Source organism: Amblyomma mixtum, unplaced genomic scaffold, assembly GCF_055824585.1.
Source record: "Amblyomma mixtum isolate Tamu unplaced genomic scaffold, ASM5582458v1 scaffold_13, whole genome shotgun sequence".
NCBI classification, from domain to species: domain Eukaryota; kingdom Metazoa; phylum Arthropoda; class Arachnida; order Ixodida; family Ixodidae; genus Amblyomma; species Amblyomma mixtum.
In genome coordinates this window covers 1,239,342-1,382,703 of record NW_028317662.1, presented here as the reverse complement: position 1 = coordinate 1,382,703, position 143,362 = coordinate 1,239,342, and the positions used below count along the sequence as shown (strand labels likewise).

General features: G+C 46.6%; 6 protein-coding genes, 2 long non-coding RNA genes and 5 pseudogenes across 8 annotated transcripts; 6 read left to right on the top strand and 7 right to left on the bottom strand.

The window, feature by feature from the left end:
- Positions 1-646, bottom strand: part of LOC149324865 (uncharacterized) — a 2,087-nt pseudogene extending 1,441 nt beyond the window's left edge.
- A 3,490-nt stretch (positions 647-4,136) lies between these two features.
- LOC149324864 (kunitz-like toxin PcKuz1) lies at positions 4,137-8,192 on the top strand. Its single transcript, XM_089565217.1, has 3 exons — positions 4,137-4,206; positions 6,906-6,935; positions 8,032-8,192. Exons 1-3 carry the CDS (start codon positions 4,137-4,139, stop codon positions 8,190-8,192), a joined length of 261 nt encoding a protein of 86 aa, XP_089421343.1.
- Positions 8,193-16,438: 8,246 nt separating this feature from the next.
- LOC149324863 (uncharacterized) lies at positions 16,439-16,921 on the top strand. Its single transcript, XM_089565237.1, has one exon. It carries the CDS (start codon positions 16,439-16,441, stop codon positions 16,919-16,921), a length of 483 nt encoding a protein of 160 aa, XP_089421363.1.
- Positions 16,922-17,616: 695 nt separating this feature from the next.
- LOC149324862 (uncharacterized) lies at positions 17,617-19,877 on the bottom strand (annotated as a pseudogene).
- Positions 19,878-22,507: 2,630 nt separating this feature from the next.
- LOC149324861 (kunitz-like toxin PcKuz1) lies at positions 22,508-26,578 on the top strand. The gene is made up of 3 exons (XM_089565218.1): positions 22,508-22,577; positions 25,258-25,287; positions 26,418-26,578. Exons 1-3 carry the CDS (start codon positions 22,508-22,510, stop codon positions 26,576-26,578), a joined length of 261 nt encoding a protein of 86 aa, XP_089421344.1.
- A 16,839-nt stretch (positions 26,579-43,417) lies between these two features.
- LOC149324860 (uncharacterized) lies at positions 43,418-45,712 on the bottom strand (annotated as a pseudogene).
- Positions 45,713-48,363: 2,651 nt separating this feature from the next.
- Positions 48,364-52,450, top strand: LOC149324859 (kunitz-like toxin PcKuz1). Its single transcript, XM_089565219.1, has 3 exons — positions 48,364-48,433; positions 51,131-51,160; positions 52,290-52,450. The coding sequence occupies exons 1-3, from the start codon at positions 48,364-48,366 to the stop codon at positions 52,448-52,450; spliced, it is 261 nt and encodes an 86-aa protein (XP_089421345.1).
- A 20,805-nt stretch (positions 52,451-73,255) lies between these two features.
- On the bottom strand, positions 73,256-86,940 carry LOC149324857 (uncharacterized; annotated as a pseudogene).
- LOC149324858 (uncharacterized) lies at positions 76,352-82,702 on the bottom strand. Its single transcript, XR_016286660.1, has 3 exons — positions 82,344-82,702; positions 81,373-81,560; positions 76,352-77,349 (listed from the first exon to the last, which is right to left on the bottom strand). It is a non-coding gene; the product is annotated as an uncharacterized LOC149324858 (long non-coding RNA).
- A 2,632-nt stretch (positions 86,941-89,572) lies between the features above and the next one.
- On the top strand, positions 89,573-94,098 carry LOC149324856 (kunitz-like toxin PcKuz1). Its single transcript, XM_089565220.1, has 3 exons — positions 89,573-89,642; positions 92,789-92,818; positions 93,938-94,098. Exons 1-3 carry the CDS (start codon positions 89,573-89,575, stop codon positions 94,096-94,098), a joined length of 261 nt encoding a protein of 86 aa, XP_089421346.1.
- Positions 94,099-107,513: 13,415 nt separating this feature from the next.
- Positions 107,514-111,457, bottom strand: LOC149324855 (uncharacterized; annotated as a pseudogene).
- Positions 111,458-119,352: 7,895 nt separating this feature from the next.
- On the top strand, positions 119,353-123,283 carry LOC149324854 (kunitz-like toxin PcKuz1). The gene is made up of 3 exons (XM_089565221.1): positions 119,353-119,422; positions 121,972-122,001; positions 123,123-123,283. The coding sequence occupies exons 1-3, from the start codon at positions 119,353-119,355 to the stop codon at positions 123,281-123,283; spliced, it is 261 nt and encodes an 86-aa protein (XP_089421347.1).
- Positions 123,284-125,903: 2,620 nt separating this feature from the next.
- Positions 125,904-128,079, bottom strand: LOC149324853 (uncharacterized). Its single transcript, XR_016286654.1, has 2 exons — positions 127,900-128,079; positions 125,904-126,141 (listed from the first exon to the last, which is right to left on the bottom strand). It is a non-coding gene; the product is annotated as an uncharacterized LOC149324853 (long non-coding RNA).
- Positions 128,080-143,362: the final 15,283 nt, after the last annotated feature.

Genomic DNA, 143,362 nt, shown 5'->3' with positions numbered 1-143,362 from the left:
TCTCCTCTTTTCATTATGAAGTAAGCTTCCATAACTTTTCTCGTGCGATTGAATCGCGACTCTTGCCTGGAACTCTAATCTCATCAAGCCGTGGCCGACAGTCACTCCAGGACAGGCAATGCTTTGCCAAATGAGATCCCTCCCGCGTTGTTAGCGATAACCTATGTTCCCTTGCACGATCCTTCAAGCAGCGTCCTGTCTGGCCTACGTACTTTTTTCTTTCTGATCGAACACACTTCTCGGCACAAATACGTTCTGTCAGGCTACGCAGGCCATGCCTAGATTACGGCAAACGGCTACATATTATAACCAATTGTACTACGCTAAGCTGTGATCGCTATTCCTGCATTGCTGCATGAACATTACAATGAGCCCGAAGCGTCGAGAAAGTCACGTTCGAGCTCATGTCAAGCAAAACTCGGCGTTCGCTCTGGCATTGAAACACACGTCCGGCCCTGCGGGGCGCCAGATTTCATTGGACATGCCTGACAAGGCGCTATGTCGGCTGAAAAATCACTAATAAATTCATAGTAACTTACTTGTGAGCCTGGGCCAAGTTCTCCATCTTGTGCTTTATTTGCTTGACAGTCACGCACACAGCGTGCCCACATTCTTCGCTTGCGAGCTGATTGAAGAGTGCCGTCATTCTTAGGTACACGGGCGCATTGTGTTTTTGCGCTCGCCGTTCGGCCAGGTGGTCCTGCTACAAGTTAATCAGTAAATGCCTCAGTGACGCGGTGCACGCAAAGCGTTTTTGCGCCGGCGCGCTTGCCTGCAGCGGGGACGCGTTGCTGCTGGGGGCTGCCATCTTGCCTACTTCTCGACGAAACGGACGGAAACGGCGGCGGAACGGAGACAGGCGAGCTCCGTTGATGTGAATCACCGTTGAATTTCCAACGGCGCTGGCGCTGCCGTGTAACTCCGCCTAACGGCCGTTACGGCCAACTGCCGTTTTCCTTAACGCCCTTTAAAGTGCCCGTGTAACAGGGGTATTATTCCTAGGCGCGCCAACGCTCCTTCTCTTACAGACTTGGTTAAAGATGGCGTGACGTACGCCCTGTCACGGAAACGCCGCGTTTAGGCTCTTCGGCGAGCCCAAAGTCAATTACGTGACCGAATTGTGGTTGATCTTGACGCGTCCTCGATTTGACCTCGACTTGACCTTGAAATGACCTTGACCATTGACCTTGTCCCCTTGACCTGTACTACTGATTGACCATTGGTATGACTATTGATCATCCACCGGTTCTCCGTGCTTATAAACTGAAGGTTTGACCTTGGCTGAGCCTTGAAGGTGACCGCCAACGCACGGCGGTCTTATCTCGAGACCTCTTGCAGTGAAGCTACTGCTTAAAAGGAAGTGCCGTAGTGCAGGCCTCCGGAATGATTTCGACCACGTGGAGATCGTCAACGTGCACTTGCATGTAACTTGCACACAGGTGCCTGGGGCGTTTTGTCTCCGTCGAATCGCGGCTGCGGAATCTAATATTGCATGTCTTGTTTTCCGACGTTCAGTGCAGGGCTGATAGAGACAATGGAGGGCAAGGCTTCTTAATGATTCAAAGAAAGAATAAACAAAGATAAAAAGCGCGAGGAGGGGCGATGCTTTTAGACGCGGCGTAGAGTGGAAATGGAAGGAAATAAGGGGCGACAGTGAAGAATATTGCTCTTCTCGAAGAAAGGCAAGAGGGCCGAGAATAAAGATTAGAAGCAATGCCTGCTGACTGCTGCTTCTTAGTTACAAGCTTAGAGGCTACGGTATGCTCTCTGATATGTGGTGGGTGGGAATGCCGCACTCTTGTTCCTGGATTAAAAGGTCTCTATTGCCTGTTGAATGTCTTATGCCTGCCACATTTATGCCATCTACATCTGAAGTTGGTCCACTCAGCACGCTGTTCAGCTAAGTACTGCTCATGTTCTGACGCATAAACATTCCCTACCAATGCTGACTGCGAAGTGCATAGAGGACGCATCTTTAAGTTTGTCTCCACTTCATAAGCAAGACCTGCTTTCGTGTGCTTAGCCCTCCGAACCCCACAGACTAGGGTAGTCGGCCAGAAGATCGCCTAATGGTTTAGATACTGTAACTTCTCCACCACTAAAAAAATTACCGACGATTACGTTACTTCCTAATGCGAAATTTGAGCGCAGCAAATAAGCTGTTTGCAATTTCGGCTCGGGAGGTGCACATATACAGATCCGCCGCCACCGATCTGGCTCTCTGATTGCCACCGCACAGGGGTTGCATTGGACAAGGAGCGAAGAAAGGAATTAAGTTCGAGCCGGCGCTTTGACAACCGGAGACTCGCAAGAAGACGGGGGGAGGGGGGCGGCGTGTACACCCAGCGGCAAACGATGGGGGCAGAAGCGCGCGCAGCAAGCGGACAACACGATAAAGGGAGGAGGGAAGAGATAGCAGCGACTGACTGATGCCGCTGACGCCGATAGTGAGTCAACCCCAGCTGCGGAGTTGGTTTCAGGGACAACGCCGCCGATGCCGACACAAACAATATGATACCCTCGCTTCCGCAGCGCTAAGAACCAGGTCTAGCCGTGGGAAGGTGGTCACGTATTCGTCGACGTGCCGGGGCCTACGTGAAATAACCGGCGCGTCGGCAACTGAAGAGCACCCTATCCGCCACCCAAGAACAGGGGGGGTGGGGGACCCTTTCCTCCTCTTTCTGCATGGCGGCGACGGTGTTCTATGCAGTCACGTTATCTTGACTCTCTAGGGGCGTCAGCGGCTTCCAGCGGTATCAGCCGGTCGCTGCTAGCGCTGGGGGGATGAAAGGGGGCAGTCACGTTATCTTGACTCTCTAGGGGCGTCAGCGGCATCCAGCGGTATCAGTCGGTCGCTGCTAGCACTGGGGGGATGAAAGGCGGGCGGAGCTGGTTACGAGGCCGACGACAACGCCGACGACGACGCGAAACACAGGAACGGACGCCAAAGAGCTGCGCTCTAAAACGGTACTAGTCCGATCAGCCAGCAGAGTGCCTATCCATCTCGAGGACAATGAAGTGGATTAGGAAAAGTTGTTCGTTTCTGTGCTCTTTTCGATTGTTGATACTACTTCTCTTATTGCTCCATGCTTCCCTTGACTCTTTTTGCATAGTGTTCCTGTTACTTTCTTGCTTGCCTACTGCCATGCCTAATGTTCCTGTTACTTGCTTGCTTGCCTGTTGCCCATGCCTAGTGCCAGCCTTGTGTTCCTTACTTCTGGAATGGGGAATCAACATCAACTTTGATCAGAAAAATGAACCTGGAAGTCAGGTGGCAGATCATCGCAGTCACCATTATTACTTGACGAGCTACTCGACACATGGCTGCAGGTGTTGATTGCAAACCCTGTGTCCCACCTTGAGTCTGGGCGCCATGCTGTGAACTTGACGTGTGCCTGTGTAAGCCGCAATATGTACCGGGCTGTAGTTGATTTATGTTTTGACAACAATAAACGCTATCATTGCTCTCGCGCGTCAACCTCAGACACGTCACCCAAGCATTATCTTCACGTCATCTCCGAATTTTGTAGTCACCGTATCTACGTCGGGCACCAGCAAAGCAGCGCTATTAGGCGCTGCGTGGTTCTCTTGAATGCCACAGAGGAAAGGCTGGAGCAGCGAAACATGGCCGAGGAGCGGCCACGTTATCAACGACAGTATCGTAACATTCCCTTGGCTCTTAGTTCAAAGCCCTTGGGCAACAGTCTACGTTCCTTCTATTTACAGTTCATGTGCCCCCACGTTGACCTCACCGAGGCTGAAATGGCTTAAACACAGTAATATCGGCTATGTTACTGAAATATTCCTTTACGTCTACCAGGTAAAGAGTTAGGGCTTTGACATTGAAGCAGTGCTCACTTTCCTCTAAAGTTATTACCCCACGTGCTATGTTGCTGTTGAATTTGACATTTTGCTCGGGGTTGAAAGAACTACTGGCTATATCTCTCTGTATGTTTGGTACTAGAAGTACCCGGCCGCACGTGGGAAAACAGAGCGGAGGTATACCACCCATAAAGAAACGTTCTGATTTTATTCGTTTATTCGTTTATTTTATTCTTGCTTTTTACGAGGACGCTCGTTCAGTGTATAAAAGATGAAGCTTTGCGCCAGGGTTTTCAATTCTTGCAGCAGAAGCCATGAACGCCGTATTCTCTTCAGTCATCGTGGCAGTTTTCCTCGCTGCCCTTGCAAGTTGCCAAGAGTGTGGTAAGACATTATTTCCATGGATTGTATTTGGTCCGCGTTTAAGAAGAGATGGACATTGCAGGCGAAAAATCTTGTAAATTATCAGCACTGAGAAACTTTTTCGAAAACTCATCATTCAAGTGCAATGTTTTTCTCTCATGGCCACGATTTTATTTTCTGGCTGAATAATCCACAAAAGATGGACCGCTTCAAAAGCGGAACGTCCTACATCGCTCCTCAGTTGCGTTTTTTTGGTATGAATAGCAGTCAGGAAAGGTGCAACAATATTTAAAGACCAATGAAAAGCAACATGACTGAGAATATCAGAAAGACGCACCATAAATGTTACAGAAAACGAATTTGAGCTATTAATGAGCCTAGAATTCATTCCGCTCTGAATATCTCATATAACTATAATCCGGTAGAAATGGTTTTATTCCGGTTTAATGTCCCGAAGCAACTCAGGCTATGAGGGACGCCGTAGTGAAGGGCTCCGGAAATTTCGACCGCCTGGGGTTCTTTAACGTGCACTGACATCGCACATTAGACGGGCCTCTATAATTTCGCCTTCATCGAAATTCAGCTGCCGCGGCCGGGATCGAACCCGCGTCTTTAGGGTCAGCAGCCGAGCACCGTAACCACTAAGCCATCGCGGCTGGGCAATCCGATAGAAATAGCAAATATGCCATAATCGGTAATAAGTAAGGATTTGATCCCGTGGTTGTGATGTAATGGTGCTTAGTTTTCAGCTTCCTGTATTGCTTGTTTTTGTGCGTTATATTGCTGAGTACCAAAACCATCCAAAATGAGAAATCTCCCACTTGCGAGTAGGTGAAGAAAATAAAGAACATAATGCGAAAACATAAAAATAAGACGAGCTTAAATCCCACTCACGCACGAAATCTGTATTTTTGAAGAGGAAATAATTTTCAAGACAAATGCACCATAAAGCGTTTTGATGGTCGGGTGTCCCCTCGGAACGTTGTACGTGTTCTACCACCTAGTTGAGGCTCCCGCTACCTGACCACATAGGCCATATTCGAGGGTTCACAAACAAAAAACTTGTTCAACCATTTCGACGCTTCGAGTCTCGGCTCCGCGGTCTTCATTATCCAGAGTCTTGAAGAAGGACAAGCTTTGCCGAAAGCGTCAAACCGAAATAAATCTCTGCCTACACCAAGCATTTCTCAACCTCACATATATATGTCTGTATACATAATGATAAAATATGCAGACACACATTCTAGAACATAACAGGAGTTTACTGATGATTCGACTGGATAGCACGCATCTTTATTGTTTCATACCACTATTTGTAGGGGTTGGGAAGAGGCTGCTAAAATGCACCCGATGTAGCACCTCAAATCAAACCATAAAGCGAAAAATGCTGTAAATATTGTACGCGGGCTTTTTCAGCGCGGAATGAGTCATAACCGACAAGGATGTACACTAGCCGCACTCTGGGCACACCAAAAAACACTGGAAAGGATACACGCACTGCAGAATGCACAAATGACACTTGCTATTCGAGTGCAGTTTATGGCAGGTTCACCGTCCAGGGCACTTCAAACAGAGGCTGGTTTAGTTACTGGCACCACAAATACGCTCTCCCCGTCACCCTCTAGTCGAGCAGCCTCTGAGATAGTAAGCATGGAGGCTGACACAGAACACGTAGCGGGGAGAAACCTTGGTACCTTAGACATGCGTCCCAGCCTTGGGACTGCCTCATACCTCTTCAGTTAAATGCGTATCAATATAATTACGAGGACCATCGTGTTTTCTTCCAAACGGTGTTCCGAGGTGTTCATCTGTGTACCAAAGCTGAAAACCAAGCGTTAAAATTCTTCTCTTACTTCGACACCGTTACCTTATTCACCGCCTCCACACTGCTCTAAGGGATCACATTTCGTATTTTTGTTAGCCCTTCAGCAAATCTTCTCATGGGAACACTTTATTACACCCGCCACCGTCACCACCGTATGCTTTTGCACGACGCCTTTGCACTGCGGCGATGAAGGAGCGCCTTTGGCTTTCGTTTGCCGCTTTTCCTGTCCAGTTTCTCCTTCATAGCGCTACCGCTAATCCTCCATCCCCGTTCGTGCTGATTCCTTTGTATTTTTTCTTCGTTGTCTGCGTACTCAGTCCCTCCCTTGTGCTTTTCTCCACGTTTTATGCTCATAGTAAGTTTCCGTTTTACAGTTCTGTGCACGTCTGGATCATTTAAAAAAGCTAATCTGCACCATTGTAGCGGCCTTACCCTGCTAGAAAACTACAATAATTGTCTCTTCATCTATATATATATATATATATATATATATATATATATATATAAATATATATATATATATATATATAAATATATATATATACGCGTATATGCACACTAAGGCATAGTGTACGATATGTAAAGCTCAAGTATGAACAGCTGACACCTACAAGGCATCCCCGGACCGCCGCAAGTCTCTTGGCGCAGCCATACCCGAGGAGTCCCAGAATACACAACGCTAGTTTTGTGAAGTATGTGAATGGTGCTCAGGTATTTAGGTAGATATGCGCTCCACCAACTCAGTAGTCTTTTTGTATTTGAAAATGTTTAAAAAATTTCCCGCTGTTCAAAGCTTGCTCTACATAGCTGATTGTGCGAGTTTTCATTTGTTTACAAAAGAGTACAGCGCAAAGCTTGATCTAATTCCAAAAAAATTATGAATTTCTTCTTTCAGAGGACCCTCCGAAATGCACCTATCCAGACGGTATTTGTTTGAGTTTTATATCTCTCTGCTATATGGTTTTTGTTTTAGCATTCTGTCAACTTTCTCGAGCTAATCAATGTTGCTCAGTTTATACAGAATATCTCTGCGCAAAACAAGAAGTACACTGGCGCTTTGGGAGCGTGTGTGTTGAGAGGATGGGGAAGAAATTCTACCATTACTTCAAACATAGGGGTTGAAGACGAAGCACAAACTCGCTTATCGAACCTAGAATGCTGAATAAGAAGCGCGGAAAGCATAAGGCGGCCACTCCTTGCACACAAGCATTACGTCCTGTGCAGAATTCATGATTAACAGTTTTCATGGAATGTTTTCAGCAAATATGTCGGCACAATCTCCTAATATTGCAACCTCGAATAATTGGTTGGTTGACAGGCTTGGGAGTTTAAAAGCCTGAAAAACAAGGATGTACAGATTATATTCTAAACAAATACTATACATACTACGTAGATTACTTTATACTGTACACTTTATGCGCCATTTAAAATTCTTGCCTGTTTCTAGTTACGTATTCAGGCAAGTTTGCAATAGGCGATTTCATAACCGTATCATAAAATTGTTCATACGCAATGCTCTCTCTGCGGAGACCTAGCTAACCACCGAAAAGCGCAAAAAACTTTTGCGCTCTTTAAGTTTTGCATCCAAATGTCGTTCATTGATACTTGTCGCCGATTAAAAACAATCAATCCAAAACAATGTTTAGGAAATGGGGGGTCTCCTTAGCTTTATAAAATGTACAAAATATTTGATTGCAGAGCTAAATTGATCATTTCGAGCTGCCTTTAATGATGCACAAGAGCCTAATTAATCCTGCTGAAGTATTGAAACTGTGTAGCATTAGTGGGAAGTAACAGAGTGAATTAAAAACGACAAATCAAAAGGCAATTATAAATTTTTGACCAATAACATGATACCGCTACACAGAAGCAGTGGCACGCCACTGCAATAAGCATGGACTCTGTTTCCTAAGGGCCTTACCATGGAAGATGTAGAGCGGGATTAGGAAAGAAATATGTGTGTGAGCGTTCATGACAAAGTTGTGGGGTTATGCCGAGATCTTGGTGGCTCTTCTATGCAGGTTGCCAGGAACCTCAAAGAGTTGGACCATGCAAGGCGCTTGAGCCGAAGTACTATTTCAACTCTACAACCAGGAAATGCGAGCCCTTCAAATGGGGAGGATGCTGCCCAAACTGCAACAATTTCCAAGAGCAAGAGGAATGCGAAAAAAACTGCCTGTGAAAATAATAACATGCAGCTCGTAGTCTGCTCTCTGGGATCCGCGTAGGCCAAAAACACAGACAGCATGAAGAAATAAAAGTTTCAAAAAAATGTTTACATTGAATGTTTAGTTGCTGCGCGACGTCAATGTCTCACGCTGGTGACATATTAGGCGCAGTACCAAATATCTGACTCTCATTCTACATTCGAGGTGGACTGGAAATCTGCCAGTGACGAATGCCCTTCAATAAGAATTTTAAGCAAGGGGCGTCCATAAGCTTACATGTCGACGATACAAAATATCCTTACCGAAAGGTGCATGCGGCCTATCATCTGTACTATTGTGAAAACCACATCTTCCATTGTGTCCAGTCCGCTTTAGTACTGAGCAGTGCACCAGATGAAACACACATGCTTTGACAGCGGTGCTGGTTAAGCACACATTCAACAGGAAACCTCCACCAATGGGCGTCCTCTCATTTTGATAGCCTTTCACTCCAGTGAAGACCAGGGGAATAACAGTGTTGTCGCTATGTGAAACACAGGTCTCTCGTTAACCCTTTGTCTAGCTACGATATCATCTCTATATGTTTAACACGGCGTATTACAGCTGCAGGCGAGGGTTAGAGTTGGGGTTCGGGCACTGCTTGACGAATTCGCGGACAAGTCGACACCCGTTCCACCAGGAGGGGAGTGCCGTCGGGTGTTATACTTCGGTGATAAGAGAAAGTGGAACGCTGGGTTCGGATACATTCTATACAACCTCAACACCAAATGGGAGAGTCTCTTCGCCGCACTCGTTGCAATTTTTAGATGGCTCTCATTCCATACAGCCATTAGAGGAAGGGTGGCCCTTGCCATCAACCCGGTGTCCTGATAACTATTGCACGAAGACACACCACCGAACTTATGGACACGGCGCCACGTGAAGATTGTGGGGACGCAATCGCCCCCTGTTGTTCGCTTTCCTGTTTTGCATCACAACTGTGGTTAGCTCCCCCGCAAGGCACCCGCCTCAGTTGTGTCACTTTAACTAACAGCGGAGGGCGCTGGCATCGCAGCGACACCAGCGCCACGGATGGCGTTTTGCTGCGCGCGCGCGGGGGAAAGACTGCTCTCTTCTGCTCGGCATCGGAGAATTACGCGGACGTGTCACGCGCCGCTCCACTCTTCGCCGCGGGCGCCTCGTGTCGGAACATGCTCCCGCCAGCTCTCCCGTCCAGCCTCGGAGTTTTCCCCTTTGCCCTAGCGTGAGCGAATGTTCACTCGTAACCGTCCTGGTGAGTCGGACATCCTCGATTGCTCAATGTATTTTGTTGTAGGAATAAATGCCTTGTTTGTGTCAGCCAGTGTGTCGTTCCTTGTAGTTCCTTTGTTCGCTCGGTAGAGCTCGCGACCACGGGGTGGGGTCCACGCGGTTTTGAACTGTGTCAGCCGCGGTTAAACGGGGAGAGCGTATTTATCTCCCCAATTTGAAGCCCCACAAGATCCACCGGAAATGGACACTTTTGTGCTCAAACGTCATGGCGACTTTATTTAGGGGCTGCCGACGGGAGCTTTTTGAGGCCACTTTCTCGCAGCCGGCGTTTCCCTCGATCAAGCGAATGCGTCGGGTCGGCAGCTGATTGAGGGCGGTGTTTTTGGACAGATTACTCGCCGAAATCGGGCGGCCGCATCTGTTGGCTCCTGCTCTACATCGCCGTCGGGCACCGGGCGGCGGAGCCCCGCCCCTAGTGAGAGCGCGAGGACACTTCACGTGACAAAATATTGCATACTGCAAGTGAGCGAGACATGACGCTGCGGAGCGGCGGCGAGGATGCGTGAATTCGTGGGCGCGAAGAATTCTTTGCGGAAGCAACACTACACGAGTCACCGAGTCATTTCGCGGAGCGGACGCAAGGCCATACTTCGCATGCGCGAGGACGGCGCACAGCTGGCGAACGCCGCCGTCGCTGCGCGGGTGAGGTGCCGCCGCCGCGCTCGCCAGTTGCGCACGCGCAGTAGCGGCGCATAGCTAGCGTGCCGAGGCCGCCACCGCGGCCGCGCGCTCTCCACTGACTCTCTCTCTCTCTCTCCTCGTTGCTTTTGCAATCCTCCAGGTTTAACAAGAGCTAAACCACTGCCACTGCCAAGCCAGCGCCAGCTATGAAGGTACAGAGAGCGGATCGCTGTTTTATTTTGTGAAGTCATATACCGGCTGTCTCAGCTAAACTTGGACTTTTAGAGCTTCGCTTTTTCACTTTGCGCGGGATAAAAGTTAAGCGAATTTCTATCATGGGCGCTCAAGTAGCACCTCTATGAAGGAGTATATTTTCAATTCCCCGCGGTTTCTTGTAGAGCTTTTAAATAAAGCTACACAGACGGTGCTTTGTTGACAGCACGTCAGCCAACTCTTTTGCAAGGTAATGTACATTATTCTAAATAAATGTTTTTCCCGTGGCCAACATTTAAATAGCCGGCAAGGTAGGTTAGGCTAATTAACCATCTATGCACAATGTAAAAAAAGTTGGACGGCACATTTACGCTCCGCCTTAAGGTCATTCCCTATTATACGTCAACAGATACCTGTGAACCCACATACACATCCTGGCACAGTGGTACAGCGGTTAAGCACTGTAGTTAAGCGCTGCACTGGGATGGCAGGTGCTTCAAGCGGCGGGGCTGGTGTGGCCTAGGTTGCTTTGCCCTCGTGACCAATCATTAACATAGCTGCCACCTGCTTGGCGGGCAGGTTGTTATAATGTCGCAAGGTCACGTGACCTAAGTGGTCTACCTGCTTTCAAGGTTGATATTTGGGGACCACCTGCCCGACCCGGGCTTTTGATTTTTCACTCGCTACGCCAAAAAGCCCTTACAATAGGCGACCCCTTCATGCACCTTCTGATTGGCGCGTCTAGCGGTATTTTTGGGGTTCTTGGCACGAGTGACTGCTAAGATTGTGTAGCCAAACGACTTAGAACACCACTCAAGAATACATGATGAAATATCTTAATGCCGAAAAATCCTGCCCATTTGGGTAGTAGCAGCTTTAGCAGCTGTCACATAGCTGTCTGTGGGGCCGCGGCACAAAGGTCGCAATGCGTGAAAGTCATGAATATCGCTGACATGGAACTCTAGGCTGTAAACGTGGGAGGGTTGCGAGAAGCAGCACAGTCGTGCAGCGGACTTTAGAGATAATGGTCGGAAAGTACTTCTCCTACTTAACGAACATCATGACAAGGTGCTTACTGCATAACGACAGATATTTCTTATGAAAAAGAACTGATTCTGGCCATGAGAAAACAGAAACAGAGTAGCCATACAATGATCAGGCAGTCTTTCCAAAAGGATACTCGACAATGAACCATACTGATACTATCAATCAGGTGATTTAGAAAGGCGAAGAATATGACCAACCCCTATATATATAGCGTTCATTGATTACGCGAAAGCTTTTGACTCAGCGGAAACCTCAGCAGTCATGCAGACACTGCGAAGTCTCGATGTAGAAGAGTCTTATGCCAAAAATAACGAATCAACAGCTCCCGTAATTATTAGTGAAGTTACTAATGAAATTCCAATGAAGAAGGGTGTCAGGCCATTCACCGCCTGTTTACGGAGTATGTTCCGAGGCATGGATTGGTAACTGTTGGGGATAACAGATAATGGAAGGTACCTCAGCAATCTACGATTCACTAGTGATATTGCCTGCTAAGTCCCTTAGGAGATGAGCTGCAAAACACGATAAATGAGATCGACAGGCTGAGCAGAACTGTAGGCCTTAAAATTAACATGCAGAAAACCAAAGTAATCTTCAACAGTTTCGCAAGGAACAGCACTTAACAAATGGTAGCGAGCTGCTGGAAGTGGTTAGGCAATACGTCTACTTAGCAGCTAGAGGCACTCAACCGGATCATGAGAGGGAACTAGAAGAATAACAATGGGGTGGAGCACACATAACAGGTTTTCTCAGATCATGAGTAGCAGTTTACCAATATCCCTCAAGAGAAAAGTATACAACAGATGTATCTTGCCGGCACTCACCTATGGGGCAAAAACGTGGAGCGTAACGAAACGAGTTCAGCTTAATTTAAGAACAGAGCAGCGCCACGGGAAGTAAAATTTTCAGTGTACATTAAGAGATTGGAAGCGGTCGGAAGGGATGAGGGAGCAAAAAGCGCTGATGATATCCTAGTCGAAATCCAAAGGAAGAAATGGACTTGGGCGGGGCATGTAATTCGAAGGCAGGATAACCGCAGGTCCTTAAGGATAACGGAATGTTTTCCAAGACAAGGCAAGCGTCGCAGGTTGTGGCAGAAAGTTAGGTGGAAAGATGAGTGTAAGAAGTTTGTGGGGATACGGTGATGCAGATGGCTAAGGGCAGGGTTAATCGGAGAGACTTGAAAGAGGCCTTTGCCCTGGAGTGAGCGTAGTCAGGCTGATGATGATGATGATATTGTAATTCAGGTAAAGCTCTCAGATAACAGCCTCGAAAAGAGTACGAAGATGACAGGATACGGCGAGCCGCGTTTATCGGTGGATTGGGAGGGTGATGGGGTTCTGCCGTAAGTGGAAAACGGTCAGTGTCAAGAGGAGCGATTTCACAGCAACCAAGACGGGAGTCCGCCACCACGAAAACGCCGGACGAGAGTCCATGGGTCGAGAAAGCCAGATTCAGAAATGACAGTGACACAATGTTCCCTTTGACGGTAGCCACGGTATGGGCCAGTGCAACTTTGGGGGTCAGCAGAAGATCGGCAGGTGGCGCAAGTACGCTGCCCCCATTGCGGATAGACGGCGGGAGAAGCAGGGAAAGAAAGATGTGGCTTAGGATTGGAGAGAAACTTGGTTGGGAGAACGGAATTGGGGCGAAGAGGACAAGAGTGCGGGCTCGGTGATTGGATGATCGGGGTGCTGCACCTCTTGCGAGCAATCAATAAGAAATGATTGTTCTGATAGTTTTGCGTGAATACCAATAAAAAGCATCACCGTAAGCTACCACCACTCAGTTGCTGATAATAGCTAAATAGTAGAGTGAAAGCAGGCATCCCCCTGCATGCATTTGTAGTGACGCCGCCTGTCCCACAGGAAAGACCTTCGCTTGAACCACTAAAATAAGCAATTACAGAATGAATGAATTGTTTGATTAAATGGACCACGGAGTACCGTTTTCAAATTACCTTGTTATAAGCTGTCTGCTATGCTGTTAAGTCTCTCACGAATTAAAAATAGGTTGTCACTCCAGGCTTCAATATGTAGCGTGATATTCAGTAACTGCGCGAAAAAACACACGACAGAGGAAGGGGCACACGCACCAGCGCATACACTTCCAACTTTTATTCGAAAGTTTATAAATCTTTTTATACCCTCTACCCCCACCACCTAGCAAAAGCACAAAAGAAAACCTAAAAAATTCTCAGCGTAGAATCTCACATTCACGGCACGATATCATCGAGGTGCCCGAACATGGGCAGAGGCAAAGAAACAGCGAAAACATTCCACATTCCATCAACTGGTAAAAAAAGAGGTGGTTAGATGAAAATCAATAACAGCCACGAAGCTAAAACCAAAGTTAAAACAATAAAAGCGAAGATAATGCCAACAAGAAACACTGTAAAATGGTGAGGGTGCAACCTTGAATACCTAAGATAAAACCAATGACGTGAAAGAAACAACGAGAACAAGTGTAAAGACGAAATGGTGGGCGCAGGGCTAAAAATGACAGTGCCAATCTGTACCTTCTAAAGATGAGAATTTATTGTCTGAAAGCGGATTGGACGGTGTGCTCGCACATTCTTTGCGAAAGAGTGCATGAGAAAGTGCGAGCACGCAGTGAATCCTACTTCAACACACTCTCGAGATGTGCATCGGACGTCTTCTGCATCATCAAATTCCATCCTCGGCATGAGCAGATGAGTTCACCATAATCTTGGTCGATACTAAACCGGAGTGTATGAACGATGCCAAAGTCCAGGAATATGACCATGAAAGGAACGACGAGACAAAACAGGCGATAAATTACAATATAAATTATAATGAAAAACAAAGTAAATTTACAATTTGAAATAATCGCTTCCACCAGTGCTTAGTTGAGGGATTCATACATGAAACCACAGAGCACATGGCAACGCAGGTCTTTATTTTCTGCAACATAACCGTCACCGTGCAGCGTGCAGAGCTGTCGCATGGTAATTTTTCTACCACTGAGGCCGTTAATGGCTGCATGGAGAGGCCATCTATTGTGCTTCATACTGTTTACAGAAATTTTCTCAAGTAACATTCGTGTTTCGATCAGTGTGAACTAATAGAATATTGAAACTGGAAATTGGTTTTGAAGAAAGGAATTGACGCAGAACCTGGCCGACATAACCGAACTTCGGCGTAAGGGAAGAGATAAAGAAGGGAGTGAAATAATAAAATTAATAGTGCTTTAGCTTTGTTTAAACCGAGATAGAAGGCGCAGCATCACGATGCTTTAGCCTGGCAAAGCCTTGTTATTCTGTTCGTTGACCGTTTCTTTCGCATTTTGGAGCTAAACCATCGTGAAGCTCCCGCTTCTCAGTGGGTTTAGCCAAAGCTTAATCGAGGTTAACTATTTTAAACTGTCTCGTTGTTTAACTAATGAACACACTTCTAACGTGAAGCAATGCCTTTTATTGTTGATGATTCTTGGTGACAGCTACGATTAAACTGTGGTTGTCGGTAAAGACCTTTGTCTTGGTGTAAATCTTCGAAACATTTTATTATCAATATCTCAAATGCCCCAGGAATGGGGTATTGCATTAAGCGAGGCTTGGATTGGTTCTATCTGTAAGACGAGATCTGTTATTATTTTTATTTCTGGATAGGTTGCCCCAACCTAATGTATGTATGACGAGATCAAAGTAAGTACTACATTGAGTTGTATGCTTTGGTTCAAAATGGGTTAGTTCTAGGCTAAAACGCTTATTTAGCTTAGATGGGGCCAGACAAGGGCAAGTGCCCGTTGTATCTAGAGCCTAGACACCCTTGTTCAGTACTGGACTCCATGGCTCTGACTGCAAGGATACTCCACAGCTGCTATTTATTCTCGCCTGAACGCATGGCATCACGGCCTAGCACGTGAACAGCCCTTCGTGGGCAAGCGCGCTGCCGCTCAGGCACCTAACACGTGAACACGTGAACACTACTTGTGGAATTCGTGCCAAATCGCGCCTCTGCTGTAGCCCCCACGGCTCGGCCTAGCACGTGAACACCATATGTGCACTTCGTGCCAGGCGCGCCGGTGCTACTTTAGTTATGTACTGGTTTAGGGGGGCTTGACGTCATGGCCTAGCACGTGAACACCGCATATTTGGTTTTGTTTGGTTTATTGGGGTTTTAGCGTCCCAAAGCGACTCAAGCTATGAGGGACGCCGTATAGAAGGGCTCTGGAAATTTCGACAACCTGGGGTTCTTTAACGTGCACTGACATCGAACAGTACACGGGCCTCTAGAATTTCGCCTCCCACGTTTTTCGGGTGAGCAGCCGAGCGCCGTAACCACTGAGCCACCGTGGCGGGGCTGAACACCGCATGTAGACTACACCCCTGTTACACGGGCACTTGCAACGGCCGTTAACGCAAACGGCAGTTGAACGCCGTAACGGCCGTGGGAACGGAACGGTGGTGGCTGCGCTCACACTGCACTTTACATGTTGGGTCGGTTCAGTTCCGTTTCGGCGATTTATCACGTGACACTTGAACTTTTTACCTCGCCAACTCAAAAACATTTTTTTTTTCTCTAATTATTTTCTGCGCTACATGCTGTAGAGTGTGTTTTTCTAATTATTTGCAAGGGTTGCTTGAAAAACAAGCGGAGAAGCTTATTTAGCCGATCCAATCCGATTTATAGCGTTGCAAAATGGCTGCGTTTGTTGTGGTACTACAGTACTGGTTATTGTGGTTTCAATGTGGTGGAGCGTCCCATTTCACGTTCCATCGCTTGTACTAACCGCAGCACCACTGTGCATTTCTTTTTTTCTTTCGCATCGCGAGTGACCGTCTGCGCGATTCAGCAGGTGCTGTGTTGAACGTGGTGCGACTTCGCGACATGAACCCGAGAAGATCCGTGGAATGGCGCTTAGCCGGTCGCTTCATGAATGGGACCGTGATCGTCCACCCAATTTACTTCTGGTTGCGCATTACGAGGCGTTGTTGTCAGCAAAAAGGTCAGAACTGAAAGCTGTGCGCGTTCACAAAGCGTATGTCAAGAAGAAGCGGAAGGCGGCAGAGAGGCGGTGTTGCAGCCTCGCTGCACTCGCTGTGGCGATGTCTGCCAGGCAAAGGAATGTGTGGACGCTTTCCAGACCACCGTCTTGGTACTACACCACCGTGCCGACGTTGTCGGATGAAGACTTCAAGGCCAACTTTCGCGTGACCCGTTCCACATTTGCATACATCGTGAGCTTGTGTCCCTCACTAGCACGGGAGGATACGAACATGCGAGCTTGCATGCCCCTACACCAGCGCTTCGCCCTCTCTCTGTACAGACTCGCCACATCGGCAGAGGAAAAGACTGTGGCGCATCTTTTCGGCGTGGGTCCGCCATCCGTGAACCTGATCATCCGCGAGTTTTGTGACGTTGTCGTAGATGTTCTCGAGCCCCAGGTTGTGCGGTTTCCGTCACTGAACAATGTTAGAGACCACGTGCGACAGTTCGAAGAATGCACAGGCTTTCCGCAGGGCTTTGGCGCGCTGGACGGTTGCCATATAAAAGTATCGTCACCCAAAGAAAACGCGCAGGACTATTAAAGCTATAGGGCTGGTATAGCATAATTTTGCTTACTGTTGTAGACCACAACTACAAGTTCATGTTTGTTAATGTATGGTCTCCAGGGCGCAATCATGACGCAGTAGTGTACAGAGGCTCGATACTACCGGACGTAGTAGGAAGTGATCTCTTCACTCTACCAACCCAAAATATTGACGGGATCCCAATAGGAGCGGTCCTCCTCTGTGACCAGGCCTTTCATTTGCAGCGTCACTTGATGAAGCCTTTTCCTCACATGAGTGCAAGCAACCTTGCAGTGCAAACGTTCAATTACACTCTCTCAAAAGCGAGGCGTGTTGTTGAGAATGCCTTTGGGTGATTGAGGGCTAGATTCAGGGTCTTGAAGATGATTGAGTGTCATATTGAAAATGTCAACAGCATTGTGCGAGCTTGCTGCATCGTCCACAATGTATGGGAACACATGCGTGATCAGTGCGACACACAGTGGAGTGCTGAAGCAGCAGCCGGGGAGCTTCCGCATCCTGTTTGTGTGAGCAACGCAGTGAGCTCGTCAGGTGAAAGTGTCCGACGTGCTTTGGCCAAGCACATTTGTTCATTGAAGCCATGACTACTTTGAAAAGCTTTGTTTTATGCATGCAATTGTGAACAATGAACAGAACGTGAAAGACTGGGCAAGTTTGTGGCAATTTTTGGAGTACGTGTGCACACTGGTCTTTTATTCACCGTTCTCTGGGCAGTCAGGCTGACGCTCCTGCCGGCCTTAAAGTACTGGCGAATAACGCTCACCATTTCGCGGTGAATGTCATTCGCCTCCTCCTGGAGACTGACCGTCTTTTTGGCCAACTTATATTCTTTTTTGGCCATCTTTCTGGCACGGTTTTCTTGAATTTCCAGCAGCAGCACAACCTTCTCCATTGATGATGGCGGCTGTCGCCTTTTCCGTGTGAAGCCTGGCTCGTCGATGCCTCGTTGGTCGAGGCCAGATTGGTCAACGCCTCGTTGGTCGAGAGACTGGTCGACGCCTCGTTGGTGGAGGCCTCGTCATTTGTGATGTCTAGGCTGCTCGGCGCTTCTGAGGGTGGTTGTGAGGCAATAATCTCAGCACCCTCTGGCAGCCGTTCCACCATGTCCAGCTTAAGAAAACAAGAATGGAAGGGTACCGAATGTTGCTTCTAAGTGATTATTACTGCGTTGCATGATGAGTGGAAGTGGTACACATAACGTGCAGAAAGATTTCAATATCCCAGAATTTTATGCAAAAGCTGCCGTTTTCTCTAAAAGAGTTTTGGTACACCCTAAAGCACACAGCCTACCCTGGTACCCTTTTGTAACATAAGCATCCTTACCTATCTCGCCCTCTTTTTTAACTAAATGAAAAGTAATAAGTATTGTGCCATCCAGTATGGCGGAAATGTTAGGCAATGATTTCTATGCTACATAGAGTGTGACGCTTATTGAAGTTTTCTGTGCATTTTGAGTACTTTTGAACACAACAATGCCTTATGTTCATGTCATGTGTTTCAGTAACATGAAATTCTCTGAACTTTGCTGCGATCCGTCTCCGGCGACAAACGTGGCAAGCAAAAAAACAATTTCGGTTTGTCAGTCGATTTCAAGTGTTTACATGCAAACAAAATAAACAAATGTTGCGCCTGAAAGCTCTCCTGTACCAGGCTTCTATCATTCAGAAGGAAGGTGTTTCCAAGGAAGGTGTGATGCCGCTTGTAAAATGGGCACTTAGTTGCCGCCGACCCAGTGCCAGCAGTGCTTTCCTTTCTGAAATAAAAACAAAGTACAGCTAAGAGTCACTTCTTTATGTCGTAAGAGATGAACATGAATTTTTTTCTGCACAAGTACAAACTGTCAAGAACAATGAACCTCTTTGTGCTGTAAGTTAAAACAGCAGGCAAAGAGGTAAACAACAAGGACAACGCTGTTGAATTACGATGCGAGCTCAATAGGCTTCGATGAAAATCAGCTGATAGTCAAGATACAAGTTATTAGCGTATAGACAATGTCAAGACATAAGTTTGGGAGAATGTAGAACGTGTTGTTGGGCTAGTTGGTTCAATACTTCAGACACGGCAGTTGCACGAAACACACACACACAACACAGGGTACGGGACGAGCGCAAACTTACCACTGATTTTATTCAAAGGACACAGCACGTATTTAAAGGAAAAAGGAGAAAAGAATACACTTTGAGCATGAGCAGCGCAAGGATACATCATGTGAAAATCAGTGACACCATGGCCTGAACTTAGATCATCTTATCGAGAAAGGCTACCTCATTATTGAATAGTACAATCGAAGAAACACCTATACATGCATCTCCTTCTTTCATTATGAAGTAAGCTTCCATAACTTTTCTCGTGCGATTGAATCGCGACTCTTGCCCGGAACTCTAATCTCATCAAGCCGTGGCCGACAGTCAGTCCGGGACAGGCAATGCTTTGCCAAATTAGATCCCTCCCCCGTTGTTAGCGATAACCTACGTTCCCGTGCACGATCGTTCAAGCAGCGTCTAATCTGGCCTACGTACGTTTTTCTTTCTGATCGAACAGACTTCTCGGCGCAAATACGTTCTGTCAGGCTACGCTGGCCATGCCTTGATTACGGCAAACGGCTACATATTATAACCAATTGTACTACGCTAAGCTGTGATCGCTATTCCTGCATTGCTGCATGAACATTACAATGAGCCCGAAGCGTCGAGAAAGTCACGTTCGAGCTCATGTCAAGCAAAACTCGGCGTTGGCTCTGGCATTGAAACACACGTCCGGCCCTGCGGCGCGCCAGATTTCATTGAACATGCCTGACAAGGCCCTATGTCGGCTGAAAAATCACTAATATATTCACAGTAACTTACTTGTGAGCCTGGGCCAAGTTCTCCATCTTGTGCTTTATTTGCTTGACAGTCACGCACACAGCGTGCCCACATTCTTCGCTTGCGAGCTGATTGAAGAGTGCCGTCATTCTTAAGTACACTGGCGCGTTGTGTTTTTGCGCTCGCAGTTCGGCCAGGTGGTCCTGCCACAAGTTAATCAGCAAATGCCTCAGTGACGCTGTGCACGCAAAGCGTTTTTGCGGCGGCGCGCTTGCCTGCAGCGGGGACGCGTTGCTGCTGGGGCTGCCATCTTGCCTACTTCCCCACGAAACGGACGGAAACGGCGGCGGAACGGAGACCGGCGAGCTCCGTTGATGTCAATCACCGTTGGATTTTACAACGGCGCTGGCGCTGCCGTATAACTCCACCTAACGGCCGTTACGGCCAACTGCCGTTTTCCTTACCGGCCATTAAAGTATCCGTGTAACAGGGGTATTATTCCTAGGCGCGCCAACGCTCCTTCTCTTATAGACTTGGTTAAAGATGGCGTGACGTACGCCCTGTCACGGAAACGCCGCGTTTAGGCCCTTCGGCGAGCCGAAAGTCAATTACGTGACCTAATCGTGGTAGACCTTGACGCGTCCTCGATTTGACCTCGACTTGACCTTGAAATGACCTCCACCATTGACCTTGTCTCCTTGACCTGTACAACTGATTGACCATTGGTATGACTATTGATCATCCACCGGTTCTCCGAACTTATAAACTGAAGGTTTGACCTTGGCTGAGCCTTGAAGGTGATAGGCAATGCACGGCGGTCTTATCTCGAGACCTCTAGTAGTGAAGCTACTGCTTAAAAGGAAGTGCGTAGTGGAGGCCTCCGGAATGATTTCGACCACGTGGAGATCGTCAACGTGCACTGACATGTAACTTGCACACAGTTGCCTGGGGCGTTTTGTCTCTGTCGAATCGCGGCTGCGGAATCTAATATTGCATTTCTTGTTTTCCGACGTTCAGTGCTGTGCTGATAGAGACAATGGAGGGCAAGGCTTCTTAATGATTCAAAGAAAGAATAAGCAAAGATAAAAAGCACGAGGAGGGGCGATGCTTTTAGACGCGGCGTAGAGTGGAAATGGAAGGAAATAAGGGGCGACAGTGAAGAATATTGCTCTTTTCGTGGAAAGGCAAGAGGGCCGAGAATAAAGATTAGAAGCAATGCCTGCTGACTGCTGCTTCTTAGTTACAAGCTTAGAGGCTACGGTATGCTCTCTGATATGTGGTGGGTGGGAATGCCGCACTCTTGTTCCTGGATTAAAAGGTCTCTATTCCCTGTTCGAATGTCTTATGCCTGCCACATTTATGCCATCTACATCTGAACTTGGTCCACTCAGCACGCTGTTCAGCTAAGTACTGCTCATGTTCTGACGCATAAACATTCCGTACCAACGCTGACTGCGAAGTGCATAGAGGACGCATCTTTAAGTTTGTCTCCACTTCATAAGCAAGACCTGCTTTCGTGTGCTTAGCCCTCCGAACCCCACAGACTAGGGTAGTCGGCCAGAAGATCGCCTAATGGTTTAGATACTGTAACTTCTCCACCTCTAAAAACAGTACAAGTCCGATCAGCCAGCAGAGTGCCTATCCATCTCTAGGACAATGAAGTGGATTAGGAAAAGTTGTTCGTTTCTGTGCTCTTTTCGATTGTTGATTCTACTTCTCTTATTGCTCCATGCTTCCCTTGACTCTTTTTGCATAGTGTTCCTGTTACTTTCTTGCTTGCCTGCTGCCATGCCTAATGTTCCTGTTACTTGCTTGCTTGCCTGTTGCCCATGCTTAGTGCCAGCCTTGAGTTCCTTACTTCTGGAATGGGGAATCAACATCAACTTTGATCAGAAAAATGAACCTGGAAGTCAGGTGGCAGCTCATCGCAGTCACCATTATTACTTGACGAGCTACTCGACAGATGGCAGCAGGTGTTCATTGCAAACCCTGTGTCCCACCTTGAGCCTGGGCGCCATGCTGTGAACTTGACGTGTGCCTGTGTAAGCCGCAATATGTACCGGGCTGTAGTTGATTTATGTTTTGACAACAATAAACGCTATCATTGCTCTCGCGCGTCAACCTCAGACACCTCACCCAAGCATTATCTTCACATCATCTCCGAATTTTGTAGTCACCGTATCTACGTCGGGCACCAGCAAAGCAGCGCTATTAGGCGCTGCGTGGTTCTCTTGAATCCCACAGAGGAAAGGCTGGAGCAGCGAAACATGGCCGAGGAGCGGCCACGTTATCAACGACAGTATCGTAACATTCCCTTGGCTCTTAGTTCAAAGCCCTTGGGCAACAGTCTATGTTCCTTCTATTTACAGTTCATGTGCCCCCACGTTGACCTCATCGAGGCTGAAATGGCTTAAACACCGTAATATCGGCTATGTTACTGAAATATTCCTTTACGTCTACCAGGTAAAGAGTTAGGGCTTTGACATTGAAGCAGTGCTAACTTTCCTCTAAAGTTATTACCCCACGTGCTATGTTGCTGTTGAATTTGACATTTTGCTCGGGGTTGAAAGAACTAATGGCTATATCTCTCTGTATGCTTGGTACTAGAAGTACCCGGCCGCACGTGGGAAAACAGAGCGGAGGTATACCACCCATAAAGAAACGTTTTGATTTTATTCGTTTATTCGTTTATTTTATTCTTGCTTTTTACGAGGACGCTCGTTCAGTGTATAAAAGATGAAGCTTTTCGCCAGGGTTTTCAATTCTTGCAGCAGAAGCCATGAACGCCGTATTCTCTTCAGTCATCGTGGCAGTTTTCCTCGCTGCCCTTGCAAGTTGCCAAGAGTGTGGTAAGACATTATTTCCATGGATTGTATTTGGTCCGCATTTAAGAAGAGATGGACATTGCAGGCGAAAAATCTTGTAAATTATGAGCACTGAGAAACTTTTTCGAAAACTCATCATTCAAGTGCAATGTTTTTCTCTCATGGCCACGATTTTATTTTCTGGCTGAATAATCCACAAAAGATGGACCGCTTCAAAAGCGGAACGTCCTACATCGCTCCTCAGTTGCGTTTTTTTGGTATGAATAGCAGTCAGGAAGGGTGCAACAATATTCAAAGACCAATGAAAAGCGACATGACTGAGAAGATCAGAAAGACGCACCATAAATGTTACAGAAAACGAATTTGAGCTATTAATGAGCCTAGAATTCATTCCGCTCTGAATATCTCATATAACTATAATCCGGCAGAAATTTTTTTATTCCGGTTTAATGTCCCGAAGCAACTCAGGCTATGAGGGACGCCGTAGTGAAGGGCTCCGGAAATTTCGACCCCCTGGGGTTCTTTAACGTGCACTGACATCGCACATTAGACGGGCCTCTATAATTTCGCCTTCATCGAAATTCAGCGGCCGCGGCCGGGATCGAACCCGCGTCTTTAGGGTCAGCAGCCAAGCACCGTAACCACTAAGCCATCGCGGCGGGGCAATCCGATAGAAATAGCAAATATGCCATAATCGGTAATAAGTAAGGATTTGATCCCGTTGTTGTGATGTAATGGTGCTTAGTTTTCAGCTTCCTGTATTGCTAGTTTTTGTGCGTTATATTGCTGAGTACCAAAACCATCCAAAATGAGAAATCTCCCACTTGCGAGTAGGTGAAGAAAATAAAGAACATAATGCGAAAACATAAAAATAAGACGAGCTTAAATCCCACTCACGCACGAAATCTGTATTTTTGAAGAGAAGAAATAATTTTCAAGACAAATGCACCATAAAGCGTTTTCATGGTCGGGTGTCCCCTCGGAACGTTGTACGTGTTCTACCAATTAGTTGAGGCTCCCGCTACCTGACGACATGGGCCATATTCGAGGGCTCACAAACAAAACACTTGTTCAACCATTTCGACGCTTCGAGTCTCGGCTCCGCGGCCTTCATTATCCAGAGTCTAGAAGAAGGACAAGCTTTGCTGAAAACGTCAAACCGAAATGAATCTCTGCCTAAACCAAGCATTTGTCAACCTCACATATATATGTCTGTATACATAATGATAAAATATGCAGACACACACTCTACAACATAACAGGAGTTTACTGATGTTTCGACTGGATAGCACGCATCTTTATTGTTTCATACCAGTATTTGTAGGGGTTGGAAAGAGGCTGCTAAAATGCACCCGACGTAGTACCTGAAATCAAACCTTAAAGCAAAAAATACTGTAAATATTGTACGCGGGCTTTTTCAGCGCGGAATGAGTCATAACCGACAAGGATGTACAGCAGCCGCACTCTGGGCACACCACAAAACACTGGAAAGGATATCACGCACTGCAGAATGCACAAATAACACTTGCTATTCGAGTGCAGTTTATGGCAGGTTCACCGTCCAGGGCACTTCGAACAGAGGCTGGTTTAGTTGCTGGCACCACAAATACGCTCTCCCCGTCACCCTCTATTCGAGCAGCCTCTGAGATAGTAAGCATGGAGGCTGACACAGAACACGTAGCGGGGAGAAAACTTGGTACCTTAGACATGCGTCCAAGCCTTGGGACTGCCTCATACCACTTGAGTTAAATGCGCATCAATATCATTACGAGGACCATCGTGTTTTCTTCCAAACTGTGTTCCGAGGTGTTCATCTGTGTACCAAAGCTGAAAACCAAGCGTTAAAATTCTTCTCTTCGACACCGTTACCTTATTCACCGCCTCCACACGCTCTAAGGGATCACATTTCGTATTTTTGTTAGCCCTTCAGCAAATCTTCTCATGGGAACACTTTATTACACCCGCCACCGTCACCACCGTATGCTTTTGCACGACGCCTTTGCACTGCGGCGATGAAGGAGCGCCTTTGGCTTTCGTTTGCCGCTTTTCCTGTCCAGTTTCTCCTTCATAGCGCTACCGCTAATCGTCCATCCCCGTTCGTGCTGATTCCTTTGTATTTTTCTTCGTCGTCTGCGTACTCAGTCCCTCCCTTGTGCTTTTCTCCACGTTTTATGCTCATAGTAAGTTTCCGTTTTACAGTTCTGTGCACGTCTGGATCATTTAAAAAAGCTAATCTGCACCATTGTAGCGGCCAAACCCTGCTAGAAAACTACAATAATTGTCTCTTCATATATATATATATATATATATATATATATATATATATATATATATATATATATATATATGTATACGCGTATATGCACACTAAAGCATAGTGTAGGATATGTGAAGCTCAATATGAACAGCTGACACCTACAAGGAATCCCCGGACCGCCGCAAATCTCTTGGCGCAGCCATACCCGAGGAGTCCCAGAATACAGAACGCCAGTTTTGGGCAGTATGTGAATGATGCTCAGGTATTTAGGTAGATATGCGCTCCACCAACTCAGTAGTCTTTTTGCATTTGAAAATGTTTAAAAAATTTCGTGCTCTACAAAGTTTGCTCTACTTAGCTGATTGTGCGAGTTTTCATTTGTTTACAGAAAAGTACAACGCAAAGCTTGATCTAATTCCAAAAAAAATTATGAATTTCTTCTTTCAGAGGACCCTCCAAAATGCACCTATCCAGACGGTATGTGTTCGAGTTTTATATCTCTCTGCTATATGGTTTCTGTGTTAGAATTCTCTCTACTTTCTCGAGCTAATCAATGTTGCTCAGGTCATACAGAATATCTGTGTGCAAAACAAGAAGTACACTGGCACTTTGGGAGCGTGTGTGTTGAGAGGATGGGGAAGAAATTCTACCATTACTTCATATAAAGGGGTTGAAGACGAAGCACAAACTCGCTTATCGAACCTAGAATGCTAAATAAGAAGTGTGGAAAGCAGAAGGCGGCCACTCCTTGCACACAAGCATGTGCAAACCTGTGCAGAATTCATGATTAACAGTTTTCATGGAATGTTTTCAGCAAACAAACATGTCGGCACAATCACCTAATATTACAACCTCGGATAATTGGTTGGTTGACAGGCTTGGGAGTTTAAAATCCCGAAAAAACAAGGATGTACATATTATATACTAAACAAATACTATACATACTACGTAGATTACTTTATACTGTACATTTTATGCGCCATTTAAAATTCTTGCCTGTTTCTAGTTACGTATTCAGGCAAGTTTGCAATAGGCGATTTCAAAACCGTATCATAGAATTCTTCATATGCAATGCTCGCTCTGCGGATACCTAGCTAACCACCGAAAAGCGCAAGAAACTTTTGCGCACTTTAAGTTTTGCATCCCAATGTCGTTTGTTGATACTTGTCGCCGAATAAAAAGCAGGTTCTACTGAAAACAATCAAGCCAACACAATGTTTAGGAAATAGGGGGTCTCCTTAGCTTCATAAAATGTGCAAAATATTTGATTGCAGCGCTAAATTGATCATTTCGAGCTGCCTTTAATTATGCAGAATATAATTAATCCTGCCTAATTAATCCTGCTGAAGTATTAAACTGTATAGCATTAGTGGGAAGTAACAGAGTGAATTACAAACGACAAATCAAAAGGCAATTATAAATTTTTAACCAATAACATGATACCACTATACAGAAGCAGTGGCACGCCACTGCAATAAGCATGGACTCTCTTTCTTAAGGGCCTTACCATGGAAGATGTAGAGCGGGATCAGGAAAGAAATATGTGTGTGAGCGTTCATGACAAAGTTGTGGAGTTATGCCGAGATCTTGGTGGCTCTTCCATGCAGGTTGCGAGGAACCTCAAAGAGTTGGACCATGCAAGGCACTTGAGCCGAAGTACTATTTCAACTCTACGACCAGGAAATGCGAGCCCTTCAAATGGGGAGGATGCTGCCCAAACTGCAACAATTTCCAAGAGCACGAGGAATGCGAAAGAAACTGCCTGTGAAATTAATAACATGCAGCTCGCAGTCTGCTCTCTGTGATCCGCGTAGGCCAAAAACACAGACAGCATGAAGAAATAAAAGTTTCAAAAAAAAGGTTTTCATTGAATGTTTAGGAGGGGGTACCCAAAAGAAACCGGACTAAATTTTTTGGTCAGCAAAGGTTCTGTGGTACCGCGTTTTGCCACTAGGAGCGCATAGAACGAACATTCCAGAGTCAGTAAGCCGAGTGCCGTCGTTGAAGGAGGTCAGACTAGTTTAGGCAGAGTTTTAGAGTGACGACTGTTTTGTATGAATGTCGTGTTTGCAATGGCTGATTTTCGTGAACAGCGTGCGCCGGTGAAATTCTGATTTTTGCTCGGAAAAAGTTGAATGGAAACTCTTGAAATATTAAGAAAGACGTACAAGGACGATGCTATGGGGACAACTCAAGTGTTCCTGAATCGAATCCTGAATCAAAGCAACAATCATGCCAATGGAAAACTTCAAATTCACCTGGCCTCAAGAAAGCTCGTCAGGTGAAACCAAACCTCAAAACAATGCTGATTTGTTTTTTCGACGTGAGAGGAGTCGTCCATTGAGAATTTGTTCCGCAGGGTCAGACATATAGCCAGGCTTTCTACTTGGATGTTTTGAAAAGATTGGGCAACAGTGTGCGGTGGAAGCAGCCAGATTTGTGGCGGTCGGGTGACTGGTTTTTCCATCATGGCAATGCCCCTGCTCACACAGCCCTATCTCTACGACAATTTTGTACCAAAAATGGCATGACCCCTATTCCTCAACCCTCATACTCTCCCGACCTTGCCCCGTGCTACTTTCCTTGTTTCCTAGAATGAAAAAAATAGGTGAATAGAAAGCATTTCGCTGGTGGTGCTGAGGTGTAGAAAAAAACGACGGAGGCACTGTCAAGCATCACAAAAGAAGAATTTAAACAATGTTTTGAAAAATGGAATGAAAGATTCGACAAGCGTATCATTGCAAGTGGGGATTACTTTGAAGGAGTTTGAAGGCCTGTGCTTATATTGTGAACAAATAACTTCAAACAAAAATAAGTCCGGTTTCTTTTGGGTACCCCCTCGTAGTTGCAGCGCGATGTCAATGTGCCACGCTGGTGATTTATTAGGCGCAGTACCAAACATCTGACTGTTATTCTACATTCGAGGTGGTGTGGAAAGCTGCCAGTGACGAATGCCCTTCATTAAGAATTTTAAGGAAGGGGCGTCCATAAGATTACATGTTGACGATACAAAATATCCTTACGAAAGGTGTATGCGGCCTATCATCTGTACTATTATGAAAACCACATCTTCCATTGTGCCCAGTCCGCTTTAGTACTGAACAGTGCACCAGATGAAGCACACATGCTTGGACAGCGGTGCTGGTTAAGCACACATTCAACAGGAAACCTCCACCAATGGGCGTCCTCTCATTTTGATAGCCTTTCATTCCAGTGAAGACCAGGGGAATAACAGCGTTGTCGCTATGTGAAACACAGCTCTCTCCTTGACCCTTTGTCTAGCTGCGATATCATCTCTATATGTTTACCACGGCGGACTACAGCTGCAGGCGAGGGTTAGAGTTGGGGTTCGGGCACTGCTTGACGAATTCGCGGACAAGTCGACACCCGTTCCACCAGGAGAGGAGTGCCGTCGGGTGTTAAATTTCGGTGATAAGAGAAAGTGGAAGGCTGGGTTCGGATACTTTCTATACAACCTCAACAGAAACTGGGAGAGTCTCTTCGCCGCACTCGTTGCAATTTCAAGATGGCTCTCATTCCATACAGCCATTAGAGGAAGGGTGGCCCTTGCCATGTACGCGGTGTCCTGATAACTTTTGCACGACGACACACCACCGAACTTATGGACATGGCGCCACGTGAAGATTGTGGGGACGCACTCGCTCCCTGTGGTTCGCTATCCTGCATTGCATCAGAACTGTGGTTAGCTGCCCCGCAAGGCACCCTCCTCAGTTGTGTTACTGTTGTGTCGCTGCGACGCGGGCGCCCTCCCCTGTTAGTTAAACAGGGGACGGCGCCCGCGTCGCAGCGACACCAGCGCCACGGATGGCGTTTTGCTGCGCGTGCGCGGGGGAGAGACTGCTCTCTTCTGCTCGGCATCGGGGAATTACGCGGACGTGTCGCGCGCCGCTCCACTCTTCGCCGCGGTCGCCTCGTGTAGGAACATACTCCCGCTAGCTCTCCCGTCCGGCCTCGGAGTTTTCCCCTTTGCAATAGCGTGGGCGAATGTTCACTCCAAATCGTGCTGGTGAGTCGGACATCCTCGATTCCTCAATGTATTTTGTTGTAGCAATAAATGCCTTGTTTGTGCCAGCCAGTGTGTCGTTCCTTTGTTCTGCCAGAGCAAGGCGCGCCGCAGTTGGCGTGCGCTCGGTAGAGCTCGGACCACGGGGTGCGGTCCGCGCGGTTTTGAACTGTGTAAGCCGCGGTTAAACGGGGAGAGCGTATTTATCTCCCCAATTTAAAGCCCCACAAGATCCACCGGAAATGGACCCTTTCGTGCTCAAACGTCAGGGCGACCTCATTTAGGGGCTGCCGACGGGAGATTTTTCAGGCCACTTTCTCGACCCCGGCGTTTCCCTCGATCAAGCGAATGCGTCGGGTCGGCAGCTGATTGAGGGCGGTGTTTTTGGACAGATTACTCGCCGAAATTGGGCGGCCGCATCTGCTGGCTCCTGCTCTACATCGCCGTCGATCACCGGACGGCGGAGCCCCGGCCTGCCCCTAGTGAGAGCGCGAGGACGCTTCACGTGACAAAATATTGCATGCTGCAAGTGAGCGAGACATGACGCTGAGGAGCGGCGGCAAGGATGCGCGGGTGCGTGGGCACGGAGAATTTTTTGCGAAAGCAAAACTACACGAGTCACCGAGCAATTTCGCGGAGCGGAAGCAAGGCCATACTGCGCATGCGCGAAGTCGGCGCACAGCTGGCGAACGTCGCCGTCGCTGCGCGGGTGAGGTGCCGCCGCCGCGCTCGCCAGTTTGCGCACGCGCAGTAGAGGCGCATAGCTAGCGTGCCGAGGCCACCGCCGCGGCGGCGCGCTCTCCGCTGCCTCTCTCTCTCTCTCTCCTCGTTGCTTTCGCAATACTCCAGGTTTAACCAGAGCTAAACCACTGCCACTGCCAAGCCAGCGCCAGCTATGAAGATACAGAGAGCGGATCGCTGTTTTATTTTGTGAAGTCATATACCGGCTGTCTCAGCTAAACTTGGTCTTTTAGAGCTTCGCTTTTGCACTTTGCGCGGGATAAAAGTTAAGCGAATTTCTATCATGGACGCTCAAGTAGCACCTCTATGAAGGAGTATGTTTTCAATTCCCCGCGGTTTCTTGTAGAGCTTTTAAATAAAGCTACACAGCCGGTGCTTTTTTGACAGCACGTCAGCCAACTCTTCTGCAAGGTAATGTACATTATTCTAAATAAATGTTTTTCCCGTGGCCAACATTTAAATAGCCAGCAAGGTAGGTTAGGCTAATTAACCATCTATGCACAATGTAAAAAAAAATTGGACGGCACATTTACGCTCCGCCTTAAGGTCATTCCCTATTATACGTCAACGGATACCTGTGAACCCAGATACGCTTCCTGGCACAGTGGTACAGCGGTTAAGCCGGTTAAGCACTGTAGATAAGCGCTGCACTGGGATGGCAGGTGCTTCAAGCGGCGGGGCTGGTGTGGCCTAGGTTGCTTTGCCCAAGTGACCAATCATTAACTTAGCTGCCACCTGCTTGGCGGGCAAGTTGTTATAACGTCGCAAGGTCACGTGACCTAAGTGGCCTACCTGCTTTCAAGGTTGCTATTTGGGGACCAACTGCCCGACCGGTACTTTTGATTTTTCAGTCGCCACGCCAAAAAGCCCTTACGATAGGCCACCCCTTCATGCACATTCTCATTGGCGCGTCTAGCGGTATTTTTGTGGCTCTTGGCAAGAGTGACTGCTAAGATTGTGCAGCCAAACGACTTGGAACACCACTCAAGAATACATGATGAAATATCTTAATGCCGAAAAATCCTGCCCATTTTGGTAGTAGCAGCTGCAGCAGCTGTGACATAGCTGTCTGTGGGGCCGCGGCACAAAGGTCGCAATGCGTGAAAGTCATGAATGTCGCTGACATGGAACTTTAGGCTGTAAACGTGGGAGGTGTGCGAGATGCAGCACAGTCGTGCAGCGGTCTTTAGAGATAATGGTCGGAAAGTTCTTCTCCCAACGAACATCATGACAAGGTGATTAATGCATAAAGACTGATATTTCTTATGAAGAAGAACTGATTCTGGCCATGAGAAAACTGAAACCTAGTAGCCATACAATGATCAGGCAGTCTTTCCTAAAGGATACTCGACGATGAACCATACTGATACTATCAATGAGGTGATTTAGAAAGGCGAAGAATATAACCAACCCCTATATATAGCGTTCATTGATTACGCGAAAGCTTTTGACTCAGCGGAAACCTCAGCAGTCATGCAGACACTGCGAAGTCCCGATGTAGAAGAGTCTTATGCCAAAAATAACGAGTCTACAGCTCCCGTAATTATTAGTGAAGCTACTAATGAAATTCCAATGAAGAAGGGTGCCAGGCCATTCGCCGCCTGTTTACAGAGTGTGTTCCGAGGCATGGATTGGAAACTGTTGGGGATAACAGATAATGGAAGGTACCTACGCAATTTACGATTCACTAGTGATATTGCCTGCTAAGTCCCTTAGGAGATGAGCTGCAAAACACGATCAATGAGATCGACAGGCAGAGCAGAACTGTAGGCCTTAAAATTAACATGCAGAAAACCGAAGTAATGTTCAACAGTTTCGCAAGGGACAGCAGTTAACAAATGGTAGCGAGGTGCTGGAAGTGGTTAGCCAATACGTCTACTTAGCAGGTAGAGGCCACTGAACCGGATCATGAGAGGGAAGTAACTAGAAGAATAACAATGGGGTGGAGCAAACATGGCAGGTTTTCTCAGATCATGAGTGGCAGTTTACCAATATCACTCAAGAGAAAAGTATACAACAGACGTATCTTGCCGGCACTCACCTAGAGCGTAACGAAACGAGTTCAGCTTAAGTTAAGAACAGAGCAACGCTATGGGAAGTAAAAGTGTCGGTGTAACGTTAAGAGATCGGAAGAGGTCTGAATGAATGATTGAGCAAAAAGTGCTGATGATATCCTAGTCGAAATCGAAAGGAAGAAATGGACTTGGGCGAGGCATGTAATGCGAAGGCAGGAAAACCGCTGGTCCTTAAGGGTAACGGACTGTATTCCAAGAGAAGGCAAGCGTAGCAGGTTGTAGCAGAAAGTTAGGTGGAAAGATGAGAGTAAGAAGTTTGTGGGGATACGGTGATGCAGTTGGCTAAGGGCAGGGTTAATTGGAGAGACATTAAAGAGGCCTTTGCCCTGGAGTGAGCGTAGTCAGGCTGATGATGATGATGATACTGTAATTCAGGTAAAGCTCCCAGATAACTGCCTCGAAAAGAGTACGAAGATGACAGGATACGGCGAGCCGCGTTTATCGGTGGATTGGGAGGGTGATGGGGTTCTGCAGTAACTGGAAACGGTCAGGGTCAAGAGGAGCGATTTCACAGCAACCAAGACGGGAGTCCGCCACCACGAAAACGCCGGACGAGAGTCCATAGGTCGAGAAGGCCAGATTCAGAAATTACAGTGACACAATGTTCCCTTTGACGGTAGCCACGGTATGGGCCAGCGCAACTTTGGGGGTCAGCAGAAGATCGGCAAGTGGTGCAAGTACGCTGCCCTCACTGGGATAGACGGCGGGAGAAGCAGGGAAAGAAAGATGTGGATTAGGATTGGAGAGAAACTTGGTTGGGAGAACGGAATTGGGGCGAAGAGGACAAGAGTGCGGGGTCGGTGATTGGATGATCGGGGTGCTGCACCTCTTGCGAGCAATCAATAAGAAATGATTGTTCTGATAGTTTTGCGTGAATACCAATAAAAAGGTGAATACAAGGGGGGTACTGCGCACAAAAAGACAAGGACAAGAAGATAACACAACAAGCGCAGACTCGCGACTAACTTTATTTGAAAACACGACACTCCTTTTATAGTTTCAAAACTGTCACATTACACACATGATGAAACCAAAAACCTGTCTTCATCATGTGTGTGATGTGACAGTTTTGAAACTATAAAAGGAGTGTCGTGTTTTCAAATAAAGTTAGTCGCGATTCTGCGCTTGTTGTGTTATCTTCTTGTCCTTGTCTTTTTGTGCCCAGTACCCCCCTTGTATTCACCATGATTGACCGACTAGCCCAACAACGTACGCTCTTAAACTATGTTTCTTCTACCGTGGGCCCTTTCTTTTGTGTTTCTCCTTCAAACTGTCATGTTTCAACTGTGATTAGCGCCATTGTAGCTGCGACCTGTCGCACAAGGTTTTTTGGTTTCTGTCTGAAGAGAGGCCTGGTGCCTTCGGAATTCATCGCTCTGTTCGGGTACATGGTGCCGTCTGCGGGACATGTTAGACGCGTGTGCAAAATTCTAAGATCTGAATTTTGGCGTCAGATCAGACTCCTATACGACTGGTTGCGTCTGCTCGCGTTCCGGACAAACCCCGAATGGGTAGGAGAAGTAAGGCTACGGGCCTTACGACGTCAGACAGCCCAGGCAGTGGATTTCTGGTGGAAATGTCTCCTACTAGGCCAAGATCCAAGGATAACGGTGGTTCCGTGTCAGTACTGGGCGATGCCGAGTCACCGAGTGGAATTGTTGAGGTGCTGAAGAAAGGACCGAAGTTTAGCACTGAGCCTAGTGTGCCTGCGCACGAGCTTCTTTCATTGAACCGGCAGCTGGCGCGGAAGGCATCTGATGAGGACCAGGAGCGGTGCCTACTAGATGGTGTTGACAGCCTTCTACGGACTGCTGCTAAGCCTCGGAGGTCTGCGAGTGGGAGCACTTCACGCCTCAAGACATCAGTAAAAGAAGTTGTCTCTTTCTTCAAAGACAACGTCTTGGCCCTTCTGCAAGCTGATAAAGAGGGAGGCTTCGCCGTCCTGCCTTCGGGGATGTTTGGTGAAAAAGCTACTCAAGCAGTCGAGAAGAACTTTGTTCGGAAGAAGGTGAAACCGTCAAAGGTAAAGACCCAAGCTTCTGTGCTGTGCAAGGACCTTGCTTTAGATAAATTGTCGAGAGCAGTTATTAACTCCAAGCGCGATAGCTTAGAACTGTTTTTCACTGTAAAAACACATAAGGTTGACAAGCCCTTTAGGTGCATAGTAAGTGAAAAAGGTACTTGGCAGCATGAAGTAAGTGTGTTTATTCAAAAGTGTCTGAAATTGGTGGTAGTGGAAGACCCATTCTTAACTAGGAACTCGGATGATATTGTCGCCTACCTACAGGATGCTCCGCCTGTAGGCTACGCCTTTTCAATTGACGTTGAAAACCTGTTCTTTTCAATACCCCACGATGCCCTGTTTTGCGCCGTCAGGTCTTGTATTGAAGATAGGGGTGTAATAGCTTTTCAGAATGCCTGCGGTATAACGCTGAACGATTTGATGTCTTTACTTGAGTTTTATCTTGGTTCTACCTTTGTATCTTTTAACGATCAGGTCCTTGTTCAGCGCAAAGGAATTTGCATTGGTTCCTGTGTGGCACCTGTACTAGCTGACATCTTCTTGTCCAGCATTGACCGTGATCTGGTGCGCTATTTTGACGATGAGACTACTCTGAAAATATTTAGGTACGTTGATGACTATTTAGTGTTTCTTAAAGATCGACCTGGCGCGACGCACACTGTGATTGTGGAAGAATTTTTATCGATTTTCAGACGACATGGGAAGGTTCTAACCTTTACTCACGAGTTACCGGAACATGACAAGCTACAGTTTTTAGATATTAACCTGACTTTAACACCAGATCACGTTTGCTGGATGTACTTACCACGTGCACGGAAAGACCTGTTGCCGTTCAGGTCAGCACATTCCAAGAATGTTAAACGGGCTATCGGAACCTATTGCCTGCAGGGCGCCTTGTCTAGGTCTTGCGCTCACCTGGTGCACGAGAGCCTCAATAATCAGGTAATTAGGATGACGAAGGCTGGTTTTCCTGCTTCAATCATTGTTGCAGTGGCAGAGAAGCTTCTGCGCAAACTGAAAAATAGGACGTGCCGGGATAGTGGCCGTTCTAAGGAAATGAGGCCAGCGGTTCTACCGTATATTCACAGAATTTCCCACAACTTGAAGAACGTGGCGAAACGGTACGGCGTGCCGGTAGTTTTTACCGCCCCATGCAAGTTGGCCTCATTGTGCCCTCAGGTCATGTCCGGAGGGAAGAGGAGAGCGGACTGCGAGAAGCGTCATGCCACTCGTTTTGTCAGGTGCCAGACGGGTGTCGTTTACCAGATTCCCCTCACCTGTGGCAGGGTATACATCGGTCAGACAGGCCGATGTCTGAATGAGCGCTTAAGAGAACACCAGCTTTCCATGAAATCAGGGACAGGGTCGAATTTACCCCTGCATTGTGGCGCATGCCCGGATGCTACGCGCAATAACCCTTGCCTGCCTTTGCTGACAGATACAAAAGTTTTGAGGAGGAGCCGTGACCAGGTGGCGCGTGAGTTGGCGGAGGCGTTTTGCATCAAACAGAAGGATAAAGATTGCGTAAGTGACCCTTCTATCAAACTGTATCACAATGAAGACAGGGTTTTGGTTTCATCATGTGTGTGATGTGACAGTTTTGAAACTATAAAACGAGTGTCGTGTTTTCAAATAAAGTTAGTCGCGAGTCTGCGCTTGTTGTGTTATCTTCTTGTCCTTGTCTTTTTGTGCGCAGTACCCCCCTTGTATTCACCATGATTGACCGACTAGCCCAACAACGTACGCTCTTAAACCAATAAAAAGCATCACCATAAGCTACCACCACTCAGTTGCTTATAACAGATAAATATTAGAGTGAAAGCAGGCACAGCCCTGCATGCAATTGTAGAGAAGCCACCAGTCCCACAGGAAAGACCTTTGCTTGAACCACTAAAATAAGCAATTACAGAATGAATGAATTGTTTGAATAAATGGACCACGGAGTATCGTTTTCAAATTACCTTGTTATAAGCTGTCTGTTATGCTGTTAAGTCTCTCACGATTAAAAAAATGGTTGTCACTCCAGGCTTCAATATGTAACATGATATTCAGTAACTGCGCGAAAAAACACACGACAGAGGAAGGGGCACACGCACCAGCACATACACTTCCAACTTTTATTCGAAAGGTTATAAATCTTTTTATACCCTCTACCCCCACGACCTAGCAAAAGCACAAGAGAAAACCGAAAAATTCTCAGCGTAGAATCTCACATTCACTGCACGATATCATCCAGGTGCCGGAACATGGGCAGAGGCAAAGAAACAGGAAAAACATTCCACATTCCATCAACTGGTAAAAAAGAGGTGGTTAGATGAAAATCAATAACAGCCACGAAGCTAAAACCAAATTTAAAACAATGAAAGCGAAGATAATGCCAACAAGAAACACGGTAAAATGGTGAGGGTGCAACCATAAATACCGAAGATAAAACCAATGACGTTAAAGAAACAACGAGAACAAGTGTAAAGACGAAATGGTGGGCGCAGGGCTAAAAATGACGGTCCGAATCCGTACCTTCTAAAAATGAGATTTTATTATCAGAAAGCGGAATGGACGGTGTGCTCGCACATTCTGTGCGTAAGAGTGCATGACAAAATGCGAGCACGCCGTTAATCCTACTTCAACACAATCTCGGGTTGTGCATCGGACGTCGCCTTCATCATCTGCGGCGCGAACATATGAGTTCACCATAATCCTGGTCGATACTAAACCAGAGTGGATGAACGTTGCCATGCTTTTCGATGACAATGGAAAGCATAACCATTAGCCAACCAGGCTAAGCGAACGCTTGCGCAGGTCTACTGTGATTATGTACTGAAAACCATACCAATTATTTTACGATTCTTTAGATTATTTCGCCCATTGTGCGTTTTCATTGGGCAGTTATTTATATAGTGTTCCTGTTAATATCCTTCCTTGCCTGCTGTCCATCTCCAGTGTATTGTTTGCTTTTCCGTACCGATCCTTATGTTTCGTATGTTAGCCAAAGCGAACACAGAGCACGCGCAGCGATGGCAATGCCGCCGCTGACCAGAATGTTCGACTTCGTCTTTACAATATATAAAAAGGAACTCAGCAGCCACCAAAACCGAGGAGCATAGGGATATGTTTCAATTTTTTCTTGGTGGTGTTAATCGATAGCAGACTAATAGTGTAATTATTTTATCACGTAATGATAAATTATTAGATAACAAAAGAAAAAAACGAGCACATGCCGTTGGTGGGATCCGAAGTCGTGACCTCCAAATTTTCCGTTTCGCGCTATAACAACTAAGCTAAGGCGACCGCTGTGCAATCTTCTGCTTTCGAGGATATTTCCGTTGCCTGCAACCTGGCCGTGACAGTGTTTATCAATGCAGCCTTTAAAAATAGCTGGGGCCATAGTAGGTGGTATGCAGTAACTTAGCGGGGGCTTCGGTTCTGGCAGTCGTGATGTCATAAGTAGCATAAGAGTGTTCTCGCTAAGCTGATGCCGTTACGTTTGATGATGTTCTAAGACACACTCCGGACAATATAGGATGTACTACACTCGCCGTATATGGAGGAGGGTGGAGCTTGGGAAGACCCTCAAGGTTAGTTACAGGCAACATAGATACCCTCGAAATCAGATGAAAAAGCCGTTACCGTAAGTCAGTTCGGAGAATACCGAATGTGGAATTGGAACGTTATGGGTTCGGATCCCACTACTGGAATGTTTGTTTTTTCTCCTGTCTTCTAGTCATTTATCTTGAATGTTTAGATAATTACAATCTCCCATTGATTCACATCACAAAAATGGAAACATTCCTGTGTGCTGCCAGGTGTGAGTTGCGGTTGGCTTCTTTCACAGAAGTAAGGCTTTGGTTTCTTGTATGTGACTGGCGTATTTAATACGAAACATTGCTTACCCTTCATAGGTTGGCACCGTAAGCTGAGTAGTTGAATAAAATTTATATTGTTTATGCGTACTGCAAGCTGCACAATTTCAATGATATTATTACGCAGGAATCGTGAATGTTACGAATTGTAAGCATGTATGTAACAATTTCCATTAAGCCACCCTTCTAAAATACCGCATCAGCGGTGTTTGCTGCAGCCCCAGGAACTGACTCTTAGTGGTTCTGCCGACCTCATCCGCGAGCACCGGCCACTCCTCGATTCGACCAGTGCATGCACCTTTTATATGGAGCCCTCGACCTCTCCGCCCACATGGACTCGTCATTGGCACGTCGTTTCCGCTTTCTATCGCGAGCGCGGCGAATAGTAGCAGTATTGTGTGTTGTAGCTTCATCAATGCTGGACGACCATAGGCATGCTTCGCGTAATCCTGTGGTAATCCTGAGGGACCCTGTGGGATCGACAATCCTGTGGCATCGACAAAGACTACCTGCTACTGTCCGCACGTCCGAGTACAATGGCGCAGCAGTCGTCACTTCCTGTCGCTGTCCCAGCTCCTCACTATGTTTGCAGCCGCTAAGTATTAGTCAAGAAAACCGTAGAAACAGCTATCGCTATTAAAGCCTAATTTAATGTCAAGAAGTCAAGGCTTTCTAGAGCCAATAAGAAATGGTTTGGTTTGGTTTATGGGGTTTAGCGTCCCAAAGCGACTCAGGCTATGAGAGACGCCGTAGTGAAGACCTCCGAATATTTTGACCATCTGGGATTCTTTAACGTGCACTGACACCGCACAGTACACGGGCCACTAGAAATTCGCTTCCAGCGAAATTCGACCGCCGCGGCCAGTAACGAACCCGCGTCTTTCGGGTCAGCAGCCGAGCGCCATAACCGCTGAGCCACCGTGGCGACTCAATAACAAATGAAGATAACAAAAACTTGCAATTGAAAATATTAAAAACAACAGCCCCGTAACAATTTCTTTTTAAAAATTTCGCTTTTATTTATCTTCTTCTTTGACAACACTTAACCACGCATCATGTTCTGCGCAAAAGAACACTGCATGCACACGCTGCGATGTTGTTACGCAGAGTTGAAAACAGTCCTGAGCCCAGTGCGAAAGAAACACATAACACTGATATTTTATTCACGAGGCTGCTTTCAATCAATCAATCAATCAATCAATCAATCAATCAATCAATCAATCAATCAATCAGTTTATTCTGCACTGTAAAGACATTTTACAGATTCAGGCCTGTCGAAGCCTCATTGGGCTTGTATGGCAGCGCCTGGCAGGTATTGTCAAGTCGTGTGCGACGTTTTACAAACTAAGATTAGCAGAAAGCAACAGAAAAATAGGAACAGCAAAAAAACGTTCAAACACATCACACTTCACAGTTAACCGGAAAAAACGCTGAACACACTAATCTACATCAACAACAAATGTATATCAGGCAATGTAGGAGATGAAAGTCCAGGAATATGACCAGGAAAGGAAGGACGAGACAAAACAGGCGATAAATTATAATATAAATTATAATGAAAAACAAAGTAAATTTACAATTTGAAATAATCGCTTCCACCAGTGCTTAGTTGAGGGATTCGTACATGAAACCACAGAGGACATGGCAACGCAGGTCTTTATTTTCTGCAACATAACCGTCACCGTGCAGCCCACATCTAACGTGCACAGCAGTCGCATGGTAATTTTTCTACCACTGAGGCCGTTAATGGCTGCATGTAGGGGCCATCTATTCTGCTTCATACTGTTTATAGAAATTTTCTCAAGTAACATTCGTGATTCGATCAGTGTGAACTAATAGAATATTGAAACTGGAAATTGGTTATGAAGAAAGGAATTGACGCAGAACCTGTCTGACATAACCGAACTGCGGAGTAAGGGAAGAGATAAAGAAGGGAGTGAAATAATAAAATTAAGAGTGCTTTAGCTTTGTTTAAACCGAGATAGGTGCAGCATCACGATGCTTTAGCCTTGCAAAGCCTTGTTATTCTGTTCGTTGACCGTTTCTTTCGCATTTTATAGCTAAACCATCGTGAAGCTATCGCTTCTCAGTGGGTTTATCCAAATCTAAAGCGAGGTTAACTATTTTAAACTGTCTCGTTGTTTCACTAATGAACACACTTCTAACGTGAAGCAATTCCGTATATTGTTGATGATTCTTGGTGAGAGCTACGATTAAACTGTGATTGTCGGTAAAGACCTTTGTCTTGGTGGAAATCTTCGAAACATTAAGCGAGGCTTGGATCGGTTCTCTCTGTAAGACGAGATCCCTTATTATTTTTATTTCCTGATAGGTTGCCCCAACCTAATGTATGTATGACGAGATCAAAGTAAGTACTACATTGAGTTGTATGCTTTGGCTCAAACTGGGTGAGGTCTAGGCTAAAACGCTTATTTAGCTTAGATGGGGCCAGACAAGGGCAAGTGCCCGTTGTATCTAGAGCCTAGACACCCTTGTTCAGTACTGGACTCCATGGCTCCGACTGCAAAGATACTCCACAGCTGCTATTTATGCGCGCCTGGACGCATAGCGCCACGGCCTAGCACGTGAACAGCCCATGTGGACTTCGTGCGTAGGCGCACTGCCGCTCAGGCGTCTAACACGTGAACACTACTTGTGGAATTCGTGCTAAGACGCGCCTCTGCTGCAGCCCTGACGGCTCGGCCTAGCACGTGAACACGATATGTGCACTTCGTGCCAGGCGCGCCGGTGCTACTTTAGTTATGTACTGGTTTAGGAGGGCGTGACGTCATGGCCTAGCACGTGAACACCGCATGCTTGTTTTGGTTTGGTTTATTGGGGTTTAACGTCCCAAAGCGACTCAGGCTATGAGGGACGCCGTAGTGAAGGCTCTGGAAATTTCGACAACCTGGGGTTCATTAACATGCACTGACATCGAACAGTACACGGGCCTCTAGAATTTCGCCTCCCGCGTTTTTCGGGTGAGCAGCCGAGCGCCGTAACCACTGAGCCACCGTGGCGGGGCTGAACACCGCATGTAGACTAATACCCCTGTTACACGGGCACTTGCAACGGCCGTTAACGCAAACGGCAGTTGAACGCCGTAACGGCCCTGGGAATGGAACTGTGGTGGCTGCGCTCACACGGCACTTTACATGTTCGGTGGGTTCACTTCCGCTTCGGCGATTTATCACGTGACACTTGAACTTTTTACCTCGCCAAGTAAAACAAATTTTGTTTCTCTAATTATTTTCTGCGCTACATGCTGTACAAAGCGTTTTTCTAACTATTTGCAAGAGTTGCTTGCAAAACAAGCGGAGAAGCTTATTTATCAGATCCAATCCGATTTATGGCGTTGCAAAATGGCTGCGTTTGTTGTGGTACTACAGTACTGCTTATTGTGGTTTCAATGTGGTGGAGCGTCCCATTTCACGTTCCATCGCTTGTACTAACCGCAGCACCACTGTGCTTTTCTTTTTTCTCTTTCGTATCGCGAGTGACCGTCTGCGCGATTCAGCAGGTGCTGTGTTGAACGTGGTGCGACTTCGCGACGCGAACCCGAGAAGACACGTGGAATGGCGCTTAGCCGGCCGCCTTATGAATGCGACCGTGATCGTCCACCCGATTTGCTTCTCCTGGCTGCGCACTACGAGGCCTTGTCAGCAAAAAGGGCTGAACTGCAAGCTGTGCGCGTTCAGAAAGCGTCTGTCAAGAAGAATCGGAAGGCGGCAGAGAGGCGGTGTCGCACTCTCGCTGCACTCGCTGTGGCGATGTCTGCCAGGCAAACGAGTGTGTGGACGCTTTCCAGACCACCGTCTTGGTACAACACCACCGTGCCGACGTTGTCGGATGAAGACTTCAAGGCCAACTTTCGCGTGACCTGTTCCACATTTGCATACATCGTGAGCTCGTGTCCCTCACTAACACGGGAGGATACGAACATGCGAGCTTGCATACCCCTACACCAGCGGGTCGCCCTCTCTCTGTACAGACTCGCCACATCGGCAGAGGAAAGGACTGTGGCGCATCTTTTCGGCGTGGGTCGGCCATCCGTGAACCTGATCTTCCGCGAGTTTTGTGACGTTGTCGGAGATGTTCTCGAGCCCCAGGTTGTGCGGTTTCAGTCACTGAACAATGTTAGAGACCACGTGCGACTGTTCGAAGCCTGCACAGGCTTTCCGCAGGGCTCTGGCGCGCTGGACGGTTGCCATATAAAAGTCTCGTCACCCGAAAAAAAAACGCTTAGGACTATTACAACTACAAGGACTGGTATAGGATAATTTTGCTTGCTGTTGTAGACCACAACTACAAGTTCATGTTTGTTAATGTAGGGTCTCCAGGGCGCAATCACGACGCAGCAGTGTACAGAGGCTCGATACTACCGGACGTAGTAAGAAGTGATCTCTTCACTCTACCAATCCAAAATATTGACGGGATGCCAATAGGAGCGGTCCTCCTCTGTGACCAGGCCTTTCCTTTGCAGCGTCACTTGATGAAGCCTTTCCCTCACATGAGTGCAAGCAACCCTACAGTGCAAACGTTCAATTCATCATCATCAGCCTGACTACACCCACTGCAGGGCAAAGGCCTCTCCCATGTCTCTCCAATTAACCCTGTCCTTTGTCAGTTGCCGCCACTGTATCCCTGCAAACTTCTTAATCTCATCCGCCCACCTAACTTTCTGCCGTCCCCTGCTACGTTTGCTTTCTCTTGGAATCCACTCCGTTACCCTTAAGGACCAGCGGTTATCTTGCCTTCGCATTACATGCCCTGCCCAAGCCCATTTCTTCCTCTTGATTTCAACTAAGATGTCATTAACCCGCGTTTGTTCCATCACCCACTCCGCCCTCTTCCGATCTCTTAACGTTACATCTATCATTTTCCTTTCCATAGCTCGCTGCGTTGTTCTTAACTTAAGCTGAACCCTCTTTGTTAACCTCCACGTTTCTGCCCCATAGGTGAGTACCGGTAGGATACAGCTGTTGTATACCTTTCTCTTCAGGGATATTGGTAAGCTACCATTCATGATCTGAGAGAACCTACCATATGCGCTCCACCCCATTCGTATTCTTCTAGTTATTTCCCTCTCATGATCCGGATCTGCGATCACTACCTGCCCTAAGTAGACATATTCTCTTACTACTTCCAGCACCTCGCTACCAATGGCGGACTGCTGTTCCCTTGCTAGGCTGTTGAACATTATTTTGGTTTTCTGCATGTTAATTCTTAGCCCCACCGTTCTGCTCTGCCTGTCTAACTGATTGATCATGCTTTGCAGTTCTTGTCCTGAGTGGCTTAGCAAGGCAATGTCATCAGCGAATCGCAAATTACTCAGGTATTCTCCATTAACTCTTATCCCCAACTGTTCCCATTCCAGTCCCCGGAATACCTCCTGTAAGCAGGTAGTGAAGAGCATTGGCGAGATCGTGTCTCCCTGCCGGACCCCTTTCCGTATTGGAATTATTAGACTCAATTCAATTAGACTCTCTCAAAAGCAAGGCGTGTTGTTGAGAATGCCTTTGGGAGATTGAAGGCTAGATTCAGGGTCTTGAAGATGATTGAGTGTCATATTGAAAAAGTCAACAGCATTGTGCGAGCTTGCTGCATCCTCCACAATGTATGGGAACACATGCGTGATCAGTGCGACACACAGTGGAGTGCTGAAGCAGCAGCCGGGGAGCTTCCGCATCCTGTTTGTGTGAGCAACGCAGTGAACTCGTCAGGTTAAAGTGTCCGACGTGCTTTGGCCAAGCACAGTTGTTCATTGAAGCCATGACTACTTTAAAAAGCTTTGTTTTATGCATGCAATTGTGAACAATGTACAGAACGTGAAAGACTGGGCAAGTTTGTGGCAATTTTTGGAGTACGTGTGCACACTGGTCTTTTATTCACCGTTCTCTGGGCAGTCAGGCTGACGCTCCTGCCGGCCTTCAAAGTACTGGCGAATAACGCTCACCATTTCGCGGTGAATGTCATTCGCCTCCTCCTGGAGACTGACCGTCTTTTTGGCCAACTTATATTCTTTTTTGGCCACCTTTCTTGCACGGTTTTCTTGCCTTTCCAGCAGCAGCACAACCTTCTCCATTTATGATGTCGGCTGTCGCCTTTTCCGTGTGTGGCCTTGCTCGGCTGAGGCAGCAGGTGGTGAAGCCTAGCTCGTCGATACCTCGTTGGTCGATCCCAGACTGGTCAACGCCTCGTTGGTCGAGAGACTGGTCGATGCCTCGTTCGTCAAGGCCTCGACATTTGTGATGTCTAGGCTGCTCGGCGCTTCTGAGGATGGTTGTGAGGCAATAATCTCAGCACCCTCTGGCTGCCGTCCCACCATGTCCAGCTTAAGAAAAGAAAAAGAACGGAAGGTTACCGAATGTTGCTTCTAAGTGATTATTACTGCTTTGCATCATGAGTGGAAGTGGTACACATAACGTGCAGAAAGATTTTAATATACCAGAATTTTATGCAATAGCTGCCGTTTTCTCGAAAGGAGTTTTGGTACACCCTAAAGCACACAGCCTCCCCTGGTACCCTTTTGTAACATAACCATCCTTACCTATCTCGCCCTATTTTTGAACTCCAAGAAAAGTAATAAGTATTGTGCCATCCAGTACGTCGGAAATGTTAGGCAATGATTTCGATGGTACATAGACTGTGAAGCTTATTGAAGTTATCTGTGCATTTTTAGTACTCTTGAACAAAACAATGCCTTATGTTCATGTCATGTGTTTCAGTAACTTGAAATTCTCTGAACTTTGCTGCCATCCGTCTCCGGCGACAAACTTGGCCAGCAAAAAAACAATTTCGGTTTGTCAGTCCATTTCAAGTGTTTACATGCAACCAAAATAAACAAATGTTGCACCTGAAAGCTCTCCTGTACCAGGCTTCTATAATTCAGAGGAAGGTTTCCAAGGAAGGAGTGACGCCACTTGTAAAATGGGCATTGAGTTGCAGCCGACCCAGTGCCAGCAGTGCTTTCCTTTGTAAAATAAAAACAAAGTACAGCTAAGAGTCACTTCTTTATGTCGTAAGAGATGAACATCAATTTTTTTTTCTGCACAAGTACAAACTGCCAAGAACAATGAACCTCCTTGTGCTGTAAGTTAAAACAGCAGGCAAAGAGGTAAACAACAACGACAACGCTGTTGATATACGATGCGAGCTCAATAGGCTTCGATCAAAATCAGCTGATAGTCAAGATACAAGTTATTAGCCTATAGACAATGTCAAGACATAAGTTTGGGAGAGTGTAGAACGTGTTGTTGGGCTAGTTGCTTCAATACTTCAGACATGGCAGTTGCACGAAACACACACACACAAGACAGGGTACGGGACGAGCGCAAACTTACAACTGATTTTATTCAAAGGACACAGCACGTATTTAAAGGAAAAATGAGAAAAGAATGCACTTTGAGCATGATCAGCGCAAGGATACATCATGTGGCAATCAGTGACACACCAAGGCCTGAACTTAGATCATCTTATCGAGAAAGGCTACCTCTATATTAATAGTACAATCGAAGAATCACTTATACATGCATCTCCTCTTTTCATTATGATGTAAGCTTCCATAACTTTTCTCGCGCGATTGAATCGCGACTCTTGCCCGGAACTCTAATCTCATCAAGCCGTGGCCGACAGTCACTCCAGGACAGGCAATGTTTTGCCAAATTAGATCCCTCCCCCGTTGTTAGCGATAACCTATGTTCCCGTGCACGATCGTTCAAGCAGCGTCTAGTCTGGCCTACGTACGTTTTTCCTTCTGATCGAACACACTTCGCGGCGCAAATACGTTCTGTCAGGCTACGCTGGCCATACCTAGATTACGGCAAACGGCTACATATTATAACCAAATGTACTACGCTAAGCTGTGATCGCTATTCCTGCATTGCTGCATGAACATTACAAAGAGCCCGAAGCGTCGAGAAAGTCACGTTCGAGCTCATGTCAAGCAAAACTCGGCGTTGGCTCTGGCATTGAAACACACGTCCGACCCTGCGGGGCCCCAGATTTCATTGAACATGCCTGACAAGGCGCTATGTCGGCTGAAAAATCACTAATAAATTCATAGTAACTTACTGGTGAGCCTGGGCAAGTTCTCCATCTTGTGCTTTATTTTCTTGACAGTCACGCACACAGCGTGGCCACATTCTTCGCTTGCGAGCTGATTGAAGAGTGCCGTCATTCTTAAGTACACGGGCGCATTGTGTTTTTGCGCTCGCACTTCGGCCAGGTGGTCCTGCCACAAGTTAATCAGTAAATGCGTCAGTGACGCTGTAAACACAAAGCGTTTTTGCGCCGGCGCGCTTGCCTGCAGCGGGGACGCGTTGCTGCTGGGGGCTGCCATCTTGCCTACGTCCCGACGAAACGGACGGAAACGGCGGCGGAACGGAGACCGGCGAGCTCCGTTGATGTCAATCCCAGTTGGATTTCCAACGGCGCTGGCGCTGCCGTGTAACTCCGCCTAACGGCCGTTACGGCCAACTGCCGTTTTCCTTAACGGCCGTTACAATGCCCGTTTAACAGGGGTATTATTGCTAGGCGCGCCAACGCTCCTTCTCTTATAGACTTGGTTAAAGATGTCGTGACGTACGCCCTGTCACGGAAACGCCGGGTTTAGGCTCCTCGGCGAGCCCAAAGTCAAATACGTGACCGAATTGTGGTTGACCTTGACAAGTTCTCAATTTGACCTCGACTTGACCTTGAAGTGACCTTGACCATTGACCTTGCCACCTTGACTTGTCCAACTGATTGACCATTCGTATGACTATTGACCATCCACCAGTTCTCCGAACTTATAAATTGAAGGTTTGACCTTGGCTTAGCCTTGAAGGTGATCGGCAACGCACGGCGGTCTTATCTCGAGACCTCTAGTAGTGAAGCTACTGCTTAAAAGGAAGTGCCGTAGTGGAGGCCTCCGGAATGATTTCGACCACGTGGAGATCTTCAACGTGCACTGCCATCTCACTTGCACAAAGGTGCCTGGGGCGTTTTGTCTGCGTCGAAACGCGGCAGCGGAATCGAATATTGCATTTCTTGTTTTCCGACGTCAGTGCAGTGCTGAGAGAGACAATGGAGGGCAAGGCTTCTTAATGATTTAAAGAAAAAATAAACAAAGATAAAAAGCGCGAGGAGGGGCGATGCTTTTAGACGCAGCGTAGAGGGGAAATGGAAAGAAATAAGCGGCCACAGTTGAAGAATGTTATTCTTCTCGAGGAAAGCCAAGAAGGCCGAGAATAAAGATTAGAAGCAATGCCTGCTGACTGCTGCTTATTAGTTACAAGCTTAGAGGCTACGGTACGCTCTCTGATATGTGGTGGATGGGAATGCCGCACTTTTGTTCTTGGATTATAAGGTCTCTATTGCCTGTTCGAATGTCTTATGCCTGCCACATTTATGCCATCTACATCTGAAGTTGGTCCACTGAGCACGCTGTTCAGCCAAGTACTGCTCATGTTCTGACGCATAAACTTTCCCTGCCAACGCTGACTGCGAAGTGCATAGAGGAGGCATCTTTAAGTTTGTTTCCAGTTCATAAACAAGAAGTGCTTTCGTGTGCTCAGCCCTCCGAACCCCACAGACTAGGGTAGTCGGCCAGAAGTTCGCCTAATAGTTTAGATACAGTAACTTCGTCGCCTCTAAAAACGGTGCTCGTCCGATCAGGCAGCAGAGTGCCTATCCATCTCTAGGACAATGAAGTGGATTAGGAAAAGTTGTTCGTTTCCGTGCTCTTTTCGATTGTTGATACTAGTTCTCTTATTGCTCCATGCTTGCCTTGACTCTTTTTGCATAGTGTTCCTGTTACCTTCTTGCTTGCCTGCTGCCATGCTTAATGTTCCTGTTACTTGCTTACTTGCCTGTTGCCCATGCCTAGTGCTAGCCTTGAGTTCCTTACTTCTGGAATGGCGAATCAACATCAACTTTGATCAGAAAAATGAACCTGGAAGTCGGGTGGCAGCTCATCGCGGTCCCCACTATTACTTGACGAGCTACTCGACAGATGGCTGCAGGTGTTCATTGCAAACCCTGTGTCCCACCTTGAGACTGGGCGTCAGGCTGTGAACTTGACGTGTGCTTGTGTAAGCCGGAATATGTAGCGGGTTGTAGTTGATTTATGTTTTGCAACAATAAACGCTATCATTGCTCTCGCGCCTCTACGTCAGACACCTCACCCAAGCATTATCTTCACATCATCTCCGAAATTTGTAGTCACCGTATCTACGTCGTGCACCAGCAAAGGAGCGCTATTAGGCGCTGCGTGGTTCTCTTGAATCCCACAGAGGAAAGGCTGCAGCAGCGAAACATGGCCGAGGAGCGGTCACGTTATCAACGACAGTATCGTAACCTTCACTTGGCTCTTAGTTCAAAGCCCTTGGGCAACAGTCTATGTTCATTCTATTTACAGTTCATGTGCCCCCACGTTGACCTCATCGAGGCTGAAATCGCTTAAACACAGTAATATCGGCTATGTTTCTGGAATATTCCTTTACATCTACCAGGTGAAGAGTTAGGGCTTTGGCATTGAAGCAGTGCTCACTTTCCTCTAAAGTTATTGCCCCACGTGCTATGTTGCTGTTGAATTTGACATTTTGCTCGAAGTTGAAAGACCTACTGGCTACATCTCTCTGTATGTTTGGTACTAGAAGCGAAAAAAACGCACAGCGATAAAGGTTGCACCCGGCTGCACGTGGGAAAACAGAGCGCAGGTATACCACCCATACAGAAACGTTTTGATTTTATTCGTGATATTCGCTTCTTGCTTTTTACGAGGACGCTTGTTCAGTGTATAAAAGATGAAGCTTTTCGCCAGGGTTTTCAATTCTTGCAGCAGAAGCCATGAACGCTGTATTCTCTTCAGTCATCGTGGCAGTTTTCCTCGCTGCGCTTGCAAGTTGCCAAGACTGTGGTAAGATTTTGTTTCCATAGATTTTATTTTGTCCGCATTTGAGAAGAAAACGACATTGTACGCGAAAAGTCTTGTTAATTATCAGCACTTAGAAACTTTTTCGAAAACTCATCATTCAAGTACAATGTTTTGCTCTCATGACCACGATTTTATTTTCTGGCTGAATAATCCACAGAAGATGGAACGCTTGAAAAGCGGAACGTCCTACATCGCTCCTCAAATGCGTTTTCTTGGTATGAATATCAGTCAGGAAAGGTGCAACAATATTCAAAGATCAATGAAAAGTAACATGACTGAGAAGATCAGAAAGACGCACCATAAATGTTACAGAAAACGAATTTGAGCTATCAATGAGCATAGAATTCATTCCGCTCTGAATATCTCATATAACTATAATCCGATAGAAATTGGTTTATTCCGGTTTAATGTGCCGAAGCAACTCAGGCTATGAGGGACGCCGTAGTGAAGGGCTCCGGAAATTTCAACCACCTGGGGTTCTTTAACGTGCACTGACATCGTACATTAGACGGGCCTCTCTAAATTCGCCTTCATCGAAATTCAGCTGCCGCGGCCGGGATCGAACCCGCGTCTTTCGGGTCAGCAGCCGAGCACCGTAACCACTAAGCCATCGCGGCGGGGCAATCCGATAGAAGTAGCAAATATACCATAATCGGTAATAAGTAAGGACTTGATCCCGTGGTTGTGATGTAATGGTGCTTAGATTTCAGCTTCCTCTGTTGCTTGTTCTTGTGGATTCTATTGCTGAGTACCGAAACCATCCAAAATACTCTGAGAAATCTCCCACTTGCGAATAGGTGAAGAAAATAAAGAACATATTGCGAAAACATAAAAATAAGACGAGCTTAAATCCCACTCACGCACGAAATCTGTATTTTTTAAGAGAAGAAAGAATATTCAAGACAAATGCACCATAAAGCGTTTTCATGGTCGTGTGTCCTCTCGGAACGTTGTACGTGTTCTACCCCCAAGTTGAGGCTCCCGCTGCCTGACCACATAGGCCATATTCGAGGATTCACAAACAAAAAACTTGTTCAACCATTTCGACGCTTCGAGTCTCGGCTCCGCGGCCTTCATTATCCAGGGTCTTAAAGAAGCACAAGCTTTGCTGAAAACGTCAAACCGAAATAAATATCTGCCTAAACCAAGCATTTGTCAACCTCACATATATATGTCTGTATACATAATGATAAAATATGCAGACACACACTCTAGAACATAACAGGAGTTTACTGATGTTTCAACTGGATGGCACGCATCTTTATTGTTTCATACCAGTATTTGTAGGTGTTGGGAAGAGGCTGCTAAATGCACCCGACGTAGTACCTCAAATCAAACCTTAAAGCAAAAAATGCTGTAAATATTGTACGCGGGCTTTTTCAATGCGGAATGAGTCATAACCGACTAGGATGTACAGTAGCCGCACTCTGGGCACACCACAAAACACTGGAAAGGATACACGCACTGCAGAATGGACAAATAACACTTGCTATTCGAATGCAGTCCATGGCAGGTTCACCGTCCAGGGCACTTCGAACAGAGGCTGGTTTAGTTGCTGGCACCACAAATACCCTCTCCCCGTCACCCTCTAGTCGAGCAGCCTCTGAGATAGTAAGCATGGAGGCTGACACAGAACACGTAGCGGGGAGAAAACTTGGTACCTTAGACTTGCGTCCCAGCCTTGGGACTGCCTCATACCTCTTCAGTTAAATGCGTACCAATATCATTACGTGGACCATCGTGTTTTCTTCCAAACGGTGTTCCGAGGTGTTCATCTGTGTACCAAAGCTGAAAACCAAGCCTTAAAATTCTTCTCTTACTTTGACACCGTTACCTTATTCACCGCCTCCACACGCTCTAAAGGCTCACATGTCGTCACTTTGTTCGCCCTTCAGCAAATCTTCTCATGGGAACACATTTTCACACCCGCCACCGGCACCACCGTATGCTCAGCGCCGACGCCTTTGCACTGCGGAGATGAAGGAGCGCCTTTGGCTTTCGTTTGCCGCTTTTCCTGTCCAGTCTCTTCTTCATAGCGCTACCGCTAATCCTCCATCCCCGTTCCTGCTCATTCCTTTGTATTTTTTCTTCGTCGTCTGCGTTCTCCGTCCCTCCCTTGTGCTTTTCTCCACGTTTTCTGCTCATAGTAAGTTTCCGTTTTGCAGTTCTGTGCACGTCTGGATCATTTAAAAAAGGTAATCTGCACCACTGTAGCGGCTTAACCCTGCTAGAAAACTACAATAATTGTCAGTTCATCTATATATATATATATATATATATATATATATATATATATATATATATATATATATATATATATATATATATGCGCGTGTATGCACACTAAAGCATAGTGTAGGATATGTGAAGCTCAATATGAACAGCTGACACCTACAAGGAATCCCCGGACCGCCGCAAATCTCTTGGCGCAGCCATACCCGAGGAGTCCCAGAATACAGAACGCCAGTTTTGTAAAGTATGTGAATGATGCTCAGGTATTTAGGTAGATATGCGCTCCACCAACTCAGTAGTCTTTTTGCATTTGAAAATGTTTAAAAAATTTCGTGTTCTACAAAGTTTGCTCTACTTAGCTCATTGTGCGAGTTTTCATTTGTTTACAGAAAAGTACAACGCAAAGCTTGATCTAATTTCAAAAAAATTATGAATTTCTTCTTTCAGAGGACCCTCCAAAATGCACCTATCCAGACGGTATGTGTTCGAGTTTTATATCTCTCTGCTATATGGTTTCTGTGTTAGAATTCTCTCTACTTTCTCGAGCTAATCAATGTTGCTCAGGTCATACAGAATATCTGTGTGCAAAACAAGAAGTACACTGGCACTTGGGGAGCGTGTGTGTTGAGAGGATGGGGAAGAAATTCTACCATTACTTCAAATAAAGGGGTTGAAGACGAAGCACAAACTCGCTTATCGAACCTAGAATGCTAAATAAGAAGTGTGGAAAGCAGAAGGCGGCCACTCCTTGCACACAAGCATGTGCAAACCTGTGCAGAATTCATGATTAACAGTTTTCATGGAATGTTTTCAGCAAACAAACACGTCGGCACAATCTCCTAATATTACAACCTCGGATAATTGGTTGGTTGACAGGCTTGGGAGTTTAAAATCCCGAAAAAACAAGGATGTACATATTATATACTAAACAAATACTATACATACTACGTAGATTACTTTATACTGTACATTTTATGCGCCATTTAAAATTCTTGCCTGTTTCTAGTTACGTATTCAGGCAAGTTTGCAATAGGCGATTTCATAACCGTATCATAGAATTCTTCATATGCAATCCTCTCTCTGCGGAGACCTAGCTAACCACCGAAAAGCGCAAAAAACTTTTGCGCACTTTAAGTTTTGCATCCCAATGTCGTTTGTTGATACTTGTCGCCAAATAAAAAGCAGGTTCTACTAAAAACAATCAAGCGAAAACAATGTTTAGGAAATGGGGGGTCTCCTTAGCTTCATAAAATGTACAAAATATTTGATTGCAGCGCTAAATTGATCATTTCGAGCTGCCTTTCATTATGCAGAATTAATTAATCCTGCCTAATTAATCCTGTTGAAGTATTAAACTGTGTAGCATTAGTGGGAAGTAACAGAGTGAATTACAAACGACAAATCAAAAGGCAATTATAAATTTTTAACCAATAACATGATACCACTACACAGAAGCAGTGGCACGCCACTGCAATAAGCATGGACTCTCTTTCTTAAGGGCCTTACCATGGAAGATGTAGAGCGGGATCAGGAAAGAAATATGTGTGTGAGCGTTCATGACAAAGTTGTGGAGTTATGCCGAGATCTTGGTGGCTCTTCTATGCAGGTTGCCAGGAACCTCAAAGAGTTGGACCATGCAAGGCGCTTGAGCCGAAGTACTATTTCAACTCTACGACCAGGAAATGCGAGCCCTTCAAATGGGGAGGATGCTGCCCAAACTGCAACAATTTCCAAGAGCAAGAGGAATGCGAAAAAAACTGCCTGTGAAATTAATAACATGCAGCTCGCAGTCTGCTCTCTGTGATCCGCGTAGGCCAAAAACACAGACAGCATGAAGAAATAAAAGTTTCAAAAAAAAAGGTTTACATTGAATGTTTAGTTGCAGCGCGATGTCAATGTGCCACGCTGGTGATTTATTAGTCGCAGTACCAAACATCTGACTGTCATTCTACATTCGAGGTGGTGTGGAAGGCTGCCTGTGACGAATGCCCTTCATTAAGAATGTTAAGGAAGGGGTGTCCATAAGATTACATGTTGACGATACAAAATATCCTTACCGAAAGGTGTATGCGGCCTATCATCTGTACTATTATGAAAACCACATCTTCCATTGTGCCCAGTCCGCTTTAGTACTGAGCAGTGCACCAGATGAAGTACACATGCTTGGACAGCGGTGCTGGTTAAGCACACAATCAACAGGAAACCTCCACCAGTGGGCGTCCTCTCATTTTGATAGCCTTTCATTCCAGTGAAGACCAGGGGAATAACAGTGTTGGCGCTATGTGAAACACAGCTCTCTCCTTGACCCTTTGTCTAGCTGCTATATCATCTCTATATGTTTACCACGGCGGACTACAGCTGCAGGCGAGGGTTAGAGTTGGGGTTCGGGCACTGCTTGACGAATTCGCGGACAAGTCGACACCCGTTCCACCAGGAGAGGAGTGCCGTCGGGTGTTAAATTTCGGTGATAAGAGAAAGTGGAAGGCTGGGTTCGGATACATTCTTACAACCTCAACAGAAACTGGGAGAGTCTCTTCGCCGCACTCGTTGCAATTTTAAGATGGCTCTCATTCCATACAGCCATTAGAGGAAGGGTGGCCCTTGCCATGTACGCGGTGTCCTGATAACTTTTGCACGACGACACACCACCGAACTTATGGACATGGCGCCACGTGAAGATTGTGGTTACGCACTCGCCCCCTGTGGTTCGCTATCCTGCATTGCATCACAACTGTGGTTAGCTGCCCCGCAAGGCACCCTCCTCAGTTGTGTTACTTTTGTGTCGCTGCGACGCGGGCGCCCTCCCCTGTTAGTTTAACAGGGGAGGGCGCCCGCGTCGCAGCGACACCAGCGCCACGGATGGCGTTTTCCTGCGCGTGCACGGGGGAGAGACTGCTCTCTTCTGCTCGGCATCGGGGAATTACGCGGACGTGTCGCGCGCCGCTCCACTCTTCGCCGCGGTCGCCTCGTGTAGGAACATACTCCCGCTAGCTCTCCCGTCCGGCCTCGGAGTTTTCCCCTTTGCAATAGCGTGGGCGAATGTTCACTCCAAATCGTGCTGGTGAGTCGGTCATCCTCGATTCCTCAATGTATTTTGTTGTAGCAATAAATGCCTTGTTTGTGCCAGCCAGTGTGTCGTTCCTTTGTTCTGCCAGAGCAAGGCGCGCCGCAGTTGGCGTGCGCTCGGTAGAGCGCGGACCACGGGGTGCGGTCCGCGCGGTTTTGAACTGTGTAAGCCGCGGTTAAACGGGGAGAGCGTATTTATCTCCCCAATTTAAAGCCCCACAAGATCCACCGGAAATGGACCCTTTCGTGCTCAAACGTCAGGGCGACCTCATTTAGGGGCTGCCGACGGGAGATTTTTCAGGCCACTTTCTCGACCCCGGCGTTTCCCTCGATCAAGCGAATGCGTCGGGTCGGCAGCTGATTGAGGGCGGTGTTTTTGGACACATTACTCGCCGAAATTGGGCGGCCGCATCTGCTGGCTCCTGCTCTACATCGCCGTCGGGCACCGGACGGCGGAGCCCCGGCCTGCCCCTAGTGAGAGCGCGAGGACGCTTCACGTGACAAAATATTGCATGCTGCAAGTGAGCGAGACATGACGCTGAGGAGCGGCGGCAAGGATGCGCGGGTGCGTGGGCATGGAGAATTTTTTGCGAAAGCAAAACTACACGAGTCACCGAGCAATTTCGCGGAGCGGACGCAAGGCCATACTGCGCATGCGCGAAGACGGCGCACAGCTGGCGAACGTCGCCGTCGCTGCGCGGGTGAGGTGCCGCCGCCGCGCTCGCCAGTTGCGCACGCGCAGTAGAGGCGCATAGCTAGCGCGCCGAGGCCACCGCCGCGGCGGCGCGCTCTCCGCTGCCTCTCTCTCTCTCTCTCTCCTCGTTGCTTTCGCAATACTCCAGGTTTAACCAGAGCTAAACCACTGCCACTGCCAAGCCAGCGCCAGCTATGAAGATACAGAGAGCGGATCGCTGTTTTATTTTGTGAAGTCATATACCGGCTGTCTCAGCTAAACTTGGTCTTTTAGAGCTTCGCTTTTGCACTTTGCGCGGGATAAAAGTTAAGCGAATTTCTATCATGGACGCTCAAGTAGCACATCTATGAAGGAGTATGTTTTCAATTCCCCGCGGTTTCTTGTAGAGCTTTTAAATAAAGCTACACAGACGGTGCTTTGTTGAAAGCACGTCAGGCAACTCTTTTGCAAGGTAATGTACATTATTCTAAATAAATGTTTTTCCCGTAGCCAACATTTAGATAGCCAGCAAGGTAGGTTAAGCTAATTAACCATCTATGCACAATGTAAAAAAAATTGGACGGCACATTTACGCTCCGCCTTAAGGTCATTCCCTATTATACGTCAACAGATACCTGTGAACCCACATACACATCCTGGCACAGTGGTACAGCGGTTAAGCACTGTAGATAAGCGCTGCACTGGGATGGCAGGTGCTTCAAACGGCGCGGCTGGTGTGGCCTAGGTTGCTTTGCCCACGTGACCAATCATTAACTTAGCTGCCACCTGCTTGGCAGGCAGGTTGTTATAACGTCGCAAGGTCACGTGACCTAAGTGGCCTACCTGCTTTCAAGGTTGCTATTTGGGGACCAACTGTCCGACCCGTGCTTTTGATTTGTCACTCGCCACGCCAAAAAGCCGTTACGATAGGCCACCCCTTCATGCGCATTCTCATTGGCGGGTCTAGCGGTATTTTTGTGGTTCTTGGCAAGGGTGGCTGCTAAGATTGTGTAGCCAAACGACTTGGAACACCACTCAAGAATACATGATGAAATATCTTAATGCCGCAAAATCCTGCCCATTTAGGTAGTAGCAGCTGCCACAGCTGTCACATAGCTTTCTCCGGGGCCGCGGCACAAAGGTCGCAATGCGTGAAAGTCATGACTATCGCTGACATGGAACTTTAGGCTGTAAACGTGGGAGGTGTGCGAGAAGCAGCACAGTCGTGCAGCGGACTTTCGAGATAATGGTCGGAAAGTTCTTCTCCTAACGAGCATCATGACAAGGTGATTACTGCATAACGACTGATATTTGTTATGAGAAAGAACTGATTCTGGCCATGAGAAAACAGAAACACAGTAGCCACACAATGATCAGACAGTCTTTTCCTAAAGGATACTCGGCAATGAACCGTACTGATACTATCAATCACGTGATTTAGAAAGGCGAAGAATATAACCAACCCCTATATATAGCGTTCATTGATTACGCGAAAGCTTTTGACTCAGCGGGAACCTCAGCAGTCATGCAGACACTGCGAAGTCCCGATGTAGAAGAGTCTTATGCCAAAAATAACGAGTCTACAGCTCCCGTAATTATTAGTGAAGCTACTAATGAAATTCCAATGAAGAAGGGTGCCAGGCCATTCGCCGCCTGTTTACGGAGTGTGTTCCGAGGCATGAATTGGAAACTGTTGGGGATAACAGATAATGGAAGGTACCTAAGCAATTTACGATTCACTAGTGATATTCCCTGCTAAGTTCCTTAGGAGATGAGCTGCAAAACACGATCAATGAGATCGACAGGCAGAACAGACCTATAGGCCTTAAAATTAACATGCACGAAACCAAAGTAATGTTGAACAGTTTCGCAAGGGACAGCAGTTAAGAAATGGTAGCGAGGTGCTGGAAGTGGTTAGGCAATACGTCTACTTAGCAGGTAGAGGCACTCAACCGGATCATGAGAGGGAAGTAACTAGAAGAATAACAATGGGGTGGAGCACACATGGCAGGGTTTCTCAGATCATGAGTGGCAGTTTACCAATATCCCTCAAGAGAAAAGTATACAACGGATGTATCTTGCCGGCACTCACCTATGGGGCAAAAACGTGGAGCGTAACGAAACGAGTTCAGCTTAACTTAAGAACAGAGCAGCGCTACGGGAAGTAAAACTGTCGGTGTAACGTTAAAAGATCGGACGCGGTCGGAATGGATGAGGGAACAAAAAGTGCTAATTTTATCCTAGTCGAAATCGAAAGGAAGAAATAGACTTGGGCGGGGCATTTAATGCGAAGGAAGGTAACCGCTGGCCTTTAAGGTTAACGGAGTGTACTCCAAGAGAAGGCAAGCGAAGCAGGTTGTGGGAAAAAGTTAGGTGGAAAGATGAGAGTAAGAAGTTTCTGGGGTTACGGTGCTACAGTTGGCTAAGGGCAGGGTTAATTGGAGAGACTTGAAGGAGGCCTTTGCCCTGGAGTGGGCGTAGTCAGGCTGATGATGATGATGATATTGTAATTCAGGTAAAGCTCTCAGATAAGAGCCTAGAAAAGAGTACGAAGATGACAGCATACGGCGAGCCGCGTTGATCGGTGGATTGGGAGGGTGATGGGGTTCTGCAGTAACTGGAACACGGTCAGTGTCAAGAGGAGCGATTTCACAGCAACCAAGACGGGAGTCTGCCACCACAAAATGCCGGACGAGAGTCCATGGGTCGAGAAGGCCACATTCAGAAATGACTGTGACCCAATGTTCCCTTTGACGGTAGCCACGGTATGGGCCAGTGCAACTTTGGGGGTCAGCAGAAGATCGGCAAGTGGTGGAAGCACGCTGCCCTCATTGCGGATAGACGGCGGGAGAAGCAGGGAAAGAAAGATGTGGCTTAGGATTGGAGAGAAACTTGGTTGGGAGAACGGAATTGGAGCGAAGAGGACAAGAGTGCGGGGTCGGTGATCGGATGATCGAGGTGCTGCACCCCTTGCGAGCAATCAATAAGAAATGATTGTTCTGATAGTTTTGCGTGAACACCAACAGAAAGCGTCACCATAAGCTACCACCACTCAGTTGCTGATAAGAGCTAAATATTAAAGTGAAAGAAGGCACAGCCCTGCATGCATTTGTCGAGAAGCCGCCAGTCCCACAGGAAGGACTTTTGCTTGAACCACTAATATAAGCAATTACAGAACGAATGAATTGTTCGATTAAATAGACCACCGAGTATCGTTTTCAAATTACCTCGTTATATGCTTTCTGCTATACTGTTAGGTCTGTCACGAGATAAAAATATGTTTTGACTCCAGCGTTTATTAGTTAGCGTGAAAAAACAGCGTGAAAGGGGCACACACACCAGCGCATGCACTTACAACTTTTATTTCAAAAGTCATAAATCTTTTTATACCCACTACCACCACCACCTAGAAAAAGCACATTACAAAACCAAACCTTTTATCTGCGTAGAATCTCACATTCAGTGCATGATATCAAGGTGCCGGAACATGGGTAGAGGCTAAGAAACAGCGAAAACATTCAACATTCTATCAAGCGGTAAAAAAAAACAGGTGGTCATATGAAAATCAATAACAACCACGAAAGTAGAACCAAAGTTAAAACAATGAAAACGAAGATAATGCCAACAAGAAACACGGTAAAATAGTGAGGGTGAAACCATAAATACCGAAGATAAAACCAATTACGTGTAAGAAACAACAAGAATGGTGGGCGCAGGGCTCAAAATGACGGTGCGATTCTGTACCTTCAAAAATTACATTTTACTATCTGAAAGCGGAATGGACGGTGTCTTCGCACATTCTTTGCGAAAGAGTGCAGGACAAAGTGCGAGCACACCGTGAATCCTACTTAAACGCACTCTCGTGATGTGCATCGGACATCGCCCTCAACATCAACATCCATCTGCGGCGCGAACAGATGAGTTCACCTTAATCTCGGTCGATACTAAACCGGAGTCTACGAACGTTGCCATGCTTTCCGATGACAATGGAAAGCATAACCATGAGCCAACCAGGCTAAGCGAACGCTTGCGCATGTCTACTGTGTTTATGTACTGAAAACCATACCAATTATTTTAAGGTTCTTTAGATTATTTCGGCCATTGTTCGTTTTCATTGGACCGTTATTTATATAGTGTTCCTGTTAATATCCTTCCTTGCCTGTTTCCCATCTCTGGTGTTTTATTAGCTTTTCCGTACCGATCCTGATGTTTCGTATGTTAGCCAAAGCGAACACACAGCACGCGCAGCGATGGCAATGCCGCCGCTGACCAGAATGTTCATCTTCGTCTTTACAATACATAAAAAGGATCTCAGCAGCCACCAAAACCGAGGAGCAATGGGATATGTTTCTATTTTTTCTCAGTGGTATTAATCGATAGCAGATTAACAGTGCAAATATTTTATCACGTAATGATAAATTATTAGAAAACAAAAGAAAAACAACGAGCACATTCCGCTGGTGGGATCCAAAGTCGTGACCTCCAAATTTTTCGTTTTCGCGCTATAACAACTAAGCTAAGGCGACCGCTGTGCAATCTTCTGCTTTCAAGGATATTTCCGTTTCCTGCAACCTCGCCGTGACAGTGTTTATCAATGCAGCCTTTAACAATAGCAGTTGACATAGTAGGTGTGTGCAGTAACTTAGCGAGGGCTTCGTTTCTGGCAGTCTTGATGCCTTAAGTAGCATAAGAGGGTTATCGCTAAGCTTGTGCCGTTACATTCGATGATGTTCTAAGTCACACTCCGGAGAATATAGTATCTACTCCACTCGCCGTATATGGAGGAGGCTGGAGCTTGTGAAGACCCTCAAGGTTATTTACAGGCAACATAGATACCCTCGAAAGCAGATGGGAAAGCCGTCACCATAACTCAGTTCGGAGAATACCGGACGTGGAATTGGAACGTTATGGGTTCGGATCCCACTAGTGGAATATTTGTTTTTTCTCCTGTGTTCTAGTCAATTAGCTTGAATGATTAGGTAGTTACAATCTCCCATTGATTCACATCACAAAAATGGAAACATTCCTGTGTGCTGCCAGGTGTGAGTGGCGGTTGTCTTCTTTCACAGAAGTAACACTTGGGTTTCTTGTATGTGACTGGCGTATTTAGTACGAAAATTTGCTTACCCTTCATAGGTTGGCAGCGCAAGCTGAGTAGTTGAATAAAATTTATATTGTTTACGCATACTGCAAGCTGCACAATTTCAATGATATTATTACGCAGGAATCGTGAATGTTACGAATTGTAAGCATGTATGTAACAATTTACATTAAGCCACCCTTCTAAAATAACGCATCAGCGGTGTTTGCAGCAGTCCCTGGGACTGAATGTTAGTGGTTCTGTCGACCTCATCCGCGAGCAGCGGCCACTCCTCGATTCGACCAGTGCATGCACCTTTTATATGGAGTCCTCGACCCCTCCGCCCCACATGCACTCGTCATTGGCACGTCGTTTCCGCTTTCTATCGCGAGCGCGGCGAATAGTAGCAGCATCGTGTGTGGTAGCTTCATCAATGCTGGACGACCATAGGCATGCTTCGCGTAATCCTGTGGTAATCCTGTGGCACCCTGTGGGATCGACAATCCTGTGGCATCTAGAAAGACTACCTGTTACTGTCCGCACGTCTGAGTACAATGGCGCAGCTGTCGTGGCCACTTCCTGTCGCTGTCTCAGATCCTCACTATGTGTGCAGCAGCTAAGCATTAGTCAAGAAAACCGTAGAAACAGCTATGGCTATTAAAGCCTAATTTAATATCAAGAAGTCAAGGCATTCTAGAGCTAATAAGAAATGGTTTGACTTGGTTTATGGGGTTTAGCGTCCCAAAGCCACTCAGGCTATGAGAGACGCCGTAGTGAAGGGCTCCGAAAATTTCGACCACCTGGGGTTCTTTAACGTGCACTGACATCGCACAGTACACGGGCCACTAGAATTTCTCTTCCAGCGAAAGTCGACCGCCGCGGCCGGTAACGAACCCGCGTCTTTCGGGTCAGCAGCCGAGCGCCATAACCACTGAGCCACTGCGGCGGCTGAAAAACAAATCAAGATAACAGAAACTTGCAATTGAAAATAAAAAACCAGGCCCGTAACAGTTTCGTTTTAAAAATGTTGCTATTTTTTATCTTCTTCTTTGACAACACTTAACCACGCATAATGTTCTTCGCAAAAGAACACTGCTTCCACCCGCTGCGATGTTCTTACGCAGAGTTGAAAACGATCCTGAGACCAGTGCGAAAGAAACACATAACACTGATATTTTAGACATGAGGCTGCTTTCAATGAAATACAAAGTAAATTTAAAATTTGAAATAATCGCTTCCACCAGTGCTTAGTTGAGGGACGCATACATGAAAGCACAGAGCACATGGCAACGCAGGTCTTTATTTTCTGCAACACAACCGTCACCGTGCAGCTCACATTCAACGTGCACAGCAGTCACCTGGTAATATTTCTACCACTGGGACCGTTAATGGCTGCTATTGTGCTAGCCCACTTCACAATGTTTACAGAAATTTTTTCAACTAACGTTCCTGATTCGAAAAGTGTGAACTAATATAATATTGAAACTGGAAATTTGTTTTGAGGAAAGGAATTGACGCAGAACCTGTCTGACATAACCGAACTGCGGCGTAAGAGAAGAGATAAAGAAGGGAGTGAAATAATAAAATTAATAGTGGTTTTGCTTTGTTTAAATCGAGATAGAAGGGGCAGCATCACGATGCTTTAGCCTGGCAAAGTCTTGTTATTCTGTTCGTTGACCGTTTCTTTCGCATTTTCGAGCTAAACCATTGTGAAGCTGCCGCTTCTCAATGGGTTTAGCCGAAGCTAAAGCGAGGTTAACTATTTTAAACTGCCTGATTGTTTAACTAATGAACACACTTCTAACGTGAAGCAATGCCTTTTATTGTTGATGATTCTTGGTGACAGCTGCGATTAAACTGTGCTTGTCGGTAAAGACCTTTGTCTTCGTGGAAATCTTCGAAACACTAAGCGAGGCTTTGATTGGTTCTCTCTGTAAGACAAGATCCTTTATTATTTTTATTTCTTGTTAGGTTGCCGCAACCTAATGTATGTAAGACGAGATCAAAGTAAGTACTACCTTGAGTTGTATGCTTTGGTTAAAACTGGGTTAGTTCTAGGCTAAAACGCTTGCTTAGCTTAGACGGGGCCAGACGAGGGCAAGCGCCTCTTGTATCTAGAGCCTAGCCACCCTAGTTCAGCACTGAACTCCATGGCTCTGACAGCAAGGACACTCCGCTGCTGCTATTTATGCGCGCCTGGACGCGTGCCGTCCCGACCTAGCACGTGAATAGCCCATGGGGACTTCGTGCATAGGCGCACCTCCGCTCGGGCGCCTAACAAGTGAACACGTGAACACCATTTGTGGAATTTGTGCTAAGGCGCGCCGCTGCTGCAGGCCCTGACGGCACGGCCTAACACGTGAACACCGTATGTGCACTTCGCGCCTGGCGCGCCGGTGCTACTTTCGTTGTGTACTAGTTTAGGAGGGCGCGACGTCAAGACCTAGCACGTGAACACCGCATGTAGACTTATTCCGAGGCGTGCCAACGCTCCTTCTCTTATAGACTTGGTTAAAGATGGCATAACGTACGCCCTCTCACATAAACGCCCCGTTTAGGCTCCACTGCGAGCCCAAAGTCGATCAGGTGACCAAATTGTGGTTGACCTTGGCACGCCCTTTAAACCCATGATTTGGCCTTGACTTGACCTTGAAATGACCTTGATCCTTCACCTTGCCTCCTTTACCTGTGCAATTCATTGACCATTGGTCTGACTATTGATCATCCACTCGTTCTCCAAATTAATAAACTGAAGGTTGGAGAGGTAAAAACGTAGCGCAAAGAGACGAGGACACAGAAAGACAGACGACACACACAGAAGGTTTGACCTTGGCTGAGTCTTGAAGGTCATCGACAACGCACGGCGGTCTCAGCCCGAGAACTCTAGTAGTGAAGCTATCGCTTAAGAAGAAGACGTGCCGTAGTGGAGGTCTCCGGAATGATTTCGACCACGCGGGGATCTTCAACGTGCACCTAGATCTCAAAGCACACAGGGGCCTGAAGGGTTTCGCCTCCGTCGAAACGCGGCAGCGCCCGCGGCAGCGTAATCGAATATTGAATTTCTTGTTTTCCGATATCCTGTGCAGTGCTGAGAGAAAAAATAGAGGGCAAGGCTTCTAACGAATCAAAGAAAGCGTAAACAAAGATAAAAAGCGCGATGAGGAGGTGAAGCTTTTTGACGTGGCGTAGAGTGGAAATGGCAAGGGGATAAGGTGCATCAGCAGAGTATTGCTCTTCTCGAGGAAGGATAAGAGGTCTGAGAGTAAGCATAAGAGGCAATGTTTGCTGACTGCTGCTTCATAATTACTAGCTTATGGGCTACGGTATGCTCTCTAATACGTGGTGGGTGGAAAGGCCACACCCCCCTGGATTAAAAGGGCTCTATCGCCTGGTAGAATGTCTTGCACCTGCCGCATTTAGGCCATCTACATCTGAAGTTGGTCCACGGAGCACGCTGTTCAGCCAAGTACAGCGCATGTTTGGACGCTAAACTTTCCCTGCCACCGTTAACTGCGAAGTGCGTAGAGGGCGCATCTTCAGGTTTGTCTCCCCTTCATAAGCAAGACAGGCTTTCTTCTGCTCAGCCGTCCGAACCCTACAGGTTAGGGTAGTCGGCCAGAAGTTCGTCTACTGGTTTAGATACTGCAAATACTTCGCCACTTAAAGGTGCGCGTCCAATCAGGCAGGACAGAGTGCCTATCCATCTCCTGGACAATGAAGTTTGCTTTGGTGTATTGGTGTTTAACGTCCCAAAGCAACTCAGGCTATGAGGGACGCCGTAGTGAGGGGCTCCCGAAATTTCGACCACCTGGGGTTCTTTGACGTCCACTGACATCGCACAGTACACGGGCCTCTAGAATTCCGCCTGCATCGAAATTCAGCCGCCGCGGCCGGGATCGAACCCGTGTCTTTCGGGCCAGCAGCCGAGCGCCGTAACCACTGAGCCACCGCGGCGGGGCAAGTGGATTAGGAAAAGTTGTTGTTTCTCTGCTCATTTCGATTGTTCATACTACTTCTCCTATTGCTTTATGCATCCTTTGACACTTTTTGCATAGTTTTCTTGTCACTTTCTTGCTTGTCTTCTGCCATGCCTAGTGTTCCTGTCACTTTCTTGCTTGCCTGTTGCCAATGCATAGTGTTAGCCTTGAGTTGCTTATTTCTCGAATGGCCAATCAGCGTCAACTTTGATCAGAAAAGTGAACCTGGATGTCAGGTGGCAGCACATCGCGGTCCCCATTATTACTTGACGAGCGACTCGACAGATGGCAGCAGGTGTGAATTGCAAACCCTGTGTCCCACCTTGCGCCTGGGCGCCATGCTGGGAACTTGAAGTGTGTAAGCCGCAATCTCTAGCGAGTTGTAGTTGAGTTGTGTTTTGACAACAATAAACGCTATCATTGCTCTCGCCCCTCTACCTCAGGCACCTCACCCAAGCATTGTCTTCACAGCATTTCCAAACTTTGTAGTCATCCTATCCACATCACGCACCAGCAAAGCAGTGCCATACGGCGCTGTGTGAGGAAATGCTGGAGCATCGAAACATGGCCGAGGAGCGGCCACGTTGTCAACGACAGTATCGTAACCTTCACTTGGCTCTTAGTTCAAAGCCCTTGGGCAACAGTCTATGTTCGTTCTATTTACAGTTCATGTGCCCCCCCGTTGACCTCATCGAGGCTGAAATGGCTTAAACACAAAATATCGGCTGCGTTACTGAAATATTCCTAAACTTCTACCAGGTAAAGAGTTACAGCTTTCACATGAAAGCAGTGCTCACTTTCCTCAAAAGTTATTACGGCACGTGCTATGTTGCTTTTGAATTTGACATTTTGCTCCGGGTTGAAAGAACTACTGGCTACATGTGTCCGTATGTTTGGTACTAGAAGCTTAAAAAACGCACAGCGATAAAGGTTTAACCCGGCGGAACGTGAGATAGCAGAGCGGAGGTATACCACATATAAAGAAACGTTTTGACTTTATTCGTGATATGCGCTTCTTGCTTTTTACGAGGACACTCGTTCAGTGTTTAAAAGATGAAGCTTTTCGGCTGGGTTTTCAATTCTTGCAGCAGAAGCCATGAACGCCGTATACTCTTCAGTCATCGTGGCAGTTTTCCTCGCTGCCCTAGCAAGTTGCCAAGACTGTGGTAAGATTTTGTTTCCATATATTGTATTTTGTCCGCATTTGAGAAGAAAAGGGCATTCCACGGGAAAAGTCTGGTAAATTATCAGCACTGAGAAACTTTATCGAAAACTCATCATTCAAGTGCAATGTTTTTCTCTCATGACCACTATTTTATTTTCTGGCTGAATAATTCACAGAAGATGGACCGCATGAAAAGCGGAACGCCCTACATCGCTCCTCAAATGCGTGTTTTTGGATTGAATATCAGTCAGGAAAGGTGCAACAATATTCAAAGACCAATGAAAAGTAACATGACTGAGAAGATCAGAGAGACGCAAAATAAATGTTACAGACAACGAATTTGAGCAATCAATGAGCCTAGAATTCATTCCGCTCTGAATATCTCATATAACTATAACCCGATAGAAATACCAAATATTCAATAATCGGTAATAAGTAAGGAATTAATCGCGTGGTGTTTATGTAATGGTGCTTAGTTTTCCGCTACCTGTATTGCTTGTTATTGTGCATTCTATTGCTGAGTACCGAAACCATCCAAAATACTCTGAGAAATCTTCCACTTGCTAATAGGCGAAGAAAATAAAGAACATAATGCGAAAACATAAAAACAAGACGAGCTTTAATCCCACTTACGCACGAAATCTGCATTTTTGAAGAGATGAAAGAGTTTTCAAGGCAAATGCACCATAAAGCGATTTGATGGTGATGTGTCCTCTCGGAAAGTTGTACGTGTTCTACCACCTAGTTGATGCTTCCGCCACCTGACCACATGGGCCATATTTGAGGATTCACAAACGAAAAACTCGTTCAACCATTTCGACGGTTCGAGTCTCGGCTCCACGGCTTTCATTATCCAGAGTCTTGAAAAAGGACAAGCTCTGCTGAAAACGTCTAACCGAAATAAATCTCTTCGTAAACGAAGCGTTTCTTAACCTCACATATATGTATGTATACGTAATGACAAATTATGCAGACGCACACTCTAAAAGGTAACAGGAGTTTACTGATCATGGGAAGTAGCGGGGCCAGTTGGTTCATTTTTCTACTTACAACAGTGCGCAGGGACAGGACTGTGTCTGTGTGTTTCTCGACTTTGTCCTGTCCCTGCGCACTGTTTTAAGTGGAAAAAAGTTTACTGATATTTCGACTGGTTAGCACGCATATTTATTGTTTCATACCACTATTTGTAGGGGTAAGGAAGAGGCTGCTAAAATGCACCCGACGTAGTACCTCAAATGAAATCCTAAAGCAAAAAATGCTGTAAATATTGTACGCGGGCTTTTTCAGCGCGGAATGAGGTAATCAGCAATCTTTATGTATCCTGTAATCTTTATGTATCCTGTAATCTTTATGTATCCTGATCTTTATGTACTCTGTAATCTTTATATAATCTGCATGTAATCCGCCCATCCCTCATGTAATGCCCCACAACCGGGGCCTTTGAGGTAATAAATAAATAAATAAATAAATAAACCGACAAGAATGTACGGTAGCCGAACTCTGGGCACACCACAAAACACTGGAAAGGATACACGCACTGCAGAATGCACAAATAACACTTGCTATTCGAGTGCAGTTTATGGCAGGTTCACCGTCCAGGGCACTTCGAACAGAGCCTGGGGTAGTTGCTGGCACCACAAATACGCTCTCCCCGTCACCCTCTAGTCGAGCAGCCTCTGAGATAGTAAGCATGGAGGCTGACACAGAACACGTAGCGGGGAGAAAACTTGGTACCTTAAACATGCGTCCCAGCCTTGGGACTGCCTTATACCTCTTCAGTTAAATGCGTATCAATATAATTACGAGGACCATCGTGTTTTCTTCCAAACGGTGTTCCGATGTGTTCATCTGTGTAGCAAAGCTGAAAACCAAGCCTTAAAAGTCTTCCCTTACTTCGACACCGTTACCTTATTCACCGCCTCCACACGCTCTAAAGGATCACATGTCGTCACTTTGTTAGCCCTTTAACAAATCTTCTCATGGGAACACTTTTTTACACCCGCCACCGTCACCACCGTATGCTCAGCGCCGACGCCTTTCCACTGCGGCGTTGAAGGAGCGCGTTTGGCTTTCGTTTGCCGCTTTTCCTGTCCAGTTTCTTCTTCATAGCGCAACCGCTAATCCTCCATCCCCGTTCCTGCTCATTCCTTTGTATTTTTCCTTCGTCGTCTGCGTACTTCTGAATCATTTAAAAAAGCTAATCTGCTTGCACCACTGTAGCGGCCTAACCCTGCTAGAAAACTACAATCATTGCATCTTTATCTATATATATATATATATATATATATATATATATATATATATATATATATATATATATATATATATATATATACGCGTATATGCACACTAAAGCATAGTGTAGGATATGTAAAGCTGAAATATGAACAGCTGACACCTACAAGGCATCCCCGGACCGCCGCAAGTCTCTTGGCGCAGCCATACCCGAGGAGTCCCAGAATACAGAACGCCAGTTTTGTGAAGTATGTGAATGATGCTCGGGTATTTAGGTAGATATGCGCTCCACCAACTCAGTAGTCTTTATGCGTTTGAAAATGTTTAAAAAATTTCCTGCTCTACAAAGTTTGCTCTACTTAGCTGATTGTGCGAGTTTTCATTTGTTTACAAAAGAGTACAGCGCAAAGCTTGATCTAATTCCAAAAAAATTATGAATTTCTTCTTTCAGAGGACCCTCCAAAATGCACCTATCCAGACGGTATGTGTTCGAGTTTTATATCTCTCTGCTATATGGTTTCTGTTTTAGAATTCTCTCTACTTTCTCGAGCTAATCAATGTTGCTCAGGTTATACAGAATGTCGCTATGCAACACAAGAAGTACACTGGAACTTTGGGAGCCTGTGTGTTGAGAGGATGGGGAAGAAATTCTACCATTACTTCAAATATAGGGGTTGAAGACGAAGCACAAACTCGCTTATCGAACGTAGAATGCTGAATAAGAAGCGTGGAAAGCAGAAGGCGGCCACTCCTTGCACACAAGCATGTGCAAACCTGTGCAGAATTCATGATTAACAGTTTTCATGGAATGTTTTCAGCAAACAAACATGTCGGCAGAATCTCTTAATATTGCAACCTTGGATAATGGGTTGGTTGACAGGCTTGGGAGTTTAAAAGCCCGAAAAAACAAGGATGTAGATATTATATACTAAACAAATACTATACATACTACGTAGATTACTTTATACTGTATATTTTATGCGCCATTTAAAATTCTTGCCTGTTTCTAGTTACGTATTCAGGCAAGTTTGCAATAGGCGATTTCATAACCGTATCTTAGAACTGTTCAAACGAAATGCTCTCTCTGCGGAGACCTAGCTAACCACCAAAAAGCGCAAAAAACTTTTGCGCACTTTAAGTTTTGCATCCCAATGTCGTTTGTTGATACTTGTCGCCGATTAAAAAGCAGGTTCTACTAAAAACAATCAAGCCAAAACAATGTTTAGGAAATGGGGGGTCTCCTTAGCTTCATAAAATGTACAAAATATTTGATTGCAGCGCTAAATTGATCATTTCGAGATGCCTTTAATTATGCAGAAGAGCCTAATTTATCCTGCTGAAGTATTAAACTATGTATCCTTAGTGGGAAGTAACAGAGTGAATTAAGAACGACAAATCAAAAGGCAATTATAAATTTTTGACCAATAACATGATACCGCTACACAGAAGCAGTGGCACGCCACTGCAATAAGCATGGACTCTGTTTCTTAAGGGCCTTTCCATGGAAGATGTAGAGCGGGATTAGGAAAGAAATATGTGTGTGAGCGTTCATGACAAAGTTGTGGAGTTATGCCGAGATCGTGGTGGCTCTTCCATGCAGGTTGCAAGGAACCTCAAAGAGTTGGACCATGTAAGGCGCTTGAGCCGAAGTACTATTTCAACTCTACGACCAGGAAATGCGAGCAGTTCAAATGGGGAGGATGCTGCCCAAACTGCAACAATTTCCAAAAGCAAGAGGAATGCGAAAAAAACTGCCTGTGAAAATTATAACATGTACCTCTCAGTCTGCTCTCTGTGATCCGCAGAGGCCAAAAACACAGACAGCATGAAGAAATAAAAGTTTCAAAAAAAGGTTTACATTGAATGTTTAGTTTCTGCGCGACGTCAATGTGCCACGCTGGTGACTTATTAGGCGCAGTACCAAACATCTGACTGTCATTCTACATTCGGGGTGGAGTGGAAAGCTGCCAGTTACGAATGCCCTTCATTAAGAATTTTAAGGAAGGGGCATCCATAAGCTTACATGTCGACGACACAAAATATCCTTACCGAAAGGTGATGCGGCCTATCATCTGTAGTATTATGAAAACCACATCTTCCATTGTGCCCAGTCCGCTTTAGTACTGAGCAGTGCAACAGATGAAACACACATGCTTTGACAGCGGTGCTGGTTAAGCACACATTCAACAGGAAACCTCCACCAATGGGCGTCCTCTCATTTTGATAGCCTTTCATTCCAGTTAAGACCAGGGGCATAACTGTGTTGTCGCTATGTGAAACTCAACTTTCTCCTTGACCCTTTGTCTAGCTGCGATATCATCTCTATATGTTTAACACGGCGGACTACAGCTGCAGGCGATGGTTAGAGTTGGGGTTCGGGCACTGCTTGACGAATTCGCGGACAAGTCGACACCCGTTCGACCAGGAGAGCAGCCCCGTCGGGTGTTAAATTTCGGTGATAAGAAAAACTGGAAGGCTGGGTTCGGATACATTCTATACAACCTCAACAGCAAATGGAAGACTGTCTTCGGCGCACTCGTTGCAATTTTTAGGTGGCTCTCATTCCATACAGCCATTAGAGGAAGGGTGGCCCTTGCCATGAACGCGGTGTCCTGATAACTTTTGCGCGACGACACACCACCGAACCTATGAACACGGCGCCGCGTGAAGATTGTGGGGACGCACTCGCCCTTGTGGTTTGCTTACCTGCATTGCATCACAACTGTGGTTAGCTCCTCCGCAAGGCACCCGCCTCAGTTGTGTTACTTTAACTAACAGTGGAGGGCGCTCGGGTCGCAGTGACACCAGCGCCACGGATGGTGTTGATGAAGGAGATGAAAGTCCAGGAATATGACCATGAAAGGGACGACTAGACAAAACAAGCGATAAATTATAGTATAAATTATAATGAAAACGAAGTAAATTTACAATTTGAAATAATCGCTTCCACCAGTGCCTATTTGAGGGATTCATACATGAAACCACAGAGCACATGGCAACGCAGGTCTTTATATTCTGCAGCATAACCGTCACCGTGCAGCTCACATCTAACGTGCAGAGCAGTCGCATGGTAATTTTTCTACCACTGAGGCCGTTAATGGCTGCATGTAGAGGCCATCTATTGTGCTTCATACTGTTTACAGAAATTTTCTCAAGTAACATTCGTGATTCGATCAGTGTGATCTAATAGCATACTGAAACTGGAAATTGGTTTTGAAGAAACGAATTGACGCAGAACCTGTCCGACATAAGCGAACTGCGGCGTAAGGGAAGAGAGAAGGGAGTTAAATAATAAAATTAATAGTGCTTTAGCTTTGTTTAAACCGAGATAGAAGGCGCAGCTTCACGATGCTTTAGCCTGGCAAAGCCTCGTTATTCTGTTTGTTGACCGTTTCTTTCGCATTTGGGAGCTAAACCATCGTGAAGCTACCGCTTCTCAGTGGGTTTAGCCAAAGCTAAAGCGAGGTTAACTATCTTAAACTGTCTCGTTGTTTAACTAATGAACACACTTCTAACGTGAAGCAATGCCTTTTATTGTTGATGATTGAATTGAATTGAATTTATTTTTCCAGAACAACTGGAAGGATTTCCGGGCAAAAAGCTGCTTTCGCAGCTTGACTGATGACAGCTACGATTTAATTGTGGTTGTCGGTAAACAGCTTTGTCTTGGTGGAAATCTTCGAAACATTAAGCGAGGCTTGGATTGGTTCTCTCTTTAAGACGAGATCTATTATTACTTTTATTTCTTGACAGGTTGCCCCAACCTAATCTATGTATGACGAGATCAAAGTAAGTACTATATTGAGTTGTATGCTTTGGTTCAAACTATGTTAGTTCTAGGCTAAAACGCTTATTTAGCTTAGATGGGGCCAGACAAGGGCAAATGCCCGTTGTATCTAGAGCCTAGACACCCTTGTTCAGTACTGGACTCCATGGCTCTGACTACAAGGATACTCCACAGCTGCTATTTATGCGCGCCTGGACGCATGGCGTCACGGCCTAGCACGTGAACAGCCCATGTGGACTTCGTGCGTAGGCGCACTGCCACTCAGGCGCTTAACACGCGAACACGTGAACACTACTTGTGGAATTCGTGCTAAGGCGCGCCTCTGCTGCAGCCCTGACGGCTCGGCCTAGCACGTGAACACGATATGTGCACTTCGTGCTAGGCGCGCCGGTGCTACTTTAGTTATGTACTGGTTTAGGAGGGCGTGGCGTCATGGCCTAGCATGTGAACATCGCATATTTGGTTTGGTTTGGTTTATTGGGATTTAACGTCCCAAAGCGACTCAGGCTATGAGGGACGCCGTAGTGAAGGGCTCTGGAAATTTCGACTACCTGGGGGTCTTTAACATGGACTGACATCGAACAGTACACGGGCCTCTAGAATTTCGCCTCCCGCGTTTTTCGGGTGAGCAGCCGAGCGCCGTAACCACTAAGCCACCGTGGCGGGGCTGAACACCGCATGTAGACTAATACCCCTGTTACACGGGCACTTGCAAGGGCCGTTAAAGCAAACGGCAGTTGAACGACGTAACGGCCGTCGGAACGGAACGGTGGTGGCTGCGCTCACACGGCACTTTACATGTTCGGTCGGTTCACATCTGTTTCGGCGATTTAGCACGTGACACTTGAGCTTTTTACCTCGCCAACTCAAAAAAATTTTCTTTCTGTAATTATTTTCTGCGCTACATGCTGTACAGTGTGTTTTTCTATCTTTTTGCAAGAGCTGCTGGCAAAACAAGCGGAGAAGCTTATTTAGCCGATCCAATCCGATTTATGGCGTTGCAAAATGGCTGCGTTTGTTGTGGTACTACAGTACTGCTTATTGTGGTTTCAATGTGGTGGATGTCCCATTTCACGTTCCATCGCTTGTACTAACCGCAGCACCACTGTGCATTTCTTTTTTCCTTCGTTTCGCTAGTGACCGTCTGCGCGATTCAGCAGGAGGTGTGTTGAACGTTGTGGGACTTCGCGACGCGAACCCGAGAAGAGCCGTGAAATGGCGCTTAGCCGGCCGCTTCATGAATGCGACCGTGATCGTCCACCCGATTTGCTTCTCCTGGTTGCGCACTACGAGGCCTTGTCAGCAAAAAGCGCTGAACTGCAAGCTGTGCGCGTTCAGAAAGCGTCTGTCAAGAAGAAGCGGAAAGCGGCAAATAGGCGGTGTCGCAGCCTCGCTGCACTCGCTGTGGCGATGTCTGCCAGGCAAAGGAGTGTGTGGACGCTTTCCAGACCACCGTCTTGGTACAACACCACCGTGCTGACGTTGTCGGATGAAGACTTGAAAGCCAACTTTCGCTTGACCCGTTCCACATTTGCATACATCGTGAGCTCGTGTCCCTCACTAACAGGGGAGGATACGAACATGCGAGCTTGCATACCCCTACACCAGCGCGTCGCCCTCTCTCTGTACAGACTCGCCACATCGGCAGAGGAAAGGACTGTGGCGCATCTTTTCGGCGTGGGTCGGCCATCCGTAAACCTGATCTTCCGCGAGTTTTGTGACGTTGTCGTAGATGTTCTTGAGCCCCAGGTTGTGCGGTTTCCGTCAATGAACAATGTTAGACACCACGTGCGACAGTTCGAAGCCTACACAGGCTTTCCGCAGGGCTTTGGCGCGCTGGACGGTTGCCATATAAAAGTCTCGTCACCCAAAGGAAATGCGCAGGACTATTACAACTACAAGGGCTTGTATAGCATAATTTTTCTTGCTGTTGTTGACCACAACTACAAGTTCATGTTTGTTAATGTAGGGTCTCCAGGACACAATCATGACGCAGCAGTGTACAGAGGCTCTATACTACCGGACGTAGTAGGAAGTGATCTCTTTACTCTACCAACCCAAAATATTGACGGGATGCCAATAGGAGCGGTCATCCTCTGTGACCAGGCCTTTCCTTTGCAGCTTCACTTGATGAAGCCTTTCCCTCACATGAGTGCAAGGCACCCTACAGTGCAAACGTTCAATTACACTCTTTCAAAAGCGAGGCGTGTTGTTGAGAATGCCTTTGGGAGATTGAAGGCTAGATTCAGGGTCTTGAAGATGATTGAGTGTCATATTGAAAATGTCAACAGCATTGTGCGAGCTTGTTGCATCCTCCACAATGTATGGGAACACATGCGTGGTCAGTGCGACACACAGTGGAGTGCTGAAGCAGCAGCCGGGGAGCTTCCGCATCCAGTTTGTGTGAGCAACGGAGTGAGCTCGTCAGGTGAAAGTGTCCGACGTGCTTTGGCCAAGCACATTTGTTCATTGAAGTCATCACTACTTTGAAAAGCTTTGTTTTATGCATCCAATTGTGAACAATGAACAGAACGTGAAAGACTGGGCAAGTTTGTGGCAATTTTGGGAGCACGTGTGCACACTGGTTTTTTATTCAGCGTTCTCTGGGCAGTCAGGCTGACGCTCCTGCCGGCCTTCAAAGTACTTGCGAATAACGCTCACCATTTCGCGGTGAATGTCATTCGCCTCCTCCTGGAGACTGACCGTCTTTTTGGCCAACTTATATTCTTTTTTGGGCATCCTTCTGGCACGGTTTTCCTGCCTTTCCAGCAGCAGCACAACCTTCTCCATTGATGATGTCGGCTGTCGCCTTTTCCGTGTGTGGCCTTGCTCGGCTGAGGCAGCAGATGGTGATGCCTGGCTCGTCGATGCCTCGTTGGTCGAGGCCAGACTGGTCAACGCCTCGTTGGTCGAGGCCTCGACATTTGTGATGTCTAGGCTGCTCGGCGCTTCTGAGGGTGGCTGTGAGGCAATAATCTCAGCACCCTCTGGCAGCCGTTCCACCCTGTCCAGCTTAAGAAAAAAAGAAGAACGGAAAGTTACCGAATGATGCTTCTAATTGATTATTACTGCGTTGCATGATGAGTGGAAGTGGTACACATAACGTGCAGAAAGATTTAAATATACCAGAATTTTATGCAATAGCTGCCGTTTTCTCTAAAAGAGTTTTGGTACACCCTAAAGCTCACAGCCTACCCTGGTACCCTTTTGTAACATAACCATCCTTACCTATCTCGCCCTATTCTTTAACTCCAAGAAAAGTATTAAGTATTGTGCCATCCAGTATGTCGCAAATGTTAGGCAATGATTTCGATGCTACATAGACTGTGACGCTTATTGAAGTTATCTGTGCATTTTTAGTAGTCTTGAACACAACAATGCCTTATGCTCCTGCCATGAGTTTCAGTAACATGAAATACTCTGAACTTTGCTGCCATCCGTCTCCGGCGACAAACTTGGCCAGCAAAAAAACAATTTTGGTTTGTCAGTCCATTTCAAGTGTTTCCATGCAACCAAAATAAACAAATGTTGCACCTGAAAGCTCTCCTGTACCAGGCCTTTATCAGTCAGATGAAGGTTTCCAAGGATGGTGTGAAGCAATTGTAAAATGGGCACTGAGTTGCAGCCGACCCAGTGCCAGCAGTGCTTTCCTTTCTGAAATAAAAACAAAGTACTGCTGGGAGTCACTTCTTCATGTCGTAAGAGATGAACATGAATTTTTTTTTCTGCACAAGTACAAACTGCCAAGAACAATGAACCTCCTTGTGCTGTAAGTTAAAACAGCAGGCGAAGAGACAAACAACAACGACAACGCTGTTGAATTACGATGCGAGCTCAATAGGCTTCGAGCAATAATCAGCTGATAGTCAAGATACAAGTTACAAGATACAAGATACAAGCCTATACCCTTACAAAAATTTTTAGTAACATTCTTTAGAAAGTCTTTCGACAATTGTTAATAGAACCTATCAACATTGAATAGAAAGTCTTTTAAACGCCTTTGTACATTGTAGTAACAACCTATCAACCGTCTTCCGACAATTGGCCACCGATATCCAAAAGACTCAAGTACATAGAAAGTCTTTATACTTCCTATCATCCCCTTATCGAGTTTGTATACACTTCCTACTGACCCCTTACCGACAATGTCTACCAACACCCTATTAACGGTCTTCCGACAATTGGCCACCGTTATCCAAAAGACTCAAGTACATAGAAAGTCTTTATACTTCCTATCATCCCCTTATCGAGTTTGTATACACTTCCTACTGACCCCTTACCGACAATGTCTACCAACACCCTATTGACGGTCTTCCGACAATTGGCCACTGTTATCCAAAAGACTCAAGTACATAGAAAGTCTTTACACTTCTTATCAACCACATACCGACAATGTCTACCAACGCCCTATCAACGGTCTTCCGACAATTGGCCACCGTTATTCAAAAGACTCAAGTACGAAGAAAGTATAATTCCTACATCAACTTTTGGAAAAGTGTATGTTAACTACACAGTACAACACTTTTACCAACATAGTTTTATCACTTCAAAATCATTTTGTGAACACTATCCTGGAGTGCTTAAAGAATAATAGAAGCAAAATGCAAATTATTACATTTATTGTGCACAAGTGTACATACGCGCTACAACACATGCATGATGCATCAAAATATTTTATGGAGAACAATAGAGGAACAGAATATTGCCTTCGGCACGCTTCCCCTCAGTTCCCTCTGAGTAACAATGACTGACACACAGCAATTGAAAAACATAACAGGTTTTAATTCACGATGTTTCGGCTGGAGGACCAGCCTTTTTCGAGTATAGTATAGCATTCGAAACAAAAGCTGTGCGCTTCAAATGCTGTAGTACACTTGAAAACGACTGGCCCTCCAACCAAAACATCGTCAATTAAATCCCGTTAGGTTTTTCTTACATATATACGAAGTGTTTCAGGGAAGACTAAGTAATTTTCAAAAAACAGGTATCTTGAGATGAATGTATGGCTTTTTCAGCATAGTATTACCAGTGTTGGCAGGCACCAGAAAACTTGTGAAGAGTCTTACGTAATAAGCTGGTTAGCTAATTTTTATTAATGAACCTTTTCACTATCAGAAACTTTGTTAAAACATTAAGTTGGGCTAGTTGGTAACGGCTTGAAGGAATCATACTCTTAGCGGTAAGAACACACACAACACCAAGACACACACACACACAGGACACCCGCTAGACTTCAACTATCTTTACTGGACACTTGTACGACATAAATATGTATCACTCAGCACACGCAGGTGCCTCGTCATCGGCATCAGGTCTAACTACGCCCTCCCCTCTCCTCCAAGGCATACGGTTGCGCCGATAAACAATCCCTTTTTCTGCCAATTAATGCCAGGGAGGGAGTGCTTACACACATGTCACCCGCCTCTTGAATACGAAAGGCCTGGGAGCCGAGAAAAAAGAAAGAAAAATTATCGAAGTCTTTCGTATTCAAGAGGCGGGTGACATGTGTAAGCACTCCCTCCCTGGTGTTGGCAGAAAAAGAGATTGTTTATCGGCGCAACCGTATGCCTTGCAGGAGAGGGCAGGGCGTAGTTAGACCTGTTGTGGATGACGAGGCACCTGCGTGTGCTCAGTGATACGTATTTATGTTGTACAAGTGTCCAGTAAAGATAGTTGAAGTCTAGCGGGTGTCCTGTGTGTGTGTGTGTCTTGGTGTTGTGTGTGTTTCTTACTGCTAAGAATATGATTCCTTCACTATCAGAGTTAGGCGTCTAGTTGCCATTAGAGATTTGTAGCAGTTACATGCACTGGAGGGGTTTCTTTCCCTGTGTGCTTTCAAAAGCGCATGTATTTTCGCACGATGCAGCCAAATTTTGTCGAGCCACAGCGGCGAAAGTAATCATGTTTTGTACATTCCAGAAACTGATATGGCTACTACGAACAACTGGCTAAAAGTCTCTAACTGCAACCAGTTGCAAACCTGTGTTAGTTAAAAAGTTAATTATCAGAAATTAGTTAACCAGCTTACTAAATACACCTCACCGGCTTTCTGGTGTCTGCTAACACTGGTAATATTATGCAGCAAAAGCCATATTTTTGAAAACTACTTATTCTTCCCTGAAACACCTGGTGCATATAAATACTGCTCACTTTCCTGTACAACACAGAAACGAAATAATTTCTTCTGTAACATGAAAGTTCCATGAGCCACATAACAAACCCGTGGAAAAAAACTGCATGCATACACACACATCTCTCCAAAACAGCTAAAAAATCCCACACAGTGAAACAATGCTTACACTGTCTTAAGACCAACATTAAAGGCTGCAAACACTAGCGAATTAAAAGTCAAACAAATGCCAAACATATGCTAAATGTCCGCATGGATGTAGATATTAAGCTATGAGCTGATTTTAATAAAAATGCATCAGCACAGAAATGCTTAAGAGACTTTGTTGGTGCACTATCCTGACACTTGTCCTCAATATCAGGCAGCCTGCTTGTTGTTCATCATCATCATCAGCCTGACTATGCCCACTGCAGGGCAAAGGCCTCTCCCATGCCTCTCCAATTAACCCTGTCGTTACTTGTCTGCATCACCAGTGGAAGAGGTAGCGTCCTAGTGATGAGACGTGTGCACGAACAGGTAGCCTTCTCCATGGCAGAATGCAGCAGCAAGAGAACTGCACAAGAAAACATTCAAAGTATACAGTTATAGTAACTTCTAATAGAATCAAACACGGAGCAGCAACAATCAGTTAAATGTGCACTAAAATGCAGCACTCCGAGTGAGTTTGATAAGGCTGCTGAGTAATAGCATAAGCAGCAGTCACAAGACTAGAACTAAATGTAATGCGTCCTTGAACAAGAAAAAGCTATAACATGCTGTTGTGTTCAATTCTGCCCCCACATTCGAAGACTGAATGATATTCACAGGAACTGACATTAATGTGTTACACCTAATTAGGCAGGCTCGAGACAAGGCGGTAGGTGACTATAGGTTCTAGGAACAGTAGGGGAGAGTTATTAGTAGAGTTCGCAGATAGAAATAGTTTACGGATTATGAATACCTTCTTCCGCAAACGAGCAAACAGGAAGTGGACGTGGAAGAGCCCCAATGGTGAGACTAAACATGAAATAGACTTCATACTGTGTGCACACCCTGGCATCGTAGAGGATGTGGAGGTCCTCGGTAAGGTCCGTTGTAGCGACCACAGAATGGTAAGGTCTCGTGTTAGCTTAGATTTGAAGAGGGAACGGAGGAAACTGGTGAAGCGAAAGGCTATTAACGAGTTAGCATTAAGAGGGAAGGTAGAGGAATTCAGACTGTCGCTGCAAAACAGATTTTCCGCTTTAACTGAAGAAGACGACCGCAGTGTTGAAACAATGAATGATAATCTTACAGCTATCGTTGCAGAGTGCGCCGCAGAAGTAGGTGGTAGGATGGTTCGACAGGATACCAGCAAGCTATCTCAGGAGACTAAAGATCTGATTAAGAAACGCCAAAGCATGAGGACTTCTAACTCCACAGACAGGATAGAACTAGCAGATCTATCGAAGTTAATAAATAAGCGCAAGGTAGCCGACATAAGAAAGTTTAACGTGGAGAAAATCGAGCATGCTCTAAGGAACGGAGGTAGCCTAAAATCAGTGAGGAGAAAACTGGGCATAGGTAAAAACCAGATGTATGCGCTAAAAGACAAACAGGGCAATGTCATCAGCAATATGGATAAGATAGTTGAATTAGCCGAAGAATTCTACACAAATCTATACAGTAGCGAATGTAATCAAGTTACTGAGGGAGGCAGTCGAGCACAGCAATGGGACATCCTGCCAGTAACGAAGGAGGAAGTAAAGAAAGCCTTAGGAGCAATGCAAAGAGGGAAAGCAGCTGGTGAGGATCAGGTAACAGCAGATTTGTTGAAATACGGAGGAGAGATTGTGCTACAAAAACTAGCCACCCTGTATACGCAGTGCCTTGTGACCTCGAGAGTACCAGAAGTTTGGAAGAACGCTAACATTATCTTAATTCATAAGAAAGGAGACGTCAAGGACTTGAAGAATTACAGACCGATTAGCTAATTGTCCGTTGCCTACAAGGTATTTACTAAGGTAATCGCTAATAGAGTCAGGAAAACCTTGGACTTTAGTCAACCAAATGATCAGGCAGGCTTTCGTAAAGGATACTCGACAATAGACCACATTCACACTACCAATCAGGTGATAGAAAAATGCGCGGAATATAACCAACCCCTATATATAGCCTTCATTGATTACGAGAAAGCATTTGACTCAGTGGAAACCTCAGCTGTCATGCAGGCATTGCGGACATTGCGGAATCAGGGTGTGGAAGAGTGTTATGTGAAAATATTGGAAGATATTTATAACGATTGCACAGCTACTATAGTTCTCCATAAAGTCAGCAATAAAATTCCAATACGGAAAGGTGTCAGGCAGGGAGACATGATCTCGCCAATGCTCTTCAATGCCTGCTTACAGGAGGTATTCCGGGGACTGGAATGGGAACAGTTAGGGATAAGAGTTAATGGAGAATACCTGAGTAATTTGCGATTCGCTGATGACATTGCCTTGCTAAGCCACTCAGGACAAGAACTGTAAAGCATGATCAACCAGTTAGACAGGCAGAGCAGAACGGTGGGGCTAAGAATTAACATGCAGAAAACCAAAGTAATGTTCAACAGCCTAGCAAGGGAACAGCAGTTCGCAATTGGTAGCGACCGCAGATCCCGATCATGAGAGGGAAATAACTAGAAGAATAAGAATGGGGTGGAGCGCATATAGCAGATTCTCTCAGATCATGATTGGTAGCTTACCAATATCCCTGAAGAGAAAAGTATACAACAGCTGTATCCTACCGGTACTCACCTATGGGGCAGAAACGTGAAGGCTAACAAAGAGGGTTCAGCTTAAGTTAAGAACAACGCAGCGAGCTATGGAAAGGAAAATGATAGGTGTAACGTTAAGAGATCGGAAGAGGGCGGAGTGGGTGAGGGAACAAACACGGGTTAATGACATCTTAGTTGAAATCAAGAAGAAGAAATGGGCTTGGGCAGGGCATGTAATGCGAAGGCAAGATAACCGCTGGTCCTTAAGGGTAACTGAGTGGATTCCAAGAGAAAGCAAACGCAGCAGGGGACGGCAGAAAGTTAGGTGGTCGGATGAGATTAAGAAGTTTGCGGGGATACAGTGGCGGCAAGTGACAAAGGACAGGGTTAATTGGAGAGACATGGGAGAGGCCTTTGCCCTGCAGTGGGTGTAGTCAGGCTGATGATGATGATGATGACCAAATTAGGCTACCACGAAGAGATATTTAGCCATTCCAGTCATATGAAGATAACATGCAGGCCATAAAATATAAAAATTATTTTGTGTTTCTGATTTGTCTGCACAAAAATTCAGGCAGCTTTTGTTTTAAAAAGTTATGGCACAAAGACATTGCAATATAATGCACATGTTGCTGTAGATAATGCATCATTTGGAGCTATACCAGGTGTTAGGGGAAAATGTATGAACAAAGAGTACAAAGGTGAGCAAGTTCGTCAGGGCAAGAGTGGCACACTCTAAAGCAAATGAATCAAAATATTAAGGCACACACTGCGTCAGATACAATACTTGTAAGTAAAGCTGCATAGAACTACAAGCGATAAAAGCCTCAGAAACGTGCCCCTAAGGGAGCAGCTGGACTGGTAGTTTTTTATTTGTCCCGCAGCACATCCCTCTAGTGCTGAGGCCTGCTCATATCTGTTTAAGTTAAGAATACAAGGGAAACAAGCAAACAAGTGTTCCAAAGAAGATAAAAATGTGCACTTAGGTTGTTCTTTAGGAAATTACCTGTCACTAATTGCAGCAATAAATACCTCGAGAAAGAAAATAAGTTATTTACACAGCTTATTACAAACCTTGATGGCACGGGAGAAAGGCAACATCAAATGCATCGGTTCAAGTAAAGCCAGGGGTCTTGTTAAGGTCACAGCAATATTTGTTGACTTAGGCTCAGCTAGTGTAATGCAATCAGTAACTGAACGTCGGCATGAATAAAAAAAGCAATGCACCAATACTCAATTCCAAATGCATTTCAACTGTACAGTGCAGTCAGTTGTGACAAAGGGAGTGTGAAAGAAAACCTCAGCAATGCTCATGACATCGAATAAGCACCTTTCTTCTGTACAGCTAAAATATAAGCTTTGCAGGGTTTCATGTAATGTAAGGATGACCTGGTAAGGTATCAATTATTGATGCTAGCAACAAATATGCTTCTAAAGCAGAGCGCTCCACTTGAACGCCAATATTCAATTATGCATTGCCCGTTAGGCCATGCCTATCACATCACTGGTTCACTTCAAACATGCCATACCTTGTAAGAGGTAGGTACTGCTGAAGTAAACCTATAAAATTTATTTGCTGCTTTTAGACTGCTGTATAAAGGTCATGAAGCAGATAATTGTTTTAATTTGGTCTATACAGTGGTCAAGATTTCCAAGCACGAGAGGCATGAGGGAAAAAACTATAGAAAGCATTTCACACTATAACACAATGCACTTGACTAGGGGAGTGCTTTCATGACGCCCGCAATATCTTTTCCCTTTCTCTTGGTCCTCTTTTAAAAGAACAAAAAACGAAAGAGAGAGGGAGCCTGGACCAGAAGATTTTTGGCAGGCTAAAAAAGACAAGGAAAAAATACCCACTTGTCTACCTATCCTTTTACAAGTGGCACATGCTTGATATCCAGTGTCAATGGCTGATAGGCTGAACCAGCAGGTCTTGATGTCATTTGCCTCTGGTTGAGGTAGCATTGGCTCGATGACAGATGAAAGCTGGTGCAAAAGTAGCGTGATGATACCGGTGGAGCAGCTGTACAGGGCTTGAAGAAAGGCTGCATTAGAGCCATGCTTTCATAAACATCACAGAAGCCACATCCCATTAAAACCTCTAGCTGTTCAGTCCAATGTGTTCATGAGTGGAGGCTAATTATTAATTACCTATGCCTCCAATAGTTAGCAAAAAAATGGTTTACAAAGCTTGTCATACTTTTCTTAAAGCTATTATTCGCGAATCACGTTATACTTTTATCGCCTCAGACTGAAAATGGGGGAATGACATAAATGTAGTGAACGTAAAAAAATAAAATGACAACAAACCTTCCATTGTGCGATTACCTCAGCTGCACTGCAATGGAATGGTTCTGCTATTTTTAATCGTCGTTTCGTTGACCAGAACTATCAAGAAACACAGCACTTGATGTGACTGCGACGTAGAACGGGCAATGCTCCTTATCCACTAAACACTCAGGCAGCAGAATCAAAAGACGCACCCCGCTACAAGCACTTTTCGTTCTTATGGTCTCCTTTTCACGCGCTGCTCCTGTTCAGTCGGAATAACGAATCAAGCAGCACCCCATAGTTATCGGCGTGCAACCAAATTCTATCACATAACTCCTGCGCCGAGAAGCTGACGCAAACAGCGTGAGGCGGCGGGTTAAAAGTTGCATAGTTGGCAAGCGAGCGTGTCAGAACACCTTCTCTCTGAAAACGATCGCGTGGTGCCCGCATTTTGCACCTCACTGCGAACAAGACGTGAAGACCAACCCAAATGCATTCGCAGCCCTCAATCATACCCCCGACACATCGCAGAAGTCATTTTCCAGTTCTGTACTTACATTTGTCAACGTTCACGGCAAGCCGTTTCTTCTATCGGGCATCGGGCGCCGGCCGCTCTCGGCGTGGTTGCGTGCAGTACGTCAGAGCAGTTTTTGAGCACTGCGTGCGCGTAAGAACGTCTTCCGCAGCACTGGAGCCATCTGTCACCTTCCGAGTTCAGTCACACTACCACAACACTAACGAGGCCGCACATTTAACACAAACAAACTGAAGAAACGCACCCACATCACAACCGTCGCACCCCGCCAACAAAGAGTCGTTTCAGCGTCCTAAAAAAGATAGTGTAGCGCGCGGCCAACATGAGACTCGCAATCCGCCGCCAGCGAACGGAAAGGTGGCGCTAATGTCGCCTAACTTTACACGCGTTAAAAAAAAAATTGATAAAGCCCTTTTCGCCACAAACTTGTTGCATTAAACGACAAAATATTTTGTTTCAATTACAAAGTCAGCAAATTGGAATGATTGCGGTGAAAAAATGCGACTACTCACAAGCATCTGTTTCTGGCGGCGCTGCGAACGAAAGCTTGGAAAACCGGGCAGCATGCCGGGCAGCTACAGGCGACGCATCTGGGGCCAGGAAAGCCGCAGCCGCTGCACGGCTGCACTGTCTGTCTAATTCTAAGGCTATAACTCAGCTCCCCGTAACTGCGTCGCAGAATAAGGAATGATGATGATGTTGCCAAGCGCTACTGGTTTCGGTTTTTATTTTCGCATATTGTGTGGCTTAGCGTACTCTACACAGCTTGGCTCATGCGATTTAGTGTACGTGTGTGTACCTAGGGAACACGAGCGTTCGCACGCCGCTCTAGCGTGACGCGCGAAACTTTCAAGGCTGCGCTGCAGCATCGCCTCTGTTTTGTGTGTGTTTATATCACGTCATTGGACACCTTGCACGCTCTTTGCTCGAGCGAGCCCCGCCGACAGTCGCGCTACCGTAGTCTTTTTGTGTGCTTCCTTGATTGCTTTTTGCCTCTACCTTATGCGGTCCTCGGCTCGGCCTCACGTCCGCTGATGGCAGTAAGAAAAGGCGAAGACTGAACACATGCTTTCGCGCGTCTACTCCGTATGACTACGTTAAAACCCAACACTTTATTCCAGGATTCCTTAGTCATTGCATTACGGGAAGATAGAAAATACAGCTCTCACCACGTTTTCCCTCGCCACAGCTTCGTACCGTGTTTGCGTTGAAGGAGATGCAAGTGAAGATGCGGAAGAGGCACTGCGCCTGTGTTTTAGCGGTGCTCAAAGTGGGGGCTGCTCTCACCCTAGCTTTTTCCATACTGGAAGCTCCTCTGTGGCTCAGTACTACCGAAAAATGTAACAAGTCAAGAATGAGGGCTTATAGTGCTCCAATTGCCGTGCACCTTCCTCATGCAAAGCCCTTGTTACCGCAGTTGAGTACAGCGGGCCGCTGTTACCTGTTTTGTTTCTCTATACTTCTCTTTATAGTATCGGCCGCCGAACATGAATAAAAATTAATATTGCCTTGCCTGAAATTTCGCATGTACAGTCGCTGAGGAACGAAGCAACTTGAGTTCTCGAAGCTGTGAGCCTGCACATGTTACACAGAATTTACTCACAGCGCGAAGCGGTGCGGCCCTTTTCGCGCGGGGTTTTTCAGTCCCGTGCGATCAGCCATTGCTGGTCGCTCGAGGAGGAGGGTAGTGCGAGGGTTTAAATTGGGCGCTCCCACGTGGAGTGGCATAGTGTACCGGGCACTTTTGCATGGCGGGCAGTGTGCAGGGAAAGTGTGCTTGCGGTGCAGGTTCAGGAAGCTGGTGATATAATTTGGGCGCCATTTGGGCTAGCGAGAACGTGTCATTCAATGAGTGTGGAAACACATCGGTGCAATGCTAAACTTGAATTTTTTTTGTAGCTCGCAACAATAATCCCTCTGAAACCTCAGAGCGAAACGCTCTTAATGCTAGTGTGTTTTAGCACCGTCGTACGGTACATCACTGTTCAACTGCACGTTAAAATATGACCTATCAAGAATTACAACAATATCAACACCAACGTGTTTCGAATTGGCAGAGTTGACACCTCTGCTGAAATTCTTTGTTAGTTCTGAAATGTTAAATCTGTTTAATGACTGCCTGAGTACAGAATTTAAGGACGAATACGCAGCAGAAAGCATTGTTTTCGTGTAGAATGAGCCATCAGCGAAACTGATTCGCTGTAGCGAAGTCATCATTGCGCTTATGTAACACAATATGTCACTAGCTCCTATTTTTTCTTAAAGTTCTTTTAATTTCCTTGAAGTGCAAGGCAATAATACTTGAGTATTCTATGAATTCATTCACTTTGTACCAAAATTATTTCGTTTGCTGGTAACTTTTTTCGTAGACTTTATACAATCAAAAATTGTCACTAAATGTCTTCAATTCAAGGCACGTTTCTGAATTTCGGGATAAATGTTCTGTTATGAACTTTGCCCTTTTCCCCGCACTCGAAAATGCGAAAGCAGTAAATCTAGTATTGAGAAAATTGAACTGAAATTTCTAAAAATCCACAGCGTGCTCGGCTATGGGAATGTGATTGCAAATTTTTGTTTCGTCTTCAAGGTTAGTTAAGTTGCCGGTTTGAAGTTGTCGGCTACAGTACTTGATTATTTTTGGCTTTTATTTGTTTATTCGCATCACCAAAATGCTTTCTCGGTTCGTAGTATATTTCTATTGACAGCAGTATATAAGCAGTAAGAAAATTGTATGAACTTTCTATCAACAAATGTTGATAAAATATGCCCTAAGAAAATGTGACTGCAAATGTTTGTTTCGTGTTCAAGGTTGCTTTAGTTGCATTGACATGTTAGGCTAGAGTACTTAATTAATTTAGGCATTTATTCTCATTATAAAACGTTCTGTCGGTGTCTATAGTATGTTTCTACTGACAGCAGTACATAGAAAGCAGTAAGGAAATTGTATGAACTTCCTATCAACGAATGTTAATAGAATATGCTTGGCTAAGGGAATGTGAGTGTAATGTTTGTTTCGTGTTCAAGGTTGTTTTCATAGCTTTGAAGTGTTTGCCTACAGTACATGATTTGAGGCATCTATTCGCATGACCAAAAATGTTTTGTCACTTTCTAGAGTATTTCTGCTCACAGCAGTCCGTAAAGAACATAAAGTATTAAAATGGAATATATCTTCTGTTTTAAAACGTTTTCCCATATCCTGATTACATTCCAAACGCATTTGCTGCGAATAATGTTGGTCGCTTTTGATATAGTGAAATTGTTGACTAGCTGCAACAGATTCCACCATGCAATCAGGTAAGATGTCGTCACGATTATGCGAACAAGATAGCGTTAATCACCTCGAACACCATGCAGTTTGTTCATTTACTTCTCTCAACGTGTCAAACTGCACCCAGCTTTTCTAGTAACTTTCTATTGACAGGAGTAAATACAAAGAAGTAACAGTCTACCAACATTGTATTGACAAAGGTACATAGAATGTAAAAATTATTTTCTAGTAACTTTCTATTGACAGGAGTACATACAAAGAAGTAACTTCTATCAACGTTGTATGAACAATTGTTGATAGAATGTAAAAGTTACTACAAGGTTACTAGAGTCAATAGAATGTTAATACAAGTTCTAAAGAAAGTTGATATCCATTTTTGTAAGGGTAGACAATGTCAAGACATAAGTTTGGGAGAATGTAGAACGTTTTTGGGCTAGTTGGTTCAATACTTCAGACGTGGCAGTTGCACGAAACACATACACAAAGACAGGGTACGGGACGAGCGCAAACTTACAACTGATTTTATTCAAAGGACACAGCACGTATTTAAAGGAAAAATGAGGAAAGAATGCACTTTGAGCATGATCAGCGCAAGGATACATCATGTGGCCATCAGTGACACACCAAGGCCTGAACTTAGATCATCTTATCGAGAAAGGCTACCTCATTATTGAATAGTACAATCGAAGAATCACTTACACATGCGTCTCCTCTTTTCATTATGAAGTAAGCTTCCATAACTTTTCTCGTGCGATTGAATCGCGACTCTTGCCTGGAACTCTAATCTCATCAAGCCGTGGCCGACAGTCACTCCAGGACAGGCAATGCTTTGCCAAATTAGATCCCTCCCCCGTTGTTAGCGAAAACTATGTTCCCGTGCACGATCGTTCAGGCAGCGTCCTGTCTGGCCTACGTACGTTTTCCTTTCTGATCAAACACACTTCTCGGCGCAAATACGTTCTATCAGGCTACGCTGGCCATGCCTAGATTACGGCAAACGACTACATATTATAACCAATTGTACTACGCTAAGCTGTGATCGCTATTCCTGCATTGCTGCATGAACATTACAATGAGCCCAAAGCGTCGAGAAAGTCACGTTCGAGCTCATGTCAAGCAAAACTCGGCGTTGGCTCTGGCATTGAAACACACGTCCGGCCCTGCGGCGCACCAGATTTCATTGAACATGCCTGACAAGGCGCTATGTCCGCTGAAAAATCACTACTAAATTCATAGTAACTTACTTGTGAGCCTGGGCCAAGTTCTCTATCTTGTGCTTTATTTGCTTGACAGTCACGCACACAGCGTGCCCACATTCTTCGCTTGCGAGCTGATTGAAGAGTGCCGTCATTCTTAAGTACACGGGCGCGTTGTGTTTTTGCGCTCGCAGTTCGGCCAGGTGGTCCTGACACAAGTTAATCAGTAAATGCGTCAGTGACGCTGTCCACACAAAGCGTTTTTGCTCCGGCGCGCTTGCCTGCAGCAGGGGCGCGTTGCTGCTGGGGGCTGCCATCTTGCCAACTTCCCGACGTAACGGACGGAAACGGCGGCGGAACGGAGACAGGCGAGCTCCGTTGATGTCAATCACCGTTGGATTTCCAACGGCGCTGGCGCTGCCGTATAACTCCACCTAACGGCCGTTACGGCCAACTGCCGTTTTCCTTAACGGCCATTAAAGTGTCCGTGTAACAGGGGCATTATTCCTAGGCGCGCCAACGCTCCTTCTCTTATAGACTTGGTTAAAGATGACGTAACGTACGCCCTGTCACGGAAACGCCGCGTTTAGGCTCTTCGGCGAGCCGAAAGTCAATTACGTGACCGAATTGTGGTTGACCTTGACGCGTCCTCGATTTGACCTCGACTTGACCTTGAAATGACCTCGACCATTGACTTTGTCCCCTTGACCTGTCCAACTGATTGACCATTGGTATGACTATTGATTATCCACCGGTTCTCCGAACTTATAAACTGAAGGTTTGACCTTGGCTGAGCCTTGAAGGTGATAGGCAATGCACGGCGGTCTTATCTCGAGAACTCTAGTAGTGAAGCTACTGCTTAAAAGGAAGTGCGTAGCGGAGGCCTCCGGAATGATTTCGACCACGTGGAGATCGTCAACGTGCACTGACATGTCACTTGCACACAGGTGCCTGGGGCGTTTTGTCTCCGTCGAATCGCGGCCGCGGAATCGAATATTGCATTTCTTGTTTTCCGACGTCAGTGCAGTGCTGAGAGAGACAATGGAGGGCAAGGCTTCTTAGTGATTCAAAGAAAGAATAAACAAAGATAAAAAGCACGAGGAGGGGCGATGCTTTTAGACGCGGCGTAGAGTGGAAATGGAAGGAAATAAGGGGCGACAGTGAAGAATATTGCTCTTCTCGAAGAAAGGCAACAGGGCCGAGAATAAAGATTAGGAGCAATGCCTGCTGACTGCTGCTTCTTAGTTACAAGCTTAGAGGCTACGGTATGCTCTCTGATATGTGGTGGGTGGGAATGCCGCACTCTTGTTCCTGGATTAAAAGGTCTCTATTGCCTGTTCGAATGTCTTATGCCTGCCACATTTATGCCATCTACATCTGAAGTTGGTCCACTCAGCACGCTGTTAAGCTAAGTACTGCTCATGTTCTGACGCATAAACTTTCCCTACCAACGCTGACTGCGAAGTGCATAGAGGACGCATCTTTAAGTTTGTCTCCACTTCATAAGCAAGACCTGCTTTCGTGTGCTTAGCCCTCCGAACCCCACAGACTAGGGTAGTCGGCCATAAGATCGCCTAATGGTTTAGATACTGTAACTTCTCCACCTCTAAAAACGGTACTAGTCCGATCAGCCAGCAGAGTGCCTATCCATCTCTAGGACAATGAAGTTGATTAGGAAAAGTTGTTCGTTTCTGTGCTCTTTTCGATTGTTGATACTACTTCTCTTATTGCTCCATGCTTCCCTTGACTCTTTTTCCATTGTGTTCCTGTTACTTTCTTGCTTGCCTGCTGCCATGCCTAATGTTCCTGTTACTTGCTTGCTTGCTTGCCTGTTGCCCATGCCTAGTGCCAGCCTTGAGTTCCTTACTTCTGGAATGGGGAATCAACATCAACTTTGATCAGAAAAATGAACCTGGAAGTCAGGTGGCAGCTCATCGCAGTCCCCATTATTACTTGACGAGCTACTCGACACATGGCAGCAGGTGTTCATTGCAAACCCTGTGTCCCACCTTGAGCCTGGGCGCCATGCTGTGAACTTGACGTGTGCCTGTGTAAGCCGCAATATGTACCGGGCTGTAGTTGATTTATGTTTTGACAACAATAAACGCTATCATTGCTCTCGCGCGTCAACCTCAGACACCTCACCCAAGCATTATCTTCACATCATCTCCGAATTTTGTAGTCACCGTATCTACGTCCGGCACCAGCAAAGCAGCGCTATTAGGCGCTGCGTGGTTCTCTTGAATCCCACAGAGGAAAGGCTGGAGCAGCGAAACATGGCCGAGGAGCGGCCACGTTATCAACGACAGTATCGTAACCTTCCATTGGCTCTTAGTTCAAAGCCCTTGGGCAACAGTCTATGTTCGTTCTATTTACAGTTCATGTGCCCCCACGTTGACCTCATCGAGGCTGAAATGGCTTAAACACAGTAATATCACCTATGTTACTGAAATATTCCTTTACATCTACCAGGTGAAGAGTTAGGGCTTTGACATTGAAGCAGTGCTCACTTTCCTCTAAAGTTATTACCCCACGTGCTATGTTGCTGTTGAATTTGACATTTTGCTCGGGGTTGAAAGAACTACTGGCTACATCTCTCTGTATGTTTGGTACTAGAAGTACCCGGCCGCACGTGGGAAAACAGAGCGGAGGTATACCACCCATAAAGAAACGTTTTGATTTTATTCGTTTATTCGTTTATTTTATTCTTGCTTTTTCGAGGACGCTCGTTCAGTGTATAAAAGATGAAGCTTTTCGCCAGGGTTTTCAATTCTTGCAGCAGAAGCCATGAACGCCGTATTCTCTTCAGTCATCGTGGCAGTTTTCCTCGCTGCCCTTGCAAGTTGCCAAGACTGTGGTAAGACTTTATTTCCATGGATTGTATTTGGTCCGCATTTAAGAAGAGATGGACATTGCAGGCGAAAAATCTTGTAAATTATCAGCACTGTGAAACTTTTTCGAAAACTCATCATTCAAGTGCAATGTTTTTCTCTCATGGCCTCGATTTTATTTTCAGGCTGAATAATCCACAAAAGATGGACCGCTTGAAAAGCGGAACGTCCTACATCGCTCCTCAGTTGCGTTTTTTTGGTATGAATAGCAGTCAGGAAAGGTGCAACAATATTTAAAGACCAATGAAAAGCAACATGACTGAGAATATCAGAAAGACGCACCATAAATGTTACAGAAAACGAATTTGAGCTATTAATGAGCCTAGAATTCATTCCGCTCTGAATATCTCATATAACTATAATCCGGTAGAAATGGTTTTATTCCGGTTTAATGTCCCGAAGCAACTCAGGCTATGAGGGACGCCGTAGTGAAGGGCTCCGGAAATTTCGACCCTCTGAAGTTCTTTAACGTGCACTGACATCGCACATTAGACGGGCCTCTATAATTTCGCCTTCATCGAAATTCAGCTGCCGCGGCCGGGATCGAACCCGCGTCTTTAGGGTCAGCAGCCGAGCACCGTAACCACTAAGCCATCGCGGCGGGGCAATCCGATAGAAATAGCAAATATGCCATAATCGGTAATAAGTAAGGATTTGATCCCGTGGTTGTGATGTAATGGTGCTTAGTTTTCAGCTTCCTGTATTGCTTGTTTTTGTGCGTTCTATTGCTGAGTACGAAAACCATCCAAAATGAGAAATCGCCCACTTGCGAGTAGGTGAAGAAAATAAAGAACATAATGCGAAAACATAAAAATAAGCCGAGCTTAAATCCCACTCACGCGCGAAATCTGTATTTTTGAAGAGAAGATATAATTTTCAAGACAAATGCACCATAAAGCGTTTTCATGGTCGGGTGTCCCTTCGGAACGTTATACGTGTTCTACCACCTAGTTGAGGCTCCCGCTACCTAACCACATGGGCCATATTCGAGGGTTCACAAACAAAACACTTGTTCAACCATTTCGACGCTTCGAGTCTCGGCTCCGCGGCCTTCATTATCCAGAGTCTAGAAGAAGGACAAGCTTTGCTGAAAACGTCAAACCGAAATAAATCACTGCCTAAACCAAGCATTTGTCAACCTCACATATATATGTATGTATACATAATGATAAAATATGCAGACACACACTCTACAACATAAGAGGAGTTTACTGATGTTTCGACTGGATAGCACGCATCTTTATTGTTTCATACCAGTATTTGTAGGGGTTGGGAAGAGGCTGCTAAAATGCACCCGACGCAGTACCTGAAATCAAACCTTAAAGCAAAAAATACTGTAAATATTGTACGCGGGCTTTTTCAGCGCGGAATGAGTCATAACCGACAAGGATGTACAGCAGCCGCACTCTGGGCACACCACAAAACACTGGAAAGGATATCACGCACTGCAGAATGCACAAATAACACTTGCTATTCGAGTGCAGTTTATGGCAGGTTCACCATCCAGGGCACTTCAAACAGAGGCTGGTTTAGTTGCTGGCACCACAAATACGCTCTCCCCGTCACCCTCTAGTCGAGCAGCCTCTGAGATAGTAAGCATGGAGGCCGACACAGAACACGAAGCGGGGAGAAAACTTGTCAACATGCGTCCCAGCCTTGGGACTGCCTCATATCTCTTCAGTTAAATGTGTATCAATATCATTACGAGGACCATCGTGTTTTCTTCCGAACGGTGTTCCGAGGTGTTCATCTGTGTACCAAAGTTGAAAACCAAGCCTTAAAATTCTTCTCTTACTTCGACACCGTTACCTTATTCACCGCCTCATACGCTCTAAAGGATCACATTTCGTCACTTTGTTAGCCCTTCAGCAAATCTTCTCATGGGAACACTTTTTTACACCCCCCACCGTCACCACCGTATGCTCAGCGCCGACGCCTTTGCACTGCGGCGATGAAGAAGCGCCTTTGGCTTTCGTTTGCCGCTTTTCCTGTCCAGTTTCTTCTTTATAGCGCTACCGCTAATCCTCCATCCCCGTTCCTGCTCATTCCTTTATGTTTTTTTCTCCGTGTCTGCGTACTCCGTCCCTCCCTTGTGCTTTTCACCACGTTTTCTGCTCATAGGAAGTTTCCGTTTTACAGTTCTGTGCACGTCTGGATCATTTAAAAAAGCTAATCTGCGCCACTGTAGCAGCCTAACCCCCCCTCTCTGTCTCTCTCTCTCTCTCTCTATATATATATATATATATATAGCATAAATATATATATATATATGCATATATATATATATATATATATATATATATATATATATATATATATATATATATATATATATATATATATATAGCAAACAAGGGAAGGGGAATGAGGGGCTCGTTATAAACATGAAAGAAGCCAACAGCCACAGAAACCAAGGGGCAAAGGGGATTTTTTTTTTAAATTTCTTTGTTTATTTTGTGGTGTTGATCAATTTAGAACATTACTGAATATGTTATCGCTAAAGCTAATTGATTAGAAAAGCAGAAGAAAAAACAACCACACGCCGCCGGTGGGATCCGAACCCACGACCTCCGAACCTGTTTTCTGCTTTTCTAATAAATTAGCTTTAGCGATAACATATTCAGTAATGTTCTAAATTGATCAACACCACAAAATAAACAAAGAAATTAAAAAAAAAATCCCCTTTGCCTCTTGGTTTCTGTGGCTGTTGGCTTCTTTCATATATATATATATATATATATATATATATATATATATATACGCGTATATGCACACTAAAGCATAGTGTAGGATATGTGAAGCTCAAGTATGGACAGCAGACACATACAAGGCATCCCCGGACCACCGCAAGTCTCTTGGCGCAGCCATACCCGAGGAGTCCCAGAATACAGAACGCCAGTTTTGTGAAGTATGTGAATGATGCTCAGGTATTTAGGTAGATATGCGCTCCACCAACTCAGTAGTCTTTTTGCATTTGAAAATGTTTAAAAAATTTCCTGCTCTACAAAGTTTGCTCTACTTAGCTGATTGTGCGAGTTTTCATTTGTTTAGAAAAGAGTACAGCGCAAAGCTTGATCTAATTACAAAAAAAATTTTGAATTTCTTCTTTCAGAGGACCCTCCAAAATGCACCTATCCAGACGGTATGTGTTCGAGTTTTATATCTCTCTGCTATATGGTTTCTGATTTAGAATTCTCTCTAATTTCTCGAGCTAATCAATGTTGCTCAGGTCATACAGAATATCTGTGTGCAAAAGAAGAAGTACACCGGCACTTTGGGAGCATGTGTGTTGAGAGGAATGGGGAAGAAATTCTACCATTACTTCAACTATAGGGGTTGAAGAGGAAGCACAAACTCGCTTATCGAACGCAGAATGCTGAATAAGAAGCGTGGAATGCAGAAGGCGGCCACTCCTTGCACACAAGCATTACGTCCTGTGCAGAATTCATGATTAACAGTTTTCATGGAATGTTTTCAGCAAACAAACATGTCGGCACAATATCCTACTATTGCAACCTCGAATAATTGGTTGGTTGACAGGCTTGGGAGTTTAAGAGCCCGAAAAAATAAGGATGTACATATTATATAGTAAACAAATACTATACACACTACGTAGATTACTTTATACTGTACATTTTATGCGCCATTTAAAATTCTTGCCTGTTTCTAGTTACGTATTCAGGGAAGTTTGCAATATGCGATTTCATAACCGTATCATAGAATTGTTCATACACAATGCTCTCTCTGCGGAGATCTAGCTAACCACGGAAAACCGCAAAAAACTTTTGCGCACTTTAAGTTTTGCATCCAAATGTCCTTCATTGGTACTTGTCGCCGATTAAAAAGCAGGTTCTAATAAAAACAATCAAGCCAAAACAATGTTTAGGAAATGGGGGGTCTCCTTAGCTACATAAATTGTACAAAATATTTGATTGAAGAGCTAAATTGATCATTTCGAGCTGCCTTTAATTATGCACAAGAGCCTAATTAATCCTGCTGAAGTACTGAAACTGTGTAGCATTAGTGGGAAGTAACAGAGTGAATTAAAAACGACAAATCAAAAGGCAATTATAAATTTTTGACCAATAACATGATACCGCTACACAGAAGCAGTGGCACGCCACTGCAATAAGCAAGGACTCTGTTTCTTCAGGGCCTTACCATGGAAGATGTAGAGCGGGATTAGGAAAGAAATATGTGTGTGAGCGTTCATGACAAAATTGTGGAGTTATGCCGAGATCTTGGTGGCTCTTCCATGCAGGTTGCGAGGAACCTCAAAAAGTTGGACCATGCAAGGCGCTTGAGCCGAAGTACTATTTCAACTCTACGACCAGGAAATGCGAGCCCTTCAAATGGGGAGGATGCTGCCCAAACTGCAACAATTTCCAAGAGCAGGAGGAATGCGAAAAAAACTGCCTGTGAAAATAATAACATGCAGATCGCAGTCTGCTCTCTGGGATCCTCGTAGGCCAAAAACACAGACAGCATGAAGAAATAAAAGTTTCAAAAAAATGTTTACATTCAATGTTAGTTGCTGCGCGACATCCAAGTGCCACGCTGGTGACATATAAGGCGCAGTACCACACATCTGACTGTCATTCTACATGCGAGGTGGAGTGGAAATCTGCCAGTGACGAATGCCCTTCATTAAGAATTTTAAGGAAGGGGCGTCCATAACCTTACATGTCGACGATACAAAATATCCTTACCGAAAGGTGTATGCGGCCTATCATCTGTACTAATATGAAAACCACATCTTTCATTGTGGCCAGTCCGCTTTAGTACTGAGCAGTGCACCAGATGAAACACAGATGCTTTGACAGCGGTGCTGGTTAAGCACACATTCAACAGGAAACCTCCACGAATGGGCGTCCTCTCATTTTGAAAGCCTTTCATTCCAGTGAAGACCAGGGGAATTACAGTGTTGTCGCTATGTGAAACACAGCTCTCTGCTTGACCCTTTGTCTAGCTGCGATGTCATCTCTATATGTTTAACACGGCGGCGGACTACAGCTTAGAGTTAGGGTTCGGGTACTGCTTGACGAATTCGCGGACAAGTCGACACCCGTTCCACCAAGAGAAGAGTGCCGTCGGGCGTTAAATTTCGGTGATAAGAGAAAGTGGAAGGCTGGGTTCGGATACATTCTATACAACCTCAACAGCAAATGGGAGAGTCTCTTCGCCGCACTCGTTGCAATTTTTAGATGGCTCTCATTCCATACAGCCATTAGAGGAAGGGTGGCCCTTGCCATGTCCTGATAACTTTTGCTCGACGACACACCACCGAACTTATGGACACGGCGCCACGTGAAGATTGTCGGGACGCGCTCGCCGCCTGTTGTTCGCTGTCCTGCATTGCATCACAACTGTGGTTAGCTCCCCCGCAAGGCACCCGCCTCAGTTGTGTTACTTTAACTAATAGCGGAGGGCGCTCGCGTCGCAGCGACACCAGCGCCACGGATGGCGTTTTGCTGCGCGCGCGCGGGGGAGAGACTGCTCTCTTCTGCTCGGCATCGGGGAATTACGCGGACGTGTCACGCGCCGCTCCTCTCTTCGCCGCGGGCGCCTCGTGTCGGAACATGCTCCCGCCAGCTCTCTCGTCCCGCCTCGGAATTTTCCCCTTTGCCCTAGCGTGGGCGAATGTTCACTCGTAACCGTGCTGGTGAGTCGGCCATCCTCGATTCCTCAATGTATTTTGTTGTAGGAATAAATGCCTTGTTTGTGTCAGCCAGTGTGTCGTTCCTTTGTGCGCTCGGTAGAGCTCGCGACCACGGGATGGGGTCCGCGCGCGGTTTTGAACTGTGTCAGCCGCGGTTAAACGGGGAGAAGGTATTTATCTCCCCAGTTTAAACCCCACAAGATCCACCGGAAATGGACCCTTTTGTGCTCAAACGTCAAGGCGACCTTATTTAGGGGCTGCCGATGTTAGCTTTTTGAGGCCACTTTCTGGCAGCCGGCGTTTCCCGCGATCAAGCGAATGCGTTGGGTCGGCAGCTGATTGAGGGCGGTGTTTTTGAACAGATTACTCGCCGAAATCGGGCGGCCGCATCTGTTGGCTCCTGCTCTACATCGCCGTCGGGCACCGGGCGCGGAGCCCCGCCCCTAGTGAGAGCACGAGGATGCTTCACGTGACAAAATATTGCTTGCTGCAAGTGAGCGAGACATGACGCTGAGGAGCGGCGGCGAGGATGCGCGGGTTCGTGGGCACGAAGAATTTTTTGCGGAAGCAACCTCTACTCGAGTCACCGAGTCATTTCGCGCAGCGGACGCAAGGCCATACTGCGCATGCGCGAGGACGGCGCACAGCTGGCGAACGCCGCTGTCGCTGCGCGGGTGAGTCGCTGCCGCCGCGCTCGCCAGTTGCGCACGCGCAGTAGAAGCGCATAGCTAGCGTGCCGAGGCCGCCGCCGCGGCCGCGCGCTCTCAACTGACTCTCTCTCTCCTCGTTGCTTTCGCAATCCTCCAGGTTTAACCAGAGCTAAACCACTGCCACTGCCAAGCCAGCGCCAGCTATGAAGGTACTGAGAGCGGATCGCTGTTTTATTTTGTGCAGTCATATAGCGGCGGTCTGAGCTAAACTTGGTCTTTTAGAGCTTCGCGTTTGCACTTTGCACGGGATAAAAGTTAAGCGAATTTCTATCATGGGCGCTCAAGTAGCACCACTGTGAAGGAGTATATTTTCAATTCCGCGCGGTTGCTTGCAGAGCTTTTAAATAAAGCCACACACACGGTGCTTTGTTGAAAGTACGTCAGCCAACTCTTTTCCAAGGTAATGTTTATTATTCTAAATAAATGTTTTTCCCGTAGCCAACATTTAAATAGCCAGCAAGGTAGGTTAAGCTAATTAACCATCTATGCACAATGTAAAAAAAAATTGGACGGCACATTTACACTCCGCCTTAAGGTCATTCCCTATTATACGTCAACCGATACCTGTGAACCCCCATACGCTTCCTGGCGCGTGGTACAGCGGTTAAGCACTGTAGTTAAGCGCTGCACTGGAATGGCAGGTGCTTCAAACGGCGGGGCTAGTGTGGCCTTGGTTGCTTTTCCCAAGTGACCAATCACTAACCTAGCTGCCACCTGCTTGGAGGGCAGGTTGTTAGAACGTCGCAACGTCACGTGACCTAAGTGGCCTACCTGCTTTCAAGGTTGTTATTTGGGGACCAACTGCCCGACCCGTGCTTTTGATTTTTCACTCGCCACGCCAAAAAGCCCTTACGATAGGCCACCTCTTCATGCACCTTTTCATTGGCGCGTCTAGCGGTATTTTTGTGGTTCTTGGCAAGGGTGCCTGCTAAGATTATTTAGCCAAACGACTTGGAACACCACTCAAGAATACATGATGAAATATCTTAATGCCGCAAAATCCTGCCCATTTAGGTAGTAGCAGCTGCAGCAGCTGTGACATAGCTGTCTGCGGGGCCGCGGCACAAAGGTCGCAATGCGTGAAAGTCATGACTATCGCTGACATGGAACTTTAGGCTGTAAACGTGGGAGGTGTGCGAGATGCAGCACTGTCGTGCAGCGGAGTTTCGAGATAATGGTCGGATAATGGTTTTTCACATCAGATAATAGTTTTCACCTACTGCATACCGCTAATGAAACTCTCTGCAAATTGCTTGATTGGTCGAGCAAAAACTGTTTAAGAATAAATCCTAAAAAATCAAAAGCCATTCTGTTTACTTCAAAAAACAAACCAGTAAGTTTGATTGGCGGGCTCCGCTTGGGCAGCTCTACGATCGATATAGTCAAAGAGCACAAGGTTTTAGGAGTGGTACTATCGCACCGTATGACTTGGGATGCGCATATACAGCAACTGGTGAAAAAACTCTCTTCCGCTGTTGGCATAATACGTCGATCTCGAGATACTTTTGTAACTAACATTAAACTTCAAGTTTTTCACTCCGTCTTTCGGTCCCACATTAACTACTGCACGTTAATTTGGGCCACGACTACTAAAAAAAAACATAACTATACTACAAAGGCTCGAAAAGAAAGCTGTTCGTTGCATTGCTAATGTTTCATACTTTCACCACACTCATGACCTCTTTACTCAGTTCAAGTTGGTCAGTATACAACAGATTTACGATTACCGTCTACTATACCTGCTGTACTTGTCAAGTGTATCTTACCAGCAGTTCTTGAAGGAGCTGTGTACTCTTACTTTGCAAACTCGCACATATCGAACCAGAGCGTCTGATGAATGTGAGTGTGAGTGTGTGTTTGCCTTCTCATCGGGATCTCACGTGTAAAACGCTTTATGGTACTAATTTTTATTCGTTTGTTGCGTAGTTTTATTGTAGGGCACATTGTTCTTTTGTGGCATAGTTAAGTTGATGAATGAAGTCCGTGTATTCCATTACAATATTCACTTGCATTTTAACTATTGTACTCAGTAAGTAGGACCATGTATGTATTCTGTTCCACATTTCATTTGTATTTGAATTATTGAAGTGTATATGAAGTCGCTGCTGCCAAAATGGTTCCCTGACCTAGTCAAGCTGTCCTAACAGCTTTTTGTCACGGAAGCCATCAACATTTTATCAATGTTGAAAATAAATTTTTGATTTTGATTTGATTTGATTTGATTTGAAAGTACTTCTCCTAACGAACATCATGACAAGGTGATTACTGCATAACGACAGATATTTCTTATGAAAAAGAACTGATTCTGCCCATGAGAAAACAGAAACAGAGTAGCCATACAATGATCAGCCAGTCTTTCCTAAAGGATACTCGACAATGAACCATACTGCTAATATCAATCAGGAGATTTAGAAAGGCGCAGAATATAACCAACCCCTATATATAGCGTTCATTCATTACGCGAAAGCTTTTGACTCAGCGGAAACCTCAGCACTCATGCAGACATTGCGAAGTCTCGACGTAGAAGAGTCTTATGCCAAAAATAACGAATTTACTGCTCCCGTAATTATTAGTGAAGTTAGTAATGAAATTCCAATGAACAAGGGTGTCAGGCCATTCACTGCCTGTTTACGGAGTGTGTTCGGAGGCATGGATTGGAAACTGTTGCGGATAACAGATATTGGAAGGTACCTAAGCAATTTACGATTCACTAGTGATATTGCCTGCTAAGTCCCTTATGAGATGAGCTGCAAAACACGATCAATGATATCGACAGGCAGAGCACAACTGTAAATCTTAAAATTAAAATGCAGAAAACGAAACTAATGTTCAACAGTTTCGCAAGGGACAGCAGTTAACAAATGTTAGCGAGGTGCTGGAAGTGGTTAGGCAATACGTCTACTTAGCAGGTAGAGGCACTCAACCGGATCATGAGAGGGAAGTAACTAGGGGTGGAGCACACATGGCAGGTTTTCTCAGATCATGAGTGGTAGTTTACCAATATCCCTCAAGAGAAAAGTATACAACAGATGTACCTTGCCGGCACTCACCTATGGGACAAAAACGTGGAGCGCAACGAAACGAGTTCAGCTTAAGTTAAGAGCAGAGCAGCGCTACGGGAAGTAAAATTGTTGGTGTAACGTTAAGAGTTCGGAAGCGGTCGGAATGGATAAGGGAGCAAAAAGTGCTAATGATATCCTAGTCGAAATCGAAAGGAAGAAATGGACTTGGGCGGGGCATGTAATGCGAAGGCAGGATAACCGCTGGTCTATAAGGGTAACGGAGTGTATTCCAAGAGAAGGCAAGCGTAACAGGTTGTGGTAGAAAGTTAGGTGGAACGATGAGAGTAAGACGTTTGTGGGGATACGGTGATTCAGTTGGCTGAGGGCAGGGTTAATTGGAGAGACTTGAAAGAGGCCTTTGCCCTGGAGTGGGCGTAGTCATACTGATGATGATGGTGATGTTGTAGTTCAGGTAAGGCTCTCAGATAACAGCCTCGAAAAGAATACGAAGATGACAGGATACGGCGAGCCGCGTTGATCGGTGGATTGGGAGGGTGACGGGGTTCTGCAGTAACTGGAACAATTTCAGTGTCAAGAGGAGCGATTTGACAGCAACCAAGACGGGAGTCTGCCACCACAAAATGCCGGACGAGAGTCCATGGGTCGAGAAGGCCAGACTCAGAAATGACAGTGACCCAATGTTCCCTTTGACGGTAGCCATGGTATGGGCCAGTGCAACTTTGGGGGTCAGCAGAAGATCGGCAAGTGGTGCAAGTACGCTGCCCTCATTGCGCATAGACGGTGGGAGAAGCAGGGAAAGAAAGATGTGGCTTAGGATTGGAGAGAAACTTGGTTGGGAGAAAGGAATTGGGGCGAAGAGGACAAGAGTGCGGGGTCGGTGATTGGATGATCGAGGTGCTGCACCCTTTGCCAGCTATCAATAAGAAGTGATTGTTCTGGTAGTTTTGCGTGAATACCTATAGAAAGCATCACCATAAGCTACCACCACTCAGTTGCTTATAACAATTAAATATTAGAGTGAAAGCAGGCACAGCCGTGCATGCAATTGTTGAGAAGCCGCCAGTCCCACAGGAAAGACCTTTGCTTCTACCACTACAATAAGCAATTACAGAATGAATGAATTGTTTGATTAAATGGACCACGGAGTATCGTTTTCAAATTACCTTGTTATAAGCTGTCTGCTATGCTGTTAGGTCTCTTACGAATTAAAAAATGGTTGTCACTCCAGGCTTCAATGTGTAGCGTGATATTCAGTAACTGCGCGAAAAAAACACACGACAGAGGAAGGGGCACACGCACCAGCGCATACACTTCCAACTTTTATTCGAAAGGTTATAAATCTTTTTATACCCTCTACCCCCACCACCTAGCAAAAGCACAAAAGAAAACCGAAAAAATTCTTAGCGTAGAATCTCCCATTCACTGCACGATATCATCCAGGCGCCGGAACATGGGCAGAGGCAAGGAAACAGCGAAAACATTCCACATTCCATCAACTGGTAAAAAAAGAGTTGGTTAGATGAAAATCAATAACAGCCACGAAGCTAAAACCAAAGTTAAAACAATGAAAGCGAAGATAATGCCAGCAAGAAACACTGTAAAACGGTGAGGGTGCAACCATAAATACCGAAGATAAAACCCATGACGTGAAAGAAACAACGAGAACAAGAGTAAAGACGAAATGGTGGGCGCAGGGCTAAAAATGACGGTGTGAATCTGTGCCTTCTAAAAATGAGATTTTATTATCATAAAGCGGAATGGACGGTGTGCTCGCACATTCTTTGCGAAAGAGTACATGACAAAGTGCGAGCACGCCGTGAATCCTACTTGAACACACTCTCGTGATGTGCATTGGACATCCCCTTCATCTTCAACTTCCATCCTCGGCGTGAATATATGAGTTCACCATAATCTCGGTCGATACTAAACCGGAGTGTATGAACGTTGCCATGCTTTTCGAGGACAATGGAAAACATAACCATTAGTCAACCAGGCTAAGCGAACGCTTGCGCAGGTCTACTGTGTTTATGTACTGAAAACCATACCAATTATTTTACGATTCTTTAGAGTATTTCGCCCATTGTGCGTTTTCATTGGACAGTTATTTATATAGTGTTCCTGTTAATATCCTTCTTTGTCTGTTGCCCACCTCTAGTGTTTTGATTGCTTGTCCGTACCGATCCTTATGTTTCGTATGTTAGCCAAAGCGAACACACAGCACGCGCAGCAAGGCAATGCCGCCACTGACGAGAATGTTCATCTTCGTCTTTACAATACATAAAAAGGAACTCAGCAGCCACCAAAACCGAGGAACAAAGGGATATGTTTCTATTTTTTCTTGGTGGTGTTAATCGATAGCAGATTAATAGCGTAATTATTTTATCACGTAATGATAAATTATTAGAAAACAAAAGAAAAAATTGCTGAGGCTCAGCTTGGCTAAGCCTGGGGAATGCGAAGCATATTAGTGGCTTGGCTTGGTAATACATAGCTTTCCTTGGTTGAATACTTGGTCATTTTAATACAACCACTAGAAGCCTTCGTCGTGGGGGAAGACAACGGCATGGCTACAGCGGAACGCCGACTAACCCCGAGACTCGCGTTGGGTGAGCGCCTAGATTGCCAGGGAAGCCGCGTCTGCCTGCCCGGTGGAGCGAGCGTTTCACCTACACCGAGCGTGAACGCGCGTTCGAAATGCGCGGGAATGCGCGGGTGTGACGGCTAGGGGTCCCACGGCGATGGCGCGAGGTGGAGGCCGGCTCTCTCATCCGATGTCACGTGGTGTGACGTCACGGTGTCACGTGGCGTGACGGCCAGGGGTCCCACGGCGACGGCGCGAGGTGGAGGCCGGCTCTCTCATCCGATGTCACCTGGTGTGACGTCACGGTGTCACGTGGTGTGACGTCACGGTGTCACGTGGGGGTCCCACGGCGACGGCGTGAGTGGTAGCTCTAGCAATATGCTTCGCATAAAAAAAACGAGCACATGCCGCTGGTGGGATCCGAAGTCGTGACCTTCAAATTTTCCGTTTCGCGCTACAACAACTAAGCTAAGGCGACCGCTGTGCAATCTTCTGCTTTCGAGGATATTCCCATTGCCTGCAACCTGCCCGTGACAGTGTTCATCATTGCACCCTTGGACCATAGCAGGGGCCATAGTACGCGGTATGCAGTAACTTAGCGAGGGCTTCGGTTCTGGCAGTCTTGATGCCTTAAGTAGCATAAGAGGGTCCTCGCTAAGCTGGTGCCGTTACGTTCGATGATGTTCTAAGTCACACTCCGGACAATATAGGATGTACTACACTCGCCGTGTATGGAGGAGGGTGGAACTTGGGAAGACCCTCAAGGTTAGTTACAGGCAACATAGATACCCTCCAAAGCAGATGGAAAAGCCGTCACCGTAACTGAGTTCGGAGAATACCGCACGTGGAATTGGAACGTTATGGGTTCGGATCCCACTACTGGAATGTTTGTTTTTTCTCCTGTGTTCTAGTCAATTATCTTGAATGTTTAGTTAATTACAATCTCCCATTGATTCACATCACAAAAATGGAAACATTCCTGTGTGCTGCCAGATGTGAGTGGCGGTTGGCTTTTTTCACAGAAGTAAGGCTTGGGTTTCTTGTATGTGACTAGCGTATTTAATACGAAAAATTGTTTACCCTTCATAATTTGGCAGCGTAAGCTGAGTAGTTGAATAAAATTTATATTGTTTACGCATACTGCAAGCTGCACAATTTCAATGATATTATTACGCAGGATTCGTGAATGTTACGAATTGTAAGCATGTATGTAACAATTTACATTAAGCCACCCTTCTAAAATACCGCGTCAGCGGTGTTTGCAGCAGTCCCAGGGACTGACTGTTAGTGGTTCTGTCTACCTCATCCGCGAGCACCGGCCACTCGTCGATTCGACCAGTGCATGCACCTTTTATATGGAGCCCTCGACCCCTCCGCCCCACATGCACTCGTCATTGGCACGTCGTTTCCGCTTTCTATCGCGAGCGCGGCGAATAGTAGCAGTATCGTGTGTTGTAGCTTCATCAATGCTGGACGACCATAGGCATGCTTCGCGTAATCCTGTGGTAATCCTGTGGGACCCTGTGGGATCGACAATCCTGTGGCATCGACAAAGACTACCTGCTACTGTCCGCACGTCCGAGTACAATGGCGCAGCAGTCGTCACTTCCTGTCGCTGTCTCAGCTCCTCACTATGTTTGCAGCCGCTAAGTATTAGTCAAGAAAACCGTAGAAACCGCTATCGCTATTAAAGCCTAATTTTATGTCAAGAAGTCAAGGCTTTCTAGTGCCAATAAGAAATGGCTTGGTTTGGTTTATGGGGTTTAGCGTCCCAAAGCGACTCAGGCTATGAGAGACGCTGTAGTGAAGGGCTGCGAAAATTTTGACCACCTGGGGTTCTTTAACGTGGACTGACATGGCACAGTACACGGGCCACTAGAATTTCGCTTCCAGCGAAATTCGACCGCCGCGGCCGGTAACAAACCCGCGTCTTTCGGGTCAGCAGCCCAGCGCCATAACCGCTGAGCCAATGTGGCGGCTCCATAACAAATGAAGATAACAAAAACTTGCAAATGAAAATATAAAAAACAGGCCCGTAACAATTTCTTTTTAAAAATGTCGCTTTTATTTATCTTCTTCTTTGACAACACTTAACCACGGATCATGTTCTGCGCAAAAGAACACTGCATGCACACTCTGCGATGTTGTTACGCAGAGTTGAAAACAGTCCTGAGCCCAGTGCGAAAGAAACACATAACACTGATATTTTAGTCACGAGGCTGCTTTCAATCAATCAATCAATCAATCAATCAATCAATCAATCAATCAATCAATCAATCAATCAATCAATCAATCAATCAATCAATCAATCAATCAATCAATCAGTTTATTCTGCACTGCAAAGACATTTTACAGATTCAAACCTGCCGAAGCCTCACTGGGCTTGTATGGCAGCGCCTGGCAGGTAGCGGCAAGTCGCGTGCGACGCTTTACAAAATAAGATTAGCAGAAAGCAACAGAAATATAGCAAGAGCAAAAAAACGTTCAAAGACATCACACTTCACAGTTAACAGGAAAAAACGCTGAATACACTAAACCACATCAACAACAATTGTATATCAGGCAATGTAGGAGATGAAAGTCCAGGAATATGACCATGAAAGGAACGACGAGACAAAACAGGCGATAAATTATAATATAAATTATAATGAACAACAAAGTAAATTTACAATTTGAAATAATCGCTTCCACCAGTGCATAGTTGAGGGATTCATACATGAAACCACAGATCACATGGGAACGCAGGTCTTTATTTTCTGCAACATAACCGTCACCGTGCAGCTCACATCTAACGTGCAGAGCAGTCGCAAGGTAATTTTTCTACCAGTGAGGCCGTTAATGGCTGCATGTAGAGGCCATCTATTGTGCTTCATACTGTTTACAGAAATTTGTTATTCTGTTACAGCCTTGTTATTCTGTTTGTTGACCGTTTCTTTCGCATTTTGGAGCTAAACCATCGTGAAGCTACCGCTTCTCAGTGGGTTTAGCCAAAGCTAAAGCGAGGTTAACTATTTTAAACTGTCTCGTTGTTTAACTAATGAACACACTTCTAACGTGAAGCAATGCCTTTTATTGTTGAAGATTCTTGGTGACAGCTACGATTAAACTGTGGTTGTCGGTAAAGATTTTTGTCTTGGTGGCAATCTTCGAAACATTAAGCGAGGCTTAGATTGGTTCTCTCTGTAAGACGAGATCCCTCATTATTTTTATTTCTTGATAGGTTGCCCCAACCTAATGTATGTATGACGAGATAAAAGTAAGTACTACATTGAGTTGTATGCTTTAGATCAAACTGGGTTAGTTTTAGGCTAAAACGCTTATTTAGCTTCGATGGGGCCAGACAAGGGCAAGTGCCCGTTGTATCTAGAGCCTAGACACCCTTGTTCAGTACTGGACTCCATGGCTCTGACTGCAAGGATAATCCACAGCTGCTATTTATGCGCGCCTGGACGCATGGCGTCACGGCCTAGCACGTGAAAAGCCCATGTGGACTTCGTGCGTAGGCGCACTGCCGCTCAGGCGCCTAACACGTGAACACTACTTGTGGAATTCGTGCTAAGGCGCGCCTCTGCTTCAGCCCTGACGGCTCGGCCTAGCACGTGAACACGATATGTGCACTTCGTGCCAGGCGCGCAGCTGCTACTTTAGTTATGTACTGGTTTAGGAGGGCGTGACGTCATGGCCTAGCCCGTGAACACCGCATATTTGGTTTGGTTTGGTTTATTGGGGTTTAACGTCCGAAACCGACTCAGGCTATGAGGGACGCCGTAGTGAAGGGCTCTGGAAATTTCGACAACCTGGGGTTCTTTAACATGCACTGACATCGAGCAGTACACGGGCCTCTAGAATATTGCCTCCCGCGTTTTTCGGGCGAGCAGCCGGGCGCCGTAACCACTGAGCCACCGAGATGGGGCTGAACACCGCATGCAGAGTAATACCTCTGTCAAACGGGCACTTGCGACGACCGTTAACACATACGGCAGTTGAACGCCGTAACGGCCGTGGGAACGGAACGGTGGTGGCTGCGCTCACACGGCACTTTACATGTTCGGTCGGTTCACTTCTGTTTCGGCGATTTATCACGTGACACTTGAACTTTTTACCTCGCCAACTCAAAAAAATTTTCTCTCTCTAATTATTTTCTGCGCTACATGCTGTACAGTGTGTTTTTCTATCTATTTGCTAGAGCTGCTGGCAAAACAAGCGGAGAAGCTTATTTAGCCGATCCAGTCCGATTTATGGCGTTGCAAAATGGCTGCGTTTGTTGTGGTACTACAGTACTGCTTATGGTGGTGTCAATGTGGTGGAGCGCCCCATTTCACGTTCCATCGCTTGTACTAACCGCAGCACCACTGTGCATTTCTTTTTTTCTTTCGTATCGCGAATGACCGTGTGCGCGATTCAGCAGGTGCTGTGTTGAACGTGGTGCGACTTCGCGACGCGAACCCCAGAAGAGCCGTGGAATGGCGCTTAGCCGGCCGCTTCATGAATGCGACCGTAATTGTCCACCCGATTTGCTTCCCCTGGTTGCGCACTACGAGGCCTTGTCAGCAAAAAGGGCTGAACTGCCAGCTGTACGCGTTCAGAAAGCGTCTGTCAAGAAGAAGCGGTGGGCCGCAGAGAGGCGGTGTCGCAGCCTCGCTGCGCTCGCTGGGGCGATGTATGCCAGGCAAAGGAGTGTGTGGACGCTTTCCAGACCACCGTCTTGGTACAACACCACCGTGCCGACGTTGTCGAATGAAGAATTTAAGGCCAACTTTCGCGTGACCCGTTCCACATTTGCATACATCGTGAGCTCGTGTCGCTCACTAGCACGGGAGGATACGAACATGCGAGCTTGCACACCCCTACACCAGCGCGTCGCCCTCTCTCTGTACAGACTCGCCACATCGGCAGAGGAAAGGACTGTGGCGTATCTTTTCGGCGTGGGCAGGCCATCCGTGAACCTGATCTTCCGCGAGTTTTCTGACGTTGTCGTAGATGTTCTCGAGCACCAGGTTGTGCGGTTTCCGTCACTGAACAGTGTTAGAAATCACGTGCGACAGTTCGAAGCCTGCACAGGCTTTCCGCAGGGCTTTGGCGCGATGGACGGTTGCCATATAAAAGTCTCGTCACCCAAAGAAAACGCGCAGGACTATTACAACTACAGGGGCTGGTACAGCATAATTTTGCTTGCTGTTGTAGACCACAACTACAAGTTGTGGTCTAGTAGACCACAACTACAAGTTCATGTTTGTTAATGTAGGGTCTCCACGTCGCAATCATGACGCAGCAGTGTACAGAGGCTCGATACTACCGGACCTAGTAGGAAGTTATCTCTTCACCCTAACAACTTAAATATTGACGGAATGCCGATAGGAGTGGTCCTCCTCTGTGACCAGGCCTTTCCTTTGCAGCGTCACTTGATGAAGCCTTTCCCTCACGTGAGTGCAAGCAACCCTACAGTGCAAACGTTCAATTACACTCTCTCAAAAGCGAGGCGTGTTGTTGAGAATGCCTTTGGGAGATTGAAGTCTAGATTCAGGGTCTTGAAGTTGATTGAGTATCATATTAAAAATGTCAACAGCATTGTGCGAGCTTGTTGCATCCTCCACAATGTATGGGAACACATGCGTGATCAGTGCGACACACAGTGGAGTGCTGAAGCAGCAGCCGGGGAGCTTCCGCATACTGTTTGTGTGAGCAACGCAGTGAGCTCGTCAGGTGAAAGTGCCCGACGTGCTTTGGCGAAGCACATTTGTTCATTGAAGCCATGACTACTTTGAAAAGCTTTGTTTTATGCATCCAATTGTGAACAATGAACAGAACGTGAAAGACTCGGCAAGTTTGTGGCAATTTTTGGAACACGTGTGCACACTGGTCTTTTATTCACCGTTCTCTGGACAGTGAGGCTGACGCTCCTGCCGGCCTTCAAAGTACTGGCGAATAACGCTCACCATTTCGCGGTGAATGTCATTCGCCTCCTCCTGGAGACTGACCGTCTTTTTGGCCAACTTATATTCTTTTTTGGGCATCCTTCTGGCACGGTTTTTTTGCCTTTCCAGCAGCAGCACAACCTTCTCCATTGATGATGTCGGCTGTCGCCTTTTCCGTGTGTGGCCTTGCTCGGCTGAGGTAGCAGGTGGTGATGCCTGGCTCGTCGATGCCTCGTTGGTCGAGGCCAGACTGGTCAACTCCTCGTTGGTCGAGGCCTCGACATTTGTGATGTCTAGGCTGCTCGGCGCTTCTGAGGGTGGCTGTGAGGCAATAATCTCAGCACCCTCTGGCAGCCGTTCCACCATGTCCAGCTTAAGAAGAAGAACGGAAAGTTACCGAATGTTGCTTCTAATTGATTATTACTGCGTTGCATGATGAGTGGAAGTGGTACACATAACGTGCAGAAAGATTTCAACATACCAGAATTTTATGCAATAGCTGCCGTTTTCTCTAAAACAGTTTTGGTACACCCTAAAGCACACAGCCTACCCTGGTACCCTTTTGTAACATAACCATCCTTACCTATCTCGCCCTATTTTTTAATTTACTTAAGAAAAACCAGCCAAAAAGACAGGGACAAAGGAGAGACGAGGCACACACAACGACTGGACTATCAACTGTGCTTTATTGAAAAAACAGCCAGTCTCCAAGAAAACCCAACAGAGCATGCGCAACTCAACGGCACCGCAAAACCAGCCCAAAAAATCAAGAAACGCGATCTCCTAAGATAGTCAAACTGCGGTGTCAACGGGACAAGTAACCTAATTCTTTCTGCATCAACGTGATAGAAGCCGTGCTAACACAGTTATCTCCATGATTGCTAATGTGAAATGCTTCGAGGATTTCCCGCTCAACCTTATCCTTGCCTCTACCGAGAAAGGTAACATTGGAAAACAACGGGTAGCACCCGCAATCGCGGCAATGGCGAGGCAAGTTTGCTCCGTCAGCCGGAGTCAGAGAGTTATGGTGCTCTCGTAGCCTTTCATTTATACACCGGCCAGTTTGACCGATGTAAACTTTTTCGCATGTCAGCGGTATCTTATAAACCACCCGTGTCGCACAAGGAACATAGCAGTTTTGATGCCGCGTCGAACAAACAGGTGGTCTAGTTCTGCCACGCGCGACACGTGAACAAAGGCTTGAAAGTTTGCAAGGAGCAGAAAAGACAACATTGACACCTTGTCTTGCAGCAACTTTTTTGATATTGTGGGAAGCCCCATGCACATAAGGCATCACCTCAAATTTTCTTCTTTCAGCCCTAGTAGGGTCAGCCACCTTTTCGTCACGGCTCTTAATTCTTTGCAGCAACGACTCTGCCACAGCATTCAAAAGCGGTTTTGGGAAACCGGCCTCTTGCAAACGCTTTCCGGTTTCCCAAAACCGCTTTTGAATGCTGTGGCAGAGTCGTTGCTGCAAAGAATTAAGAGCCGTGACGAAAAGGTGGCTGACCCTACTAGGGCTGAAAGAAGAAAATTTGAGGTGATGCCTTATGTGCATGGGGCTTCCCACAATATCAAAAAAGTTGCTGCAAGACAAGGTGTCAATGTTGTCTTTTCTGCTCCTTGCAAACTTTCAAGCCTTTGTTCACGTGTCGCGCGTGGCAGAACTAGACCACCTGTTTGTTCGACGCGGCATCAAAACTGCTATGTTCCTTGTGCGACACGGGTGGTTTATAAGATACCGCTGACATGCGAAAAAGTTTACATCGGTCAAACTGGCCGGTGTATAAATGAAAGGCTACGAGAGCACCATAACTCTCTGACTCCGGCTGACGGAGCAAACTTGCCTCGCCATTGCCGCGATTGCGGGTGCTACCCGTTGTTTTCCAATGTTACCTTTCTCGGTAGAGGCAAGGATAAGGTTGAGCGGGAAATCCTCGAAGCATTTCACATTAGCAATCATGGAGATAACTGTGTTAGCACGGCTTCTATCACGTTGATGCAGAAAGAATTAGGTTACTTGTCCCGTTGACACCGCAGTTTGACTATCTTAGGAGATCGCGTTTCTTGATTTTTTGGGCTGGTTTTGCGGTGCCGTTGAGTTGCGCATGCTCTGTTGGGTTTTCTTGGAGACTGGCTGTTTTTTCAATAAAGCACAGTTGATAGTCCAGTCGTTGTGTGTGCCTCGTCTCTCCTTTGTCCCTGTCTTTTTGGCTGGTTTTTCTTAAGTATAATGTACCAACTAACCCAGATTTCAACTCTTCTGCATCTATTTTTTAACTCCAAGAAAAGTAATAAGTATTGTGCCATCCAGTATGTCGGAAATGTTAGGGAATGATTTCGATGCTACATAGACTGTGACGCTTATTAAAGTTATCTGTGCATTTTTAGTACTCTTGAACACAACAATTACTTATGCTCATGCCATGTGTTTCAGTAACATGAAATTCTCTGAACTTTGCTGCCATCCGTCTCCGGCGACAAACTTGGCCAGAAAAATAAACAATTTCGGATTGTCAGTCCATTTCAAGTGTTTACATGCAACCAAAATAAACAAATGTTGCACCTGAAAGCTCTCCTGTACCAGGCTTCTATCATTCAGAGGAAGGTTTCCAAGGAAGGCGTGAAGCCGCTTGTAAAATGGGCACTGAGTTGTAGCCGACCCAGTGCCAGCAGTGCTTTCCTTTCTGAAATAAAAGCAAAGTACAGCTAAGAGTCACTTCTTTATGTCGTAAGCAATGAACAAGAATTTTTTTTTCAGCACAAGTACAAGCTGCCAAGAACAATGAACCTCCTTATGCTGTAAGTTAAAACAGCAGGCAAAGAGGTAAGAAACAAGGACAACGCTGTTGAATTACGATGCGAGCTCAATAGGTTTCGACCAAAATCAGCTGATAGTGAAGATACAAGTTATTAGCCTATAGACAATATCAAGACATAAGTTTGGGAGAATGTAGAACGTGTTGTTGGCCTATTTGGTTCAATACTTCAGACATGGCAGTTGCACGAAACACAAACACACACAATACAGGGTACGGGACGAGCGAAAACTTACAACTGATTTTATTCAAAGGACACAGCACGTATTTAAAGGAAAAAGGAGGAAAGAATGCACTTTGAGCATGAGCAGCGCAAGGATACATCATGTGGCAATCAGTGACACACCAAGGCCTAAACTTAGATCATCTTACCGAGAAAGGCTACCTCATTATTGAATAGTACAATCGAAGAATCACTTATCCATGCATCTCCTCTTTTCATTATGAAGTAAGCTTCCATAACTTTTCTCGTGCGATTGAATCGCGTCTCTTGCCCGGAACTCTTATCTCATCAAGCCGTGGCCGACAGTCACTCCAGGACAGGCAATGCTTTGCCAAATTAGATCCCTCCCACGTTGTTAGCGATAACCTATGTTCCCGTGCGCGATCGTTCAAGCAGCGTCTAGTCTGGCCTACGTACGTTTTTCTTTCTGATCGAACAGACTTCTCGGCGCAAATACGTTCTGTAAGGCTACGCTGGCCATGCCTAGATTACGGCAAACGGCTACATATTATAACCAATTGTACTACGCTAAGCAGTGAACGCTATTCCTGCATTGCTGCATGAACATTACAATCAGCCCGAAGCGTAGAGAAAGTCACGTTCGAGCTCATGTCAAGCAAAATTCGGCGTTGCCTATGGCATTGAAACACACGTCCGGCCCTGCGGGGCGCCAGATTTCATTGAACATGCCTGGCAAGGCGCTATGTCGGCTGAAAAATCACTAATAAATTCATAGTAACTTACTTGTGAGCCTGGGCCAAGTTCTCCATCTTGTGCTTTATTTGCTTGACAGTCACGCATACAGCGTGCCCACATTCTTCACTTGCGAGCTAATTGAAGAGTGCCGTCATTCTTGAGTACACGGGTGCGTTGTATTTTTGCGCTCGCAGTTTGGCCAGGTGGTCCTGCCACAAGTTAATCAGTAAATGCCTCAGTGACGCGTTGCACGCAAAGCGTTTTTGCACCGGCGCGCTTGCCTGCAGCGGGGACGCGTTGCTGCTGGGGGCTGTCATCTTGCCTACTTCCCGACGAAAGGGACGGAAACGGCGGCGGAACGGAGACCGTCGAGCTCCGTTGATGTCAATCACCTTTGGATTTCCAACGGCGCTGGCGCTGCCGTGTAACTCCGCCTAACGGCCGTTACGGCCAACTGCCGTTTTCCTTAACGCCCTTTAAAGTGCCCGTGTAACAGGGGTATTATTCCTAGGCGCGCCAACGCTCCTTCTCTTATAGACTTGGTTAAAGATGACGTAACGTACGCCCTGTCACGGAAACGCCGCGTTTAGGCTCCTCGGCGAGCCCAAGGTCAATTACGTGACCGGATTGTGGTAGACCTTGACGCGTCCTCGATTTGACCTCGACTTGACCTTGAAATGACCTTGACAATTGACCTTGTCCCCTTGACCTGTCCAACTGATTGGTATGACTATTGATCATTCACCGGTTCTCCGAACTTATAAATTGCAGGTTTGACCTTGGCTGAGCCTTGAAGGTGATCGGCGACGCACGGCGGTCTTATCTCGGGACCTCTAGTAGTGAAGCTACTGCTTAAATGCAAGTGCCGTAGTGGAGGCCTCTGGAATGATTTCCACCACGTGGAGATCTTCAACGTGCACTGACATCTCACTTGCACACATGTGCCTGGGGCGTTTTGTCTCCGTCGAAACGCGGCAGCGGAATCGAATATTGCATTTCTTGTTTTCCGACGTTCAGTGCAGTGCTGAGAGAGACAATAGAGGGCAAGGCTTCTTATTGATTCAAAGAAAGAATAAACAAAGATAAAAAGCGCGAGGAGGGGCGATGCTTTTAGACTCGGCGTAGAGTGAAAACGGAAGGAAATAAGGGGCAACAGTAGAAGAATATTGCTCTTCTCGAGGAAAGGCAAGAGGGCCGAGAATAAAGATTAGAACCAATGCCTGCTGACTGCTGCTTCTTAGTTACAAGCTTAGAGGCTACGGTATGCTCTCTGATATGTGGTGGGTGGGAATGCCGCACTCTTCTTCCGGGGTTAAAAGGTCTCTATTGCCTGTTCGAATGTCTTATGCCTGCCACATTTATGCCATCTACATCTGAGGTTGGTCCACTGAGCACGCTGTTCAGCCAAGTACGGCTCATGTTCTGACGCATAAACTTTCCCTGCCAACGCTGACTGCGAAGTGCATAGAGGACGCATCTTTAAGTTTGTCTCCACTTCATAAACAAGAAGTGCTTTCGTGTGCTCAGCCCTCCGAACACCACAGACTAGGGTAGTCGGCCAGAAGTTCACCTAATGGTTTAGATACTGTAACTTCGTCACCTCTAAAAACGGTACTCGTCCGATCAGGCAGCAGAGTGCCTATCCATCTCTAGGACAATGAAGTGGATTAGGAAAAGTTGTTCGTTTCTGTTGTAAGCAGGAGAGCATGTCTCCGCGGTTCCGCACTTCGTCGTCATCGCTGGTGGTCCCGGCGTGAGGCTCGTGCTGGAGCTGCTTCCTTCGGCTGGCTCTGCCGTCTTGCTACGACCTGACCGCTGCGTGCGTTGGTCGGCGTGACCCACTAATAAATGCACTGTTCACTTGGTGGAGGGTGCAACGATCCCAACCCGCGAAGTCGCCCTGGAACTCCTCAGTCGCACGGTGTCCGTTCGCATGGAAGACCGAAGCCAGCAGCCCCAAACCCTGCTTCCTGCTTCCTGCGACCTGCTTCCACCTATCAGCTGTTCTGGTCCCTCTCGTCAACGCGACTCTTCTATCTTTAGTGGCAGCTGCGACAAACATGTGGAAGATTGGTTGTCAGCCTACGAACGGGTGAGCCGGCACAACAAGTAGGACGACGCTCTGAAGCTTAACAACGTCGTATTCTATCTTACTGACGTCGCAAACCTCTGGTATCGGAACCATAAGTCGAACATCACCACCTAGTCCGTGTTCAAAACTACGTTTGACGAAGTATTCGGCCGCCCGCCGTTCGCAAACTTCGCGCTGAACAGAGTCTCCGTTCGCGAGCGCAGATGACCGGTGAAAGCTTCACCAGTTACATCGAGGACATAGTCGATTTACGTAAACGAGTGGACCCATCTATGACAGATGAATATAAAATTCGCCACGTCATGAAGGGCATCGATGATGGCGCCTTCAACATGGCCGTGGCTAGGAGTCCGACCACCATCGCAAAGGTATACGAACTTTGCGAAAGTTTCGACGAGCTACGGAAGCAACGCGTTTTGGTTCGCCACCCTCCTGACGCGTCGCTCGCCTTACTGGTCGCGGAACCCGACTCCTCCTACCTCAATGCCGAAATCAAGAAATTTGTCCGCGAGGAGGTTGCCCGCCAGCTATCTCTCCTACCCTCTCTACCCGAACCATCATGTTCTCTGGCGCCGCAGCTCAGACATGAAATCCAGCGACAGGTCTCGGAAGCTCTTCCTTCCGGCCATCCTCCAACTCCTGTCGCTGCCCGGATGGCGCTTTCTGAGGCTGCCCTATCTCCACCTGCCCCGAGTGCTGTGCCGCTGAGTTATCCTGACGCTTTCGCGCCGCACCCCATTGTGGCGGCGCCTCGCACCTACGCCGAAGTTGTGGCTCGCCCAGCACCTCCCACGGCGTATGCGTATCCTTCGGCCATCATGCGCTCGCCACGCACTACTGGTAGAGCTGCGCCGCCCACCTCGCCATGGCGCACATCGGACAACCGTCCGATATGCTTTGCTTGCGGCATTCACGGGCAGGTCTCCCGCCATTCTCGACGCCGCATGTCACTGTCGGGGCCTGAATATACGGGCATGTCCTATTCGGTGCCCTACTTCCGAGTTCCGCCGGGGCCGCCACCTGAACATTCTGACCACCAGTGTTCCTCGTCTCGTCGCTCACCGTCACCCCGCCGCCGCTCCATTTCGCCCATGCGCCGCCGACTTTCCTCAGCCGAGCAGGGAAACTAACCGCCGCAGTTCCCGAGGCACGAACTGCGTACTCCGCTCACCGTCAAAGTCCTCTTTTCCCTGCGAACGTTATTGACGTTATCGTGGAAGGTGTTTCGACGCTTGCTCTTATAGACACTGGTGCCGCCGTATCTGTTATCAGCCAAAAACTCTGCCGCTGTCTCGCAAGGTGACGACGCCTCATTCCGGTTTGTCGCTATGTACCGCCACCGCACAGCATCTTCAGCCCACAGCTCTCTGCACCACCCGAGTAGTAATTGCGAACAACCTGTATTTTATTGAATTCATCGTCCTCACCACTTGTTCTCATGATATCATTCTCGGCTGGGATTTTCTGTCCCATCATCATGCCACGATTGACTGCGCTCGCCCTCACGTCGAACTTTCCGTGCCATGCGCTCTGCCATCCGCCGCTGCGTTTGATGACGTGGGTCCTTGTGTTGTTCCGAAACTTCATGTCGCTCAGGACACTACTATCTCACCGGTTAGCGCTGTCCTCGTTCGTCTCTCTGCTGCTTCTACCGCCGACGCCACCGTTCTCTTCTTACCTTCCGACGTTGCTCTCTGCCGCCACCGTATCTCACTGCCATTCGCCGTGCTTGACTTGCGCAATGGTGCCAACACACTTCTGGTCTTCAATACACTTTCTTACGCCGTTACTTTGCTTCGTGGAGAGTGTGTTGGCCGTTTTGAGCCTCTGGACTTACTATTTGACCTCGACGCTACCGACCGTTCATCTGCTTGCGAAGTTGATGCGTTGACCCCTACTAATGTGGCTTCTGACCCGCTTCAGCGTGATCTTCTCGCCTGTTCTGTTGATACTGCCCTCGAGCCACGCCACCGCGAGAAGCTTCTTGAGCTGTTGCACCGTTTTTGGTCTTCATTCGACATGCCGCAAGCCTCTTTGGGCGGGACGACGGCTGTCTCCCACCACATCGACACAGGCACTCACACGCGTCTGCACCAGCGCCCACACCGTGTGTCACGTACAGAGCGTCGTGTCATAGCCGAACAAATCGACGACGTGCTCCACCGCGGTGTTAGTCCCTGGTCGTCTCCCGTTGTCCTTGTCAATAAAAAGGATGGGTCTATAAGCTTCTGCGTAGATTATCAACGTCTCAACAAAATCACACGTCGGGCTGTGTATCCACTCCCACGCATTGACGATGCATTGGACTGTTTGCAAGGCGCCGAATTTTTTTCTTCGCTTGACCTAGGTTCCTGTTATTGGCAAGTTCCCATGCCTCCAGCTGATCGCCCAAAGACCGCTTTCATCACTCGGGATGGGCTTTACGAATTCAACGTTATGCTATTTGGCCTTTGTAACGCCCCAGCAACATTTGAACGAATGATCGACAATGTGCTGCGTGGCCTCAAATGGAAGACCTGTCTTTGTTATCTGGACGACATCGTGGTTTTCTCTCCTGATTTTCCTACCCATCTGCATCGTCTCCGCCAGGTGCTGACCTGCCTTGCTCGTGCCGGCCTTGAACTGAACCTTAAAAAATGTCACTTCGGCGCCCGCCAACTCACCATCCTCGGCCACGTCGTGTGTAAAGATGGGGTCCTCCCCGATCCTGTGAAGCTGCGCGCCGTTGCTGATTTCCCGAAACCGGCCTCTCTCAAAGAACTGCGCAGCTTCGTGGGCCTATGTTCCTACTTTCGTCGTTTTGTACGTAATTTTGCTACAATCTTCGCCCCACTAACAAAGCTCATGAATGGACCCGCTAACTTGTCCTCTTGGACACCGGCCTGCGACGAGGCCTTCGCGAAGCTCCGCAAAGTTTTGACATCACCGCCCATACTTCGTCATTACGATCCCGATGCTCCAACGGAACTCCACACTGATGCCAGTGGTGTCGGCGTCGGTGCGGTAATCACCCAGCGCAAGCATGGTTTTTCTAAATACGTCGTCGCTTATGCCAGCCGCGCCCTCACGACAGCAGAGTCAAACTACTCCGTTACCGAAAAAGAGTGTTTAGCGATCACCTGGGCGATCACCAAGTTCCGTCCTTACCTGTACGGACGCACGTTCGTCGTTATAAGAGACCACCACGCCCTCTGTTGGCTCGCTACGCTCAAAGATCCGTCGGGCCGTCTCGGACGCTGGGCTTTGCGCCTTCAGGAATATGATATCCTTGTTGTGTACCGCTCGGGCCACAAGCATTCTGACGCCGTCGCTCTCTCTCGGTCGCCGGTGTCCCTGCCTTCCGTTCCCACACCAGACCCTCCCCTGACGACTCTCACAGTCTCAGATATGCCTTCCGAGCAGCGCCGAGATCCTCGGATTTCTGCCCTGTTCAATCTCATCAATGCGCCTACCATGGCTGCATATCCCCGAGCTCACCGCCGCCAAGCTTCTCATTTCTCCCTCCGGGATGGTCTCCTTTATCGCCGAAACTACAACCCTGACGGCAGAAAATGGTTACTGGTTATCCCAAGCCATCTCCGCTCCGACGTTTGTGCCCATCATCACACTGACCCGCAAAGTGCTCACGCTGGTGTCCTCAAAACATATCACCGGCTTCGTCAGCGCTACTACTGGCGTGGAATGTGCAATTTTGTCCGCCGCTACATTCGATCGTGCGATGCCTGTCAGCAACGGAAGGATTCACCCTGTCGCTCAGCCGGTCCCCTGCAGCCTTCACCATGCCCCGCTAGCCCCTTTGACCGCATCGGCATTGACCTTTATGGCCCACTTCCCTGCACTCCGGAAGGTAACCGATGAATAATCGTCGCCGTCGATCACCTGAGCCGTTATGCCGAGACAGCCGCCCTCCCCACGGCCACGGCTCGTGACGTCGCTTATTTTATTCTACACCACTTCGTCCTCCGTCACGGCGCACCTCGGGAGCTCTTCAGTGACAGGAGCCCCGTATTTTTGCAAGAGGTAGTTCAAGAGCTTCTCTGAGCATGTCAAATCATACACCGTGTAACTACTGCCTACCATCCGCAAACAAACGGCCTCACGGAGCGTTTCAATCGCACTCTGGGCGACATGCTCGCAATGTACGTTTCGTCTGACCATTCCAACAGGGATCAAGTACTTCCGTTTGTGACTTCTGCCTATAATACCGCCCATCAAGCGATGACAGGTTTGTCCCCTTTCTTCCTCTTATACGGCCGTGAACCATCCTGTACCATCGACACCATTTTACCCTACCGACACAACTATCTCCGACCTTGCTCACAAGGCTGAAGAGTGCCGTCAACTGGCCCGCACCTTTACCTCCGCCACACAAGGACACCGCAAAGACGTGCACGACAATGCCGTGCCTGCTCCGACGTTCTCCACTGACTCTTTTGTTTGGCTTTCGGTTCCTGCCGACAGCAAGTTCTCCATCAAGTACCATGGCCCTTATCGCGTCATTCAATGCAAGTCTCCTGTCAACTACCGCGTTGAGCCAGTTACACCTTCCTCGGACCACCGCGGTCGTGGTCGCGAGGTCGTCCACGTTAGTCGCCTCAAACCGTATTACAACCCGCCTGTCGTCTCTTCGCCGTAAGTCGCCAGGATGGCTATTCCTTCTCGCCGGGGCCATTTTAAGAAGAAGAAGAGGACGTCTCCGCGGTTCCGCACTTCGTCATCATCGCTGGTGGTCCCGGCGCGAGGCTCGTGCTGGAGCTGCTTCCTTCGGCTGGTTCTGCCGTCTTGCTACGACCTGACCGCTGCGTGCGTTGGTCGCCGTGACCCACTAATAAATCCACTGTTCACTGTGCTCTTTTCGATTCTTGATACTACTTCTCTTATTGCTCCATGCTTCCCTTGACTCTTTTTGCAAAGTGTTCCTATTACTTTCTTGCTTGCCTGCTGCCATGCCTAATGTTCCTGTTACTTGATTGCTTGTCTGGTGTCCATGCCTAGTGCTAGCCTTGACTTCCTTACTTCTGGAATGGCGAATCAACATCAACTTTGATCAGAAAAATGAACCTGGAAGTAAGGTGGCAGCTCACCGCGGTCCCCATTATTACTTGACGAGCTACTCGACACATGGCAGCAGGTGTTCATTGCAAACCCTGTGTCCCACCTTGAGACTGGGCGCCATACTGTGAACTCGACGCGTGCTTGTGTAAGCCGCAAAATGTAGCGGGCTGTAGTTGATTTATGTTTTGACAACAATAAACGCTATCATTGCTCTCGCGCCTCTACCTCAGACACCTCACCCAAGCATTATGTTCAGATCATCTACGAATTTTGTAGTCACCGTATCTACCTCGCGCACCAGCAAAGCGCGCTATTAGGCGCCGCGTGGTTCTCGTGAATCCCACAGAGGAAAGGCTGGAGCAGCGAAACATGGCCGAGGAGCGGCCACGTTATCAACGACAGTATCGTAACCTTCACTTGGCTCTAAGTTCAAAGCCCTTGGGCAACAGTCTATGTTCATTCTATTTACAGTTCATGTGCCCCCACGTTGACCTCATCGAGGCTGAAATGGCTTAAACACAGTAATATCGGCTATGTTACTGAAATATTCCTTTACATCTACCAGGTAAAGAAATAGGGCTTTGACATTGAAGCAGTGCTCACTTCCCTCTAAAGTTATTACCCCACGTGCTATGTTGCTGTTGAATTTGACATTTTGCTCGGGGTTGAAAGAACTACTGGCTACATCTCTCTGTATCTTTGGTATTAGAAGCGAAAAAAAACCCACAGCGATAAAGGTTGCACCCTGTCGCACGTGGGAAAACAGAGCGGAGGTATACCACCCATAAAGAAACATTTTGATTTTATTCGTGATATGCGCTTCTTGCTTTTTACGAGGACGCTCCTTCAGTGTATAAAAGATGAGGCTTTTCGCCAGGGTTTTGAATTCTTGCAGCTGAAGCCATGAACGCAGTATTCTCTTCAGTCATCGTGGCAGTTTTCCTCGCTGCCCTTGCAAGTTGCCAAGACTGTGGTAAGATTTTGTTTCCATAGATTGTATTTTGTCCGCATTTGAGAAGAAAAAGGCATTGCACGGGAAAAGTCTTGTAAATTATCAGCACTGAGAAACTTTATCGAAAACTCATCATTCAAGTGCAATGTTTTTTTCTCATGACCACTATTTTATTTTCTGGCTGAATAATCCACAGAAGATGGAACGCTTGAAAAGCGGAACGTCCTATATCGCTCCTCAAATGCGTTTTCTTGGTATGAATATCAGTCAGGAAAGGTGCAACAATATTCAAAGACCAATGAAAAATAACATGACTGAGAAGATCAGAGAGACGAAAAATAAATGTTACAGACAACGAATTTGAGCAATCAATGAGCGTAGAATTCATTCCGCTCTGAATATCTCATATAACTATAACCCGATAGAAGTACCAAATATTCAATAATCGGTAATAAGTAAGGAATTAATCGCGTGGTGTTGATGTAATGGTGCTTAGTTTTCCGCTACCTGTATTGCTTGTTACTGTGCATTCTATTGCTGAGTACCGAAACCATCCAAAATACTCTGAGAAATCTTCCACTTGCTAATAGGCGAAGAAAATAAAGAACATAATGCGAAAACATAAAAACAAGACGAGCTTAAATCCCACTTACGCACGAAATCTGCATTTTTGAAGAGATGAAAGAGTTTTCAAGACAAATGCACCATAAAGCGATTTGATGGTGGTGTGTCCTCTCGGAAAGTTGTACGTGTTCTAACCTAGTTGATGCTTCCGCCACCTGACCACATGGGCCATATTTGAGGATTCACAAACGAAAAACTCGTTCAACCATTTCGACGGTTCGAGTCTCGGCTCCACGGCGTTCATTATCCAGAGTCTTGAAAAAGGACAAGCTCTGTTGAAAACGTCTAACCGAAATAATTCTCTTCGTAAACGAAGCGTTTCTTAACCTCACATATATGTATGTATACGTAATGACAAATTATGCAGACGCACACTCTAAAAGGTAACAGGAGTTTACTGATCATGGGAAGTAGCGGGCCAGTTGGTTCATTTTTCTACTTACAACAGTGCGCAGGGACAGGACTGTGTCTAGTTGTTTCTCGATTTTGTCCTGTCCCTGCGCACTGTTTTAAGTGGAAAAAAGTTTACTGATATTTCGACTGGATAGCACGCATATTTATTGTTTCATACCAGTATATGTAGGGGTTGAGAAAAGCCTGCTAAAATGGACCCGCCGTAGTACCTCAAATGAAATCCTAAAGCAAAAAATGCTGTAAATATTTTACGCGGGCTTTTTCAGCGCCGAATGAGTCATAACCGACAAGGATGTACGGTAACCGCACTCTGGGCACGCCACAAAACACTGGAAAGGATACACGCACTGCACAATGCACAAATAACACTTGCTGTTCGAGTGCAGTTTATGGCAGGTTCACCGTCCAGGGCACTTCGAACAGAGGCTGGGGTAGTTGCTGGCACCACAAATACGCTCTCCCCGTCACCCTCTAGTCGAGCAGCCTCTGAGATAGTAAGCATGGAGGCTGACACAGAACACGCAGCCGGGAGAAAACTTCGTACCTTAGACATGCGTCCCAGCCTTGGGACTGCCTCATACCTCTTCAGTTAGATGCGTATCATTATCATTACGAGGAGCATCGTGTTTTCGTCCAAACGGTGTTCCGAGGTGTTCATCTGTGTACCAAAGCTGAAAACCAAGCCTTAAAATTCTTCTCTTACTTCGACACCGTTACCTTATTCACCGCCTCCACACGCTCTAAAGGATCACATGTAGTCACTTTGTTAGCCCTTTAACAATCTTCTCATGGGAACACTTTTTTACACCCGCCACCGTCACCACCGTATGCTCAGCGCCGACGCCTTTCCAATGCGGCGTTGAAGGAGCGCCTTTGGCTTTCATTTGCCGCTTTTCCTGTCCAGTTTCTCCTTCATAGCGCTACCGCTAATCCTCCATCCCCGTTCCTGCTCATTCCTTTACATTTTTTCTCCGTCGTCTGCGTACTCCGTCTCTCCCTTGTGCTTTTCTCCATGTTTTCCGCTCATAGTATGTTTCCGCTTTACAGTTCTGTGCACGTCTGGATCATTTAAAAAAGCTAATCTGCACCACTGTAGCGGCCTAACCCTGCTAGAAAACTACAATAATTGTCACTTCATCTATATATATATATATATATATATATATATATATATATATATACGCGTATATGCACACTAAAGCATAGTGTAGGATATGTGAAGCTCAATATGAACAGCTGACACCTACAAGGAATCCCCGGACCGCCGCAAATCTCTTGGCGCAGCCATACCCGAGGAGTCCCAGAATACAGAACGCCAGTTTTGTGAAGTATGTGAATGATGCTCAGGTATTTAGGTAGATATGCGCTCCACCAACTCAGTAGTCTTTTTGCGTTTGAAAATGTTTAAAAAATTTCGTGCTCTACAAAGTTTGCTCTACTTAGCTGATTGTGCGAGTTTTCATTTGTTTACAGAAAAGTACAACGCAAAGCTTGATCTAATTCCAAAAAAAATTATGAATTTCTTCTTTCAGAGGACCCTCCAAAATGCACCTATCCAGACGGTATGTGTTCGAGTTTTATATCTCTCTGCTATATGGTTTCTGTGTTAGAATTATCTCTACTTTCTCGAGCTAATCAATGTTGCTCAGGTCATACAGAATATCTGTGTGCAAAACAAGAAGTACACTGGCACTTCGGGAGCGTGTGTGTTGAGGGGATGGGGAAGAAATTCTACCATTACTTCATATAAAGGGGTTGAAGACGAAGCACAAACTCGCTTATCGAAACTAGAATGCTAAATAAGAAGTGTGGAAAGCAGAAGGCGGCCACTCCTTGCACACAAGCATGTGCAAACCTGTGCAGAATTCGTGATTAACAGTTTTCATGGAATGTTTTCAGCAAACAAACATGTCGGCACAATCTCCTAATATTACAACCACGGATAATTGGTTGGTTGACAGGCTTGGGAGTTTAAAATCCCGAAAAAAACAAGGATGTACATATTATATACTAAACAAATACTATACATACTACGTAGATTACTTTATACTGTACGTTTTATGCGCCATTTAAAATTCTTACCTGTTTCTAGTTACGTATTCAGGCAAGTTTGCAATAGGCGATTTCATAACCGTATCATAGAATTCTTCATATGCAATGCTCGCTCTGCGGATACCTAGCTAACCACCGAAAAGCGCAAAAAACTTTTGCGCACTTTAAGTTTTGCATCCCAATCTCGTTTGTTGATACTTGTCGCCGAATAAAAAGCAGGTTCTACTAAAAACAATCAAGCCAAAACAATGTTTAGGAAATAGGGGGTCTCCTTAGCTTCATAAAATGTACAAAATATTTGATTGCAGCGCTAAATTGATCATTTCCAGCTGCCTTTATTTATGCAGAAGAGCCTAATTAATCCTGCTGAAGTATTGAAACTGTGTAGCATTGGTGGGAAGTAACAGAGTGAATTAAAAACGACAAATCAAAAGGCAATTATATATTTTTAACCAATAACATGATACCGCTATACAGAAGCAGTGGCACGCCACTGCAATAAGCATGGACTCTGTTTCTTCAGGGCCTTACCATGGAAGATGTAGAGCGGGATCAGGAAAGAAATATGTGTGTGAGCGTTCATGACAAAATTGTGGAGTTATGCCGAGATCTTGGTGACTCTTCCATGCAGGTTGCGAGGAACCTCAAAGAGTTGGACCATGCAAGGCGCTTGAGCCGAAGTACTATTTCAACTCTACGACCAGGAAATGCGAGCCCTTCAAATGGGGAGGATGCTGCCCAAACTGCAACAATTTCCAAGAGCAGGAGGAATGCGAAAGAAACTGCCTGTGAAATTAATAACATGCAGCTCGCAGTCTGCTCTCTATGATCCGCGTAGGCCAAAAACACAGACAGCATGAAGAAATAAAAGTTTCAAAAAAAAGGTTTACATTGAATGTTTAGTTCCAGCGCGATGTCAATGTGCCACGCTGGTGATTTATTAGGCGCAGTACCAAACATCTGACTGTCATTCTACATTCGAGGTGGTGTGGAAAGCTGCCAGTGACGAATGCCCTTCATAAAGAATTTTAAGGAAGGGGCGTCCATAAGATTACATGTTGACGATACAAGATATCCTTAGGAAAGGTGTATGCGGCCTATCATCTGTACTATTATGAAAACCACATCTTCCATTGTGCCCAGTCCGCTTTAGTACTGAGCAGTGCACCAGATGAAGCACACATGCTTGGACAGCGGTGCTGGTTAAGCACACATTCAACAGGAAACCTCCACCAATGGGCGTCCTCTCATTTTGATAGCCTTTCATTCCAGTGAAGACCAGGGGAATAACAGTGTTGTCGCTATGTGAAACACAGCTCTCTCCTTGACCCTTTGTCTAGCTGCGATATCATCTCTATATGTTTACCACGGCGGACTACAGCTGCAGGCGAGGGTTAGAGTTGGGGTTCGGGCACTGCTTGACGAATTCGCGGACAAGTCGACACTCGTTCCACCAGGAGAGGAGTGCCGTCGGGTGTTAAATTTCGGTGATAAGAGAAAGTGGAAGGCTGGGTTCGGATACATTCTATACAACCTCAACAGAAACTGGGAGAGTCTCTTCGCCGCACTCATTGCAATTTCAAGATGGCTCTCATTCCATACAGCCATTAGAGGAAGGGTGGCCCTTGCCATGTACGCGGTGTCCTGATAACTTTTGCACGACGACACACCACCGAACTTATGGACATGGCGCCACGTGAAGATTGTGGGGACGCACTCGCTCCCTGTGGTTCGCTATCCTGCATTGCATCAGAACTGTGGTTAGCTGCCCCGCAAGGCACCCTCCTCAGTTGTGTTACTGTTGTGTCGCTGCGACGCGGGCGGCCTGCCCTGTTAGTTAAACAGGGGACGGCGCCCGCGTCGCAGCGACACCAGCGCCACGGATGGCGTTTTGCTGCGCGTGCGCGGGGGAGAGACTGCTCTCTTCTGCTCGGCATCGGGGAATTACGCGGACGTGTCGCGCGACGCTCCACTCTTCGCCGCGGTCACCTCGTGTAGGAACATACTCCCGCTAGCTCTCCCGTCCGGCCTCGGAGTTTTCCCCTTTGCAATAGCGTGGGCGAATGTTCACTCCAAATCGTGCTGGTGAGTCGGTCATCCTCGATTCCTCAATGTATTTTGTTGTAGCAATAAATGCCTTGTTTGTGTCAGCCAGTGCGTCGTTCCTGTGTTATGTCAGAGCAAGGCGCGCCGCGGTTGGCGTGCGCTCGGTAGAGCTCGGACCACGGGGTGCGGTCCGCGCGGTTTTGAACTGTGTAAGCCGCGGTTAAACGGGGAGAGCGTATTTATCTCCCCAATTTAAAGCCCCACAAGATCCACCGGAAATGGACCCTTTCGTGCTGAAACGTCAGGGCGACCTCATTTAGGGGCTGCCGACGGGAGATTTTTCAGGCCACTTTCTTGACCCCGGCGTTTCCCTCGATCAAGCGAATGCGTCGGGTCGGCAGCTGATTCAGGGCGGTGTGTTTGGACAGATTACTCGCCGAAATTGGGCGGCCGCATCTGCTGGCTCCTGCTCTACATCGCCGTCGGGCACCGGACGGCGGAGCCCCGGCCTGCCCCTAGTGAAAGCGCGAGGACGCTTCACGTGACAAAATATTGCATGCTGCAAGTGAGCGAGACATGACGCTGAGGAGCGGCGGCAAGGATGCGCGGGTGCGTGGGCACGGAGAATTTTTTGCGAAAGCAAAACTACACGAGTCACCGAGCAATTTCGCGCAGCGGACGCAAGGCCATACTGCGCATGCGCGAAGACGGCGCACAGCTGGCGAACGTCGCCGTCGCTGCGCGGGTGAGGTGCCGCCGCCGCGCTCGCCAGTTGCGCACGCGCAGTAGAGGCGCATAGCTAGCGTGCCGAGGCCACCGCCGCGGCGGCGCGCTCTCCGCTGCCTCTCTCTCTCTCTCTCTCTCCTCGTTGCTTTCGCAATACTCCAGGTTTAACCACACTGCAAACCGAAAAACACCCGGATAGGAGTAAATGGCTCATCGCGTAGCGCACTCCCGAAAAGGGGTTTTTATACTCCTCAGAATAGGAGTATATCGTCTACTCCTCTGCTTGAAGGGATACTTTCGGAGTGCTAGAAGGAGTAAAGTGTTACCGCTCTGCAGACGGGAGTTTATTTAGGAGTAAAGTTGTGATCACAAAGGAGTTAGCATGGCAATTAATAGAAGTATTATATACTCCTTTGCAGCTACTTTTATAGTACATTTCAGGAGTACGTGCCTGTTCCTTTTAAGTAGTTTTGACAGGAAATTTTTGGAGAAATTTTTCTTACTATAGGGTTACATTTATGATTCCCAGGTGAGTATATTACTTCACTTGATGCGGAAGCCGATTTGAAATAAAGTATTCGTATGGAAGGCTCATTTTAGGGCTTGATATTCCAGGATAAATGCGTCGATGAACTTACAGTGATTTATTTCAAACAATATTTTATTGGGTACAAAACATTTGAGACATGTGTTCGGCAGCTTGCTTTCGACGGTTACAGAGAACCAACGTCTTGGCCCCTGTAGAAAAGAAGAGTGCCTTAACCCACGCTGTCTTTGGGTACATAATTTAAATACCCAAAGGAATGAAAATAGAGATGCCACACTTGAAAGCAAGGAGGGAACCTTGAAATGCTTCGCTGTCAACATACAGGCTCCTTCTGAAAGAAAGATTAGAAAAACAAATGCATCAGTGGAATTGCACCTCTAAGCTTCAAGTATGACGTGCTTCAAGTGTAGAAGTCAACGTCCCAAAGCCGTTCAGAGTGCACTTTTCAATAAAGTAGGTATTATTCAAGTTTAAACGTTTTTCATGACAAAAGATTAGCTAGCAGAACATAGTAGGTAATCAACTAGCTAATACATACCTGTACGCTGTCGGATGACAGCGGCTAAACGCGGTTTTCAGGGAATCACAAATTCCAGAGAGCCGCTTTCGTAAACGTTAAGGCAATACGGCGAATGGGAAGCAGCATCGATAGGGAACATTTTTTCCGCAAAGCATAAAACTGAAAAAAATAAAATGGTCTTACTGAGGCACTTGCGCATTCGCGCTGCCTTTGGCTGCGTTCCTGCACCGAAAGAGGCCTCGAGATATAATTTTTTTTCACTTGTCAGAGGTTCCTCATGCTTTTCAGGCACCATATCAGAAGCAATTACTGAAATCAAAACATGCAAACAAAAGACAGCGCTTTGCATACACGCAGCGCAAGCTTACATGCAATTTCCTTGATAGGAGAGCCCGCAGCTACACATTTTCAGGACGTCCTCATTCTGTGTATAGGCCAAAAGCAGGGCAAGGGTGACTGACATAGCAGGCATTGTTAGGAATAGAAAGCTACCACCAGACCCACCCTCCCGCCGCCACCTGTCTTCTGTTAAGCTTTGCCCTCACATTCGTGGCCAGGGTTCAAAAGAAAACATTCTACACAGGTCTATGGCTGGGAAAGGAATATACTTTCGGGAAAGAACGCCAACCAGAAAAAAAAAACATGTTTGGGAATCTTCTTGGTTCTTTCAGCAGGTGTGACTGCGAGTGAGTCACAGCATGCCTTTTTTAAGCCTTCGGTTAGTCATCCGCCGGGTCACTGATCGTAGACAGTTGATGCAAGGATAGTTCCCTCGAAGTCAGTCTTGTCAACCCGCCCTTCCTTCCTTGTTCATTTGTTTGGCATCCGCTTTGTGCTGCTTCAGTTTTTCTGGGAAATGCTTGCTTTCGCCAATGTACTACGTCCAGCACGAGCAGGGGATCTCGTACACTGGCGTAAGCTTTATTTTTTTTCTTTCGCTGCCTTCCTGGGATCAGCAGTCTGAACCGGAACGCTTGCCTCCACGAGTTTCACATAATGGAATGTGTTCGGAAACTGCACGCGAAGTGGAAACTTCTTTTAACATTTTTCAAATGCGAAGAGCTTACAAGATACCACATTTTGGAACTAGACGCCTAACCATCCAGAAAAGGCAGCGTTCAGTATGGTTGAAACCTCATGTCCGCTGCCGAAAATCGCTGCAACGTTAAGATGCCACCAACTCGGAAAATGTAACAGTTTAGCTAATCTCCGTGAGCGCTAAGGCGTCGCCATGTCCTGTGCTATGACTGAAAAGAATAAAATCGCTTGCATTGTTTGCATAACAAGGCCCTCTTAAAACACAGGAAAGGAAGCAACCGATTAGGGCACGGTTCTCAGCACTGTTCGTAATAACGTAACAAAAATTCACAGACCCCAAGGCTGTGTATTTTCACCTGTCATTGCCTGTACAGCTTTTCCATATTCATGGGGCGTGAACGCATGAAGAAAATTTGGTCCCTAGAAGAACTGACCGTACTTCCAGCTGTACATGTTAGCGTAACAGCCACGACTGCAGTGCCACACTCTTTTTTTCAGCCGCATGCAACAACAAATTTCTCAGATACTTACTTCATGCCTGCTGTGTGAGTTGGCTCCACCGGACCACAATGAAGCCTTTGCTGTTTTGCTGTTCTCGTTAAGCCTTTCATCTCGGCGCACCCGTGGTTCACAGCAAGTCTACGCACACTGAAAAGGGAGCGGCGTTAAGTGCATGCGCGTCTATGGCATCAAAGGAGAGTTTAATACTGCTTACCAGGGGCGCGATTACGAGTTGCTCAAAATCGTCTCAATCGGAAAGTGTCTCAAAAAGTGTCTCATTTGCCCCGTTCCTATTGGTCGGTCGTGACCAGCGGCCATATTGGTTTTTTGCGTCACCGGCCGACGTCAGAAGTGCGCCAGAAGTGGTGACGTTGCTTGCCTAATTATGCGAGCCGATTGAGACGATTTTTTGAGACTAGAACGAGTGGTCTCAAACCGCTCGAGACAGAAAATGGCGGTTGTTTACATGGCCGGTGGCCGCGCGAGCAGCGGTGTAAGAGGGTGCATGAAGACGGTTTTGACGTGCCGGACGAGTTGTTTCGACGTTTTGACATAGGAAGGAGCATAACGGCTGTGCGACGAACTCGCCGTTGAATTCGGAGGTGTGCGGGTGAGTGCGCGGTCAGTGGAGCGGCAAGTGCCTGTGCGCGCCTTCGCCGCCGGTGGGTTTCAAGACACCGTAGGAAATGAAGTAAACGTCGGCGTAGCCCAACCGACTGTGCAAGTGTTTGCGGTGAGTTGCGGAGACCACTGTCAAAGTTAAGTCGCAGAAGGTGCGCGCTTTCCGGCGAGACCCCTCAAGACAAGGCGGCGGCGAAGGTGGACTTCCTTCGCATAAACTTTCGCCACCGCAGTATCCCCGGCGGCGTCATCCGAGCATCATCCGAACGGAACGGCACCACCAACACGAATATCAAGTGCTTAACCCGAAGCGGGCGGCATGAGTTGGTTACGAGGCGGAAGAGTGATTGTTGCCGCAGTGACCGGGCGTGCCGGCTCTTAATTCCCGCAGTGAGATTGCAAGCTCCCATCAGCTGCACCGGTCTGCTTCCGTGTGTCGGCAGTTGCTGCAGTGTGATTATTCATGGTCGCCGGGTATTTTCGGAACAAAAATAAATAGAATCACGCATCGCCCTTGGAGCACATTTGGCATCGATAGCAGGCTAGGTGAGTTCACACTGGCGAGTCGCGGAGGTCGCGCGACAGGCTTAAATCGATTTGTTTCGCTTCCTCCCCGCTTTACATGTGCTTCGCAAACCGTAACTAATTGACCGAAATCGGTCGCCTAGAATACTAGCGCGACGTTTGCAACTCGCCGGTGTGAACTTGCCTTGACGCTGCCTTCGCCGGTTTTCGAGCCAAGCGCTCCTTCCAAATTGATCTCGGCAGACTCGTAGCAATCACTGCCTTTAAACAGATTTTTCCGCGCACTTCAGACGTCTGCGCAGTACTTTGATTCTACGTAATGTGTAAAAAAAGAGGACAGCCGTTGAATCAGCTGATTTTTTTTTCTGGCTGCCATGTTTACGATGGGTGAATATGTGGGTGGAGGGATAAGGCTGAATGTAGCTGAATCCTTTGGATCAGGCGGCAGCTCACGCCACCTAGCCGACGCTTTTCCAGCATCAGTGCACCCTCGCGGCAGCAAAAGTGACTGAAGAGCAAACTTAATTGCAGAACTGAGGACGCTTCTTGTTTTGCTTAATGTTGTTAGGTTTGAAACACAGTTTGTCGGGAAAATAAAACATTGTTCATTTTGTTAACGGCTTGTTTACAGCAAAACGTTTGCATACGGTCCCCTATTGCGCAACTAAATGCTTCCTGGGTGGAGCCCTGCTACTAGCCGCTAAAGCCCCTAGCTAGGGACTTCACTGGCCACCGCTGATTGGTTGACTCCGCGTTCGCATTTTGCGGTGTCGTCATTTTGACGTCAGAGTCTCAAAATTGAGACGATTTCTCGTAATAGCGCCCCAGAACACACGACGATGATAATCCGGTCTTTAGTATTCTTGCAATACAGCGAAAGAACGAGGGGCCGACGATGTCGAGAAAACTGGTGCGTCACACACACATCGCCATGTCGGCGCGGCGAAACGGCAACAGCCAACACTTGTATGCTGCGTAGACAATGAATGACTAGCCGCTGCTTCTGCACATATTGCTGGCTTGAGTGAGACGTTCATTGCAGCACGTTGCTGCTAAGGTCGATGATGTCCAGTCTTACGTCACGACAAGAGCGCGCAAAGGAGCGGGTGGCAAACTGGCGGCTTCGGGGAGGTCGACGCGTCACACACCGCCATGTTGGCTCGGCTGAGCTCGGCTGGCTAAGCCTCTCGTAGACTGCCGTCCCAGGCGATGCAACACCAAGCGTTCTTCGAATACACTGGGGGCTTCACAGGCACTGTCTGTGGCGCACATTGGTGCGCGAGGTTGCGGCGATCCGGTGTCTTGTAACATGACAAACGTGCGTGAAGCAGCAAAAGCACAGGCGAGCAGGCAGCGACGACAGAGCCGGCGTCGTCACATGCAAGTGCAGCGAACCGGCAGCTGCCACTAGGCGGCGGGCAGACACTAAGGAGTGCATAAAGGGCCTGAAGGAGTATTGAAGCCGACATACTCCTTCTTGGAAAAGTAGTAAAATCATGTAAATGCTTTATTTTACTCCTCGATTTCGCGACGGCAGTAAAAAAGGAGGATTTCCTCTCTTTTACTACTTAAAGTCGATTGCACAATTTTCAATAAGGAGTTTAAAAGCGGACACTAGCCATTTATATTCCTATTTGGGCTTATTTGTGTTTACAGTGCAGAGCTAAACCACTGCCACTGCCAAGCCAGCGCCAGCTATGAAGGTACAGAGAGCGGATCGCTGTTTTATTTTGTGAAGTCATATACCGGCTGTCTCAGCTAAACTTGGTCTTTTAGAGCTTTCGCTTTTGCACTTTGCGCGGGATAAAAGTTAAGCGAATTTCTATCATGGACGCTCAAGTAGCACCTCTATGAAGGAGTATATTTTCAATTCCCCGCGGTTTCTTGTAGAGCTTTTAAATAAAGCTACACAGACGGTGCTTTGTTGACAGCACGTCAGCCAACTCTTTTGCAAGGTAATGTACATTATTCTAAATAAATGTTTTTCCCGTGGCCAACATTTAAATAGCCAGCAAGGTAGGTTAGGCTAATTAACCATCTATGCACAATGTAAAAAAAATTGGACGGCACATTTACGCTCCGCCTTAAGGTCATTCCCTATTATAGGTCAACCGATACCTGTGAACCCACATACGCTTCCTGGCACAGTGGTACAGCGGTTAAGCACTGCAGTTAAGCGCTGCACTGGGATGGCTGGTGCTTCAACCGGCGGGGCTAGTGTGGCCTAGGTTGCTTTGCCGAAGTGACCAATCATTAACATAGCTGCCACCTGCTGGGCGGGCAGGTTGTTATAACGTCGCAAGGTCACGTGACCTAAGTGGCCTACTGCTGTCAAGGTTACTATTTGGGGACCACCTGCCCGACCCGTGCTTTTGATTTTTCACTCGCCACGCCAAAAAGACCTTACGATAGGCCACCCCTTCATGCACCTTCTCATTGGCGCGTCTACGTGTATTTTTGCGGTTCTTGTCAAGGGTGCCTGCTAAGATTATGTAGCAAAACGACTTGGAACACCACTCAAGAATACATGATGAAATATCTTAATGCCGAAAAATCCTGCCCATTTGGGTAGTAGCAGCTGCAGCAGCGGTGACATAGCTGTCTGCAGGGCAGCGGTACAAAGGTCGCAATGCGTGAAAGTCATGAATATCGCTGACATGGAACTCTAGGCTGTAAACTTGGGAGGTGTGCGAGATGCAGCACAGTCGCGCAGCGGACTTTCGAGATAATGGTCGGAAAGTACTTCTCCTAACGAACATCATGACAAGGTGCTTACTGCATAACGACAGATATTTCTTATGGAAAAGAACTGATTCTGGCCATGAGAAAACAGAAACAAAGTAGCCATACAATGATCAGGCAGTCTTTCCAAAAGGATACTCGACAATGAACCATACTGATACTATCAATCAGATGATTTAGAAAGGCGCAGAATATAACCAAACACTATATATAGCGTTCATTGATTACGCGAAAGCTTCTGACTCAGCGGACACCTCAGCAGTCATGCAGACACTGCGAAGTCCCGATGTAGAAGAGTCTTATGCCAAAAATAACGAATCTACAGCTCCCGTATTTATTAGTGAAGTTACTAATAAAATTCCAATGAAGAAGATGTCAGGCCATTCACCGCCTGTTTACGGAGTACGTTCCGAGGCATGGATTGGAAACTATTGGGGATAACAGATATTGGAAGGTACCTAAGCAATTTACGATTCACCAGTGATATTGTCTGCTAAGTAAGTCCCTTAGGAGATGAGCTGAAAAACACGATAAATGAGATCGACAGGCAGAGCAGAACTGTAGGCCTTAAAATTAACATGCAGAAAACCAAAGTAATGTTCAACAGTTTCGCAAGGGAGAGCAGTTAACAAATGGTAGCGTGGTGCTGGAAGTGGTTAGGCAATACGTCTACTTAGCAGGTACAGGCACTCAACCGGATCATGAGAGGGAAGTAATTAGAAGAATAACAATGTGGTGGAGCACACATGGCAGGTTTTCTCAGATCATGAGTGGCAGTTTACCAATATCCCTCAAGAGAAAAGTATACAACAGATGTATCTTGCCGGCACTCACCTATGGGGTAAAAACGTGGAGCGTAACGAAACGAGTTCAGCTTAAGTTAAGAACAGAGCAGCGCTATGGGAAGTAAAAGTGTCGGTGTAACGTTAAGAGATCGGAAGCGGTGGGAATGGATGAGGGGGCAAAAAGTGCTGATGATATCCTAGTCGAAATCGAAAGGAAGGAATGGACTTGGGCGGAGCATGTAATGCGAAGGCAGGATAACCGCTGGTCCTTAAGGGTAACGGAGGGTATTCCAAGAGAAGGCAAGCGTAGCAGGTTGTGGCAGAAAGTTAGGTGGAAAGATGACAGTAAGAAGTTTGTGGGGATACGGTGATGCAGTTGGCTAAGGGCAGGGTTAATTGGAGAGACTTGAAAGAGGCCTTTGCCCTGGAGTGAGCGTAGTCAAGCTGATCATGATAATGATATTGTAATTCAGGTAAAGCTCTCAGATAACAGCCTCGAAAAGAGTATGAAGATGACAGGATACGGCGAGCCGCGTTTATCGGTGGATTGGGAGGGTGATGGGGTTCTGCAGTAACTGGAACACGGTCAGTGTCAAGAGGAGCGATTTCACAGCAACCAAGACGGGAGTCCGCCACCACCGGACGAGAGTCCATGGGTCGAGAAGGCCAGATTCAGAAATGACAGTGACACAATGTTCCCTTTGACGGTAGCCACGGTATGGGCCAGTGCAACTTTGGGGGTCAGCAGAAGATCGGCAAGTGGTGCAAGTACGCTGCCCTCATTGCGGATAGACGGCGGGAGAAGCAGGGAAAGAAAGATGTGGCTTAGGATTGGAGAGAAACTTGGTTGGGAGAACGGAATTGGGGCGAAGAGGACAAGAGTGCGGGGTCGGTGATTGGATGATCGAGGTGCTGCACCCCTTGCGAGCAATCAATAAGAAATGATTGTTCTGATAGTTTTGCGTGAACACCAACAAAAAGCGTCACCACAAGCTACCACCATTCAGTTGCTTATAAGAGATAAATATTAGAGTGAAAGCAGGCACAGCCCTGCATGCAATTGTAGAGAAGCCGCGAGTCCCACAGGAAAGACCTTTGCTTGAACCACTAAAATAAGCAATTACAGAATGAATTAATTGTTTGATCAAATATACCATGGAGTATCGTTTTCAAGTTACCTTGTTATAAGCTGTCTGCTATGCTGTTAAGTGTTTCACGAATTAAAAATAAGTTGTCACTCCAGGGTTCCCTAGGTAGCGTGATATTCAGTAACTGCTGGAAAAAACAGACGACAGAGCAAGGGACACACGCACCAGCTCATACACATCCAACTTTTGGTAGAAAGGTTATAAATCTTTTTATACCCTCTCCCCCCCCCACCTATCAAAATCACAAAACAAAACCGAACCAATTCTCTGCGTAGAATCTCCCATTCACTGCTCGATATCATCCAGGTGCCGAAACATGGGCAGAGGTTAAGAAACCGCGAAACCATTCCATATTCCATCAACAGGTAAAAAAAAACAGGTGGTTGGAAGAAAATTATTAACAGCCGCGACGCTTAACACAAAGTTAAAACAATGAAAGCGAAGATAATGCTAACAAGAAACACGGTAAAATGGTGAGGGTGCAACCGTAAATACCGAAGATAAAACCAATGACGTGAAAGAAACAACGAGAACAAGTGTAAAGACGAAATGGTGGGCGCAGGGCTAAAAATGACGGTGCGAATCTGTACCACCTAAAAATGAGATTTTATTATCTGAACGCGGAATGGACGGTGTGCTCGCACATTCTTTGCGAAAGAGTGCAGTACAAAGTGCGAGCACGCCGTTAATCCTACTTCAACACACTCTCGGGATGTGCATCGCACATCGCCCTCATCATGAACTTCCATCTGCGGCGCGAACATATGAGTTCACCTTACTCTCGGTCGACACTAAACCGGAGTGTATGAACGTTGCCATGCTTTTCGAGGGCAATGGAAAGCATAACCATGAGCCAACCAGGCTAAGCGAACGCTTGTGCAGGTCTACTGTGTTTATGTACTGAAAACCATACCAATTATTTTACGATTCTTTAGATTATTTTGCCCATTGTGCGTTTTCATTGGACAGTTATTTATATAGTGTTCCTGTTAATATCCTTCCTTCCGTGTTGCCCATCTCTAGTGTTTTGTTTCCTTTTCCGTACCGATCCTTATGTTTCATATGTTAGCCAAAGCGGACATAAAGCACGCGCAGCGATGGCAATGCCGCCGCAAACCAGAATGTTCGTCATCGTCTTTACAATACATAAAAAGGAACTCGGCAGCCACCAAAACCGTTGAGCAAAGTGATATGTTTCTATTTTTTCTCGGTGGTGTTAATCGATAGCAGATTAGTAGTGTAATTATTTTATGACATAATGATAAATTATTAGAAAACAAAAGGAAAAAACGAGGACATGCGCTGGTGGGATCCGAAGCCAGTACGTTCAGCGATGCCTTGTCCCAGGTCATTTCCGCGCAGGCTGCTTCATCGGCTTTAAGTAACCTCAACTCGTCTACCTGTCCTCCCTCCTCTGCCACTGCTGCTATTCAGCCCACCACCCCTTCTACCTCCACGTCCGTGGGTGTAAATGTCTCTGGCCAAGTCCCCCTCTCTAACGCTTCTGAGTCAGATGTTGAAAGGACTACTCCATCTCAGAAGCGTCGTGCTTCCTCTTCTCCATCGAAATCTGACCATCATCATGGTAAGACTAAGAAAAGTTCGCCTGGAATTTCAAAGAAAACAGATGTGTTGAAAGAGGCTGTTGCGGCTACGTTTTTAAAGCAATAATCATGGCGGGAATATCTGTTCTGCTGTGGAATTGTCGCTCTATATCATCTTCTTTCCCCGATTTACAGCAGCTTATACTAAAACATAGTCCAGACATTATTTTAATACAGGAGTCGTCGCTCAATCCTAATCGCCCATTTGCAATTAAAAATTTCTCCGTTTTTAGAAATGATCGCCCAAACGGCAGGGGTGGAGGCTTACTAACATTAATTTCAACGAAACTGTGTCATCGTGCTAAAGTGTCTCACAAATTTATGAGACCTGATTGTGAGATACTTGCCGTTGAAATCATTATTCCGCAGTTCGCCCCTGTTACGGTGGCAAATATCTACTTCCCCGCAGGAGTCCGTAGGACGGATGAGCTCGATGCGTTACTGCGCATCAGCAGACGAGTAGTTCTAGCTGGGGACTTCAATTCACATCATGTAATTTGGGGTTTCAGATCAGACTTTAGCGGGAAATTACTTTGGTTCTGGATGTCAGCAAACGGCGTGTGCTGTTACAATAGTCGCGCCATAACTTACATGAGGGCTAATTCTCGATCAGCTATTTATTTAACGCTAGCAGTTAATGGTACAGCGGTATCTTCGTGGTGTACAGTTGACTGCGGTACGTCCAGTGACCACTCCCCAATCACTTTCACTATTGCGTGCAGTCCAGTCAGGGCGACTGGTTCGGCACAAAAATTTATAAATACTACACTGTTCAAGAACCGCCTAGGTGAGGCCCTCTCGTCTGTTGCCCCCTCCGATAATTCTGACGGGGGCCCTCAGGTATTAAATTCTGTGTTAGACGCCTCTCGGCGAGCAGTCTTTACAGTCCGGTCAGGCGTTGTAAATAAGACTCCTTCCAGTTGGTGGAATGACGACTGCGAAAAAGCCTATCGTCGAAGGAAAGCTGCATGGAAGAGTCTAACGCACAACCAGTGCCCAAAGAACTGGATAAATTACAAATTCTTTGCAGCCTCTTTTAAAAGAACAATATCTAAGGCTAAGGATGATTACAATGCCAGCCTGAACACCTATCTGTCTAATCCTGTCAACCGGAAGTCTCTTTATAGATTCATGGAACGTACTCATGTGCTGCCCTTTTCTCACATCTCTCAGTCCACAGTATTGCCACCTCGGGACGAAAAAGATATACTAGAGTCCATAGCTCAAGGCCTTGCTGTGCGTTTTCGAGCTCGCACTACCTTTCCATCAACCCCGTTTCATTTGGGTGGAGACATCACTAAGGTATCTGTATCGGATTTAGCGTCCGTAGTTTATTGCCTGCAATCTGCTGCCCCTGGGATTGACGGAGTAACAGTTGGCATGCTTAAAATCCTAATGCAAGGTTTTTCCCCGTACCTCTTGCAGACTGTGAACAGGAAAAAGCCTGGATTCCACAAAATTGGAAAACAGCGAGAATTATTTTACTGCTGAAAGAGCAGGGGAAGAGTTTTGATCGGGACAATATTCGGCCGATTGCTCTCACATCAAATATGGTTAAGCTTGTAGAGCGGGTAGTCTTCAGCCGCCTCACGAGTCATATTCTTAGTCTTCAAGGTTTTAGCGAGGCTCAGATTGGCTTTCGCCGGGGGTGTTCGATTTGGGCCGCGCACATAGACTTGGAGAGCCGTATTAAGATTGCTATGAGGCAAAATGAGGTATCAGCTCTGGTTACTTTAGATATTGCAAAGGCTTACGACAGCGTTGAACACAGCATTTTGCTTCATAAACTGGCTAATGTACAACCTCCTTTGTACCTATTTGCGTGGATAGGAGAGTTCTTATAAGAGTAGAGCGTTCTTTTGTTCTAAGGGTACGTTAACTTCTACAACATTCGCCCAGTCTAGAGGTGTCCCACAAGGCTCTGTTCTTTCACCGTTATTGTTTAACATACTAATGCGTGATATCCCTATTCACCCAGCCGTCAAAGTTTATGTGTATGCGGATGATATTGCTTTTTTCGCTTCTGCCAAAGACATTCATATCCTGTACCGATTACTGCAAGAGTATTTAAATGCTCTGGAAGTTTGGCTAGACAGCATAAAGTTAACTTTAAATGTGAACAAGTGTGCCGTCCTTGTTTTCCCACAAGCAACCCCTCATTACATCTCTCTGCCGTATCACTCTATCCTAATCCCGCAAGTTGATTCAACAAAATACTTGGGTATAATATATGACCCGCATTTAGACTGGCGGCCACACATTAGAAGCATTGCGCTTAAGGGTGAGCGTGCCCTCGGCCGGTTGGTGAGGATCAGCAACAAAAAATTCGGTATGCGACGAGACACTCTACTACTTCTTTATAAGACCTATGTACGGCCAATCCTTGAATTCGGCTCCGCTCTCTTTTCTGGGTGCCCAAAGTACAAGCGTGAACCCCTGTTTGTTATGGAGTGACGCGCTCTGCGCCTTTGCTTAGGTCTGCCTAAATCAGTAGCTAATGCTGTGTGTATTTGGAGGCGCGGATACCTGATCTCAATTCCCGGTTTGAGCTTATCACTGTGCGGACATTTTTAAGGTCTTTGGAGCCTGTTTCTGGATTGGCTAACCCTATATTTACAACGAACCCAACTCTCTTCTTTGGTACTCCCTGGCCTCGGTATAAGCTCCCTCAGGTGGTGTTGACTAACTCCCTGCTGTCAAATATTTCTGTATCAATGAGACCTTTAGTACTAGTCAACCACAGGCGGGCTGACACGGCAGTCTTCTTTGACAACACCCTCCCAAGGAATGCTAAGAACCTGCCCGCCAATACGTTAAATATGTACCTAGACAATTTTACTAACCATATTGCCGTCTATAGAGATGCCTCCCAGCAAAATGAAAAGGCCGCTATTGGTATTTACTCAAGGGCTCTTGATTGGAGCTACTAATTTCGGGCCCCTGACTATACCCATATTTTGCTAGCTGAGTTTCTGGCCATTGAGTTGGCCATAATAAGGATTCCCTGCAGTATCACTCGGGTTATTATACTCTCAGACAACCTTTCTGTTTTGGCAGCGCTCGAAACCTCGAGTGATACTCCTATGAGCCGTTCCCTTCAATTTTTTATTCCTCCACATGTTTCAGAAGTTCGCTTTCACTGGGTCCCTGGGCACTGTGGCATTGTTTCTAATGAGAGGGCTGATTTTTTAGCGAAGTCTGCCCTTGATGGTCCTATTGTCCCTTTCGTCCCAAATACTATTTACTTGACTCTAGCACGCTTTCAGCGATTCCAGCGTTTCCACACCTTGAGCCATGAGCCTCTCCTCGCTGCAGCGGATTTTCAACACCTGGCATTTCCTTGGAGTGTGTGGATGTGCAGTTCAAGGCAATGTGAGGTGTCCATGACCCTTTTGCGCTGCAGGATACCGCGGCTAAATCTTTATGCCGATCGAGGCTTTCGATATCCAACCTATGTGAGTCTTGTGGCGAAATTGAGTCTATAGAACATATTCTCTTCTCCTGCCGGCGGCTCGCTGCTCTCCGTAGAATTTGCTTGGAGATCCCCCTCGCTCGGCTTGGGCTTCCTCTATCTATTCCGATTCTCTTATCCTTCGGGGCAAGCGCCAAGGGATATGCCCTGAAACCAGTGTTCGATTTTATTCACGATTATATAATTTCATCTGGTAGATTCCTCTGCTAGAATGTGAATTCACAACTTTTCTTTCTCCATATTTTTTGTATTGTACAAATTCTAGCTGCTCGTCCCAAATTTTAGATTTAATTATACTCCATTCCCTGTACATGAGTGCGTTTGTATCCGCTATGCACCCTAGCCAATCCCCCGTCGTGGGTATGTGCCATTCAGCCCGAGTACGTCATCATCATCATCATCCGAAGTCGTGACCTTAAATTTTTCGTTTTCGCGCTATAACAACTAAGCTAAGGCGACCGCTGTGCAATCTTCTGCTTTCAAGGATATTTCCGTTTCCTGCAACCTGGCCGTGACAGTGTTTATCAATGCAGCCTTTAACAATAGCAGGAGACATAGTAGGGGCATGCAGTAACTTAGCGAGGGCTTCGGTTCTGGCAGTCTTGATGCGTTAAGTAGCATAAGAGGGTTCTCGCTAAGCTGGTGCCGTTACGTTCGACGATGTTCTAAGTCACACTCCGGACAATATAGGATGTACTACACTCGCCGTATAAGGAGGAGGGTGGAGCTTGTGAAGACCCTCAAGGTTAGTTACAGGCAACATAGATACCCTCGAAAGCAGATGGAAAAGCCGTCACCGTAACTCAGTTCGGAGAATACGGGACGTGGAATTGGAACGTTATGGGTTCGGATCCCACTAGTGGAATGTTTGTTTTTTCTCCTGTGTTCTAGTCAATTATCTTGAATGATTAGATAATTACAATCTCCCATTGATTCACAACTCAAAAATGGAAACATTCCTGTGTGCTGCCAGGTGTGAGTGGCGGTTGGCTTTTTCACAGAAGTAAGGCTTGGGTTTCTTGTATTTGACTGGCGTATGTAATACGTAAAATTGCTTACCCTTCATAGGTTGGCAGCGTAACCTGAGAAGTTTAATAAAATTTACATTGTTTACGCATACTGCAAGCTGCACAATTTCAATGATATTATTACGCAGGAATCGTGAATGTTACGAATTGTAAGCATGTATGTAACAATTTACATTAAGCCACCCTTCCTAAATACCGCATCAGCGGTGTTTGCAGCAGTCCCAGGGACTGACTGCTAGTGGTTCTCATCCGCGAGCACCGGCCACTCCTCGATTTCACCAGTGCATTCACCTTTTATATGGAGCCCTCGACCCCTCCGCCCCACATGTACTCGTCATTGGCACGTCGCTTCCGCTTTCTATCGCGAGAGCGGCGAATAGTAGCAGTATTGAGTGTTGTAGCTTCATCAATGCTGGACGACCATAGGCATGCTTCGCGTAATCCTGTGGTAATCCTGTGGGACCCTGTGGGATCGACAATCCTGTGGCATCGACAAAGACCACCTGCTACTGTCCGCACGTCCGAGTACAATGGCGCAGCAGTCGTCACTTCCTGTCGCTGTCTCAGCTCCTCACTATGTGTGCAGCAGCTAAGCATTAGTCAATAAAACCGTAGAAAACGCTATCGCTATTAAAGTTTGAAGTTTGAGGTTTATTTTCCTTCAAATAAATGAAAGAGGGAACTGTGACAAAAGGCGGTAAGGCCTGACGAGGTCACAGTTCCCCAATACAGTTCATGCAGCAGTGTGCAGCACATAAATAACAAAATTTAAAGTAATATGACAAAAATACATTGGGACAAAAAAACATTGCAGCAAGCGACAGTATTTCAATAATAAATAAAACAAAGACAGTTCACCATAAATCATATCAAAGGTAGTATATAAACATGGCAGGAAGTCACAAAAGGAAACGCAAACACACAAACAATTTAACATGAAAAGAAGAGATGCTACGCTAAGTAAAACCGAAATTATATTGCGTCAGTGCTGATTAGTAACCTTTTGATGTCTTTTTTAAACTTGTTCTTTGGGAATTCAAACATGACACTTAGAGATGGGTTATTGAGACCGACTGGAATCTGATAATCGAGCTTTTGTTTTCCGTAATTTGTTCTTGTTTTAGGGACCAAGTTTCTGTGTTGCCGAAGGGGGTATTTACTAGGAGGGCGGTTTGGAGAAATGGAATATTGTGAGCACAACATGCGACCTTCGTCTTCATCTGTACAATATCCATCATCATCGCTCAAAGCCCAACATGCGACCTTCGTCTTCATCTGTACATATCCATCATCATCGCTCATCTTCTTCTTCGAAGGGTTGGTCGCCATACTTGCTATCGACGGCACTATCGACGGCATCCTGCACTACATAGTATTTGCTGTGCTTCCCTCTTGTGCTTATCCCCTCATCCTCGGCTGGGACTTCCTCCACTCTGCGCACGCTGTAATTACCTGCTGTCCCCCTACTCTACAAGCTTCTGAATCTGACCTTTCTGCCGTTTCTGTCCTGCCTTCTCATCATCTGGTTACCACCGCTCATCATGTACTTTACCCCGGCTGCGAAGATGTCCTCTCTGTTGCTTCTGCCCACGTCAACGCTGGGGACGTTTTCGTCACACCAAGCCCCCGTCTTTTCTCAAGGGGCATCTTTCTCGTCGCGTCCCTGCGCCGCTTCACCAATGGGTCTTCACTACTGACTGCCTTCAACACTACGCTTGAACCCATTCTTCTGCGTCAAGGCACAGCCGTCGCTTCTGTGGATACCACTCAACCTATAGCCGTTCTTTCCTCTGCACCATCAAGCTTCGCTCTTTCGACCCCTGCTTCTGCCTCTGCATCTATTTCAGCTGCTATCAGCCCCGGTCTCACCCCGACTCAAAAAGATGAATTGCTTGCCGTCTTGACCAAGCATGCCGCTTCCTTCGATACCCAGGCAACAACCTTGAGCCAAACCACCGCAGCTAAGCATCGCATCTACACAGATGGTTCGGGCATCATTCACCGTCGCCCGTATCGTGTGTCTTCTAGTGAGCGCAAGGTTATTGAAGATAACGTAGCCGACATGCTCAAGCGCCACATCATACGCCCTTCTTCGAGTCCTTGGTCTTCGCCTGTTGTGCTGGTTCAAAACAAGGATGGCTCAGTACGCTTTTGTGTTGACTATCGCGCCCTTAACAAGATCACTAGAAAAGATGTTTATCCGCTGCCTCGGATTGATGACGCCCTCGACTGTCTCCAAGGTGCACAATTTTTCTCTAGTCTCGACCTAAGATCCGGATACTGGCAAATACCGATGCATGAGGCCGACAAGGAAAAAACTGCTTTCGCCACTCCCGACGGATTATACGAATTCAACGTTATGCCGTTCGGCCTATGCAATGCTCCGGCCACGTTCGAGCGCATGATCGACACCGTTCTCCGAGGCCTGAAGTGGAAAACGTGTCTATGCTACCTCGACGACATAGTCATTTTTTCTTCGACTTTTTCTGAACACCTTGTTCGTCTCGATGAAGTATTAAGCGCACTTTCTGAGGCCGGCCTTCAGTTAAACACCAAGAAATGTTGCTTTGCTTCCACTTCTATCAAGGTACTCGGTCACGTCGTTAGCCAGAAGGGTGTAAAGCCTGATCCCGACAAAGTGGCTGCAGTTTTGCATTTTCCTCGCCCATCGCGCGTCAGACCTGCGCAGTTTTCTGGGGCTAGCGTCATACTTCCGGCGCTTCATACGCAACTTTGGCTCTATTGCGGCCCCTTTGCATAAGCTCCTCTGCGCTGACCAGCCGTTTGTTTGGTCTGAGACCTGTGAGGTCGCTTTTACTACCTTAAAGAAGGCTCTCACATCTGATCCGATACTGGCACATTTCGACGACCATGCTCCAACGATTTTACACACGGACGCCAGTGGACACGGCATTGGTGCAGTTCTTCTGCAGCGGCAGCACTCTTCGTGCGAGCAAGTCATCGCCTACGCCAGTCGTACACTGACTGCAGCGGAGCAGAACTACACGATAATTGAGCAAGAGTGCCTCGCTGTTGTCTGGGCCATTCAGAAATTTCGCCCTTATTTGTACGGCCGCCAGTTCACAGTTGTCACTGGCCATCATGCCCTGTGCTGGTTGTCCTCGCAAAAAAACTTGTCCGGCCGCCTCGGCCGCTGGATTCTCCGTCTCCAGGAATATGACTTTACCGTCAACTATAAATCGGGCAAGAAACACCAGGACGCCGATGCGCTATCTCGTTGTCCCCTCGCCCAAACCCATCCACCGCGCGTGTCCTCCACATCCTCAAACTGCCAAACTAGCCCTTCGACGGCTATCTCAACCTTGACCGCCGCACCCATTGACTTGATGCCAGCTCCCAGTCTTGGCGATCTCGCCTCGGCGCAGCGGGCCGACCCTTACTGCCGGACTCTTATCGACCGTCTGAGCGGTGCTACGCGGCCACCGAATGCCCGCCTACGCCGCCAACTTAACTCTTTCAAGCTAGTCGACAACATCCTTCTTTGGCACAATTACAGCCCCTTCGGTGACTCATGGGTGCCTGTCGTACCCCGTTCTCTTCGCCGAGA

Bases quoted from the DNA above. Each gene is read 5' to 3' on its own strand.
- LOC149324864 (XM_089565217.1), top strand. From the start codon at position 4,137: ATGAACGCCGTATTCTCTTCAGTCATCGTGGCAGTTTTCCTCGCTGCC. The intron at 4,207-6,905 runs GTAAGACATTAT...TTCTTCTTTCAG, and splicing joins TGCAAGTTGCCAAGAGTGTG to AGGACCCTCCGAAATGCACC. The intron at 6,936-8,031 runs GTATTTGTTTGA...TCTTCTATGCAG, and splicing joins GAAATGCACCTATCCAGACG to GTTGCCAGGAACCTCAAAGA.
- LOC149324863 (XM_089565237.1), top strand. From the start codon at position 16,439: ATGTCTGCCAGGCAAAGGAATGTGTGGACGCTTTCCAGACCACCGTCT.
- LOC149324861 (XM_089565218.1), top strand. From the start codon at position 22,508: ATGAACGCCGTATTCTCTTCAGTCATCGTGGCAGTTTTCCTCGCTGCC. The intron at 22,578-25,257 runs GTAAGACATTAT...TTCTTCTTTCAG, and splicing joins TGCAAGTTGCCAAGAGTGTG to AGGACCCTCCAAAATGCACC. The intron at 25,288-26,417 runs GTATGTGTTCGA...TCTTCCATGCAG, and splicing joins AAAATGCACCTATCCAGACG to GTTGCGAGGAACCTCAAAGA.
- LOC149324859 (XM_089565219.1), top strand. From the start codon at position 48,364: ATGAACGCTGTATTCTCTTCAGTCATCGTGGCAGTTTTCCTCGCTGCG. The intron at 48,434-51,130 runs GTAAGATTTTGT...TTCTTCTTTCAG, and splicing joins TGCAAGTTGCCAAGACTGTG to AGGACCCTCCAAAATGCACC. The intron at 51,161-52,289 runs GTATGTGTTCGA...TCTTCTATGCAG, and splicing joins AAAATGCACCTATCCAGACG to GTTGCCAGGAACCTCAAAGA.
- LOC149324856 (XM_089565220.1), top strand. From the start codon at position 89,573: ATGAACGCCGTATTCTCTTCAGTCATCGTGGCAGTTTTCCTCGCTGCC. The intron at 89,643-92,788 runs GTAAGACTTTAT...TTCTTCTTTCAG, and splicing joins TGCAAGTTGCCAAGACTGTG to AGGACCCTCCAAAATGCACC. The intron at 92,819-93,937 runs GTATGTGTTCGA...TCTTCCATGCAG, and splicing joins AAAATGCACCTATCCAGACG to GTTGCGAGGAACCTCAAAAA.
- LOC149324854 (XM_089565221.1), top strand. From the start codon at position 119,353: ATGAACGCAGTATTCTCTTCAGTCATCGTGGCAGTTTTCCTCGCTGCC. The intron at 119,423-121,971 runs GTAAGATTTTGT...TTCTTCTTTCAG, and splicing joins TGCAAGTTGCCAAGACTGTG to AGGACCCTCCAAAATGCACC. The intron at 122,002-123,122 runs GTATGTGTTCGA...TCTTCCATGCAG, and splicing joins AAAATGCACCTATCCAGACG to GTTGCGAGGAACCTCAAAGA.